Genomic DNA, 143,213 nt, shown 5'->3' on the forward strand with positions numbered 1-143,213 from the left:
TAAACAAGCTTTATACATTACCCTACTGCTAAAAACAATTCAGTTTGTAGCTTAATAATAATAATGATAATAATTAAATATAATTATTGAATCATTTACATAATGGCAAGGAATTTAGAAGATCTATTACTTTACAATCACACTGCAGGACAGAACATATCTCCACACATGTGTTTTAGAGTTCATTTATGTGCAGCTACTCATATTCACTTATATTCGTGCTTCATCCTCGACAGACCCAAATGATGCAATAACCTTTCTTGAGAAAACCAAAGAAAAGGTAAGAAAGAAATGTATAAATGTTTAATGTCTCAGCAGAAATCTCTGTTTATTTGTGTTTTAAATGTTGATTTGTTGACAGGTGAAGAGCAGTGACCGAGCTGTAATCTTATGCAAAACAACAATTGGGTGTCTGAAATTAGAGATCAATGATCTTACTACAACTAAGGTACGTTATTACAAGAAAGGTTTGAGAAAGAAATAGGGAAACTATTGAATAGACGAAAATTAGATCTTAATACTTTATGACAGGACACATTTGTGAATACTGTAAATTTTTAAGCTACAGGTTGTGGTGTTTACAAGTGTGTTTACACAATAATTGTAAAACTATTTAATGAACTTGCAATATTGCCATTTAATGTATCTGACTAGTTTCCTCATTTCAGGTCTAATTTCAGGGTAAAATACAATTCTGGTTTCAAATAGAAAAAAGGTTTAATTACTATTAGTAGTATTTCACAGTAGTTCAATTTTTTTATTTAATGCTTATATTAGTGTTTTGTACAATATGTACACTATAGTTAGAAATAATGGTTTAAGCTAAAAAAATTTAGGACAAAAGTATAATGTAGCTGAGAAAAACCATCTGGGAAACTGACTTACAATTCGGAAAACTTGTTCATAGAGACTTAAGTAGTAATAATTAACCTATATACAGTATATATTTGTATTACATATATTTTATAAATATTTATATATAATATAAATTGTATAGTTAATGTCTATATTTTTATTTAGTTATTTCATTTTTATAACTTTTATTTATTTATTTATTTATTTTAGTATCAGCACATTATGACAAAATCCTTATATATGCAACCCATGACACTTGCCAGTAAAAACTATTCTGATTTAGTGTATAAAATCAGCTTAGCACTAACAGTATTTAAGATTTTATTATCTCAGTGTACCATTTGTCATAACAGTGTGCTATCAAAACACTAATTAGAAAAACATCTGGCGTAAATATTCAGATGTTACTGAAGGCTGCGATTAGCTGGATCAGATGTTCAATCCTACACACTGAAACTGACCTCGGCAGGTGGGCATCATGCCGGTGCCGGTTGCACTGCTGCCTCACTGTGTCTTCGGTTCGATTCTGAGCTCGAGTTACAAACCTCAGAGGGTTTGTTCTGTGTTCTCTAGTTTCCTTTCACCACCCCAAAAAATAAATGGGTGGGTGGGCTGGCAATGCTAAAATGCACCACGGTGCAAATTATCAGCCATCATTTTTATTCCAGAAATTATTTGTTGCTGGGAAAACATTAGTAATGTAGTGGCACAGCCAAATGCATTGATGAGTTAGTTTTGAGTAAAAGGGTACTTGTATGCACATTAATGTTAAATACACACTTACACTGCTGGGTATGTTTAAGAGGTTTAAAAATCTTTAAAATGTTAAAGATTCAATACAAACCTCTGACCTTAAATAATAAAATAATTTTAAAAAGATTTGATAAAGAAAACATTCAACTGATTTCACTACCTAGGATATCTCAGAAAATATTACTGTGACATTGTTTTAAACACAATACCAATATTATACTGTCAAATTTCCCATTCCTGCCTTGTACATAAAATAGCATGCATGGCCATCTGTGATGGCTCATAGATCTTAAAATCTATTTTACTGAACTAAATTTATTTAATTACAAACTGACTGGAAACAGCTGAGTTGATGTGAAACTTTTTTTTTTAAATGATAGATAAGTGTAAAAACTAGATTTGTTTTAAATAATCAATAAAAAATATAAAATACTACATTACATTCATTTTTTTTCACAAAACTGATCCATATTGTGTATTGACATTCATTCAGGAATCTTGACATTCATTCAGGAATCAGAACATTTTTGTCATATTGCTCACCCCCACAACCTGCTGGTGGTTCTGTTGTTCCTGGCATCGAAAACAAAAATCCATATCAAGCACATGAGATGGATCTCAAAAAGATTTCTACAATCTAACCCTGGTTTTCATTTATGCCTGGATATTTAATAAATGTATTACCGGTAAACAACCAGACACTTGCACAATTTTCCCAAGTTGTCAGGCAGATTATATGGGATTCAGGAGGGGTGCTGATAGATTTACAGTGTTTTTGCATATATGAGCCTGCGTTTCCACTCATTGATTTAGTGTGTCATTGTTTACAGAAACTGATAGAGGAAGTGGAGGAGATGCTAAATAATTTGCCTGGTGTAACATCAGTCCACGGGCGTTTCTATGATTTGTCCAGCAAGTATTATCGATTTGTGGGAAACCACGCGCTGTACTACAAGGATGCGCTGCGATATTTAGGCTGCGTAGATATAAAAGATTTATCTGGTAAGTCATGTAAGTATTTTTGCGTTGCAGAGATCAACCTGATGTTTGGCATTAATTGGTATATGACCTTTGAATTCACTGTAAACAATTTTACCTCACGATCTCTATTTTACATTTTCAGAGACCGACAAACAGGAGAGAGCATTTACACTGGGGCTCGCGGGACTGCTCGGCGAAGGAGTGTATAATTTTGGAGAACTCGTAAGTCCCTTCTGCATTCTCACTATGTTTCTGTTCCACAGAGAACATTTGTTCTTGCTGATTTTTTTACAATGATCATTGTATAAAGTACACTGTTGTTTTTTTTAGCTCATGCATCCAGTGTTGGAGTCTTTAAGAAACACAGACAAGCAGTGGCTTATAGATACACTGTATGCTTTTAACAGTGGCAACGTCATCAAGTTCCAGGCTTTAAAGACAGCCTGGGGTCAGCAGGTCAGCAAGGTTACATTTTCAGCTCGTTACTAAGAGCAGTGGTGTGCTCCTGTTCTGCAAAAGTAATAAAGAGGCACCTTTTACATTGCAGCCAGATCTTGCAACTCATGAGATCAAACTGATGCAGAAGATACAGCTACTCTGTGTAATGGAGGTAATTTTGGGTTTAATAAAATCCATGTTTGAATTTTAACATATTGTATTAAGAAAATGCGCTTACTTTTTATTTTTTTTTCTGCTTTCAGATGACTTTTACACGGCCCACCAATAACAGACAGCTCTCATTCCAAGAAATTGCACAGAGTGCCCAAATCCCAGTAAATGAGGTGATCTGTGGTCAGACACAAAACATCCCAAAATGCATGCATGAATAGATTTTAAAAATGTATGACCTGTGTGGCTTCAATCACAGTTGATGCACTAAACTAAATTGATGTTTATGAATTCTACAGTCAAATTCAAACCACAATTTTAAGATGAATTGACACATTTTTAGTAATCTTCTAGCAAATTGCAGAACAGTATTTAAACTGAAGATAACCTTGAACCTGACCTTTAATATTTTAGTTTATATCTTTTTTTTGGATAAGTATTTAAAGAATAGCAGAACTTAGCAGGATTTGAAAGGATGATAGTTAGCAGGCACTTAGTAGTACACCAACTACTGCTGACATTTATCTCCATTAAGACTCTTTTATTACCCTGCAGGCTTACTGGGCTCACAAAACACACTAATCATATTAGAAACTTAAAGAAAATGTGTTTTTTTGTCAGATGTTATGTAATGCTATTATATTTATATATATCAGATATAACTCTTATGTACTCTGTCTTATTCCTTTCATGTGTGTGAATGAGACGGAGGGCAGTGGAGTGATGCGGTTGCAGGGAGAAGAGGTGAAGAAGGTGGAGGTAACTGGGGTCAACAGTGCAAAGTAATGGAGAGTGTGTTAGAGAAGTGAAGAAAAGAGTGCAGGCAGGGTGGAGTGGGTGGAGAAGAGTGGCTGGAGTGATTTGTGATAGTAGGGTATCTGCAAGAGTGAAAGGGAAAGTTTATAGGACTGTGGTGAGACCTGCGATGTTGTATGGATTAGAGACAGTGACATTGAGTAAAAGACAGAAGGTGGAGCTGGAGGTAGCAGAGCTGAAGATGTTGAGGGATTTGTTGGGAGTAACGAGGATGAACAGGATTAGAAATTAGTTTATTAGAGGGACAGCGCATGTAGGACGTTTTGGAGACAAGGTGAGGGAGGTGCGATTGGGATGGTTTGGACATGTGCAGAGGATGGACATGGGGTATATCAGCAGAAGAATGCTATGAAGAATGCAGGTAGTTGGTTTGAAAGAGGCAGATGTAGAGGTCAGAGTAGTATGGAGACCGATGATCCGCTGTGGCGACCCCTAATGGAAGCAGCCGAAAGAAGAAGAATATATCAGATATAACTCTTAAACTAAGCATTAAGATATTTTAAGCATTGTAAGTCTGGCGTGTAAACTATAAGCTGTACTGTAGATGGTCATTTTTTTAAATACAACATAATGTTTTTTGTTTATTATTCAGTTGTCAATTCTTATAGAAAGTCTTGAAATGACTTCTATGATAGTAGCTCTAAAATGTAAATAGACTGCAAGGTAAATTACATCATATTAGGGCTGAAATGATTCCTCAGGTAACTCGAGTAATTGGAATACAAAAAAATAATCGAGGCAAATTTTTGGGAAAAACACAAGGAGAAGATTCGAGCCAAAGAAAATGTCAGTTTCATCATTGAAACTTTGAAAGAAATAATTTAACTTATTTATTTACAATGAAAACACTGTACAGTGTGTTTACCTTTTTTTTTAGAATAATTGTAAATACATTTATTTATGTATTTGTATGTAAATGTAAATTTGTCTAAAACGGAAACAAATTACTTGTTCATTTTAAGAGACCCGCCTTATTTTATTAATTACTTCTTATCCGATTAATCAATGGAATAATCAGTAGAATACTCAATTCCTAAAATAATCGATAGCTGCAGCCCTAGAGCATGTTAATAAATGAATCATATACATTTTTCTTGTTCTAATATATTCTTTCTATAGTGTAGCTTACATTGGGAGTTTTATGATGGATTATAAATAATATCTAAGAATTATTATAAATTAATAAAATTGTATAGTTATTTAGCAAAGAACACCATGATAAATGTTCGTTTATAATTTGTGGAAGGAGTTTTTAGAGTGAGTGCTTTAACATTTTTAATTAATAAAAAAAAAAAACTTGTTTCATAAACATTGATTGACAAATGCTGTAAATCTATTTCAAATATACAATGTGTCATTGTTTAATATATGAAAATGTAATCATTGGCAAACGTGGTGAAAGTGTAATAAAAATTTACGGATGTGCTGTTATTGGAAAATACTCCAGGATGGTAATATATTCCCTGTTTCATGTCAGGTGACTTCACACCACCTCTTCATTGATTCTTTTCCTATAATGGCATTTTATTCTTTAGTGAAGGTGCATGTGGTTCGATCGTGTGTGCAGGTGGAGCTGCTCATAATGAAAGCACTCTCAGTTGGATTGATAAAAGGCAGCATCGACGAAGTGGATCAAACTGTTCAGATGACATGGGTTCAGCCAAGAGTACTTGATTTACAACAGGTGCTACACCACTTTCTATTTATTTTAACATTTATCTGTAACATAGGATTTTTAAATATACTATATATATATAAATATATGGACACCTGACTATCACCGCTACATGTGCCCATTTCATAAACCACAGATATCAACATAGAGTTTGTCCCGTTTTGCTTTTATAATAACAATAATAATAATAATAATCCACTCTCTTAGCAAGGCTTACCATTAGATTTTGGAGCGTGGCTTCAGGGATTTGTGTTCATTCAGTCAGATCAGTGAGAAGGCATGGTGTGCAGATTCATTTTATCCCAAAGGTGTTTGGTAAGGGTTGAGGTCAGGACTCTGTTCAGGACACTCAGGAATTCTCATACTAACCATGGAAAACCATGAGGTTATCGTTGTATATGCCTTGTCCATAGGGCCATTGTCATGCTGGAACAGGTTTGTTTCAATGAAGCCAAATTATAATGTTACTGCAATCAGATGCATTGTATATAAGCGTTTGCTTCCAAATTTGTGCCAGCATCTTGGGAAAGAATGACATATTGCATGATGGTTAGGCCTTCCACATATATTTCGTCAAATATGAGTTTATATGAAGAGCTAATTTTGTTTCTCTTAGATTAAGGGCATGAACGATCGTCTGGACTTGTGGTGTAAAGATGTGAAGAACATGGCGGTGTTACTGGAACAGCAAGCCCAGGACATCCTCACTTAACACAGCATACCATTCCTATCAGCACTGAGTCTCGTCACATTTCTTTTTCTGTGTTTACTTTTCACATTGACAATAATGACTTTTATTTTCGCACTTAATATGAGCATATATTTTCTGTTAGTTCCTGTACTATTTAAATGTAGCATTTTTTTATGTTGCTTTTTCTGGATGCATTTGAATGCTAGAATAGCACCTGACTTAAATGTCGATGTATTTATCATTCCTGCAAATGCAATTTCAGTCCATAATGAGAAATATTTAATTTTAAATAAAATTAAAAAATTCGTCCATACTCATTTTCATCAAGATAAAATATAATATAGCTTGGAGTACAATATAACTGTTCTTGCTGTTCGAGGTTTTGAAATAAAATATAAACCTGCTTTATGGAAACATAAGTCTTAAATATACTGTGCATATTTAAAGCTTGTCCAATTTGATTTCCATATAGTGATTTAAATATTTATTTGTCTGTTGCTGTGCAAAACAAGATTAATCTGCAGCTAATTGTAAATAACTCAAATATATTTCAGGGTTAAAAAAATAAATGGATCAGTTAAGCTGACCAGAATTTGGACTACTAATATACAGATGGGTGAAAAATGAAGGGAAGAAACAGCTGTTATGCTGTGAGGGGAGGTCATTTATTTATTTTACTGGAATGATTTATCTTACTTCAAAAAGTGTATCAAGGCTAAAGTTTCTGTCTGAATGTCCTTATCTTTTGATGAACTATGTTTGTCGTTTCGGGTGTGGTTTTTTACCTAGATGCTTTCTCCCCATTCACAGTGCTCACTGAATGCTAATATAAAGATTAGAATAATGTACATTATGTGTAATGCTCTTTACGCTCACCAGCTCTCAACCTATTGAACAACTGGAGATTATTGGAGGATCAGCGTTCATCACTCCGGAAATATGTGGAATCTACATCAGGTGGTTTTGATACTGTTCTGGTGGCTCATGGTGGTTAAACCACTTATACACCAACGAAATGTTGTTTTTTCTTTTCTCATCCGTTTGAAAATGTACTTTTTCAGCCTCGTATTGTACACGCTCTGTATTAGTGACTCAAATCAAACTTGTAACCTGAAGGTCTGTGTATCATATTTGAAACAAGAATAAAACTTGATATTCGATTATGAATTAGTATGATTATGATTTCCGCAAGTATCTATAGTAGAAATCTAGCTGTAAGAAAATGAAGGTCTTGATGGTACTATGGTACTTAAAGTAACTAATCAATGAATTCTAATAAATCATTGAACTGCGTTATGCACCTATAATGTGAATGATGTTTGTTTACCTAAACCAAAACTTTTGTGACACACACAAAACCTTAAACGTTCTACATAATGATTAGATTATAAAGAACAGTCAAATTCAGAATATTTTGCACCATTTTTGAAGTGAAAAAAATATCCTTCAAATATTTAGCACTTTATTAAAAAGCACCTTTTTATGAACGCTTTATAAGTCGAACCAGAAGCTATTATAAAACATTTTTTTAAACAACTTTGATGATTCTTTTGCTTGAATATGAGGAAACATACAGGGAAGATATAATGAAATTTAATTTGTGTGGGTGCCAATAGTTTTGAAACCACCGTTCTGCAGGGGAAAATTTCTCTTATATGTGTTCAACCTTATATGTGGTCAAAAGAATGAGAAAGAGAACATTCAAACAACAACAGGTTGAAATATTTTCTTTGTTTTCCAGAAAACATTTGAAATTTATTCAATATTGTGACAATAAATACATCATCTTTATGAGTTCCTGGTCAAAATATACCTCTCTGCATGTGGTATTTCTCATATATTAGTTTTTGCCCATCACCAATAATTTACATTAAACAAACATATTAAACATATCTGCTATAAAAATATTTAAGGACTGGGGAAGATTGGCAGTAGAATTACAGTTTGCTATTTGTCAATTATGTAATGGTGAGTTGAATATTTGTAAAAATATATTTTGATGAATTTGGCCCTGTGAGCAGTGATCTGTGTACAAACTATATGCCAGAATATATCTAGTCTGTATATGTCTTATTCACTACGTATATTAAGCGAATTATTAGTTTTTTTATGTTGGCAATATTGTTGTGGTGAAACTGGTGTTGCTCCATCAGTCGATGTGACCTTTGTTGCGTTTGACTCTGTGACCTCTGGGGACATTTGCAGTTGTAGGTTATTTCTGCACCAAAAAAAAAGAAAAAAGAAAAATACAGTTTTAAAGTGGTGTTGCTATGTTACAGTGAGTAAAATAGCATGGTTTGCCATTTTTTTGCTGCATTGTGTATGTTTAAGATATTTTTGCATTTACATTTGTTACACAACCGAAATAATGATAAATATCTTTATTTCAGCGTATGGATGAGCAAATAAATGGCTCATTTATTCTCTTATTGTTTTCCTTAATGACTAAATTTTCTCTACTTTATTGCCATTTTTTCTAATCGTTTAAAAGAATACAAATGACTTTTTCTGAACAAATATAGAATACCAAATAAGTTTATAACGTGCCAAAATAAACAAATAGCAGCATTAATGAACTGTTATTGTTGTTTAGTGTTCATAGATTGATGAGGTTACTTTTAAGTGTTAAACATGTTGAAAAGTGTAATACTATGTTCACATTCTGGCTGTGTAGATGCTGCATGCTTGTCTTTCCCTTTAAGAGCAAGGACAAGAGGAGCATCAGTGGGGGAGGGGTATCGGCTGGGGTGGAACAGTCCAGTAATGAGCACATTCTGAGCATCATATGGCTTAAGACAATATAACATCCGTTTCTTTATATGTCTCTATATCCCCCCGCCCACAGATAAAAACGGGGGCGTTGGGGGGAGCAGGATCCCTTGGATGTTCTAATCTTTTTTTAAATCACAGTCTTCCAGGGAAGGAGCCTCTTCACCTCTACATCACAGCAGGAGCACAGAGAGGGAGAGAGAAGGAGAGAGGGAGAGAGAAGGAGAGAGAGAGAGCGAGAGAGAGAGAGAGAGAGAGAGAGAGAAGCAGGAGCAACGGAAGAAATGCTGTGCCAGATAGGTCTTGATAGGTGCATGTCTGATTAAATGTTGCATTTTTGTATTTAAAGCATGATCTAGAACTCTTTTTCCATAGGTTTAGGCTGCTGCCTTCACTGGTGCGGCACATTAGTGGTGGTGGTGGTGGTGGTGAGTGCTGAGTGAGGTGCGATGTAATGTCTGGTTGAGCATCATCAATGGTGCTGTTTCTGCTGTGTGGATCTGTGTGATTGTGGAAAAAAACAGGCCTTGTTTGCCTCCACGCAGGGAAAGCAGAGCGCCGATGCGAGCCTCTGGCCGGCGGTGCCGTGTGGAGAGAGACAGAGAAGTACACCATCTGCATGCCCATGGGAAGAAGCAGGCGTAATAAAGGCATCCGTTACCACAGGCCTGGCACAGACTGCAAGGAGCTTTAACATTTTGGATTAGAGCCTGATTAGTAGGGTTGCAACATTTTTTTTTAACCATTTCCACCTTTTTTCCGCCTTGAAAGCTCCCTGGCGAGATTCGAGATCCGACGAGCTTTAGCATTTACAGTTTTATCACAGTGTTTCCTTCGCTCGTTTTGTGCTCGTTTCTCTTAACATTCTGAGGATTTGCCAAAAACCTGTTTCATGCATGTCCACTGGAGGCAGGTTTGACTTTGATGATGGGGGGTCGTACTGTGGAGGGTGGGAGCAGGGCAAGGCTCACGGCCGAGGGGTCTGCACAGGGCCCCAGGGCCAGGGGGAATACGCAGGGGCCTGGAGCCATGGATTTGAGGTTCTTGGAGTGTATACCTGGCCCAGTGGGAACAGTTATAAAGGAACTTGGGCGCAGGGAAAGCGGCACGGCATCGGTGTGGAGACCAAAGGCAAGTGGGAGTACAAGGGGGAGTGGACGCAAGGATTCAAGGGCCGCTATGGGAGGCTGGAAAGCATTGGCAGCGGGGCACGTTATGAAGGGACCTGGAGTAATGGCTTACAGGATGGTTATGGGTCTGAGACATACTCTGATGGAGGTGAGGCAAAATAAATGTTAAATGTATCTATTTTTTTCTTGCAATTATTTCGGATTTGTTTCAGATTTAACTCATTCAGATGTTTCTGGGTGTGTCATTTTTTATGACTGCACGCTGAGTAAGCGAGTGGGTGGGTGGGGGTGTTCATATACATGTGTGTGTGTGTGTGTGTGTGTGTGTGTGTGTGTGTTGTGTTTGTATAACATAGTAAAAAAATTTGCTCTTGCCAATTATGTAACACTGCGGTCTGAATGGTTATGTGATTTCCTAATGTAAAAAAAACGCCCGCGTGTTCAGACTATAATTAAATTTTTGAAGAGCACAAGTAATCATGGCTGATGTTTGGAGAGGTCTGTCACCACTCCACCGTCTTCATCTTTTCATCTAATTTCTCCAGCACCATCCACACACACACACACACACACACACACACACACACACACACACACACACACGCGCTCTGTAAAGTCAATCACCATGGAAACCGAAAGGCAACGGGTCATTGGGTCACCAGAGACTCCACTGTTCTGAAATCTGATTCGACGAGCTGCCATGTTCGTGATTCACTCCCTCGTGGGCCACAGCTTCCGTTCATAGGCTGAATGCGGAAAATAGTAACTACATTTAGGATTGCGTTAGGGCAGGCATGGGATTTAAAAATGTACACGCTGCACATACATGACAGTTAATCTATGCAGTTACATGAATTTATGCTGCTGTTCTCGATTGTGTAACTAATTAATGACATGATCGTTTGAAATTAGAGAATACATTTTAACTCCATATCAGACAAAATATTATAGACTCGTAATATTTATTGTTTATCGTAATTTATGGTTTGTTTTTGTGGATTCATATGACTCATTATAAATATCGTATTTTTGTATATCGTAAGAAAAAAAAATATTATTTTAGTGTAACCCGCTGATTTGGGGAAAGTCATACCTTTCATTACAGCACCTTGGACAGCTTCTGGTTTAACGCTGAGCCACTTCAGGTGACGTCACACAGGACAAGAATACAGTCATTTAATTAGCTCCCTAAAAAATATCAATATAGTGGGATTTTTAAGATCCCTGATTTTACTTTGTTCCTGCTCCTTAAATATATATGGGAAATAAGATATGCTTTAGAAAAAAATGTTGCATTTTTTATTCAAAATTAACCAAAATAAAAGCTTATTTATTGTTTATTTACTTAAGGTGTTAAGGCAATAAATATTTTAAAAAGCCAAACATGCAAATTCATGATAATTTAATATGCACATTAGAAATATATAGCAGCTAATATAAATGATATAAAATCCTTTGTAATGATACTGGCAGAGCTTATTTATTTATTTATTTATACAATGTCAAAATAGTTACACTTTATTCCTATTGTATATTGTAAACACACAATTACAGACATTTTTATTTTTACATTAATAATAGTAAATGTGAACCAACGAGTGATACATTGTAAATGTTTATTAGAAAATAATTTATTGTTCTTAGGATAACTGACAATAGTGCAAGCACTATCAACTTTTTTATTTAAAAAGCCAAAATGTACCTTTTGATACTGAAGTACTAAAGCAAATTATTTTTTATTGTAATTTAATTGACTGTCTCTATGCATTATTTTTTGCTGATTATATAAAATAAATCAATATGGAGAAACCCACACTATTGGTTTGTAACTTTATTTATTTATTTATTTGCCTTTTTTTTAGGTTCTCAACTGACCGAATGTCAATTTCCTCACCAAAAATAATAGAATCAACAAATTCAAATTATTGGTTATGTAGTAGATGGTAATTACGAGCTACTACTTTGAATGAGTGATGTGAACCCACCTGCTTAAGGTGGTTTAAGGGGTTAAATATAGTTTTTATTTATGTTATTCATGTTTAATATGTAATAGCTGAGAACAAGCTAAATGTTTGTAAAAAAAAAAAAAAAAAAAAAATACACAGCAGGATTTAATTCATTTACAAACAGATCTTTTTTTTTATTAGTTAACGGAAAACATTGTGCCCTGCTAGTTTTTTTATAGAAAATGTATAGTTCTAAAATTGTTTTATAGCAAAAAGGCAAACATGTTGCACAGATATTGTGTTGCTTGTTGTTTGACTTGCTACTTTATGTCTTCTCTGAAAGGTACCTACCAGGGACAGTGGTTGAGTGGCATGCGACATGGCTATGGGGTGCGTCAGAGTGTACCTTATGGCATGGCTGCTGTCATCTTCTCCCCTCTGCGCACCTCCATTAACTCACTCCGCTCTGAACACAGTGAGGGAGCTCCAACACCTGATGATGGCTCAGCTGTAAGTGGAGCTGCCGGGAGCCCGGTTGGGCGTGGAGGCTTTGTGCTTTGTGCCCAAAGTGATGCTGACCGCCAACGGAAGAGGAAAGGGCGTTTCCGGCAGTCCATCTTGAGTGGCCTAAAATTACGCCGTTCTGAGTCCAAGAGTTCCCTGGCCAGCCAGCTAAGCAAACAGAGCTCCTTCTGCAGTGAGGCAGGCATGAGCACAGTCAGCTCAGCTGCATCTGACATCAACTCTAACGTCAGCCTCGGAGAGGGTGAGACAGGTGCCAGTGTAGATGCAACAGTCACTGAGACGTACATGGGGGAATGGAGAAATGACATGCGAACAGGTTGGGGGATCAGTCATCGATCAGATGGGCTGCGCTACGAGGGTGAGTGGTTTGGGAACAAGCGTCATGGTTATGGCTGCACCACCTTCTCTGATGGAACAAAAGAGGAAGGCAAATACAAGCAGAACGTTCTGGTGAGTGGCAAGCGGAAGAACATAATACCACTGCGCACCAGCAAAATCCGGGAGAAAGTGGACCGTGCTGTTGAAGCTGCTGAGAAAGCAGGAGAAATTGCTAAACAGAAGGCAGAGATTGCATTGTCAAGGTATGAACTTGGTTGGTTCTAACTGATCAAATTTTATCTTTAATCCTTAAACAAGGATATATTGAAACATGTTGATTGTGAAATATTTATAGTTTTAACACTTTATAGATTTTAAATAGCTTGCAAAATGAGGTTAAATATTGTGCTGAATATAACTTTTCTAAATGCCACTTGATGCAGAATGAGCCATGCTCGAGGAAAAGCTGAGGCAGCTGAAGGAGTTGCACAAAGGGCCCTGGAGGAGTGTCGTCTGGCCCGGATTATTGCCAAAGAACTCTCCCCTTCCTTCCATCATTATGGAAATGGTCAGTAAATAGAAATGTTCTTTTAATACTAAATAAAACACAATACAGTTTTTTTTAATAATACACTTTTTTTTGATGCACCATTATATTACTAACAAATTATATTACTATCCTCCAGGATTGGAATGCCAGAGACCAAAGCGTCAAGACAGAAAAGAGAAAGAGTTGGAAGTTATCTCAACTGGGACGGAGAGCCCAGAGCTCTGCACACCAGACACAACTCCTCCAGCCCAGACTCCAGACCTGAGTCCTGGCTTGAGTAACCCTCCATCACCTCCATGTACCCCACCGTCTCACCGCGCCAGGAACACTTGTTTCATGCGTCAGAGTGCTGTAGACGAACATGGAGGAGCAGAGATTCAGGTTCTTGTTGAAGGAAGAGGCATGGACAATGGAAGAGGTGGAGCACATAGTTGGACTGCTGACATGTATCCTAACAGACGGGGAAGCAAAGGAGACAGTAGCCGCTCTACCACACCATCCCTACTGGAGGAGGAAATCGGACACATTAATGGACATGAGCAAAACTCTTCAACTCATCATTCATGGGAGAACGGTTCTTCCAATCACAAGCCCATTGAGCACATCTCCTCAGATAAGGGATGGGATCACATGGCATCAAATCAAAAGTCCTGGAAGCATGCATCTTCAAATCACAAGTCCAGGGAATATACACACTCTAAACATAGAGAATGGGAACATATTCCATCCAGTCACAACTCTATTGACCACAACTCTTCCAAAATCAAACCACAAGTGCACACATACTCCAATCACAATGCCTCTGGGCATAATTTGTCCAATCACAAAACACATGAGCATTCTTCCTCCTATCACAAGTCAAAGGAATATATCTCCACCCATGCAAAACCACAAGACCGCTCATCCACCCACTGCAATGCTAGAGAGCATGTATCTTCCTATCGCAAATCACATGAGCATGTCCACTCCAATCACAAAACAAACCAAACCAATCATACTGCTGGTGAATCCAGTCTGAACGACTACCAGCCACCAGAACAAGGAGCCAAGGGCTCTAGTCTGGGATGGACTGTTGAAAACTCTTCCCAGTGGATCCCCTGCCACTCACAGCTGCCTGAGAAAGACAAGGAAAAGCTGGACGACTACTGTGTGGAAATGAGGTTCCAGCCCCTTGACTCTGTTTCACAGCAGCACTTTGGCTCAGGCATGGAATGTCCAAGTCTCCAAGGGCACAATTCGCAGACACTACGTCAGCGAAATCAGGATGTAAAAGAGTGGAGTCTTGCAGCCAGGGAAGAATCCATGGACTCTGTGCAGATGCTGGACAGCCTAAATGTTGGGGTTGATTTGGAGGAATGGCCGTTGCACAGGGATGTCACTCTTTCTCCCCCTTTAACATCCTCTCCAATCACTCTAGAAAATGATGGCGAGCATCTGAACCTGGTAAAACCAAACTCAGTAAGTATGGCACAGTTTTCAAAAAGATTATTGATTAAATATAATCCTTGTTTTGTAATCATGCATTTGCACTGAGGGACATTGTTATCTGTGTTGAATTATTAGTAATTTATTGGCAAATAAATAAATCAAAGCTCATGCTAACTTTTTTTTTTTTTTTTCCCCCACAGGGCTCCAGCTCTGTTCTGGTGGTCATGGTGATTTTACTCAACATTAGTGTAGCCATTTTATTCATTCATTTCTTTATTTAAACACAAAGGCCTAGAGAATGTTAATAACAGCACTTACTATTATGAAAAAGTAAGATATGCACATGCTGCACACTTAGCATCACTTCTTTATGTAAGGAACCAAGATTTTACATTAGTCAAGCCCATGTACATTGGAAAGCACCATGTAAATTGTAAGTTGAATTTGTGGTTTCATTAATAATGATACATTTCTGTCATTATCCATTAGGTATCTTTGCATACTTTTTTCTTCTCCATAATAAAGGCCCAGTAACAGTATTTTTAGGAATTAAAATAATGCACATATTTAGGTTTTGAAGATACAATATTGCCTGATATAATTTGTCATGTCTTTTCGCTCGTTAACGTTATTTATTTTCCTTCCGAATGCACATCTGGCATATTTTTTTTGTTTGGTTTTCTGAACATTATGATTGTATAGCTTAGTGAGATGGTCTTGTGGTCTTATGTACAAATATGTTCTAGCGCATGTGAGGTGGTCAACTGCACACAGCGCTTATACGAAACTAGTCAATCCAAGACTACACACCCCCTCAAATATCCCAGGGTACTGCCCTATAGGACCGCTGCAACAAATTGACAGTCCATCTATCAAAAATCTTGCATACCCATACCCACACTCTGTGTCAGAGGTAAAGGCTATTTTAAAGGGCTTCATCATGATATGTTTTCACCCCAGTCAAAATTCACGAGTGTGTAGTGAATAGGGTAACCCTGCACCGTTCTTCCTTCCTTCTGTAATACGAATCACTTTAGCACGGTTACTGAATGTCAGCACAATTCAGTTCATTGCTTTGTTTGTTTTAATTCACACTGAACATTTACATACTCTACTATGCCAAACATGCATCATACTTCCTGTATGACCTAAACCACAACAGAGGTACATCGATGGTTGAGTATTCTGGCTCATGCTTTGTAAAGTTTGAGACTGTTACTTTTTGACCACTGCTTTCAATATAATATATATATATATATATTCTATATTATTGACGAGTTAATATCTTTTAACTGTTTGCAAGATATCATTGATAATGCTGAGTGCCTTTTTTTAATTGAGGAAAAAAAAAATCATCCCAGCAAGCAGGCTTTGTACAAAGTGACAACATATACAGAAGTCGTGTAAGGAGGCATGGAACCATTTGTCTCTTTCTCTCTCTATTCACCTTTGAACTGAATGGGTTGGCTTTGAGAACACTGAGCCCATGGAAATTTTTACAGCATGTTTGTTGGCCTGTATTCTTCTGCTGTTATTCTGTGTGATTTTCTGCCTGTCTCTCTGTCCAGCAACTTTAGGTGACAATAGGGACTGAAAGCAGTGTAAAAAAATGCCAGCTTGTTTCTCAGTGGGACCTGACTGAAATCATCTCAATTAATGAATGATAAAACTGCTACTGTATATTTTATACTACTCATCCAGTGACATCATCATGTTGTGGAATCATTGCATGCCCGAGCATGCCCTTTCTTACGCAATGATTTATGAGATGTTTCCAAGTTATGTGGAAAAATTAATAAAATGTTTGAGGTTATGATATTTTCTACAGTTTCTTTAAACAAAAGAAATAGAAAAAAAAAAGATCAACATTCATTGATGTTCCTGTAATGAAGGAAGAGATGTGGAAGAAATCAACATTTATGAAAGAATTTACTTTTGAGAGAAGTATCTGATAAAAATCTAAAGCTGTCATCATCTTCATAACAGAGCATGCTCTGTCCAAGATTCTGCTCCTTATTTACCTTTAATGAAAATTCCCAGGGGGTCCCATTGCTATCTCACATTCCAACTGGACACTAAGATGCTAATTGGAACATAGTCTATTGATGTAAAAACATATAAACAGGCAAAAATGAAAATCTATAAAGTGTTGTTCTTTTTACTTATGTTGGGCAAATAAAAGGCATCAAATTAGGTTCAATGCACATTGGCATTAATTCTGCAAGTCTGTGGAAGTGTACTGCAGCAATAAAATCCATTTTGCAAAATTATATTTCCTTAGTTGGTATGAAGATGATAGTGGTGCTTAAAAAAACACTCTTAAATCTCCAATAGGTGTTCAATTGGCTTAAGACCAATTACATACCAGTTAGCATATGTTTTTCATATGTGGATTGGGTGGGGTCATCCTTCAAGAGATCACATTAATCAACATAGAAGTGCCAGATTTACACTGTAATGATTTGACCCAAAACAAGTTGTTAGCTAAATATATAAATGTCCACCATACTATAACAGATATATTGTTGTCTTATGCAGAACATTTAAAGTGAGTCATATGGACTTTAAAAAAGGTTTGGAAGTCCCATGGCTTTCTTTATATGATCTATGGAGGTGAAAAAATGTCAAAAAGCACATCCAGTTGTCCATATGTTTTGTCAATACTGCATGTGCCCATATATAGACTTATAGACTATATAGACTATAGACTATATAGACTATAGAATGTATTTAGCAGTAACAGCCTTAAGAGATTGCATGTTTTAAGGGACATCAACTTCTGCAGGGAGTCACTGTTCACAATTTTGAAAAATCTTAGAAATATCAATAAAGTGGCTTACCCTCTTATCAAATATTTAATTGTTTTTACAGTGCAAGCACTCACATTATTTTGTAGTCTCTAAGAATACATAACCTAAAATATATAGACCTGAATAGAAACTGGGTGTTTTTTTTTTCCAGAAAATCAAACAATTTATGTATATTAGTTTATTTATCAGTCTTCACTATGGCTTTAGGGTTGCCAAATCCAGAATCAATCAATCAATCAATCAATCAATCAATCAATCAATCTATCTATCTATCTATCTATCTATCTATCTATCTATCTATCTATCTATCTATCTATCTATCTATCTATCTATCTATCTATCTATCTATTTGCCTGCCTATCTAATCACCTTCTTAATTAAATGTTTTTGGTGATTTTAAAACCCCTTTTGATTTCTGTCATATTCAAATCTATAATGATGTGTCAACCCTGCTGAAAACTCCATCTTTTAATCCGACTTGTTATACTTGTTATACTGCCAAACCACAGGGCAGGTCAGCGAGACTGGTGAAATATCTTTGTCAGATAGATTGCTCCTAGTAATACTTATACTATTACAAGTGTGGACAATATGCCAAATATTTATTGATAAATTTAGTTTGAAAATGGAAATAACTTGCTATGAACAATTTAGAATTGTTCCATTATCATACATTCAAATTTAAATACAGAATCATAATCTCAGTATTACAGCTTTTCTTTTGAATCGTTCCATCTGAAACTGAATCTAAAATCTGAAATTAAAATTCATGAATGTTTCACATTTTTCATGACTATTTCTAGATTTTTAAGCATGAAGTTTAGTTGTAGGTATATTATAAATGTATTATAATAAATTATAAATAATGTAAATTGTATATGTATATTATACAGTTCTAAAAATCAGTAGTTTTATTAATTCAAATATTTAACTGAAATAATGAACCCAAAACCCTGGGATAATGCTAGTTACATAACATTAAACAGCTATTACTAAATCAAAAGTTAAACACAATATTTAAAAAGTTAAAAACTTAAACACAAGTGTCATCCATAATCAACGGAACTTCTAGTCTCTTATGTTGCACTAAAATGGATCACTAATGCTTTGACAAATCTGCAACAAACTCTATCAGGTTGTTTGTGATTTTAGATTATCAAAAAAGTCAATGGTTTTTCTGAAGCACTGTGATAATACACAAATAATCCAAATCTGAACACACTCTATTATGCATTGTTATTACCTCTCATTTTATACAATTTTGAAACTAAACTTTCCTATCACATGCCACCATTATCTTCCATCATCCATATGCCATTGGGGATCACACTCTTCTTTAGATAAAAAATTGTGGTGCATTGTCATATTTAAAAAACAACAACAACACAGCTTTATTACAGTGGCACAAAATCATCTCATGCATTTAAAAAGTACCTTTTATCAGTAACACACAGCTACACACGGACAGCTCAACCAAGTCATATAAAAAGAAAAACAGCAATACACACCTGTGCATCTAAGATACCTACATATTTTACTTAATAGCTATTATAACACTGATTTAACACTGTTAATACTGTAAATTGTCAAAATTACAGACACATTTACTTAATTATATATATATGATATTCTGATATGACCAGTTAACATCATTTGATTAGATTTACAAAAAAAAAAAACACAATAGCAAGAGGAGGATAAAGGTTTTAATCAATCACTGCTCATACTTTACCTGGGGTTAACAATTAAATATGATTGGATAAATACAGCACAAAACTGTAACAATTCAACACAGCATCGTTTCACACTATACGTGTTCGCACCACACTGCGAGGTTAACATTGCAAGAGGCTTCAGAGCAGGGTTTCACTATCCGGGTTAAAAAGCGATACTAACCCAACTTCTAAATGACGTTCCTCTCCGCAGGGTTAAATGCAGGGTTTAGTTTGATGATACCCAGGGGTTAAATGCAGTGTAAAAAGCCCTAAGATAACTAACGATTTTATGTCATAGTTAGGATTGTGTTGCTTAGTATAAACTTATGTTGTTTCGTGTAGTACCTAAGTCCTGGAGGAATGCTTCATTCCACTGTGTACCAACTGAATATGATTGAAATTACCATGAAAACCATTGACTTGACTGGGATTTTTTTTGGTGAACTTTTTTTCATTCTTTACGGTTAAGTGTAAAAAGCCCAATGGGCTACCAGTTTGACTTTCAAGGCCTGTGGTGTAGCAGCTGGATCTCGGGGTCTGCTGGAAGACATGCTCTCTGTATATAATATATAATATATAATAATCTATCCCTAACCAAATGGAAAGGAAACATTTATACAGGCGTAGCTGAGATTTCCTTTTTTGCCCCCTGCTGCTGTGAATCCGCCCATGTTATTTGGGTGTCAGCCTTGTTCTGGTTGGATGGAGGGAAGAAGGGGGGACTGGTCATAGAGGTCCGATGCGTCACGTTTATTTGGGCCTTGTGGAGCCCCGCCGGCTGCGCGTCGCCCAACTGTGTGTTTGTTTTGGTTTTTTTTTTTTTTTTTTTTTTTTTGGCAGAACCGGAACCGCAATTTTTTTGACCTCTCTTTCTCTCCTCCTCTCTCTCTCTCTTTCTTGCATTTCTGGATCCAGCCGGAAAACTGATAAGGTATAAAATCGGTGCGGGTGGAGGAAAAAAAAGCACAGCGGAGCTTATAACGACATGTTAGGACAGAGCATGCCTGGTGTCGGTTTTCCCCTAGCAGCCGCGGTGTAGCCAGCTTACTGAAGTGCACCGAGCTAGGGATGGGTCTGAGCATTATGCTGCTTGGGTGCCATTGTGCAGAGTGTTTTTTTTCCCTCCCATTCCTCCGAGCTTCCAGTTTCCCTTTCCGCTTATTTTCCCGGTTCACGCATTTCTTATTCCATTTGTTTTTTTATTTTTTTGCATGCACTATTCTGCTTCTGTTAGCCAGACGGTTAGAGCAAGGACATTAGCCAAGCTGGTATATAAAAACGAGCGGCTTCTCCTTCCCCTGCTGTCTAATGCTACCAGCGGCTAGCTAAAGTTGCTTAAAAAAGAAAAAACCAAAAGCTTCCTTGTAAAGAATGCAATATATGCATTTCCTTTCCTTTTGTGCAGAAGCTGGGGATTATGTTGATGTGCACACATTTCGGTTTTCCCCCCTACCGGTTATAGCAGGCTAGCATAGAATGATATGCCATTCAGGACAGCGTTTCATACTGGTCTTCTCTAAAATGCACAGTGGTTATTTGGTTTGTCTTTTATTTTGGACGTGCATTTAAAAAAAAGCATGCATCCCGGGTGTTTTGATTTGTTTATCTTTTTATCATTGCATGTGCTATGTCCTTTTAGATGTATGCACTTTATCTTCAAATGCATTCTTGCAAAATTAAAGCACTTTAAGGTAAACTGATATTGTCTCTGTCTTGCAGATACACTGCTTGGTGAAGGGTTTTTTTGTGCATATAATATAACAAGGCTCATTGTCCTTCCTTGCATTTGTCAACGACTTGACATTTTTGGGACGTTTTTTAAATAACCGAGGACCTGTGACAGCTAAAGCCATACATGTACAGCGGAAGGATGACCGAGGCATGGCAGCAGCAGCATGCAGTGGCTCCACCTCCTGTTGCACATCCACTTCTTCAAGGGGCTGAAAACCCTCTCGGTAGCGCCGTGTATGGGATCGTCCTTCCCGCAGATCCTGCTTTACAGCAGTCGCAGCATGGCCAGCACGGCCAGCAGCATCCAGTGCCAGCTCAACAGCCGTCCCTGCAAGTAGGGAGTGAGGGTGGTCACAAGTGTGGGGCGTGTGGCCATGATATATCTCACCTGGCAAACCCACATGAGCACCAGTGCATGGTGAGCCAGGACCGCTCTTTTCAGTGCACCCAGTGCATGAAGATCTTTAGTCAGGCCACTGATTTACTGGAGCATCAATGTGTCCAGGTAGAGCAAAAACCATTTGTCTGTGGTGTGTGCAAAATGGGATTCTCCCTTCTCACTTCTTTGGCACAACATCACAATGAGCATTCGAATGGCAACAACCCTATGAAGTGTTCCATCTGTGAGAAAACCTACAGGCCAGATTCTTCCTCCTCAAATCCCCAGCAGCCATCAACAGGCGAGACCTCCAGCAGTGGTGCAGCAATGGGATCCTCTTCGTCCACTGCTTTTCAAAACTCCGATAGGCCCTACAAGTGTTCGGTATGCTCGAAGGCTTTTCGGCACCTCTCTGAGCTCTCTCGGCATGAGCGAGTGCACACGGGTGAGAAGCCATACAAATGCAACACGTGTGAGAAGAGCTTCAGTCAGGCATCTCACCTAGCACACCATCAGCGCACACATAGTGCTGATCGCCCTTACAAATGCGCTGTCTGCGATAAGACCTTCAAGCACCGGCAGCACCTTGTGCGCCACATGTACGCTCACTCCGGAGAGCACCTGTTCAAGTGCAACTTGTGTGAACTGCACTTCAAAGAATCGTCTGAGCTGCTGCACCACCAGTGCCAGCCTGCTGGTGAACGGCCCTTTCGTTGTGCAACATGTGGAAAGACCTTTAAACGGCCATCAGACCTCCGACAGCATGAGCGCACCCACTCAGAAGAAAGACCATTTCAATGTGAAGAGTGCCAGATGAGTTTTAAGCAGCAGTATGCCCTTGTACGACACCGTCGCACTCACAAAAACCCTGCAGAGCGTCCTTTCAAGTGTAACCAGTGCGATAAAGGCTTTCTGCAACCCTCCCACCTTCTGTACCACCAGCATGTCCATGGAATTGAGAACCTGTTCAAGTGTGCAGCTTGCCAAAAGGGCTTCAGACAGTCCGGGGAGCTTCTCAGGCACAAGTGTGGAGAATCTGGCTCAGGCTCCAATGCACCAGAGAAACCGTACAAGTGTGACGTGTGCGGCAAGGGCTATAAAAAATCATCCACCCTTCAACGACACCAGAACTCGCACTGCACTGAGAAGCCACTCAAATGCTCCCTGTGTGGTCGACGCTTTCAGTCGTCATCCGATTTCGTCCAGCATCACTGTGATCCTGCCCGTGAGAAACCAATGAAGTGCTCGGACTGTGAGAGGCGCTTTAAATATTCGTCTGAGCTCCAGAGACACCGCCGCGTACATACGGGGGAGAAACCTTTCAAGTGCCCAACCTGCGACAAGGGATTTAAGCAGCGAGAGCACTTGGCCAAACACGGCATCGTCCACTCACGGGAAGCACAGTTTAAGTGCGTATGGTGTGGAGAATGCTTTGGGGAGCTAGGGGCTCTTCAGGAGCACACGGTCCAACACACTGCAGAAGGGGGGGGCTATCCAGTAGCCCCATGCATACAGTAGTGGTGCTCCAGTAATGTTAGCCTCCCATCTTGTTTAATGAAGCCACGAATATATAGTGCTTGTATGACAAACTTGCTGGTATTCTACATGTGCTATAATTTATTGAGGTTCATTTCAAGACTCACAGCCTGTGATATAGTTTTCAACTCTCAGTACCATATTTTCCAGCCAGGTTTTAAAAAAAGGCTTAGTTGCAAAACATAGAAATAGGTCCAATAAGTATTAAATTGTTTATAGGATATACATTCAATGATGCCTATTTTAGTTTTTTTTTTAAGCTTTTCCTTCTCCAATATTTAAAATTTTAAGTATTAAATTACAGTGCTGTTGTAATTGTTTGTAACCAATTTTAACAATTTTAATATGAATGAGGTTAATTGAGTTGCTTTGTTAAAAGAAAAATTGGATTTCACTGGCTGGAATAATTATTGTGGCATATGACAGACAGTGTTACTTTTCCATCTTGTACAGTACATGTACACACCTGTGCTTTTTACCTGCCACAGTACTTGTGTGTGTGTGTGTGTGTATATATATATATATATATATATATATATATATATACATACATACATATACATACATACATACATACATATAAGGCATTGTCTGCTCTCTTTAGTAACTCTACCATATAAACTCCAATGCCTAACCCATGATGTAACAGGGTATGTGTATGCATGAATAATCTAAAATCTGTTAGTATTTTATGTTGTAAACTGTAACTGGTGCTTATTTGTATGTTGTCTTATAGGCAAAAGAACAAAGGTAGTTACTTTGAAGTGATGCAGTTGTATGTGACGAGTGTAAGTGGTTAATTCATCCTTGCAGTTATCATAGCTATTTAAACGATTATCAGTAACACTAATACAGTTTACAGTTTGGACTGCTATTTTAACTGCCCAGTAACAGCATGTCTGTCACAGCAATTAAAAAAAAAATACACACATAAGCTGGTGTTACTTCTTATTGTTGCTCTAATATCTTCAGTACTATTCAGAAATTGATGGTTTTTTTAATGATTTAGTACAAATTAGTGTATGTATTTCCACCAAACTGTAAACTATACGTCTATAATCATTCCTTTCTAAGTTATTAGTTATTCGGTTATTATTTTCTTACAGTAGACGTAGTAGGATTATTTAACCTTTATGAGACATTTGCTTTTATTTTATTTTATTTTTCCATTTATACATGCCTTTGGAAAGTGTTTTTGGTGTCCCTTAAACATTAGGTTTGCATCCTAATTAAAAAAAAAAAAGTTAAAAGCACCTTGGTTGTATGATGTAATGCAACAGATTTCGTTAGAAATGTTGTTTAGAAATTGTTTTTATTTAATTTTTAAAGAAATGTTCAGGAAAAAAAACACAATTCAACCTTAATCAACAAATTAATCCCCATTATATGCTGATTGCATTTATTTGGATGATTTCACAGCATTCAGGCAAGCATCCTGTAGAGACCTAATTGGGGAAAAAATAATATATTAAAAAGGTTTATAAACTCTAACAAAGAAATTATTTTGTCAGGAAAAACCTTGTGTTTTTCACAATGTCCCTTCATTGATAGTTCTATTAGGCAGTTGATTAATTATATGGACGTAGCCTGTTTATCCTTGGGTCTAGTACTATTAAACCATTCTCTAGGATTTTTTTTGTTGTTGTTGCTTACTTTAACATTTGTGTTTTTAATAATGGTTGAGTGATTGAAACATGTATATATCTCTATATGTAATAATTTGTCCTATCTTTGCACTTGTATGTATTGTGATCATAGGCTACAATGGCATTAACCAATAAATGTTTGCAAATACAGAGTATATGTATGTTTCTTGAACACATACGTTCCTGTTAGTCGTGTAATAACAGGTGTTGCGACAAAAAATTAGGACATGTTTAAAAACCCTCAGAGATTTTACATAATATTAATCGGGCTTTTTAGTTGAAAAGGACAAAAAAAAAAGTACACTGTCACCTGGAAGCTAATTTGAGCGCTTCCGGTGCTTCAGTTATAACAGCAGCCGCTTTGGCCTGGTACCCAATGGCTTACTGTTTCCTACACAAGTGCACTAAATATAGTGAGAAACCAGCGCTGCTGCACCCTCTGTAGTGCACTTTATACCCAATAGGAAGTCAATTGAGATTCGGTATCTGATTCTGCGGTTTGAACCAGAAGGGGTGTGAGTGAGTGAACGAGCTAGCTAGCTAAGCAGCGCAGGGGCTCCCACCACCCCCCCTCAGTGACTTTATTATTATTTTTATTTAAAACAAACTAACAAAAAAAAAACCCATAATAGCCGTGTATTCAATGCGAAGCTGCAAACCGGAGTCAAAATATCGGACATTTTGGATATAACCGATTTGAATTTACGTTAGCAGAGTCGCGAGACCCCTACGACGAATCGAGCTAGCGTGTTAGCTAACGGTCTGTGTGTTATGGGATTCTCAAACGTTAGCTGAGCTTGCGACGGTCTCCATCGCTAGAATAATGCGAATTAATGTAAATATCGATTTGCGTGCAGTTACTTAGAGGAGTATCGGATGAACTGGTGTGAATAGTAAACATTATTTTTTTTAAATAAATGAATTCATCTTAGCTAACAGTGATAGCAAAGTGGTCGCCAGCCATAATGGGAATTTGACGTTAAATGTAGCCAGTAATGATAAACAAGTTCAATAGATTTTCAATGAATTCAGCAAGAGGAAAGCGTTTGGTCACGTTTTACAAGCAACACTAGATAGTAATTACATGCGTAGCAAGCTGTGCGCCGAACTGACTAACAGGCTTCATGGGTGACATGATGCAGATGCAGGTCGCTTTAAAACCCATCTGTTAATCCTGCATCTGGAAGACACTCGTCCACACAGCCAGCGATGCGATCTTGGCGAAATTCCTCCTAACCAGCGTTATTAAGCTGGCGCCGTGTCAGAAAGTCTACAGGCTGCTTTTCGGCACATTAGCACACTCCTTATCGGGCTTGAATAGGAGGTCATGGTCCCCGCTGCATTGCGGCCCTGTTTCACCGGAGAGATCAGTCGTACATTGCTACAGTGAACCAGCCCGTACCCAGAACTGCGAGAAGACAAGGCCTGCTTTGCCGTGTCGTGTTGGTAGTGCTGTGGTCGGTGGGGAAAAGACAGACACATCACCGCCCATGCCCGCCATGCCTGGTCCGGCTGCCAGCAAAGCGCGGGTGTACGCGGATGTGAACACTCTGAAGAGCAAAGATTACTGGGACTATGAAGCACACGTGCCTAGCTGGAGGTACTCAGCTTCCCTTGTATTTATATGCCTATTTGCTTTATAGGGTCCTCACTCTGGTGCTTTAGAAACCCACACGTGTAAGCGTGTTCCCTGCTTAATTTTAAGAAATCGGCTCATTACCTCTCATCACACAGTTTTTTCTGAGTTTATTGAGTGTTAAAGGAAGACATACATATGTGTACTACATTGGGTTTTTACAGGCCTTGGGTTTTGGTCTACTGTGCTTCTCAAAGTGGGTCTGAGAATCCCAAGGGATCTGTCATTGGTTCTTTTTGGACAGTTTTAGAATTTAGTTATTCTGCCAGGGTCGATCTAATATTATTCATTAAAAAATATATATTTTATGTGTGGAAAGTTTAAATATTATTTAGATTTGCTTTAAATAAATAAAACGCTTAATTTGTAATCTGTACTTTCACACTTGGGTGTCCCCTGACAGTATAAAGGGTTCAGTATTATTATTTTCTTCTCTCTCATTTCTCACTTTGCTTTAGCAATCAAGATGATTACCAGTTGGTCCGGAAGCTTGGAAGAGGCAAATATAGTGAAGTGTTTGAAGCCATCAACATCAACAGCAACGACAGAGTGGTGGTGAAAATACTGAAGGTGAGACATTGAGCTGTGAATCTTAAAATAGGCTTTTAGATTTATTTCAATGATGAGATTTCCATCAACTCTGTGTACTCAATAAAACATCAGGTGTTTGGCCATTATCCTTAACGTAACCCTTAACATGGTGGTAAGATACACACAGCAGAATAAGGAAAACGAATTCCAATTTGATAAATGAGCTGTTTTAATTTCCGTTGAGGTGACATTTCAAATCCACATTCAACAATTTCCTTGTATGCATAATATAGTTGTACATTTTTTGAGACTCATCAGTGGTTGTTTTGCTGAAAGCAAGACGTTTTTTAACACTCTGGTTTACATAAATGTATGCAAGGATTTGATTATTGGCTTCATTCTCACTCTTGTGCTTTTACTTTTGCAGCCTGTCAAGAAGAAGAAGATTAAGCGTGAAATCAAAATCTTGGAAAACTTAAGAGGAGGAACCAACATAATTCGCCTTGTAGACACAGTCAAGGATCCTGTGGTAGGTTTGTCACATCTCTCCATCTGTCTGCAAGCCTGAGTACAGTCCTTTATCATATAGATAAATCAAGGTTAATAATTGATTAAGTAAAGTTGTCTGTACTTGTTTCAGTCCAGAACACCAGCTCTAGTGTTTGAGTGCATCAATAACACAGATTTCAAGGTACTTAAAAAAATAAAAGATTCAATCCAAGATTTGCATAAATGTAGGAGAAATGCATAAATGTTTTAAGACAGTGGTTGTAAATTACTTTCTTATCTTACATTCTTATTTATAAGGATCTCTACCAGAGATTAACAGATTTTGACATTCGATTCTACCTTTATGAACTTCTGAAGGTAAGAGTACAAGTGTTTATCTTGCCCAATTGCCAACCCTATCTAGAAGCTTGCTAAAAGTTATTTGTGGGATATTTCTAGGCTCTGGATTACTCTCACAGTATGGGAATCATGCATCGGGATGTAAAGCCACACAATGTGATGATTGACCATCAAATGAGAAAGGTAAAAAAAGTTACAGGATGTATGATTTTGTAATCTCTGCAAGCAAAACACTATTGCAAGTTCCTAGGCGAAAGAACATTTTGTAGCAAGAGTTATGCTGCACTTTTCTCTACCATTACACAATGTGCAGCTAAAGTATTTGAGACAAGTGAGTGCCCATTATTGCTAGCTTTTGTTTGTTAGTGTGCAGTTAGACTTATTTCATGTCATGTTTCATTTCATGTTACATCGGTTTATAATGATATTAGACCTATCTGAGCATGACTCAGTGCTGTCTATTACAGAATTGTACTGAGGTGACTCACTGCTGCCCAGGAACATCACATTACATAATTTTTTTTTATTATAAATATATTTCTATTTATTTTTTAGCAAATAAATCCTACATACTGTAGCTTTAATTATTGCTGTGTGTATGTGTTTTAGTTGCGCCTGATAGACTGGGGCCTTGCTGAGTTCTATCATCCGTCGCAAGAATATAACGTAAGGGTGGCCTCAAGATCATACAAGGGGCCAGAGCTGTTAGTTGATTATCAGGTATAGTGTTCATATACATTGCTGAATGTATTTTGTAGTATTTGCATAGCAGTCTGAACACGTTTTTTTTTTGTTTTGTAGATGTATGATTACAGTTTAGACATGTGGAGCCTGGGCTGCATGCTGGCCAGTATGATTTTTCAGAAGGAGCCCTTTTTCCATGGTCAGGACAATTATGACCAGGTAGTTAAACGTTGCACATCATTAAATCCAAATGTTCTCAAAAAAAGTAATTAAATACTGAATTGTTTCTTTTTTTGCTTGTTTTCGGCTTGTTTTCTTCTCCACAGCTTGTTCGCATTGCTAAGGTTCTCGGGACCGAGGAACTTTACAGCTATCTTAAAAAGTATCACATTGAACTGGACACACGTTTCAAAGACCTGCTCGGACAGTGAGTTCACATCCAATTCTTTAACGTGATGTAGGTTCATTTTCTGTTATATTTTATGTATATGAACGATTTTTTTTGAATACTGTGTAGTATATGTATTTCATTATACTGAAAAATTTATACATTAGTCTAGAAATAAATAAAGAGGGAAATGTACAGAAAAATAAATTAATTCTATTTGTTAACACTGAACTATGATTTCCTTCTTTTAATGAATTCAAGTTCATAAGTAGCACCTATATATATTGAAAACTGCATAATCTAATCTAATTTATCCTGTTGAAGTACAGTGCAACTTCGATACTCGGGGGTTACGTTCAATGACCCCTCACGAGTAACAAAAACAATCGAGAGGTTTTGACTCTCTCCTTTTGATGGTTCCTTTTCAATGGATATTGTACATGTACTGTACTGTAAACTCAACAAAAATTGTAAATTACTTCTCATAAATGTTTTATTTACTACTTTAAATGAATAATATAATAATGAAATAGTTTGTGAGAAGCCGTGAGTGTTTGCACTAATAAATTACATAAAACTTTTTGAAAAACGATTAGATATTTCAGAAGTTACTCTCAGTCAGGTTCCAAATGAAAAGTCGCAAACTATTGAGTTTCCACTATTAAAAAAAGGTTTCTTGTGCATTTCTATATGGAAGGTAAGGGGACACTGAGCTATATTGTTTATTAGGTATTCAATCCATACCATGCTCATTAAAACTCAGAACAAAGAGCCCATTGCTAATTGCAGCAAACACTATCTAGGTGAGACAATGTCTACAGACAATGCTAGATGAGTGAAAATAACAGCTTCTATGTACAATATTGTTTGTAACAATTAGCTATAATCAGCTATTGACAGTGACTGATTTTAAACATAATCTCTACTGTAACTTGGTCTTGATCCATTTGATCCAAGGCAACTATTGTGGCTAGCTTAAAGGTTGGTATGAAGACAAACCTAAGTGCATGAACACTTGTGTGGGGGTTATCATGGCCTCTATTTAAACTGAAAGAAATATAGCAAAATAACATGCTAAGTGACTCCTCTGGTTAATTAATACTATGTAGGTTACTCATTTTGGTATCCTTCTTGATGAGCATTTATACTGTATCCCTGTTCTGAAAGAAATTGTATTGATGCATCCTTACTGAATAGTTTTAAATCTCTCCACAGACTGATGATTAACTGTTTCTGGTTGTGCACTCTATTGGTCCTGATATAGCGCTAACTTTTTATTTGAAAAACCCTCTAGGCAAACACGAAAGCGCTGGGAGCACTTTGTTCAGCCAGAGAATCAGCACCTGGTGAGTTCTGAAGCTCTGGATTTGCTGGATAAGCTGCTGCGTTATGACCATCAACAGAGACTGACTGCTCAGGAGGCCATGGAACACCCCTATTTCTGTGAGACTGACAGTGCTTTTTGCTGTTTTTAGCTTAACTACAAGCTTTATTAATAAAGCATCAGTGCATTTACACCAATGCATATAATTTTCTCTCACACCTTACTAAAAGTCTGTGTCTCAGAGGGGTGTTATATTTCTGTGTGCAGATCCAGTGCTGAAGGGACAGTCTCTCTCAAACTCAGATGGCACCCTGGCAATAAGCAGTTCAACTGCAACATGATGAGCTAAAAGTAAAAGGTACACTTCAACATTCAAATGAGAAAAAATACATCTCTGTATGATTTTATAATATGATCTTTATTGTTTTTTCTCTCCAGGAAAACCTTTTTACCTCAGTGTTTGGCAGAGACCCTGCGTTTCAGGTGTAAAGCTTCACACTACTGAAGCAAGAAGTAATTTAGCATCACAAGACATGTACAGAAAACTGAAACACACCAGGCTGGCCAACTTACACCCCCCCACCCAACCCCACCCCACTTCACTTTGTATTAGTGCTGCTTGCCACAGTTACTTAGATACCAAAAAAGTGGTATTCTGTATGTCCCCTCTTCCTTTTAAGTTAAAGATTTCTCTTAAAAAAAAAAAAAAAAAACAAACAAAAAACATACAAAAAAAAAAAAAATACAAAAAAACCCAGAATTCTAAGTGATTATATATTGTGGTTGGGAAAGAATGCCTGCTCTTTCCCTGTGACTCTCAGGCTCTACATGACTGCTGTGGGCTCAGGATCCAGGTTGCATTATATACTGAAAATATTGTCATGGTCAGTTGATTTGCCCTGCTGAAATGAGTGCAAATTCTAAATTATATTATTATTACTATTACTATTATTATTATTATTATTATTATTAGGTATGGAGGCTTTTATGCGATCTGTTAAAAATATGATCTATTAAAATAAGAGATACTTTTTAACCAGTCTGACATGGGGTGTGTTTTTAACTTTGGGTATATAATGACAGCTGTGCTGCTATTGTGAGATTGTATGACTTATGAGACCTAATTTAAGCCATGCACTTTATGTAGGTTGGCAATTTAAAATGAACCCTAATGTTAATGTGGTATGTACAATTAGGATCACGTTACTATTGAAATAATTGAAGGTTTGGCGATGGAAATTGGAGAACAATGTTAGCCTGCTGTTTATATAACTATCAACATTTTCTTTGTCCAAAATGCATTTGAAAACCAAAAGTTAGCAAACCAACTCCTACTCCAAAATAGTTCAAAAGATTGCACTTAAGGGACCCGTCTATTGGGCCAATGTGGGTAGAGCTGCTCATTCCAACTAAGCAGAAACCACATCTTAGTTGACTAAAAAGTCAAAATCAATGGATTAAACAGGTGTGGCAACTGCTTGTTTGGTATGAAACCTGTACCCATGCTGGACTTTTAAAGAGAAAATTTAACACGACTGTTAAAGGCCAATAAAATTTCACTTTATAAAAGAATTTCCTTTATCGCCCACAATACGTTTTTCTTGCAGAATATTTGTAAGTACAGTTTGGTGTACACTGTACATTGTTGTAACATTTGTGATTTAGTGCTGCCCAAAGTGATGTCTTTAATGAAACGCATCATGTCAAATATGGCATTTCTCACAACGATCAAATTAGGTGTAAAAGTGTTTTTTTTTTTTTTGCATTTACTGTTATTAACAATATATGCCAATCAGCTATACTGTTAAATCCACTTGCTTAATATTGTGTAGGTACCTGTAGTGCAATCAAAACTGCTCCGACCTGTAAAGACATGGACTCCAAAAGTCCTCTGAAGGTGTGCTGTAATATCTGGCACCAGGACAATAGCAGCAGATCCTTTATGACCTTTAAGGTTGCAAGTTTGTGCCTTCAAGGATCAGTCTTGACGAGCTTGTTCCACAGATGCTTGATCGAACTAAGATATGGTGAATTTTGTCATATTCAAGATTTGTAGTCTGGCAAGGTGCATTAACCTGCTGAATTCTTGGTCTGCATGTTTAGCCAGGTGATGTGTGTCAAATGAAACATCCACATCAATGCCAGAGTGGTTTACCAGTAGAATATCTGTTTTTGACATTGTACAGGAGTTAGCATGGGCACTTTGATCAGTCCGTGGCTACCAGGAACTGCTATGGGACATACCAAAAGAATTACTGACCCAGTTGTCTAGCCAGAACAATTTGGCCAAAGTCATTGATTTTTACATTTGATAATTTTCCTGCTTCCCCAAAATTCTGAGAATTACTGTTCACCCACTGCCTAATATATCTCACCTTTACATTTTCAAACAACTATAATGAGAATTTTATTCCCCTCCACCTGTCAATGGTTTTAATGCTATGGTTGATGTATTTTTTTAAGATCATCAAGCGAATTAAAAAGTATGATTGATTTCCCCACTTGTTCTCTTTATAATGTAATACTGTCCAGCCACCTTAACTGTGAAAGGTTTGCACCCCTGTAGGACAAAATTATTAATTTAATTACTAACTTATAGCATGTTTGGATTCAAAGATGTTCTATTAAGATATTAGTAAAAGTAACATCAAGGAATACCCACCAATATGATTAACCAAATTTTCACCCATCAATTCATTAATTTTATAAACAAGTACTAGTTTTTCATTGCCTTATCCAGTTTAATCATAGGGTAGTAAAAATTTTAACTCAACTATATAATACAGCAAGCCTAAGATGGTTTTTTTTTTTTTTTTATTGCACTACACCTTAGCCATCGTTATTACCATGAAATAGAAACAGCCTTGAGATGGGTTTAGCATTTTAATAAATAATCTGCAAATCCCAGATTACTTAAAGATCATGAAATGTGCAATATTCATGCAATACAGAAGGTGATAAATACTACAGGGTTGGAACATCTAATTTCAAGCTTTTTTACATAGATGACCACTACAGAGGAGTTCTGAACTCTTTGAAGGCACATTCACATCACTTTGTTGCATCTCATCCTGAGTCCCATCACATGCCTTATGTGAAGTAGCTGCAGGAAGCTGACTTGCAAACAGGATTAAGGGCCAGAGGCTGCTGTGGTAACAACTTATAGTTTCCACAGTTGCCTGACTGTATGTTTAATACTTAGCCATTAATGACGTTTTTTTTTGTCTTGATATAAAATACTAGTCAATTGCACTTTTTAATGCATGTGGCCTCTCAATGCCATTTGATGCTTATAGATCATTTTTTGCCCTTTTTAAAACACTAAGGTAAATGATAACTAGGAATGCATCGATACCAATACAAAACCGATTATTAGTTAATACCATACTCATTTGCTGGTACTGCCAATATACAATACTTGTGTACATATAGTCTAGGAACAGATGCCACAAAATGACAGTGACCGATATATTTTATGAATAATTGTAGCAATCAAAGAAAAAGAAAAAAAAACATGCTGTAAACTGTGCTCTGAAAAGATCAAAAGGAAGAGCTACAGCAACTTCCTCTAATATGAGTAACCTTATAAAAACATCCTGTGGCTTATAAACAGAATCTTTATAGAAAGCATGAGTGCAACTGACCTTAATGAGTAGTTGAATGAGTGGGCCATGAATTATGCACACACAGAAGTAAGTGACACAAGTGAGCAGAAAAAACGATTCACTTCAGTTCTGTGAGCGCTGATATGCATGCTTGCTTTCACCAGCGTCTACACTTTGCTTGAGGGTCAATTAATGGCACAGTGACAATGTTTTTTTTTTTATAGGGTTGCTCGCTTTTCATGGTCAAGTTGGCATCCTATGCACTCTATTAAAAATACTATTTAACACCTTAACATTTCAAACATCAAACTCATGAAATGTAGCAACCAATGACACCCCTAATTTACCTTCAGTCCAAAAAATATGTAAAAAGAATAAATGAAGTATCAATGCATTTCTAATAACTAACATTAAATGGAAGTACATAGATAAAAATCACAAACATTCTGTCTTCATTATGAATGCATAAAGTAAAAAATAAGAATAAATATTTTCATAAATACTGACAGTGGTTTAAAAAGCTCTAGCAGTGACTAAAACAGCATCACAGGAACAACACTAAAATGCAGTGCTTATAGAAGTCGAGGTAAAAGAAGTGTGTGTAGAAATCAAACAAATCGCTACTTGAGTGCGTGTCTTCATTTTGTCAAAATATCGCAGCAACTTCCTTCCTCGATCTTCCACTGACCTCCAATAATTAGGCTACAATATTTAATAGTTTAGAGGTTCCAGTTGTTTTATCTATTATTGGTTCAGAGAAATTAATGATGATCTCTGTAACTGTAAATTCGCACATGGCAAGTTTTGGCACTTGCTGAAAATGCTGAAACAATATGAATATGATTATGTGATATGTTAATCACTTGATTAAAAATGATTTTGTCCAATGTGAATTTTCACTGATGTGGATATAATCCAGGTATTAACCCAAGAACTGTTTGTTTTTGTTTGTTTTTTTTTTTAAAGTAGGTCGCACCTGGAAATGACAAAATACTCACACTTGGATACTGGAAAAAGCCCCAAATATAACCAAACCCTGATCCTCATGGAATGAGTTCTTGTAGCTCAACATCATTCAGTTCATTAGTTACGACAATGTGGTCTAGCTGCTGCAGGTATCGTTCTTGGTCTTGCATGAAGTGGGGGATCCTGGTTCTCCGCAGGACAGCATAATGACGAAGCCTTTCCACATCTTCATAGGACACCTACAGGTTTTTTCGGCATTAGAAATTTGAACGTAAAACCTACAGATGACTGAATTAAGACAAATTTTAACTGACCTTGCCCAGTGAGGTTAACATCTTGAAATCAATGTTTCTTCTGTGCCGTAAAATCCTTAGGATTCCATCTAGGTAGACTTGATCTTTACTGAAACAGCCTATAAAACAGCAGGACATTACAACACTACAGTGGAAAGTGTCTTAGAACAAAGGTACATTTTCTCTTTCTCTGTATGTCTATATAAATTATATATGGAGTTTACACATTATTCACATGGGCAGTTATATCATCAATATACCATATTCAGTCTAAATACTCGATTCTGATTGGCTGAAAGATTTTTCTTCAAACCATAATAATTTATTCAAATAAATGTAATTACACTACTTTATCCCCTCATGATTTAGAGCAGCAGAAATCTAGATTTACCTGTATATATTATAATAGAAATTAACCATTATTTTTTATCTGTTCTGTCAGTTTGCACTGCAAACATCAATTACAGCTTTAATGTGTCAGTGCGGGTAAGTGGCCATGATATAAGCAAGATAATCAATGGCTAGGTGGGTTTCACCATTTTATTGCACCCACTTTATTTTGATAGGTTCACCTCTTTATTAATGGGGCTTGAGCATAAGGAGTTGCACTGTGGGTAACAGTGACATCACATGGGGGGGGGGTGATGTCACGTGACGGTGTAGGCCACGCCTACCGCTCAAACCTATTAGCTTACCTCGTCGCTAAACTCGCTTCAAAGCAGACGTGTAACACCTCAAACCGTTTGGGACGGTCTGGGGAATATGTGGAGGAGTACCATATCACGTGGGTGGAAAATGACAAAAGTTCGGTGTGTGACATGTCCAAACATTCGGCACGGCGAGGGGAGTCGCACCCCGGGTCATGTGATGACGTCATGGTATCGAAACGCTCGTCTCGCGAAGCACGATCGCGTCTCGCAGTCGGCACTAAAAACAACGCACACCCGGTGTCCAGTTTTGCCATCAAGCACCACTCACGAAATGTCCCATTCTAGTTGTTCATTAAAATCATGTAACAGAAAACCTAGCAGTGGATTATGCCTTACGTATCACACTAAGCTGGACAAAATTTTCAAATATATTAAAGCTAAAGAGCTGACCCATTTCATAGACCTGTATACTCACATTGTATGTACACTAAAAATCTGCTTGATGTAAAACAAACAGTGCTAAAAAGTGTGTTAAAAGATGGGCTCCTGTTAAGTTAAAGTAATTTATTTGAAATAAAACTACAACAGGATGTGCTATATGCTCCACATAAACAATTTAAAAGTGTGTTTTATATTTTGGATAGGGTTAGGATGACGTTTCTGTGAGATGTTAATTTCAAATATATATGAGATGGTTTGGACATGTGCAGAGGAGGAAAAGAGGAAGACCAAGGAGGAGGTTTGTGGATGTGGTGAAGGAAGACAGGCAGGTAGTTGGGTTGAAAGATGCAGATGTAGAGGACAGAGGAGAATGGAGACAGATGATCTGCTGTGGCGACCCCTAATGGGAGAAGCCGAAAGAAGAAGAAGAAGATATAAGGAGTCTCCATAAGTAAAATCTGTTTTTTTCTTTAACTCTAAGAAAGAAAATCGCAAAAAGGCTGATAATTAAAAAAAAAAACTATTTTAGCTGCAATTACAAGTGATAACTGACAAAAAATATGAAGTGTTTAAATTGAATAAATAAAGAGCTGCTGTTCTAAAAGAGGAATAAACCACTCCAGGGTGTGATGTGTCTGCTTTACCACATACTAATAAGATAGACATGTGACAATGCTTTCTGTATTGGTCGTGTTTGAAGAGGTGTATTATTGTTACAAAGCATATTTAGAATTGGACGTACCTGAATATTGTGTTTACAGTGATACTAATTTCACCCAATAATCTGAAGGAGAAAACCTCCTTTAGGAACATGCTTGGAGCACTAATTGAATATAGTATTAAATAAGTGGTCTCTTTTTTTCTTCTTTTGTATTTATACATTGTGTTGTGTATATACTATATACTGTATTATGTTTCAAATGTAATTTTTTTCCACATATTTGCACATTTCTTTTTCTTTGCTGCTGTAACAGAGAAATTTCCCCACTGTGGGATGAATAAAGGTATATCTTATCTTAATTTTTAATACTCTACCTGGTTTTGAGGTGTCCGTTTGTCCCCGTTTGGCACGAAGGCAGTATTCCCAGCGTACTGCAGGGTCCTGGACAAAGCGAGCGATATAGCTAAACAGTTGGCTAAAGCTCATGTGGGCTGCATGGTACACGGTGTAGTAGAGGAGAGCAGCTCGCCACAAGAAAGGTTGCTTCCGCAACAGCACGCTGTGAATGCTGGCCAGTCCCTCCTCTGTTGGATTGGCTGGCTTCAGTCCAAACTGCTTCCTTCCGACGGCAGTGGCCCACGGCTGCATGCTGTTATTCACGCCGCGTAAGTAATGTGTACCTGAAAGTGGGAATTATAACAGATCAGCAAGAACATTGCAAAGTGCGTCAGACCTTAATAATCGGACAAAAAATGTTTAGCTCCACCTGCTTTTATGTATCTGAAAATTAAAATCTGCTACAAATGTATTCAAGTTTAAAAATCAGGTTTGTTGTTTAGGTGATGCTGAATGGTGCTTAATAAAGTAACAAGCTACAATTGCCTGTTAATACTTGAGCTTGGTGGAATATATATATATATATATATATATATATATATATATATATATACATACAATTTACAATATATCATACCGATCTCATGTCTTAGCATCCCTTCTAGCCAGTGCTGCCGTGCTCCAGACAAATTAATGGTTAAGGTTGGCCTACAGCTCTCCACCATCATCACAGCCTGAGACAGGAGCTCATCAGACAGACACACCACAACCTGCAGAGATCACATACGATGACTAAAACTGTACAGAAGTCTGAGCAGGTATGCACAGAAAATGTCTCAGTGGATGACAAAACACACCTGCCCCACACAGCCCTCTTTCTGTAAGTACTTGCGCGCCATCGCCCAAACACGACTTTTGGGTAACACACTTCCTCCGGTGACTTCTTCAAAGTTCTCGTAGGTGCCAAACTTCCTCATGACGCATTCCATGATATTAACTGCCTGGGAAAAGATGCAAGTGGGATTTAAGGGTGGAATGGTTTCTTTGTCTGGTATGTCAAGGTATCTGAATAAGATATAAAAGTACTTAAACTTCAGTATGCCCTACATATGTATTCACCCAATAGAATCCATATTTTCCAAATTGCTTAATGTTTCAACCTGAAAATTCAGTTTAAAGTTTAAAGAGGAGATATATAAATTAGCAAGACATTGCATGTGTTATTATGTACCGAAATTGCATTCATGTGTACCAAACCAAAAGCTAGCTTTTTACGTGCGGAACATGGTTCAAATCTAAGTTCGATCAGGAACATATTAAGTGGCAGACCACAAGTTTGTTTAGTCTCCGCTTTGCACTTTCAGTGCATTTATTATTATTATTTTTATTATTATTATTATTACACTTGAAAACATACACAACAATGCCACGGGTATACAAGAATAAAAACCCAAGAGTTAGCACAGTGTCACTGTGGCTACTCACTCCTTACCGGAAATAAGATTTGTTTTGCGCATGCATGAAAATGCTAAAGAATCCATAGCGCTAGCGGTACCCGCTAGCCACTTCCTGGTTAGGGGCTAACGCTAGCGCTATAAATTCTTTAGCGTTTCATTTCCAACTTCAAGAATTTCTCTCAAATAAGAAAATCCCGACAATTCCACATATTATGGGAGTGAATGAATGAAGATGGAAGAATAAAGATATTTGTTAAAGTATGCTGAAATAAGTAGAACAGTTAAGTAGATCATATCTTTAGATAATTAAATATTAATTTTATTAATTTTATTTTATTGAACAGTAATTCACACACAAATACACATTTGTATAACTCAAATGGGATCTAACAAATGTAAATACAGTGGAACCCACTTATCTCAACCTCGGTTAAATCGCGAACCCTATTAAGTCGACGTTTTTGAAGTGGAACCGCCAAATTCTCGCTTTGTCTAAACATTTTTTAATCAGTTATGTCCATTTTTTATGTCGCCGAACCCTAATATCTCGAGCACAAGGGGGGCAAATTTGCCACTTAACGTCGATTATCTCGATTGGCACTGTGCAGCCGTAGAAGAACTCGTGGAAGTGGTGGAGAAATCAAGCGTCCAAGTGGGATGGCACATACCGGGATTTGCATTAGCGATAACAACGACCGCCGTGAACATTTATATACCAAGAATAACGGACGGTGAGAGTGTGAAAGTAAGGGGTTTAAATAGGAGCTGGTGATGAGTGCTAAATGTGCGCGATTGAAGCCGGGAGCTTCAGAGAAAGCGGAGGTTTGACAGCCGCCAAAGGGGGCGTGGCAGGTGGTTTCCTGACAGTTAACAAACATGTATGTACATTTTTATAGCATGCCTTCATTAAACAAATCGCGGCAACGCTGTTGTGTAAAAAAAAACCCTCAAAAAACACGTGCATGTACATTCTCATTTTATAATGCACATCATGTACATAAAGAAATTTCAAGCACGTTAATATATTGCCGCCATATTGATTTTCGTTTATCTCGATCATCGGTTATCTCGATGCTTTTTGGCATCCCCCTAGGCCCTCGACATAACCGGGTTCCACTGTATATTTAATTTAATTTTTCATTTATTAAATTTTATTTAATCAATTTAATTTGTGCCACTTAATTGATTACATAATTTAATCAATATAATAAACAAAATTATTAAATTATTTTGATGTATTCTATTTTATTTTTTATTAAATATTATGAAATATTATTTTATGTACTAGTTAACCAAGCAGCCATTTTATTTATAATTGTTTAAAAATGTAGGCTGTTCAAATGTTGATGATCATAAACGTTAATAATAAACTGGATTAAAGAAAAACAAAAAGCAATTCTATTTTTTGCAATTCTTCCCGCTAACAGTACCGAAAATGAATTGAACTATGAATTTTGTGTACCGTTACACCCCTAGTGAGTAGCAGAGAAAACATTTGACAGGTTTACTAAATAATGTTTATTCCGGATTCAGTCTCAGGGCAACTGCTGTAGTCCATCAATAAAAAAACATTTATATATAATGCAAAAGTCTGTATTCGTAAGGCAAACTAATAAAGGCAAAAATTAGTTTATAGTGACAAGACCTTTTCTATCGTTTTTTACATTTTGCAAATCTTTATAGTAAATATTTGAGTGCCGATTACAATGCAGTTTTTGTCAAAGTAGTTTTTGGACACAGTAATGACTTTATTTTTAATTACTTTGGCTTCTTGTTATAGTTTTCGGATTATGTGTTCTCATGTGTATTCAAACAACTGCTTGTTTTTGAGTTACTGAAGTTTGGATTTTGGGTTAAATTAAATACAGTTCTTCAGTCTAAGGCAATTGTAAGTAAATCTGTAAATCTATATAATTCGTTCTTTGGAATTCGTTCTTAAATTTAACAAGACTAATTGCTCTTGTTAATCAGAAGAATAAAATGTAATACTGGTCTGAAACTGCACAAATACCCCAGATGTAGCTTGAGAGTATTTTTTTTTAACCGTAGCTGTTTTCCATAACTTTCACTTATTGCAAAATTTTACCCTTATATTCTTTTCTTTGCTCAGTACTTGCTCAGTTTATTTTGATATAAAATTGTATGTATGTATATATATATATATATATATATATATATATATATATATATATATTAAGTATTTCTTGTTTCTTCCTTTGAAAATTACAGTTCAATTTGTTTAAAAATAATCTTGAAGCATATTTAAATAGACAGTTTAAAAACAGAAATAAAGTGAAATTATTTACACCATCTCAATTTCATGATTCATTATTCATTATATAGCATTACACAATAATAATGTCATCCTGCTATAACATCACAAGAATTTGTATATCGAGATACCTGAGAAAGAAAAAGCCCAGATCCTTCTTTATACTTCTCCAGGACACTAACAGGCTCCGGTGATGCGTATTCAAACTGGGGATCGTAGTTATAATCAGACTGGAAAAAGGTCTGTCGCTCTTGTTCGAGATTTAAGGGTCTCAGAGCCACGAGTAAACAGGGCCCACGTGGTGTAGAAGGCGTAGGCAATGGTGCAGCCACCAGCCTCCGGGCAATATGCGGCAGAGATGTAGCTGGCCGCATTCGCCCTTTGCTGGCTCCAGATTGTGCCGTGGAGTTTACTGTACAAGTACTTTCACTGCGCCGCATCCAGCCTCCAGGTCCCAAACTGGGGCTTGTGAGGCTTCGTGTGGGGGGAGAAGGTGCACCATAACGCCATGGAGGCTGCACCACTTTCCTTTCACACTGATTATTTGTCTTAACACGATGTGGTTTGATCTCCAGACTAAGTGGCCTTTGAAGCTCTGTCTTCTTCATGGGCAAGTCTTTCTTATTTTTTTCACTATTTCCACTCAGTCCTCCTTCTGCTCCCTGCATCCTCTGCTCTGTTGGAGTGCTGCAAGGCCCATTGTGGTGCTGTCCGTCCCTCTGGGTTGAAGCACTGACCGCTACAAGATTGCGTTTCTCTATATTGGGCTCTGGTTCTTGAAAATCTTCTCGAGTGGCCTCCATGATCTCGTCATCAGCCCTCTCCACACAGTCCTCACTCAGATCCAGCACCATTGCAGCAAGAACTCCTCACTCAGGACACGCTGCACACTTCGAAACAAAAGAATGCACACTTCAAATCTGCTAAAATATTTTAAAAGAATGCCATGCCATTTTAATTTAGCTTGACTTTTTGTTACATTGCCATGTGCCATGCTTACATTATATGGCTCAAGGATTGTTACACCTGATTTTCCAGCCATATGTGGTTCATCCCCAAACTGTAGAGGCACACAAATGTATAGGATGTCTTTGGATGCATCAGTATTACGTTTTTCCCTTCACTTGAACCAGGTGACACAAACTAGTTCAATGCCCCTGTACAGAAAGTCGACTCCATGTTACATGATTTGGAGTGGAGGATCTTAAGTAGTCTGCTATAGAGCTCTGACCTTAACCCTATTCAACAACTTTGGGGTGAATTGGAATTCTGACATTAGCACCTGACTTTACCAATACCCTTGTGGCTAAATGAGCACAAATCTCATCACACCTACATCTTCAAAAAACCGAAGGATATTTTAACACTAAATTTCGATACAGGACTAAGAGAAGCTCTATTCAACTACCTCCCAACCTCCTATATGAGGGAGTGGCAACATGATGCTCTCTCATGGTTCTTCAGTTTCTATCAAAACCATGGCATGTGAATTGGATATACTAAAATTGCTTCTAGGTTAAATATGTGTGTATGATGCCCTGAGATGGACTAGTTTCCCATCCATATTGTGTTCCCATCTCACATGGGATAACTTCTATCTCTACCATGAACCTGACTACTACAGAATGTAGTTAATGCAGATGAATAAATAAACTAACAATTAATTTGGGACAGACAATGTATGCAACTTCTGCATGTTAATCAATAACTTGCAGACAAACAATAGACAGATAATGTGCCTGTCAAAATATTTTGAGAGACACATGCATGTTACATTAGTTTATATGTAACAACTTTTACTTTGACCAAACAAATCTTTAAATGTCCAGATGTTGGTACAAAAATACAATCAGCAGTTAAACACTATTTTCACTAAGAAATTCTCCTTTAGCGTGAATAGCAGCTTTACACACACTTGGCATCCACGCAGTTAGTTTTTACAAACATTCAGCTGAAATACTTTGCCAAACCTCTTGTAAACAAAGAGCAGTTTAATAGAATTTAGAACCAGTGAGTGAGCAGGCCATTCTATGATATAAAACACTTCAGATGACTATTTACTCTGTAAATATTGCTTACAGAGCTTGGACAAATGTGTCTGTCATTGTCTTGTTGTATGGTGAAGTCGGTTCCAATTAGCCACAGACCGGACAGAATTGCATGCGGTTGAAGTATGGCATGGTAACCATGTTTGTGTTTTTTGAATGATAGCCAGTGTGTGTTTTTGCTTTTTACCTAGTTTATTGTTTTAACTAATGATACATTTAGGAGTCTTAAAAATGATAAAAGTCTAGGTGTTCCCAAACTTTTGACAGCACTGGTGTTTTTTATTCTGGTTCATTGATTCACAAAAAAGGTTTTGATAGGAGACACTGACACAACTGTACCTTATCACATTAAATGAAACTTTTAATTCTAAAAGACAAAATTAAAACTGATATTAAATTTTAATCTTGAACTCTCAAACTTCTAGCCACTAGGATAAAACCCTGAACTCTAATATGATGCTTAATCATCACCAGTTTATTGTGCTTCAATAAACTTTGATCATTACTGTAGCAGACAAGCTAAATGGGGTGAAAACATGCACTATGCATTAACGCAGGCATCTATGAATGCCAGGATGGTGTCCACTATTGTTGGATTTCAGCACTGTGGCTAAAAGTCGTCTTAAATCATAAAGCCACATAAATCTGTCTTATACGAAGTAATCGAATGCATTCAATATTGAGAGAGGTGGAGATGCACAGATGATCTCGTTTTATTTCACATTGTTATACTGCTGTACAAGTTATGCTTTCACTAAATACTGATTTAAATAATATACTAAATAATGAACACATTCACAAAATAAAATTAGAAATTAAGGAAATTAGAAAATGAAATGAAATAATGAATTTTATTTGCAGGCAGGAATTGAAATGTTGCAAAATGTCGAATATAAACTAAAATATGTGGACTAATATCCACAAGTAAGTTGATTTAGAATCAATTAATAATAAACAACCCGGATTCCTTCATAATAGTCCCATTAATAAATGCAATGCTAAGGCAAAATTCCTCAAATATCTCCTACATCTCGGATTAGCTCCATGCAAGACATGCATGACATTGTCGAAACATGAAAACAGGAACATAATGTATATACACGCGTTATTGTGTTATAGCGTGACATACCGCGCAGCGTTTTCTTGACACGGCCAATGAATAAATCGGGGTTAATTCATGGTTCCTGGCCATGAAGAGCTCTCACCAGCGGCAGCGGAAACTTCCGGTATGGAGGAAGGATTAACGGGACGTACAACAGAGCGCGAGCTGCGCCTTAGCGGATGGCTGTGATTGCGTTGGAACAAATGACGCGCAGGTCGGACACGCGCACGGCGCTCCGGCGTACGGAACGTGGCTCTCTGCGTACCGACGTCGAACCCCGCCCCTTCTCTCTTCCCGTAAACATTAATGGAGGAGATTTGTCGGAATGTTAGTGGAAATTATAGTTTTCAATAATTTATTCCGTTATTAATTACAGACAGACAGACAGATAGTTAGATAGATAGATAGATAGATAGATAGATAGATAGATAGATAGATTGATTGATTGATTGATAGATAGATAGATAGATAGATAGTAGTAATAGTAGTAGTATGAGATTTAAGGTACAACTAATACAACACGTGTATATAAGTACGTTTTTAACATATTTTTATATTAATAAATGTATTACATACTTAACTAAGTGCTATTTTATGACCTTTGCGTCACTTTCATTTATGCTGCCACGGCGGCGTTTATGCAATAATGCGTATTCAATTAACTTATTTTATAAGTTAATTGAATTATGATCCTGTTACATATTTACTTGTATGAGTAAACTCGTTATCTAATGAAGCAGGGAAATATAACTACTATGACTTGCAGCTTCGTGGGGATCCGAGATGAAACAGCATTTAATTAAACAGACGCCAGAGGGCGCGTGAGAACTATGCTATGAAAATATATGCCTCTTCTTCTTCTTCTTTCGGCTGCTGCCATCAGGGGTCGCCACAACGGATCATCGGTCTCCTTACTACTCTGTCCTCTTCATTTGCCTCTTTCAAACTATCTGCATGTCTTTCCCTTACCACACCCATAAACCTCCTCTTTGGCCTTTTCCTCCTTTGTGGTGGCTCCATCCTCAGCATTCTCCTACCTGCTTTCTACTCTCACCACAAATCACAATATTATTCGCAAACATCATAGTCCACAGAGACTCCTGTCTGACCTCGTCTGTCAACCTGTCCATCACCACTGCATTAAGGAAAGGGCTCAGTGTCTGTTCTAAAAAAATCAAATGTCTGTGCGTATATTTTAATTTAGAACTTCTGATAAAGACTACATTCTGAAGGAGCGTTAAAGAAGGTCTTTTCTCCCTGCTGCTATTAGACTTTACAATCAAAGCTGCTCCCAGTGAACTTTTACCCATAATACACACTGTTATTACTGTTTAATGGTGTAATAGTTACTGTTTTACTGTGAAATAATACTACCTATGTGCAATATCACCTGCAATATGTGCAATATTACCTGTGTGCAATACTACCTGCAATACGTATTTTTTTCTCATTTGTATTTATTCATTGTGTTGTGTATATACACTTGTATACTATAGTATGTCTATTGTTCTTTCTTTTATATATTTGCATTTATTTTTTATTTTTTCATGCTGCTGTAACAAAGAAATTTCCCCACTGTGGGACGAATAAAGATTTATCTTATCTTATCTTCACTAAACTTGTTAATTTCAACATGTTGATAAATATACAGGATAGATGAAAAAAATTTACAATTTTATAAATATGAAGTAATTAAAATATATTTATTTATATATTAAACATTTGCCGTTACAAAGAGGCATTTAAAGTCTTAATGAGTAAGATATTAATAAAAATATAACTGCAATTAATTTATATATATGTACTGTTATTTTGTAAGCTGTAATTAAACTTGCATAGTCTAGTATGAGAGGTGTTTGTATTACAAACTCTTCACTGAAGCAGACACTTTGCCTCAGTATTTACAGTAATTAATGATATTTAAAGTAGATCTCACATTAGCTGACAAAATATACTCTTTAAAAACAAGAAAACAAGTGCCAAATAAGACAAATATTATTCAACTTAGATCAGTTTCAAATAATATATTAAAAAATATTGATATTTCAGGTTAATTGTTGTACATTCTTCAAGCCCACAGATTTATGACTCGCATATCTCCAGGGGTTTGTTAAATCAGACAGCACTGGTGGATTTTTATTCAGCCTTTGTCTGGTTGTTTGGAGGAAGTGGTTTTCCCAGGTGGTGTGCTGTGGTTAGGCCATATGGCTTAGAGGCACACTCTTCCTTCACATCTGCCCGGAGTCTAAACCCTCCCTGGAAGTTGAGATCAAACAGCTCAGTGTGAGCAAAAGACAATGGCTTTTCATTCAGCAGTCCTTGTAGCCTGGTCTTCCATGCCTCCAATAAGGCTGCTCTCGCATCAGGGGGAGTGTGTGCAATACTCCAGAAGATCTGTGGGGCCAGAACCTGAAAGCCACAGAAGCGCAGAACTCCATTCTGCACATAACAAGCATATAATTTAGTGATTCTGCTTACAAAAATACTGAATTTTTATGTAGTCTAGTCAACACAAAAAAAATACCTGTAAGGGCCAAAGTAAAACATTGATGTCTCCATTTATTCCATCTGGCAGGTACATCGATTCCATTCCTCCAGTAGTGAATGACAACATGGCCTTTTTATTCTATGATATAGATGATATATATTTTTTAGCTGATTTAGAAAAATAAGAAAAATAAGAATTTGTTTTCCCTCAATAATAAAAACATTCATTTAAAAACTGTATGTGTTCACTTGTGTTATCCTTTACTAATATTTAAATTAGTTTGATGAACTGAAACATTAAAGTATGACAAACATGCAAAATAATAAAAAAAATCATGAAGGGGGCAAACACTTTTTCACACACTGTATACAGTGGAACCCCGTTGTACGAGTATAATTCGTTCTGGAAAATTGCTTGTACGTTCGAACTGATTTTCCCCATAAGAATGAATGTAAAAGTGATTTAATCTGTTCCAAAATCTCATTCGATCGCTTATTTCTGCACTTAAAAAGTAATTGTAGCCTATTTCAACAAACAAATACATAGCAAATTACCGTAATGTAAACATAATTTAACAATTACTGTCAGGGAGCTCCCTGATTCTTCTGCTGCTTGCCGGCTTCCTAATCACACACCTGACTCTCGTTTAGCACTCATCACCCAACCATATATAAACCCCTCATTCACCCTCACTCGCTGTCCGTTATTATCAATGGTTTGGCTGTACATGTCACGAGTCTCCCGTGCTTGTGGTCAGCGGCGTGCATCTCCTTTGGATATTACACAGACTGCTTCTCATCCAGTTCTGGACTAGCGGACCACGCTCCCACCACGCACCACTGGATTACTTCCCAGTTACTGAGAGTACGCGTTTTTGCAAAATAAACTTTGTTTGCTTTGACTTTGGCTTCCGCCTCTGTTTCTCGCATAACACTTACCCATGTGGTAGTGGTTGATTGCGAGTGTGAGACGCACATCACGCTCGTAACCTCCTCGGTTTCCATGGTATTTCTATTTACTTTCGTTTTCACAGCACAATTACTGATTTACTTTGGAGACATTTTTCAAGATTTCTAGTGAAATAAAAATATAAAACTAAAAAAAGTTAAGTTTTTGCTGCACTGAACAACGAGAGCGTCATTAACTAAGAGACTGATGCGACCCTCCGCCGAAAACATGGAACCGGCAGCGTGGGTTTGCTCATGCCTTCGAAATTTGCTCGTGAAACAGGGTAAAATTTTGCGAGCAAGTTTGCTCGTATCTCCGTTTGCTCGTACAATAGGTTGCTCGTACAACGGGGTTTTACTGTATATGTAAACATAAGAAACAAAAGAAACATGCAACTAATTTAACAAAAATAAAGTAAATAAAATGTGCAAAAAAAAAAAATGACGACTACATAAAATAATGAAGAATCAAACACCTAAAAGAAACAAAATGGGGAAAAAAAAGATAATGAAAAACTAATAAAAAAAAATTCTAAATAAAGATAACTAACTTTTATTTCAAAGGCAAGACTTGTTAGTACTTGCTAAAGTAATATTATAGGTATATTTCAAGATCAGAAGCATTTTTCTTCAAGAATTTAATATTGTATTTCTCACTGGGTATCAAACACAAGACATAGTACAGTCTGTCCTTAAAATTTACTAACAAAAATGTATACAAAAAACCCCAAACATATCCATAAATCATATCAACTCATATCTCATATAAAAATAAAATATATGTTTAATAGAAACCTGTGTGTGTTCACCTTAAACATGCCATTGTCATAGAGGTTCTGTAGAGAGAATGCGAATCCCTGAGTCAGCACTCTGTCAATCCAGCCTTTCATTATAGCAGGGACACTGAACCAGTAAAGTGGAAACTGCAATAACAAACCAAAAACAATAGATAATTTTTTCCTTACGGTTCACTTATATTAAGAAAAATAACATAACAGCATAACAGAAAAGGACAAAACTGGGAGAGAGATTGAAAAAGACAAAGAGACCTGGAAGATGACAAGGTCTGCCTGCTCCAATTTACGGTGCTCTTCCTTGATGTCGTCACTCAGTCTGCCCTCCTTCCAGGCCACCATGGTCTCCTCATTGTACAGGAAATGTTCAGGGTTCTTCAGCTTACCTGCACAAACATAAAGTGAATACAAATCATGCTTTATATCTGATGATCACTGATGTCATTGATGTTGAATCCTTAATTTCAAGTTGTATTGGACTAAAACATCAGTAAAATGCAAAAAAGATGCAAAAAGTTTAAAGTGCAACATTTGTGTATGCTTAAAAATCATATTATGTGTTGTTTCTGAAGACACTTCAACTATGAGAGACAAAATGAGAAAAAAAATCTAGAAAATCACATTGTCTGATTTTTAAAGAATTTATTTGCAAATTATGGTGAAAAATAAGTATTTGGTCTATAACAGTATAAGTTCATCTCAATACTTTGTAATAATTGTTGGCCATTAAAGAGATCAGACGTTTTTTCTGTAAGTCTCCACAAGGTTTTTACACACTGTTGCTGGTAGTTTGGCCCATTCCTCCATGCAGATCTCCTCTAGAGCAGTAATGTTTTGGGTATGTCGCTGGGCAACACGGATTTTTAACTCCCTTCAAAGATTTTCTTTTGGGGTTGAGACCTGGAGACTGATTAGGCCACTGTAGGACCTTGAATGTTTCTTATGAAGCCACTCCTTTGTTGCCCGGGCGGTGTGTTTGGGATCATTGTCATGCTGAAAAACCCAGCCACGTTTCATCTTCAATGCCCTTGCTGATGGAAGGAGGTTTTCACTCAAAATCTCACAATACATTCAATCTTTCCTTTACATGGATCAGTGGTCCTGGTCCCGTTTGCAGAAAAACAGCCCCAAAGCATAATGTTTCCACCCCCATGCTTCACAGTAGGTATGGTGTTTTTTGGATGCAACTCAGCATTCTTTCTCCTCCAAACACGACATAAGTTTTTACCAAGAAGTTCTATTTTGGTTTCATCTGACCATATGACATTCTCCCAATCCTCTTCTGGATCATCCAAATACTCTCTAGCAAACATCAGACGGGCTTGGACATGTACTGGCTTAAGCAGGGAGACACGTATGACACTTGCAGGATTTGAGTCCCTGACGGTGTAGTGTGTTACTGATGGTAGCCTTTGTTTCTTTGGTCCCAGCTCTCTGCAGGTCATTCACTAGGTCCCCCCATGCGGTTCTGGGATTTTTGCTCACCGTTCTTGTGATCATTTTGACCCCACGGGGTGAGATCTTGCATGGAGCCCCAGATCGAGGGAGATTATCAGTGGTCTTGTATGTCTTCCATTTTTTAATAATTGCTCCCACAGTTGATTTATTCACACCAAGCTGCTAAACTATTGCAGATTCAGTCTTCCCAGCCTGGTGCAGGTCTACAATTTTGTTTCTGGTGTCCTTTGACAGTCTTTGGAGTCTGACTGTTTGAGGTTGTGGACAGGTGTCTTTTATACTGATAACGAGTTCAAACAGATGCCAATAATACAGGTAACAAGTTGAGGACAGAGGAGCCTCTTAAAGAAGATCTTGCTTTTTTGTAGGTGACCAAATACTTCTCTTCTTAAGTGGGAGAACTTGCACAATTGATGGCTGACTAAATAATTTTTTGCACCACTGTACGCAAACATTGGCCATGTAAAATACAGTACTAAATAAATGTTGAATTGAAATGTATTATTATTTTAACATATATTGCATATGTAAAGGTATGACCTCAAACTGTATTCCGATCATGTATAATGCCTAAACTTAAATGACATGGAGTAATTCTTCCATGCCAAGACCTCATAATATTATCATAATATCCCAACTGTGGCACTGGTTAAATTATATAACCATGTTGTCTATTTAAGTACAAGCGAGTTTGGCCTAACACTGACTTTACAAGCACTACAGACCCTTTGCTGATCATTACTGACCTTTAATATCATCTGCTGTTCCTACAGCTCGGAATTTCATGGCATAGAGATCCGACACGATCACCTTACAGCCCAGATCAGTGAAAACCTGTACAGCCGCATCTTTTGCTGCACAGTTAAAAGACTTGGGACTCTGGTGGGCATAAACAATCAGCACCGTCTTATCTGCTGCAACACAGAGAGAAAATTTGAAAGACAGTTGAAAAAAATTGCATGTTTGGATCTTTATATGAAACAGCACATTCATTTTTAATCTCTCCACACCAATGTATATTCTCTGCTTTTCCAAGTTCATTTCCATTTTTTACATTTCATTTTGCACCCAAAGTAAAACATTTAAAATCCTCTAACCTCCATGTGCCCCAAATAGATTCATTTAAATAGTTTTAGGGTTGTAACGGTTCCTTGAGCAACTCGAGTAATTTGATTACAAAAATTCATTGAGGCAAATTATTTTGCTTCGTTTGGTCTATTTAACTACACACGGAGCACTGTGTTTCCCATGGACCATTATTACTCAGACAACACCCACTTAACTCTGGAGCGCTCTGTAACACAGAAGACGCTGCAGAATGAAAAATAGAAGAACTGGGAGAGAACAGTGAAGGGGTGAGGAAATCATTTTGGGAGCAACATTCCGTCACATTAACTAAAAAGTTTGCCTTTTTTTTTTTCTCGCAATTCTAACCTTTTTCTTGCAATTTCGAGGGTTTTTTTGCCAATAGGGCAGCATCACCCCCTCTGTAGTGACAGAAAGCATTACACATTGAAAATGAAATGGGCTAAAATCAATAGAATCGCATTGTATTAAAATAAGTCTCCACTGGAGAGAACTCGGTCTAACAATCAGCTCTGGTGAAGATGGAACAAGACAGATGAAACAGAGGAGCCTTCAGGCCGACAACATGCTTACTGCTGGATGCACCAGAAATGTTGGATGTTTACAGGAAAAAAAGTCAGAATTATAGTAAGAAAAAGGTCGGAATTGCGAGAAAATAAGTCGGAATAAGGCACACTTTTTTATGTGGTGGAATCGGGCTTCCATAGGATTCAGGCCAAAAAAAAGACAAAGTTTCCAAAGTTTGGATCATTTTAAACTTAAACATAAAGAAAACACAGTGTGTTTTTTGATTAATCTGAAATGTATTTTCATTTTTTTATGTATATATTTGTATTTACATTTTGATGTAATGTGGTAATGAAATGCACTAAATGGGTTTAGATGTCACAGATATTCTTGTATGCAATTTCAGCAATAAAAATAATAATAAAAAAAATACTTCTTATCTGATTCCTTGGAATAATCGTTATAATACTCGATTATCAAAATAATTGATAGCAGCAGCCCTAATATATATAAATTTAAATATTATATATAAAGTTTAAGTATTTAAATAATGTAGATTAAAATCCATTTGATTCCTAAGCACACGCTTTATATATATATATATATATATATATATATATATATATATATATATATATATATAATTCAGATCTTTCAGAGCAAACATAACTATTAAAACATGCAAATGAGAGCATTTCAATCTTTAGTTAATAAAAATAAATCATTGTTAAAATTGCTGCTGTTCAATTGGGATAAAACCCTTCTGTACATGTACCGAAACTCTGCTTCACATTAAGACACATCACACCATTTAGTTGTTTATTTTTAAATCAAATCAAATTAAATTTGATTTGTCACATACACATACATATAGAGTACGACATGCATTGAAATGCTTTATATGACTGTCCGGCATGAGGGAATAGAATAGAAAGAAAAATAATACAAGGGAAAAAAAGGCAGATAAATAAAGAGCATAAACTATGTAAAATATAAAATATATAAATATATAAATGAGGAAAAGTGTATATACAAGGTATGCATATGACAGTAAACAGTAATCACATAAGGTGGTTGATGTGATTGTCCTTAGAGTGAACGTGTGTGGTATGGTGTGGTATAAAGTGCACTGTGCCGTGTAATCCACAGCTAAATTTTACATGTGCATCCAATACTGTTTTTAGTCCATTTTCCTTTACAGTTTTAATGCAAGTTCTAATTTGAAGGTTTTTGCCATATTGGATAAAACATTTGTAAGCCAGTTGTAGTCATAAACCATTTATTGTTTTTTCATTTCAGCCTCCTGGACAGTGATCATCAAATGTCCATTGCATGGGCCAACATCTGTATACAGGTGTGCTATGAAATAAGATCTCATTTGTGCTGTGGGCATTATAGTGAACAAATGGAACCCACAAATGCTGGCAAATAAGGAAATCGGACAAGCCAAAAATTAAATGATGAATGTCATTTCAAACAGGCTCAAATGATTCTGGAATAGGGCATCAGGGACATCCAATGGGATCACAATCAAATTTAGTTTATTTATTATTGAGTTATTATATTTATGTTTTTCTGGTCCCTTACACTGAATAGGTTATTTCAAAAAGCATCAGCTTGGGCTTAAAGGTGTTTGTCAGTGGATAGTTAAAAAAGCTCTATGGCTCTAATGATTATATAAAGATTAAGTTCAAAATGATGTAAAAACCTATAACCCTAATAAAATCCCCTTAATTTCCTAAAGGCTTTTGCACCACTTATCCCCCGAGCATCAGATTTGTGTTGCGTGAGCAAACTAATCTCCATGAGACTATCACGTGAATCATGTGTTTTCTGGTATTTTATCTAGCAGACTCATCTGAGCAAAAATCTGTTCTGGAAAATGTAGAAACATAGAAATAGTGTGCATTTCTCCAGTTTGACAGACAATAGCTCCAGTTATATGGCAAATCACAAGTTTATATGAATGAATTTGGTCATTGTTACACACATGTACTTGTTTATTGAATGACCTTTATATACAACTCTTTAAACATGTAATTCGTTATGACGTTAATTTACAGTGTTAAAAGAAGTCTCTAGTGGCATCACCTTGTAACAGGCCATGCTAGCAGGAAGTTTTCAAGTTTTCCACGTTCTCGAGGAACACGAAAAGCTGCATTTTTTTGTCTTATCAACTCCAGGAAACAAACAGAAATAGAACCGAGTGGCTGGTGAGGGAATAACTGTTACAACTGTACAACTGCTAAAGGGTGAGTTATAACAACAACTTTATTTTCTGTATGTGATTTAAGAGGAATAAATCACATATCTGATGCTGGAACAGGATATTGAACTTTAACAGTAACAGTAGCTTTGCATTGGGCCATATCACACTATCCTCTCTCATATATTCCCAAGACACCATGCCAACAGCATATTTTATTCATTACAATCTAACTGACCAGTGTGTGCAGTATATGTTACATATAAAGAGTCATTTATATATTAAAAATCTATTTAAAGGTTAGTATTTGTTTCCATATCCTATTCATACAGTTTTAACATCTGTTATGTAAAAAGATTTTTAACATAAAATGATGAAGCTAACTTTGATGACCATAAAATAAAACAATGGTGTAATTAAAAACTTTAAGGTGTTTCTATTGGATTCTATAAACATTTACAAATCCAGTGCATTTAGAAAAATTAAACGTTTGTAAACCCTGTAACATTCAATCAGCTACTTATTACTGCAAATACTTGCAGAAAATAACGCACATATTCTAGACATTTTTGTGTGTAATATATTCTGGGTTATAATTAATCCAGGGTTTAATAATTTATTGTCCCGGTGTAATATGAGATTATAATCAGATCATTTAATCTTTAAGTTTTGGAAGATGTACAAGGCATCTCTTTGGATGCAAGTGGAAAATTACAGGAGCACAGGAATACTTTAGGGGATTAAAAAAAGACCCTGGTGAACTTTAGCTAAGGTTAAATAAAACACACACAAGGGGAAAAAAAATATATGAGAGAGAGAGAGAGAGAGAGAGAGAGCGAGAGAGAGAGAGAGAGAGAGAAAGAGGGGCTACATTAAAAGTTTGATTTCAGTCAACAATATCCAGAATGCATTAAAAACCTGCACAGTACAGCATGCAGAACATAGATTTACAAGGAAAAAAAATGCGCCAATCTAAAGTAGTTGTCAACTTATCTTACCCATAGTTGCAGTCAGTGTTCTGAGCGGATAAAAAAGTAGATCGCGTGAGAAGCACTGTTCATATGTTTGCGAAACTCACGCACGAACGTCGCACATATAATGAGCGTATATTAAAGAGGCGGATCCCAGAACTTTAGGTATTAGGACCAGTGCATACTTTACACCACCCGCACTGAAATCACACCACCGCGTTGTCCTCCTGCTGCAATCAAATGTCGCATAATCTAAAGCACTGATTATTAATGATATTCCACGACGGATTAATAAAGTTATGTCGCAATAAACTGCAAGTCCAAATTTGTAAGCAGTGACTAGTAATGCGAAATCACAAAGGCCAAGTGATACCTCACCATGATTAGTCAAATGATGATCACGTGACATCACGCCATCCTGCTTGTATTTATTCCATTATTTTTAGTGCTTTTAGTGTCCACAAAATGGAGCTCACGTCTCAGTTTTCTTCCTGGATATTTTATGAGACCAGGTGATATAGACCGTGTCATGTAAATTGGTTGTTTTGCATGCTTGCATGCTCTCTGGAGATGGAAATGCTGTACTGTCAAGAGAGCTTAACGTAAAAAACAGCTGACATGCCTGTGGGGGGGAGGGAAAAGAGACTAAACAAATTTTTGTATATCATAGGCCTACTTATGACTCGTGTTCCTGCGCAATAGAAAAATCCATCACCGAACCCCCTTAATGGTTTCCACTCCAAATAACATTCATTGCAAGCTATCGGCTGCTAGCATTAAAACGAATGGTTTCCGTTTAAGGTGTCTTTGTGTACATCATTTAATTATTATAATAAAAAATTTTTCAACTGCCCCTATTTGTGTTCAGTAAATAGCAACATGTGATCTAAAAGTTGCCAAACATGTTCTGTTAGTCCTCAATGGCTTCCAGCAGCCATAAAATAGTACCAACAGAACAACAGCAATTTACCCAAAATTCTCTAGAATGTCTTTGCATGTGGAACTTCCAAGCACTAAATCAATAACTGGGTGTCCAACAAGCACAAATAGGTGTGATTGGCTTTAAAAGCAAAAAAGGAAAACAAGCACATGAAATGCTGTTACTGAACTGAGACTAGTTGGACCGGTCATTGGACAAAGAGCAGTATGAAACCTTATAGCATACCACAATCAGAAAAGTATATCTTAAAAAATTTTAAACAAAGAAAAAAATGCTGGCATTCACCACCCGTAAATGTAACGCAAAACAAACCAACTGCCTAATTACTTGTTTATTTACTCTTTTCAGTCATATAGAGTTTATCATGCTGTGTGTGTGTGTGTGTGTGTGTGTGTGTGTGTGTGTGTGTGTGTGTGTGCATTTATTATTTTATTTTTTTGCACAGAGTAACTGTATGATGCAAAACTATTGGATCTAGAAAGGTTGCACAAGCACACAACCGCACACAGAACTACAGAGTGTTGGGATTTAATTTCCAAATGCACTGCTAGAATTAGTAGAATAGCAATACATGCAATATATTTTATAGGTTAGCATGTGTTTGAATTATATGTACACCAACTTTTCTCCTAAAATTTGCTTCTAGAATTTAAACCTAAATGCAACCCCAAGCCTTGACCGTCCTGCATTTTTATTTTCTAGTTGGAATATTTTGGAATTTTTAGGAAATTCAACCATTTTATTATATATCAGTAATAAAATGGCAGCTACAAACCTTGCAAAATCAATCTTTTTATTTAGTAAAAGTATAAGCAAATGCCCCTGTGTGAAAAGCTTCTAACCAGAAGATGTAGGTATTAGGCTATTAATGTCAGTGTTCGCACATGATTATTAATTTGGTTCAGTGGCCATGTTAGAGTTTGCATTGTATCTTTATGGTGTCACAGATTTCCCCTTAATGCAAAACCTCTTAATAATGTGCAAGCTCTCCATAAACATATACCTTACAAAAAATAATAGTTTTACTGTATTCTTATTATTTATATATTTCCTCCTTTACTGTGGATTGCATAAAACCCTTGGAACTATGCCATAGTACCTGCAGAGGCCACATACACCTTTTCTTATTTTGTATACTCAGCATACTTTCATCGCATGCCACTGCTAATAGTTGCGTAACTAATGTAATTAATGTAAAATTTAACCAGGCATATGGTACAATACACCCTTAGTGAGAAACAATTTTATGCACACAATGACACACCTTCAATCCACCTGCAGGCTCGATCACCAGAATGTGCATTTTAAAAAGACAACAGAAAACAAATTTAAGAGCTAGTTAAGAGTTGTCTAGCTTATCTGCAGAAGCCAAACCTTTCAGGAGCTAAGCTTCTTGTACAAAAAGTATAAACTCCCTGTCTGGGATACTTTCTGTGTCAGTATATTTTGAATCTCTGTATAGTATATGGACCATTTCCTTTCAACTAGTTGAATAATGATTTTGACACAGCTGTAAATGCAGCTGTAACCGCATACTAGTAGTCTAGTCACTGCTTCCAGCTCTGTATAATGTTTCTGGTACACCTGAGCCAGTACAAAAGCTGCAGACACCCTCTGAACAAACATTTCATGGCTGGATAAGAAAAAATATGTAACAAAACAATATGAAAAAAACATAAAAGCAATTTTAAAATAGATACTGCTATTTGTACCACCATGCAAACTCACACTATATGTACAATTACTGATTGTCTGTATAGTCTATGGTGGCCGAGAAGTGCAAAACACATTAACAAATCAGAAAACAAATTGACAAATTAAAAACCCACTAACAAATCCAAAAACAAAATAACAAATGCAAAAACAAAATAACAAATAAGAAAGCACAATAACAAATCCAAAAACAAAATAACTAATGCAAAAACAACTGAACAAATACAAAAACAAATGAACAAATAAACAAACCCAAAAACAAAATTACAAATCCACGAACACATTAACAAATCCGAAAACACAACGACAATTCAGACAAACCGTAAAAGGTAGGTACAGTTTGTGAATGGAACACTTACCGATCATTGGACGAGACACCTGTCGTTCAAGATATACAAGAAGTATGAAATCTTATAACTTTGTTTCTTGTACATGTGTAAAGTTCCTCATTTGGGAACTTTAAACTGCGTCGCAATGCTTTGGGAACGCCTCGCTTGTACATGCTCTGAACCACATGAAAAATACGGCCAAGTTGTGACGTCATCAGCGGGCGACGTCTCGTAAACCCTGAAGCTACAAAATGGCTGCGCGGTGGTAGCGACACTAGCTTCTGCTTGTTCAGGTAAGCGCTTTGTTTGTGTATCTGTGCAGTCATAAGCTTACATGCAGGCATAATTCCGATGTGTTGTTTGCTTAGCTTAGGAGCATGCTTAGTCGGTTCTCGTGGGAGTCGGCTTTTAGCATTTTTAGCCGTGTGGCTATGCGCTCCCGGCTGCTGGCCGAGCTGCCATTCCCTAGGGAAAGCACTCATTCGGCGGTTCCTTCTCCCGGTGCATGTAACGTGGTGCTTCGTATTTCTTCCTCCGAGGAGGGTGAATTTTCAGGGCATGCTTTCTGTCGCAGCTCAGGTCCCGCGCTCGATGGTCGCGGGGATTGCGGGCCGGCCTAGCACTATGCTTGAAGATGGATGAGTTCTCTCCAGCCGCTCCTGCTGGGCCGAGCTCCCATTTAATGCGGTGATCCATATTTCTTCCTCCGAGGAGGGAGAATTGTCGGATGCTAGCGAGCACATGATGATTCCCGGCCTACACAATGAGCGAAATTTAGTGGGGTTCAGGGAATGTGGCTATGGGGAGATGCCCAGGGGTAGAGACGCTGGCTGGCTATCTCTCCCCAGGTGATGCATCGCTGAAGGCTTCGGTATTGCCTACAAAAGCCACTTCGGCTCTAGTAGGTAGGGCTATGCAGCAGGTCAGGCCAGGGGTTGCCTCCACACGATGAGTGTGTTGCAGGCATACCAGGCTGACCTGCTATTTGAGATTGCGAAGGGTTTCGGCTCTGGGGCTGACGGTTAGAAGTTACGTTGAGCTGCGAGCTAACCTTTGGGGCCACCAAGGTACGGCGCGGTGGTCAATGTCAGCCCTAGTAGCCAAATAAGGGCTTCTGTAGCTCACCCTGTACGTGGAGATTCCTGGCAGGGACAGGGCTTCCTTCTGAACGCCCCGGCGGCTTGTTCTGGCAACGCTGTAGGTAAGGGCAATTGCTGTTGGGTTCAGGAGACCAGGAGGGTTTCAGTGGTACTTTCCCACCGCTCCCATGTGGCTGCTCAGCGGCAGCCTCAGCCTGGTATGTCAAGGCATCATGTAGCCCGGTCGTCCTCGCCTCTAATAAACAAAAGGCTGGTTTGTTAACCCTGCCACAGGATGTGTTCCAGGGCGAAACCTCCCTCCAGCTATCTGCTCCCTCTATTTCCGCCCTAAAGATCGTTGCAGATGGGGGAGACCTGCTGCCTCTCAGGAGGTGCCGACGGCTGCAGTATACTGCTCCAGCCGTTCGGGTACTTGAGGCCAGTCTGCTAGCCCTGCCACAGGATGTGTTTCAGGGCGCAGCCTCTCTCCAGTGGCCTGCTGCCTCTTTTTCTGCCCAAAAGATTGCTGCGGATGGGGGAGACCCGCCGCCTCTCAGGTGGCTTCAATGGCTGTAGGGCAACGCTCCAGCTGCCCTGAGTGGGTCAGAGGCCAACCCCGAGGGGTTGTTTCCCTTGAGGGACTTTTTGCCAGGCTGGGAAAGGCTGTCAGAGGTATCTCAGTGGGTCCTGCGTAATATAGAGGGAGGCTACTCAATTCAAAATTGGGTCCTCTCCTCCCCGGTTCAACATAATGTGTCCCATGGTGGGACCCGAGCAGGCTCTGGTCCTGGAACAGGAGGTGCGTGCTCTCCTGAGGAAAGGGGACATTGCACACAGGAGGTTCCTGGGGTTTGCTTTCGGGGGTGAAGCTTACCAATACCGGGTCCTCCCGTTTGGCCTGAAACTCTCACCCGCACCTTCACGAAGTGCGTGAATGCAGCGCTGACCCTGCTGCGGCTCGAGTGCATCCACATTTTGAATTATATCGACAACTGATTGATATTCGCTCGTTTAGAGCGCTCGATCAGTCTGGAATCGAAATGTCGTTCTCAACAGGACGGTTGAATTGGAGAGCAGATGCCCTTTCGAGGCAAGGGCAGAGGCCTGGGGAATGAAGACTCCACCCCAAGGTGGTGGAGCAGATATGGCAGAGGTTTTACAGAGCACAGATGGATCTGTTTGCGACTCAGGACACTTCACACTGTCCCCTCTGGTTCTCTCTCTCTCTCACCCAGCCCCATTAGGTCTGGACGCCTTCCCCTCGATCGCGCTGCTCTTGTGAGTTCTGGAGAGAGTTTGCCAGAAAGGTGTTTTCGGATTTGTTAATGTGTTTGCGGGTTTGTTATTTTGTTTTTGGATTTGTTCATTTGTTTTCGGATGTTATTTTGTTTTTTTATTTTTTGTTTGTTGCCTTTTCCATCACTGCCACATTTGTGTTAGCTATGTGTTTATCTATTTATTTATGGTTTCCAATGTTGGCCAAATTAGTAAGATTTGCTGTGCAGTATGGATGATATACTGTAAAAGTTTCTGCCTTTAAAAGCTGTGGTGTTCTGTTGAATATAAAGTCAAACTAAACTGCTTATTGTGTATCTTAATAGCTTAAACACATAATAATCACATCATAAACAATACAACTCAATTAGTAGGCAGTACACAGTTAATCTTCTTCTTCTTTTGGCTTTCTTTCATTAGGGGTCGCCACAGCGGATCATCCTTCTCTATACCCCTATGTCCTGTACATCTACCTTTTTCACCCCAACCACCTGCATGTCTTCCCTCACCACATCCATAAACCTCCTCTTTGGCCTTCCTCTTTTCCTCCCTTATGGTGGCTCCATCCTTTGCATTCACCTATCCGATATACCCCATGTTCCTCCTCTGCACATGTCAAACCATCTCAATTGAAACCTCCCTCACCTTGTCTCCAAAACGTCCTACATACGCTGTCCCTCTAATAAACTTGTTTCTAATTCTGTCCACCCTCGTCACTCCCAACGAAAACCGTAACATCTTCAGCTCTGCTACCACCAGCTCCACCTCCTGCTTTTTAGTCAATACCACTGTCTCTAAACCATACAACATCGCAGGTCTCACCACAGTCCTATAAACTTTCCTTTTCTTGCAGATACCCTTCTATCACAAATTACTCCTGCCACTCTTCTCCGCTCACCCCACCCTGCCTGCAGTCTTTTCTTCACTTCTCTAACACACTCTCCATTCCTTTGCACTGTTGATCCCAGGTACCTAAACTCCTCCACCTTCTTCACCTCTTCTCCCTGCAACCACACCATTCCACTGCCTTCCCTTTAAATTTCCACATATTTACTCTGTCTTACTCCTACTTACTTTCATTCCCCCTCACTCCAACGCATATCTCCACCTCTCCAGGCTCTTCTCAACCTACTCCCTACTCTCACCACAAATTACAATATCATCCACAAACATCATGGTCCACGGAGACTCTGTCTGACCTCGTCTGTCAACCTGTCCATCACCACTGCAAACAGGAAATGGTTTAGAGTCAATCCTTGATGCAATCCAACCTCCACCTTAAACCATCATTCTGACTGCACACTTCACTGCTCTCCCACTGTCCTCATACATGTCCTGCACCACCCTTACATACTTCTCTGACACACCTGACTTCCTCATACAATACCACAACTTCTCTCTTGGCACCCTGTTGTATGCTTTCTCAAAATCCACAAACACACAATGCAACTCCTTCTGACCTTCTCTATACTTCTCTATCAACATTCTCAAAGCCAATAATGCGTCTTTGGTGCTCTTCCTCGGCATGAAACCATACTGTTGCTCACAGATGGTCACCTCTTCTCTCAGCCTGGCTTCCACTACTCTTTCCCATAACTTCATGGTGTGACTGATCGACTTTATTCCGCTGTAGTTACTGCAGGTCTGCACATCCTTAATCTTAAAGATCGGTACCAGCACACTCCTTCTCCATTCCTCAGGCATCCTCTCACCTTCCAAAATCCTGTTAAACAATTTTGTTAAAACAGTACACAGTTAATACACTATATTATCAATGTTTATTTACAAATGACATTCAAACACCCATATTTGTATGTTAAAGATTACATTTCAGATTTATCTGCTGTTATCATAAGCGCTATCGTTCTGAGAAGGCTTTTCACTTAAATGTTTGAGCAAGGCTGTGGGGATTTGTCTTCATTCAACTACATCCCATAGGTAATCAGTGAGGGTGATATCAGGGCTCTGTGCAGGATATTTTACTTTTCTACTCAAGCCCTAACACACAAGAGCTCGATTTTAACAACAGGGACACTGACAGGCTGGAACAGTGTTTCAGCCTCTTAGTATTAGCAAAGGGATATTTCAATTCTTACAGCATACCAAGACATTCTGTTTAACAGTGTGCTTTTAACATTGTGTCAGTTTGGGAAAGCAACACATAAGTCTGTGAAGGTCATGTGTACCAGGGAGTTGTGCTGAGTAGCTTCATCAAACATTTTTTGTTTCAGTTTGTTGAAGATTTTATTTTAGGGTTTATAATAAAAAAAAAAACAATTTCTGACAAAAAAAAGACCATAAATATAAAAAAAGGTTTTGACTTGGTTTCCAAACCATAGTTAAATAACAGTCAAGTAATAATTCAATTCAATTCATTTTTATTGTATTGTGCTTTTAACAATGGACATTGTCTTAAAACAGCTTTACACAGATAATGCAGTAATAAAGAATAAATAAAATTGTTAATGTCAAATAATATTCACCCATACTGCTTTGTATTACAGAGAGAGGGAGAGTTGTATAACCTTCAGACAGGTCTGTTGTCAAGCATGTTTCAGATTAGTAATTCAAGAATGTGCCATTGTTCAGCAGATCATATTACAATACAAACATATTTAGGGGTTATTTCATGTTTGTTTGTTTTTTTGCTTAAACATTAAACACACACACGCATTGTTTCATTGTGACAACAGACCTGGCCTACATGGCAGATCAATTCATATTTAGCATTTTTAAAAGAGACTGATGTTTAGGCTGACCTACAGATGTCCTTTTAATGTACAATGTCATGGGAACAACACAAACACACACATTTACTACCAGCTACTGTCCAAACTCCAGTGGCCTGTGCTTTCTGTTTGTGTATACTCAATTAAATTATATTACATATAGTCTATTATATGGCTGCCCTATTGTCTGCTGCTGCCTCGTAATAAACGTGTCCTGGACAAATGTTATTTTAATTTTATGAGAAATAATAACAATAAAATGTCATTTGACTAAACTGCGTTATGCTGAAATACTGTGCAACGGTTTTTAACGGTGAAATGGTGTGTAAATAAGGGCATGCATAAATGAATACAGTGCCATCTACTGGTTGAATGTGGGGCTGTAGGTAGTGAAATTTGGGATTTTTGCAGATTGCATGGGACATGCTGAGGTAAATTGCACCCTAGGTTTTTTTTAAATACAAATTAGTCTTCCTTTCTAAAGTTTTTTTTAGTGCTTTGTAAAGTGTTAAAAAACACGACATGATTTTGATGTCGATAGCATTGTTTCATTACTATGAGGTTCATGTGTGCCTTCATGTGTTTTGTATGGAACTAGTACTGATTTATTTATTATTCTGCACCACAATACTCAATAGATAACACTCACACTCCATTGGTTGTGCAGACAAACATGGTGACATGGCCACTTAAGTATTAAGCTTTTTTTTTATTTATCTGATCTCTGAAACTGGAACGAGTTGTTTTAAGTCCTGTACTTATAGCACAAAAAGTATGAGATCTGAAGGATTTAAATGCTATCCTTTACACGATAGATGACCATATTTATATAGTGTCACTGCTTAAATATTTAAACATTTAAATATTTACTCACCTTCTTCCAGGCAAAACCCTATCTGTAATAGGATGTTCAACAAGACATAATCGGTGTTCACAAAACTCTGGCAGTTTAATGCATGTCAAGAGCTTCAGATATTAATAGCAAGGTTGTTGTGCAAATTGGTCTGGTTTTAATATTCAGAAAGTTCAGATCTTTCTCTTACCTCTTTTATCAACAAGGTATCTATACCCATATACCTGTCTCTAACTCAGTGCTGTCTGTCGTTCTTTTTTCGTTTGGCTTTATTTCTAAAGAAAAACACCATGAAAAAAGCTTTTCAATGCAGGAGCTTTAATGACTTGTAACACTGTCACCATTGTGAAGAACACTTCCATCTTTCGATAATTAGTTACTATTTTTATATTAACATATTAATTAATAAAAGATTTTCCCCTGATTTGCTGTGATTTATACACTGGTTTACATAATATAGACAAAATCTAGGGTTAGGTCAGGGCTAGTAGTTATCACATAACTAAAAATTGCACATAAAAACTGCAGTAGGTCAGCAAGTAAGTTTCTTTCTTTTTTTATGTTTTTTAAATGCAGATTTTTTGCCACACCTTCTGATTTGTATTTGTTTTCTCCACTCTGAAGGTTTTTATTTTTGCATGAGCAGGTAAATGTTCATGCAAATTAAAACACAAGATAAACTTTACATGATCATGTTCAGACATCTGTTTTTTTACACACAAAATCTTTAAAATATAAAAAGGTCAAATGTGAGGTAAAGAACTGTTTGTAAAAATCTTTAAAATAAGGAGAGGTAAAAGCATAAACTCTACAGTTAAATATATGTTGTGCTGCTTCAGTGCCTTGTTCCCCCTCCCTTAGTTCAGAAGAAAGAAGCAGTCTTACAAATGTTTTACAAAAGATTTGCTCACACTTAGGTGCTCAGTTAATACATTTTACTTAATAAATAAAGACAATCAAATAAGAGATCTTTCAGCTTGCAGCTGGTCAAAATTCCTCAGGGTGATTTTATGTTTCTGGAATAAAAGTCTTTTTGTATGTTTTCATTGCATTTCACAGTTGCATTGTGCAATTTACATAGGTAAAATCCAGAACCTTTTATTGCTTTATGATATATGATGACCTTTTTTTTTTATACACTACTCGCAAAATCCCTGAGTGTTTATTAGATGTTGATAAAAAATACCATATTTATTCACAGACAGGTGACAAATTATAGAAAAACTGTAGTTCCTGCGATGCTAGTGGCATTTATTTATTTTACTGGCATACTTTGATTCTGTTCCACCCCTTATTGTTGCTGAAAATCAACACAGTTCTTCTTTCACCATTATTAAATCACCAACTGATGAAATGTCTTGTTGAACATGATGATGCCAAGATGAATTAAAACTGTTCTTTAGGCTTTTGTCTACCAGCATCTTATTAGATCACAAAGAATTTGTTCATTTGTTACCAGCCTGTATATTAGATAAACTGTTCACATATAAAACAATTAATATATAATTTCAAGAGTCAATTTGTGAAATTGTCCATATAGACTTTTAAAAACACTTTATATATTCATTCAAAGTTAACAAGGTGGTCCTGGTCTCTTAAGGTCTTTCCAAGAGTCAACCTGATGCTGTAGGTTATATGTTGTTGTAGCAATGAGTTTTGAGTATTTACAGCGGTTGTAAGGAACAGGGAAGACGTTGAAGAGGCTCTGATCAGCCTGTCTTGTGTAGGGTATTCCCAAATGCCTCATGCACAGTCCTAAAAATACATCCTCAATGTAGACGGCTTGGACTTGCTTTGCTCCTTCAATTATCTTGTTTGCAAGGTCCAAAGAGAACACGTAGCCCAATCCCAGTGCATACGGTGGATAAAAGTCTTCAGGAAACACATTTTTTGGAAGATACCATTTGGAGCTGGGGTTTCTAAGAACAATAGCCCCATTGGCAACAAGTCCTGTTATATAGTTTTCCTTGGGTGCCTTGAGAAGCATTGTCATTAAAGAGTTCAGATTTAGAAACATATCAGAGTCAATCTTCATAGCATAATCAGCATTTTGGCAGTAGGTTGCCAGCCATTCCATCATCACCATAGTTTTGATAGTGAGATTTTTATAGCTGTCCAGGAAATCACTCTGAATTATGTCATGGTGTTCCGCACTCTCCTGCAAGATATTCTGCTGGAGTTCCTCTCTTCCTTCAGGTCCAGACTGACCAAGCAGAAAAAAAAGCCTCACCACTTTGTCCATGACTATCTTTTCAGACCCCCAGGTGGTGCGGACTGCATCCCGAGCTACCCTGTTGTGCGGTGCTACGGGAACCATTAAAACTAAAAAGGTCTTATTATTCTGACACCCCGCTGACTCATTTAAAATAAAATGATAGTTACATGGATATGCCACAGAGTATGTTGTTTCAGGTGTACATTTTTCACCTGGTAATGCAGACAACGAGACAGGTATCTCACTTCCTGGAATAAAAGAAAATGTCCTTTGTAGAACAGATGCACTAACGGTGACATTCGAAGCTGCTTTTGTTGTGTTCTGTGTAGTATTGTATATTGCCTTTACTGTCTCATACCAAATTTCTGACACTTCTTTTAAACTCACATTGTAGAAGAGTAACACTGCTAAAACAACAAGTATAAGGAAGCCAGCTCGTAGACGAGTACACCGACAGACAAATGGTTGTTCCAGGAGATCCGGGCTGTAAATGTAAATGAATTACAATGATTTTTTTTTTTAAAAGACATAAATTCATTAGCAAATCTGACAATCGTAGCTATGTCTATGTGTCAACTATAGAGAAAAACAACTTTTTACACAATTTCATCAGTAGTGTCAAAAACACCACATGCTGTTTAATTCAACTGTGTAAATATATACTTACAAAAACTAATAACAAATCAATCAGTGTTAGGTAAAGCCAGGTGAAATAAAATTAAATGCCATACCTTTTTTCTCCACCTTTGTTGGTGACCTCCACCATTTTCCTGTCGTTGCTACTGTTCCGTATTTGTTGCCATTCATCTCCCACACTTTCGTTCCTCATGCAAGTGTAACCTTTTGTACTATCACAGAAAGACACGACCATTTACAGAGGCATAACACTGACAGGCTATTGCTTTTTTGGCCACACCCCATGAGAATGTTCTTCTTGGTTTTACAGTGCATGAAATAGGAAATAAGAAAGTAAGTAGGAAGGACTATAATGTTATTTATTAATTCTAAACCAAAAAGCCGCTAAAGAAAATAATATTATACCCATCAAAATGTAGTTTGCAGTCGAAACCAGGTGAAATTACGCAATTGATTTGGTGTCGCAGGTGTCAGATGTGGGAGGTGCTGTTTCCGAGACGTTATTTGCACTCTGTAACCATAGAGCTATCTCAAGTGGCTTCCAAAGGGCATAGACATGGTGTTTTAAAAGACTCTTCCTAGACTAAGTCGTCATGAGCTTATAACCTGAACAAATGAAACGGATGGCCAAGTTTTTTCCCCCTTTTCTTTCAGATTGATTTATACTGACACCTGTTAACAGCTGTAAATTAAAGGTAAACTAAAGGTAAGGTATGTTTTAGTACAAACAGAGTGGCTGAAAGTGTGTATGCCAATTTATACCATTTACTGTGTGTTGTAACTTGAAACTGCAAAAAGAAAGAGGGGGAGGGATGGAATATCTGAGAGGTGTGATATGTGGCAGCCCATTTACCTGAACACACAAGGCTGACAATACACTGTTTTGACTTGCCCAACCTGGGGCTAAACCATAAACTACACATTTGCTGATTTTGTTGAAAATAATGTTTTAGCATTAATAGATTAGAATGAGAGATAATAATTAAAAGAAATGTAGAAAGTAAAAGTAATACTCCTGCATTCTTTCACTCCAGAGTTCAATGTTGTATTAGAAAAGAATTCCTAGAACAAGTTTGTGTGTGTGCCACAGTACAGTTTATAACAGTACAAAGTAAAAAACCTAAAGCAGATACCACCAAAGATCTATGTTCCTCAATGGAACTAGTGTCACAGTTTGCTGTTTTTAAATGTACTTTATTAAGGCTCCATCTCAGATTTCATAATTTTGAGATTGAATCTGATAGTGTATTGTGACACAAACCACATGTAACATAAATCTGTCTCCTTTGGTCACTACATTTATAGAATTTATTACATCCCCACCATTTTTCTACTGTCTATTTAATGTACGAAACATGGAACTCACTATTCCTTAAATAAACTTACAATGTGGTGTAATGGCTTTTAAGTAAAATATATGCAGATTAAAAATACCTTTTATTTGCCAGTATTGATCAAGTACATAAATTAAGTTTGGTATGGTGGAAACTGCCAAGTTAGTAGTTGAGCTAGAAGTTTTTTACATCATTAAGATTAACAGACTTAAATTACAAGGCAGGATCATATTAAGAAATTAATCTTGACTGAGTTATACAGCAGGCAAAAAAAAAGCTGTCTTGTGACAGATGTTGTAGAAAATCAAACCTATACATGCCCAGGGTACAATTCAGGTTATTTCAGTTCAAGAAGATTATGTCTGTGATTAAACCAAAAGCAGAATGCATTGTCTAATCCTAAATATTATTTGTTGTGTTCATGCTTCTGTTATATCAATATTCAATGACACTGTTGCAGTAGTTCTTTATAAAAAGTACTGCCGGAATATTTTACATATATAAGGAAATAAACACGCTCTTACCTGTAGTATGCAGTAAAGCACTTCAGTAAAATTAGGTATTATATGCAGATATATCCAAACAAACCCCCCAAACATGTTTTAAACCAAAAATTCCTATCATGAGTATCCTGCCTTTATTGTGCAGATTCCCTCACTATGACACCCCTTGTTTGCTAGTTGCAGTATTTACAGCATGTCCGAGCATGCTGTAGCTGCTAAAACAGATTTTTTAAACCCATCCCTTTTCTCACCCTCATGTAGTTTGTTGGGATAATTTTGTGTCCAACAGTAGGAATTCCTGTCCGAGTCTGTCCAAACCTCCTCCGTGGTTAATAATGCTACTCTTTCATCTTTGCACATCATTTCGTGTTCCTGTCTCAGCTCACGGTAGGAGCGTGAGAACACATGAAAAATAGAGGTAGCTGGAAAGGCCATGATTAGAATGCCGCTCAGGATCGCACTGAAGGCTACTGCTTGACCAGGAATGGTGCGTGGAACCATGTCGCCATAGCCCACTGTGGTCATGGAGATGATGGCCCACCAAAAGCAGGCAGGGATGCTGCTGAAGCCATGCCTCTCACTCTCAGTCAAGTGTATGAGAGGGGAGAACAAAGTGACCGCCACACACACAAAAAGTAGCAGTAGACCAAAATCATGCATGCTCCTCTGCACTGTTAGGCCGAGTGTCTGCAAACCTAGTGAATGCCTCGCCAACCGCATGACATACAGGATGCGCAGGGCACGCATGAGCCTTAGGATCAGACCCAGCTTATCCAAATACCCTCCACCAACAGTCGTAGTATCTCCCAGCCTCAGATCTCTCTCATCCACCAGAAGGGAGATGTAGTAAGGAAGAATGGCCACAGCGTCGATGATGTTAAGAGGCCCACGGGCAAATTCTAGCTTGCTCCGGGCCTGCAGAAATCGTAGCAGGAGCTCAAGAGTAAACCAAACCACGCACACAGTCTCCACGATGAATATCTGTTGACACCTCAGTGAACATTCTCCCTGTTTGTAAAGAATGGTACGCATTAATTTAGCATCCCTTAGTGTATGTATGATCATGACAAACTTTTTGACATTTCCCTGTAATGAGAAATGAACCTGCTTGTTAAAAACAGTTTTGTTTGTAAGCTATAGGGACAACGTCAATAATTATACATTTACACCCAAGGCATAAACTAGAACGAGCCAGATGACAGATGACAAAAAAAAAACAAAAAAACAGAAGAGGAACTGGATTCAAATACAGGAAACCTATTCTTTTCTTAGTTACTAGATATTTTATCCTATCACAGATAGGATCTTTTTAGCCTAATCATTGTAGCACAAATGTGCCTTAGTTTTTGCTAATTACTCATTAGATACAGCAAAATCTTTCCTAAAAGCATTAAGCAAATAGTATAGCTTTTACAGTAGTACAGTGGCAGGAGCAGCTTAAATAAGACTGTCTCTCATCTGTCAGTCCAACGCTTTTATTATTATAGTGTAAATGTAATAGTATTGATTGCACATTTTACAGTATATACTCATAGTTTAAATGCCTTTTGTTGGAACTTCCTTGCTTAGACATCCTATATCACTAAATTTTCAGTCAGTGGCATTTTTGGTGTTTTCTCTGTACAGGGAAGCATGTTGGCTCTTGTCTGGGCAATCAAACACAGACAACAGACAAAAACTAGACAAAACACACACACACACACACACACACACACACACACACACTAGGTATGCAGTACTCAGAGATTAGGTCAACAATTATCTACAAACGTGTATATTTTGTGTGGAAATCACTACATTGTGGTCATTACAAAAAAATGGAATGCTAAATATTTTGTGAAACAAAATATATTTTTCTTACATTTTGTACTGATTCCAAACCTAGAAATGTTTCCTTGGTAAAATATTGCATTTTGATGGAGTTACTAAATCAGCCGTTTATAATGATTATAATTATAAGTAGTATGGTAAGCTATCCTCATGTTTAGTAGGTCAGCTAATAGTAATTTAGCACTACCAGAGCACCAGGTCTCTAGTCCTGAAACGTCCAGTGTTCAAATTCAAATAGATTAAATGAAATGGCACATGAGTAATCATGACAAACTATATATAATTCTAAAGGTCCAATGTAAATTAGCTTGATAAATTGGCTAGTAATTTAGATTTTGTAAATCAGCTTGCTAAGTTAGCTACCCAGAATGGTTTTGGTTTTGTTACTATTATCCCTTAGCATTCATTCCAAAAACGTTATAAAACATAAAACAGCAATTCAAAGTTTAGGTTTGACGAAGTTGGCAGAATATTTCCTTTATGATTTCTTAGTAAACTAGCCAGTTAGGCATGAAGCACTGTTGGTCAATACTTTCTATTGTTGAATACTGTACTTTATTTGAATGTAAATTTGTTTTGAATTTTACTCAAGGTGATATCAAGTACTTCTATGTTTAATTAAGTGATGTATAATTGAGTAATTTAATTCATTTTGACTAAATAGCCATAATTTTACTTAAGAACAGTTTATCTGCATTATTTCCACCCATTCTTCTTCAATAATCTTTTTATGAAAATGAAATGAAATGTGATGTATTGATAAACATACTCGACTCTCTTCCTCTCTGAGATGAGGCAAGCTGCTGATACACAAACTGAACACGGTCACAGCAATCATAACCACAGAGACACAGGCAAAGCTCTTGCCCAGCCAGCCAGAGTGTGGGTTATCCACAATGTCCTTAAAATGGCCCAAGAAGCCACGGAACCCTTTCTCTTTCTCTCGTGTAGGTTGTTTCATCAGCCTCTTTTGCCTCCTAGCTTCCTCTTTTCTCTTCCTTTCAGCCAGCTCGTCGAGGCAGGTGATCATAGCTCGCCTGCAGCAATGCTCCATGCCAGTGGGCTCGATGCCCCAGTAAGAGAGCTCATCAGAGAGAAAAACAGCGCATGCCTGCCTCAGCAGCCTCAGCTTGCCCGCTGCCAGGAAGTTAAGGATGACACGGAAAGCAGTGGCACTGCGATCAAAGAAGAACTCACGGTTCACCTCATCATAGTCATCACAGAGCCTGGCAATGTCTTCAGGACTGCTGCAGTGACGTAGCTGACCCAGACGGGAAAGTGGGAAGTCATCCAGTGTGCTCCAGGCAAATGTGTAACGATCCCCACCAACATTCACCAGGGCAAGTTTGCTGTGGTCAACGTTTGTGAGTGCAGAGGGATCACGTAGTAGCTGGGCTCGCTGAAAGTACACGCCTTTAATGGTCTCTGTTTCAGGGATCTCAGTAAAAAAATTGTTCAAGCTGCTGTCATCTGTGCTGATGGAAAAATTGCTGAAGTCATTTGCATTTCTTATAATAGCCATGATGGCCTCAGGCCATATGAATGTAGGGGCTACAGTGGAATCTGGGCGTTTGGTGTATACAGCTTACAAAGATGTAGTCTGCAATGAAAAGAAACTCAATTAAATGCATTAAAATTTTTTTTTTTTTTTCTTACAGTGCGCATGATTGTACGCAAGGGTTTGCATGGGTTTCACAGGTACAGAGCCTTTTGTCTATTTCAACCTTTAGCTCATAGTAAAATAGTCATAGTAAAACTCAGACTGAACATATCTGATTGTTCTATTGACTTTGAAATGTTTTATAACTAAGATAAAATTTTACCCCAATCTAATATCTTAACAACAACTGAGACGCCTAACCTGCACCTGTATTTGCACTTTTCTGCTGCCACATGATTGGCTGATGGGATAATTGCATGACTGAGCAGGTGTGTAGGTCTTCATAATAAAGAGAGTAATTAATGCATGCAAAATAATAAACAACATGAAACTAAAGGCTATTTGGGCTCAGACAAAAATGATATTAGGTTCCCATTGAAAGGGCAGTGCAAGCGTTATTGTCTCTACTTTTTAGTGTGGACAAAGAAAACCTTTTGATATGAAAATAGCAAGAGAGAGAGAGAGAGAGAGAGAGAGAGAGAGAGAGAGAGAGAAGCAGTAATCTTTGGGGATAGTTTTTCCATCACCACAGCAAAAACACAAGTGGAATTGTTTACACAACTGGAAGCTGAACTGTTTATAAGAGTGACATCAGTTTAAACTCGTATTTGGCTTACATATTTTTGGCTTTTACACTTTCTTCAAATTTTGCCCCACAAATTCTCACTTTAATTCACTTCGTATAATATCTATTCTGTGAGTCTAATCTGTTTATTCAAATATCCTCCTCACCCTTACGCAGCTCGTCCATCCCCCATTCAGTTCCAAAAAGCCCTAAAATAAAACCGCTCTCTTTGGCACTTACCTGATGGACTTATATGGTGCGCTTTCCTCCCAAAACGTCACTCCTCAGCACGAGCGCACTATCACACAATTCCCACAATATAGATTTCCCACAAAATATTTTTTTATTATTTCCTTCACTCAGCTCTCAGTTTATACTCCTGTTAGAAATAACAACTTTTTTGACTGGCCGGAGGCACCCACGAACGTCCCGTTAGAGATAAAAGGCGTTCTGTAGAAGTGGAGCTGTGCGCGCAGCATCTCCGAGCTGCAGCAGTTCAGCGCCGGTGTGTTCATGCGCCACAGCGCTTGCTGACTCCTGAATCTTTCTGTTCACGAAGTAATCCGCCAATCCCATCGACATCTGCAGGCCTAGGTAAACCAGAAGAGAAGAAAAAAGGAAAAAAAAAAAATTTAAATAATAAATGTGTTTATATATACTCTACAGTGTTGTATAAAAATAAATGCACAATTTGCAAGCAACCAAGTATTTTACGTCTATAGTTCTGAACTAGAGCATAAAATTCCGTTCTAGTGTTTTATTGATGGTGGTTTGTTTAACATATCATTCCTTAATCTCTTTGTTGTCCTACAGAGGCTACAATAGTCATAAAAACATGATTTTCATAATTTTCCTGCTTATCAAACCATTTACTGAAAACCCTAATAAGTTCAATGAACTCAACCTATTGAGTAAACTCGTTTACTCAATTGAATTGAGTAATGGATTTTCCAAAACTTGTTTATTTAAGTTCACTTAACTTGGTTCTCATGTAGACTGTACTTAAATTGTTAAGGTTATCTAACTTGGTGTTTTATAATTTGCACTTAAACTATTAAGTTCATTTACTTACATATTTAAGTCAACTTAAAAAATTACTCTGAAGTTCCAAATGATTATAAATTGAATTGACTAATATCATTGTTCTTTTGACTGTGCTTTATTCAGTCCAAAAAACACATTGAACATCATATTGAATGTATTTATTGTGCAAAATTGTCTAAACATTAAAACATTTACATTTCAATAAATGAAACAGAACTGGTCACAGCCACACAAAAATGTACAGATAAATGATATAAATTACATTTCAGTTTAAATTTCAAAAACATATTGTATCAGAAAACACCTAGGTCACAGCCACAGTCTACAACACTGTACAGGTGGTAACAATATCCCACATTAACTGCCGCACAACATCACTGCTAGAACTCTGTGCACTTAAACTAAAAAAATTTTTATTAACAAAAAAGCTGATTTGCCAAAGACTGTAGTTTGGGCTTGAGGGCATTCTGTCCCATTGACATCAGTACACGCTGTATGAAATCAAATGTGTTTGCGAAAGATTTGGGGTAATTCAGGTCTAATTTCCACATGTTCTTGTTTCACCTGCAATATAAAAACAATTGAAAATATAAAAACAATTGAAAATATAAAAACAATTGACAGTCATTGACAAAACATCACAAAGAAAATTATATTTTATTATAATTAATAATATTCAAAATTAATGTTATTAATAAAACCAGCCTAAACCAGCAAATACGGATAGGAAAACAGCTAGACAATTAATTATTGATGATAAATATGAAGATGGACTGCTGAAGAACACTTTTTTCTTCCTAAAAACACACGATTAACTAATATATAAAGAATTTACATCTTACAAGTCAAATTCAGTTTCTCAATATGATTTCTAAAATAATTTTCACAAAATTGATAGCAGTGTTAGCAAAGTCTGAACAGGAAACACAACGTGTCTGAAAGATTTGTAATGATGACTGGGTGGTTCTTGTTATATAAATGTAAAATTAGGCTTTAAACAAACATATTTGACAATTAAAATAATATTTTCAAGTTCATTTCTGCATAATAACTTTACTTACCGAGTTTAAAATGGCGAATGACGAGAAGATTAATTCCAGAACTTTCCAGCATCAGCAACAGGCATTAAGGACCGCCTATAGGATTATTTAATCAATCACTGCATTAGTTCTCTTTATGGCAGGCAGAACTCCTTAAATAACCAATCACCATCAAGGGAGACCAGAGTGACTATTTTTATAAATCAGAATTTTGAGTTCATAACAGTCAAAATTTTAAGTTGAAGTATTTTGCGGCTAAGTAAGTTAATCCAACTTATATTTTTGAGTTATGGTTAGAAAATACAAAATTCAAGTAGTGTTAACTCAAGATTACTTGATTATTTAAGTAATGACAGAATTAGGGTTTACAGTGATAAGCTCTCATGCAGTCATCATGATGGAGATAACCACACATTTACATTTAGGGCCTTTAGCAGATGCCTTTACCCACAGTGGCTAAGTCTCTATTAATGATTACAAACTGGTTCACTGGAATACCATCAGTCTAAATACTCTGTTGGTACTTCTGTAAGGTGTTCAGACATTAAGGGCAAAGTAGGGTGGTGTGGGAGATGGTTGAAAACAAGTCATGCAGCTGTATCCTGGATCAGTTACAGAATTTGAGTGTATCTTAGATAAGTCACTGAATAAGCATCTGACTGATCATATCCATCAGAATAAAAATGGTTATTTGTAGGATGACAGCTATCAGTTAGAACAGATAGAAACAGCATTTTTCTAGAAAGTTTTTTTTTTTGTTTTAAATGATGAAATGATGTTTCTATGCAAAACCCATCAAAGCAGAACTGCTGGTCATGTTTAATGTGACTTCAAACTACTACTTCTTACTTATAAAGCACTAAATGGTTTGGCTCCCATGTATCTCTCCAGTCTTTTAACATGCTACAATCCACCACGCTCCCTGAGATCTCAAAACTCTGGGCTTCTAGTAGTTCCTAGAATAGCAAAGTCCACTAAAGGCGGTAGATCAATTTCACATTTAGCTCCCAAACTCTGGAATAGTCTTCCTTACAGTGTTGGGTGCTCAGACACACTCTCCCAGTTTAAGTGCAGATTAAAAACATATCTTTTTAGCAAAGCCTACACATAACACACATCACATCATAACCTTGTGCTCCAGTACATCTGATCACATGCACATTACCAACTTGTGCTGTTAATATCATGAACAGCAGCTACGCTAATTCCTCTCCACTGCTTCTCTTTCTCTCCCCATCCCAAAACACCCTGAGGTTTGGCCAGCTCCAGTCACCTCCCACCTCGTGATGATTACGGACCTTTGAAGAAGTAGATGCCGAACTTGCAAACATCCTGAACCATCTAGAGACGTGCCAGTGCCAATTGGATCCCACTAAATGTGTGGTTTTGACATTAGACCTCCTGGAGTGTTTAAAGGCTTTGGCATGGAGAAGCTGATGCTGGATCTCTGTGATGATCACAAATGTTGAGCTCATGAAACTAGGAGCTACTAACCATATAGACTGTATAAGACTGTAGAAAGAACATTACTTATAATCTTATACTCCAGTAATCATGTTAGTTCTCACTCTCCAGTGGTCTGTATTGTTGAAAGATTTATGATCAAACTCTTGATGTCACCCAAATGAGGATGGGTTCCCCTTTTGAGTCTGGTTCCTCTCAAGGTTTCTTTCTGTAAAGCTGCTTTGAGACAATGTCTGTTGTGAAAAGCGCTATAGAAATAAACTTGACTTGACTTGACTTGACATGTTGCTAAAGTAACTCGTTCTTGTCGCTTCCTTCTCTATAACATCAGAAGGATTTGATCATTTCTGCCCACACACTGCTCAGGTGCTAGTTTAGCCTCTTATCATTTCAAGACTGGACAACTGCAACTCTCTGCTGGAAGGTCTGTCTGTAAAAGCTATTTGTCCATTGCATATGATCCAAAACACAGCTGCGAGACTTGTGTTCAACCTGCCCAAGTTCTCCCACACCACCCCACTGATGAGCTCCCTCCACTGGCTTCCGGTATTTGCATGCATCAGATTTAAAACACAGATGCTTGTCAACAAGGTCAAAAATGGACCAGCACTCTCTTACCTCATAGACCACATCAACCCTCGCATTGCACCACGCTGCCTGAGATCCTCTAGCACTGCTTGACTGGTACCACAATCTCTTAGGGTAAGAGGTAAGTATACTTCAAAGATCTTCTCTGTTCTGTCACCGAGGTGGTAGAATGAACCTCGCCTAGATGTTATGAACAGCGCATTCACTGGCTATCTTCAAGCAATGGGTGAAGACCTACCTCTTAACACAGCTGTAGGCTGATTTATCTTAATCTAGCATACCAGTGCAGATGTATTCATTGATAGAGACTTAAAGCACTTTTGTATGTCGTTTTGGACAGGGGCGTCAGCTGATCAGTGAGTACAGAATAATAATGATTTTAGTGAAAGTGTAGACCTACAGTATAATTAGAACCAAAAATGTGACTAGGACATGTTATTCTTGTTCTTCTGAGAATAATACGTATCAAAATATCAAATGTTATAATGAGTAAGACATTTGAGGACAGTTTTTATGTATAGGACATTTGGATTTCCTTAAATTGTAAAGTATATAAATAACAGCAATGTTATTGTTATGGAAAAATGTGTACTGTGTCAGGTGGACACAGGTGTAGAGAATTCCTTCATAATGTGATGTCTCTGAGTTTCTGAGAATCCTCTAATAGTAGTTCACAGTCAGCACCTTGTCATGGGTGTCAGGTCACGCCTGATTGGAAATCTGTATGCAAATGTCTTGTGCCAGCTCAAATATGGAGAAGGGCCAAGGAGTTATAGATGAAACTAAGATTTAAGATCTTGATAAGTGCATTTTTTTTACATAAAGAAGAAAGAAGAAGCATTTAATTAATTGAATAGGATAGTGATGAACTGTTATCATGTAATTTATCGTTGTTGTGGAAATTCTATCAGTACTTTATCTCAAACAAAATCCTACAGCATTTCCTAGTGTATCTAATTCCCTTTGAGATAAACTATAATGACAGATGGAATTAGGCTATTAACAAATTATTTATCTTTTTATATATTTATATTCGGTTTATGACTTTTTTATTTGTACTGTTAAAGTAAGCTCAAAACCGAGGTTAAAACATGTCAAATATAATTTTGCTTGCCTTTTGAACTAGGGAATAATAATGATGAGTATCAGGGATTATAAATAATCTGTTCTGGACACTAAAAGGTTTAATTGTGATTAATGGTAAGCTTAGTATTTCAATACTAAGTTGTGGATCTGCTTTCTTTGCAAACTTTAAAACTTCAAAACTTCTGTTTTCAGTCATTTCACACACATTTGCACACAGCCTTAACTACTAAATTCACACAGATGTATTCATAAAAGTAAAAATATTAATTGGTTAAGATATCTTGTTAACCTATCAATATCTCAGGCTTTATCATGACCCCAGTGTTGATATTTATGGTTATTTGTTAAATACATTTAAAATTAAACTGTTAAATACATGAAATTCAAAATGCAAAAAAGGTTTTTCTTGTCAATTTGTCTTAAAATCCAGATCATTGGAGTGTTGCAAAGATGGCTAACCATCTAAAAGGCTCTGTTTGGATTGGTGACCAGCAGTAGGAAAGTCCTGGTTGTTTAAAACACTTTTCCATTAATAACTTTGGAGGTCACTGTGCTCTTGGGAACCTCCAATGCAATAGATTTGTTTTTGTAACCTTTCCTAAATCTGTGCCTCAACACGTTCCTGTCTCTGAGATCTGTAGGCAATTCCTTTGACCTCATGGCTTGGTTTTTGCTCTGATATATATTTTCAGCTGTTCGATCTTATAGAGTCAGATGTGTGACTTTTTATTTCAACTGAATTTGCTACAGGTGAACTCCAGTCAAAATGTAAATCCCAAACAAGATCCAGAGAAATTGGATGGACCTGGTACACAAATAGTCTGAATATTTATTTAAATGTGATCACAACACATTTAACAAATAAAACACTCAGATGAGAATATATTTCATTCCTTCTTTAAGTTTTCTTACCATCTTAGGAAAAAACTTTTTTACCACTGGCGCCACTGACTTGCTTAATGGAGTATAAAGTTACAGGGACTCATTTATGATCCCAAAACATATAGTCACAATTTGTTAAATTTTGTAAGCTGCTTTGAGACAATGTCCTTTTTTTAAAAGAGCTATACAAACCTTCTCTTCAATTATTTAGATATATATTTTGGAAAGATATTCTATTTTTGTAGGTTGGAGTCACATTTCCCTGAAGAATTCAAATTTTAGATCATGACAGACATCATTGTTGTGTAATTAATTATGGTCTGGTCTGATTTCTTTCCTTGTTCCTGCTCTGGCTCTTAGGTTACATATGCTAGGACAACCTGCCTGGACCATATCAGGTTACCCAGACACATGAGAATGCTGTGAGGGAGTTGTAAGAGACATCATACAAGTGTGTCAGTGTTTTCTTGCTCTTGTGATTCTTCTCAAAAACAATCTGTAATAGCCCATACTGTCACAAAGTGTGCTTTGTAATAAAGCAGGCAAAAGAGCAGTAGACTTTTATAAGCTACAAAGATGAAATGGAACGAAAGCTATTAATCCTTTGTTATTCTCTGTTATCATGTGACCTAGTTTGTCCATAGAGTATATATTTAAATGTGGAGAACAAACAGTTTTTTAAAAATGGCATTGGCATCCAACAGTCCCATTTTTTTAAATTCAGGTGTTATATTATTTTTATTTGGTTGTTGTTAAGATTAAACTAATATAAGACAACATGAATCAAGACAAACTAATAACAATTGAATGTTGAACAATTGAACAATCACTGCACTTTTATATAGGGTTTTTTTTTGTTTTTTTTACAAATGCAAAGACAATCACTGGCATATAAGGTTTCCCATTATGCACGCCATTTCCTTCTTAAAATCAATATGATCCTACTCTTATTGCCATGAAACATTATCAGCTGAATAAAATGTCCTTCAAATGCCAGCCATAGTGAACAGTGAATAAACCATTTTTATCTTTTTTTTTTTATCAAGTTTTACTAGATTGTTTTATGCTCTTCTTTTAATTAAAAAGGGTCACTTTAAAATAGCTTACACTGTTTATCTGCTCTTTTTAGAGATATTTTTGGTGTTTATAGTTAGTGTTGTGTGTAGTATAGGGTTTTCAGTCCTCTGATAATGAAAAAGTCTAAAAAATGTCTTGCATTTTTATTTGATATTAAAACATAAAGAAAAAGCATGATTTGTTGCATTTTTTTTTTGTTTTTTGTGTGGCATATACAAAACATTACAAACATAAAAAATGTAGTTACATTTTAGTGTGGTTGGAAAGACAAAACAAATAAGAAATCATATATTTTCTAATCTTCCTCATTTCTTTTATTTCAGATTAAACTTGCAGATAAGAGAAAAGATTTTCAAAACGAGTTTGTTTTCTTGCAGTTCCAGATGCCTGCATTCTGTTCAGATAATCATCAATTTCTTCATCATCAAAATTCTTTTGTGTTTCAAAAGATTTGTTTAAGGTGCTGAAACTCACATTCCAATCCTCCTTATTTTGCTTGGAGGACCCAAGTCTTCAGGGCAGTGGTTGTTAAAGCATTTTGCTTCTGATCAGAAGGCCATCCGCTCAAATCCCAGTACCACCTACTTTTGTTTGAGCAAGACCTTTAAGACTTAACTGCTCAGTTGTAACTTATAGGTTACTTTAGATAAAAAAGGATCAGTCAAATGAGGTAAATGTTAATATCTTTGATTTTACTGAGATTAAGGCAGTGGTGCAGAGAGAATATGGCCAGCTTTAAAAAGACTTTATCCCAGGTAAAGCACATGGCTAGGTTTAACTTAACTCTTTAGTTTTTCCTATTACTAAATTAAAATATAAAAATAAAATCTAGAAAAATCCTGAACAGTACAAAAGACTACTGAGCAGGTGGATATAATTGCAGAATGAGAGTGTAAAAAACACCCGTTTCTCCTATCCAGTGTGTGCTGTGGTTTTACCACTGTTTTGCAATTGAGCTAAGCCCAAAATTACAAGCTATTACCTTTTGAATGTTTGTTTTATTTTTTTTGCCTTTTTCTAACCAATGATTTGAAAATTAATATTTTGTAATTTCTCACTTTTTTGGCAGGGGTATACATATTTTGTTTATATAAACTTTAATCCTGTTTATTTAGTCTTGTCAATTCTTTTTATTAAATATTTTGTAAATGCAATTTTTGTTTGTAATACAGTTTTCCCCTGTTTATGGCTAGTTAGAGTCTGGCGTTTTATTTTGTTTTGTTTATTTAATTTATTATTTTTAGCTGTTAATCTTTTTTTGTTTAGATAAGACGTTTACTACTTTCAGAGCTTTTGTTTAGTATTTTGGTATGTCCTTATTTGCAGGTTTAATGCTTCATTTTATGTTAATTATAACATTTGATCTTGTTATTATTATTATTGATTATTATTATTATTGATTATTACCATTTAGATTTAAATAACCTTACTTCTGAATCTTAAGTAGTGGGGGGTATATTGTTTATTACAGCATAACGTCTGAAAACTGTTGAGTCTTTCACCCTGTTACAATCATCAGCACAATTTTGGAAGCTTATCTCTGATAAAAAAAAAATAAAAAAATTGCGCTTTGGCTAGAAAGGGTACTTTTGTTAATGTTTGCTGAAAGGGGAAAGTACAAAAATTATTAATATAACTATTAAGTGTACAGATATTTAGAACATGCCCAAGTGTTTCCATCACGTTCTTTTCCTGATATATTGCTTGATATATTGATAGCATATTGAAATTTTCCCCACTACACAGCATTTGATGTAGTCCAGTTTTAAAATGACAAAGAGCTGAACAAATAGGAGTGGCCTTTACAAATAGAAATGGAAAAAAACTCCTGGTATTTTATAATGCCATGAATATAAGTCTAGTGTGAACCACAGCGACTGGTCTATGAACCCATGCTTATGTATTGCACATATTATCACCACACACACATACACAATTTGAGAAGCAAAAAAGTATACCATATAATCATATGTCTATGTAATACATACATGAGTTGTAATACAACTTTCTCTGCAAAAAAATTATAACTTTATAAAAACTTTATAAAAAGAAAGAATCTGTCTAATGTCAGGATGTGATATGTTGTACACGATGAAGGCTAGATTGTTTTATGCTCTCCTTTATTTAGAGCATTCCAGGAAACAGCCCTCATTCTTCATCAATATGTTGGGCTTCCTAGCTTTTCCTGCTCGAATGCTGCCTCCCCGTATATTGCCACAAAGGAGACAACATGTCTTTGTAGCAAGATGGTGAATCTCCTCTACCAGTCTGTTGCTGCAAGTTGTTGGAAGATTTCTCAGAAATGACTTTGCTGCATAGTGCTTTATTCAAAAGGGTCACTTTAAAATAGCTTACACTGTTTATCTGCTCTTTTCAGAGATAGGAGAGTGTGAAGAAGAGTGTGAAAACACCCGTTTCTCCTACCCAGTGTGTGCCGTGGTTTTAATACTGTTTTGCAGTTAAGCCAGTGGTGTCAAATCTGGCCCGCGGTGTAATTATATTTGGCCCGCAAGATCATATCAAATGTGTATTAGTATTAGTATTAGCCCGCCAGTATATAGCGCATACACCGCTAATACTACAAATCCCAGAATGCTCCGCTAATACTACAAATCCCAGAATGCTTTGTTAGTGCGTTGCCGCGTCAGTCGAGACCGCTGAAAAACTCCGCATACTCAGCGCTGAATTTACCCGGAGATTTACCGACTTTGAAGCCCAGAAATGCAGATTTGAACTGCTCAGTAATCCGTTTGTGGTTGACGTGGAAAGCGCACTAACCAACCTCCAAATGGATCTGAGTCGTTGTGTTGTTGGCCTGTGAAAAATGATTTTCATTATGAAGGAAATTTGAAAGTCTATAGATAGAGCGAGGCAGACATAATAAGAAATGAATACCACTGATGTGTGTTTTATTTCAAATGTAATTTCTCATGTGTTTATAATATTAAACTTTGGTTGTTTCAGATTTAATGTTTATGCAAAACTAAAGTTTGTTTCCATATGAAAAGGTTCAACATTACACATCTAGAGAGAAGGGAAAACATGCACAATTGCGGTCATTTTTCAATAAAATATTGAGTTTGGCCTGAGACTTAGTCACAGTTTTTAATTTTGGCCCACTGTGAATTTGAGTTTGACACGCCTGCGTTAAGCCAAGCCCAAAATTGCAAGCTATTAAGCTTTTAAATGCGTTGGGTTTTTTCTGTTTGTTTTTTTGCTAATTTTTTTACCAATGATTATTGGTAAGCAATCTAAAAGCTTCATATTTTGTAATTTCGGTGTACATATTTTGTGTATATAGACTTAAATCCTATTTATTCAATTCTTTTTATTATATATTTTGTGAATGCAATTTTTGTTCATAATACTGTTTTCCCCTGATTATAGCTAGAGTCTGGTGTTTTGTTTTGTTTTTTTAGCTGTTATTTTTTTGTTTAGTAAAGATAAGAAGTTTACTCCTTTCAGAGCTTTTGTTTAGTATTTTGGTCTTGACCTTATTGGAAGGTTTGTTGCTTTATTTTATGTTAATTATAACCTTTGATCTTATTATTATTATTATTATTATTATTATTATTATTATTGATTATTATTATTATTATTGGCTCAGGTTTCTATGTGCTACCAATGCTCTAGTGCCACTACTGGGTCAAATTCAAATTTAAATTAATTTGATTTGCAGCCATCTTGTATTTTGTCAAGAATATGTTTTTTTGTTTTGTTTTGTTTTTTACTTTTTTTTTTTTAAACACATGCCAGTATCAGCCTCCTAAAAGTTAGCTAAAAGTTGAAACTCGAAGTAGCAAATCTGACATCAAAACCAGCAAACAGGTTATTAGGTGATATCAAAGGAATTCAGATCCAATCTCTTATCTATGCACTGATAAATACAAAAAGTTTGAGAATTTTGATATTTTAAACAGTCAGTCCATAATGTACCAACAAAACAGACTGTAATGCAAACAAACAAAGTGTAGCTGTATTTCTGCAATGACCATGGACACAAAAATCCTGGTTTGTATCTTTCAGGTTTCAAAGTGTGAACGCAAAAGATTCCACGGACAAACCTATGTGCGGTGTACACCAGTTATCTTTGTTACTGATCATTTTTGTTACATTCTAACCCAAGCTCATTTCATCCATTTGTGATGGTAGTGCTATAGCTCATTTAGAGTTTAGACTGATATAATACTGAGAAATACTGTACATGGGCAGTGCAGTCATTCATTATGAAGCAGACACTATCTTTCTTTTTGAAGTCATTCATCAACAGTGACATGCATTAGGCTACACTTCAGTACTGTTACAGTGAGTATGTCTTTAGGGAACATCAGAGAACACCTTGACTGGTGGAAAGGATTTTCCTTATCTAATTGTGGCTTATTGAACTTGATCTTATGGTCGGATTGACATTTTTAGATGGTTTACCTGTTTTTTTTTTTTCTTTCAGAACGTACTGTAACTCCTGCTCAGGCACAAAATAATCTGAAAATGTAATTGACCATTTAGATTTAATCTTAACTTCTGAATCTTAAGTAGTGGAGGGTACATTGTTTATTACAGCTTGTTATTACATAACATCTGATCTGTTGAGTCTTTCAGCCAGCTTAAATCATCAGCACTATTTTGGAATCTTATCACTGAATGTGAAGTGACAGAAATCACGGTGCAAGGCCAGATTATGCTGTCAGGAAGTGCGGGTGACTGGGTGAGTGAGGACCCAAATGCAGGATGCAAGCAGGTGTATGGAGAAAACACTATAATGAAGCACAATAAAGGGCATAGCAGAAACACAAATCAAAAAACAGTCCAAAAAATCGAGAGCCAGGAGACAGAGCAATCGAAATAACGGCAAAGAGGAACATCAAAAGGCACAGCACAAACAAAAACTAAACCATAGTCCAAACCAGGTAAAGGGAGGCGGAGCAGAACAGGTTTAGGAACAGGAAAAGAAACAGGATCAGGATCAGGATCCAGAGCAGGCAGGGTGGCAAGGGCCTATGAAAGCCGGTGAGCTAATCTGGCCCCGAGCTAAAACTCTTGAAAGTGTAGGACTGTTGCCTAAATACAATTCCAGGAAACCTTTTAACTATTGTGTTTACAGCTGTAAAAGAGTTGGGTGTGGAAAAGAGCTGGGTGTGGAAAAAAGTTGGGTGTGGAACCCCGGGTGTCAAAACATAACATGTAAAGTCACAAAGAACATTTTGCTATTCCTAAGACTCTTAAGATAATGATGTGTAGCGATCTGCTGTGTAGAGAGTGGTATGCTAAAAATTGCACTTTGGCTAGAAAGGGTACTTTTGTTAATGTTTGCTGTAAGGGGAAAGTACAGAAACTATTAATATAACTATTAAGTGTACAGACTCTTACAACATGCCCAAGTGTTTCCATCACATTCTTTTTCCTGATACTGTACTGTAAAATCTTTAAAATTTTCCCAATCTACAGCATTTGATGCAAAGAGTCTTGTTAAAAGTACTTAAATGAGGAGTATGGCATTTTGATCTATTCCATGTCCTACAAATGCTAGAAATGTTGTTACAGAAGCTCCAGAAACCTGACGTGTCAAAAACCTGAAGATCCTAAATAAGAAAATGTAGCTGGTTTAAAAAAACAAAACAAAAAAACATTGAAATATACTGAAACTAAAACAAACAAAAACATTGGAAGGATCAAAGGTTTAATACTGCTCACAAAATGTCCTACAGGTTAAAAACTTCAACAGCTCCATAGCAGAGCCAAAGTCACCTGTTTAACTGGAAATAGAGATCCCAAATCCTGATGATACCATTCACTGTAGATCATTGCAGCACAATTTTATAATGCAGTTGTGTAACAATATAATTAATGAGTGTTGTTTATTGCAATCTGGAGCTTCAATTGCTTCACCACTGCAGATTAGTCCTGATAATGGTGCATGCTCAGCATTCAATAATGTGAACAATGTGTTTCTCTATATATTTTAACTCTATGGAATGCACAGATCTGGACTTTTGGTTACTACTTTTCCATTTTAGTGTCTTCTTTACTTATTAAATAATGACTAAATAGTATACGTTGGCTTTCAATGTTTTTTTCTCTCCACCTCCTTGAGCATAAAGTCAACCATTAAATAAGCAATGAAGACTTCAGGGGAAGAACAACACATTAGTTCTCTGGAAAGTAGGCTGCACTGTGCAAATGATAAATAAAAGTTTTTAATATAGACTTAATATAGAATATAGAATATAGACTCTAAAGCAGGGGTGTCAAACTCAGGTGTAATTTTACAAAAAGATGTAACTTTCTTCTGCTCAACTCAGATAAGACGGAAGTACTTTTACTAGGACCACATGCAGCTAGAAGTAAACTTTCCGATTACGTAGCATCTCTGGATGGTGTTTCTGTTTCAGCATGTACGGCTGTCAAAGACCTTGGTGTGATTATTGACCCGAGTCTTTCCTTTGAGTCTCACGTGAATAATATCACCAGAATCGCCTTCTTTCACCTTAGAAATATTGCTAAGATTAGAAATATGATGTCGTTACAGGATGCAGAAAAACTGGTTCATGCTTTTGTCAAGTCAAGTCAAGTCAAGTCAAGTCAAGTCAAGTGGCTTTTATTGTCATTTTTACTATACACAGTGGTACACAGTACACAGTAAAAACGAAACAACGTTCCTCCGGAACCCTGGTGCTACACAAAAACAACAAAACAACATAAAGTGCATCGAGTGCAGCCTGGTGCAAACAAAAGAACAGTACAGACAGACAGAGTGCAGACAGACAACACAAGACAAGACAAAAGACAAAAACCAAGTATAGCGCCGACTAGTAAACCTACTGTATACTTACATATACAGTACTGTGTGAGGTGAATGTAAAACTATACCCAGGAGAAAATACAAACAGAAAGAGCAATGTAGTGCAAAAACAGCAGCAAGGAGGTGCAAAGACAGCATGTAAACATTATACTGTAGTATAAAAGGTGCAAAAACAGCATGTAAACATTGTACTGAATATAAACATTGTACTGAATATAGTATAAATAATAATAAATATATAAATGGTGATGGAGTGGATCGAGATGAGTGATGAATGTGTTTAGTCCAGGTTGTACAGTTCAGTTCAGTAACAGTAACACACAGTGAGCGTGTGTGTGTGTGTGTGTGTAAGTGAGTGTGTGTGAGTGTGTGTGAGTTCTGTTCAGTTCTGTGTGTTGAGAAGCCTGATGGCTTGTGGGAAGAAACTGTTACACAGTCTTGTTGTGACGGCCCGAATGCTTCGGAACCGTTTTCCTGATGGTAGGAGGGTGAAGTATGCGTGTGACGGGTGTGTGTGATCGTCCACAATGCTGTGTGCTTTGCGGATGCAGCGTGTGGTGTAAATGTCCATGATAGAGGGGAGAGAGACTCCGATGATCTTCTCAGCTGTCCTCACTATCCTCTGTAGGGTCTTGCGATCCGAGACGGTGCAATTCCCAAACCAGGCAGTGATGCAGCTGCTCAGAATGCTCTCAATGGTCCCTCTGTAGAACATGGACAGGATGGGGGGAGGGAGGTGGGCTTTCCTCAGCCTTCTCAGAAAGTATAGACGCTGCTGGGCTTTCTTGGTGATGGAGCTGGTGTTAAGTGACCAGGTGAGGTTGTCCGCCAGATGAACACCAAGGAATTTGGTGCTCTTGACGATCTCCACAGAGGATCCATCGATAATCAGTGGAGATTGGTCGCCTGAGCTCTCCTGAAGTCCACAACCATCTCTTTCGCTTTGTCCACGCTCAGAGACAGGTTGTTTGCTCCACACCAGGCAGTTAACCGTTTCACCTCTTCTCTATATGCTGACTCATCGTTCCTGCTGATTAGACCCACCACGGTCGTGTCATCAGCGAACTTGATGATATGATTTGAGCTGTGCGTTGGTGCACAGTCGTGAGTCAGCAGAGTGAACAGCAGTGGACTGAGCACACAGCCTGAGGGGCTCCAGTGCTCAGTGTGGTGGTGCTGGAGATGCTGTTCCCGATCCGGACTGCCTGAGGTCTCCCAGTCAGGAAATCCAGGATCCAGTTGCAGAGAGAGGTGTTCAGGCCCAGAAGGTTCAGCTTCTCGATCAGGTGCTGAGGAATGATTGTGTTGAATGCTGAGCTGAAATCAATGAACAGCATTCGTACATATGAGTCCTTGTTATCCAGGTGGGTGAGGGCCAGATGAAGGGTTGTGGAGATGGCATCGTCCGTGGAACGGTTTGGACGATACGCAAACTGCATTGGGTCCAGGGAGGGTGGAAGCTGTGTCTTGATGTGCCTCATGACAAGCCTCTCAAGCACTTCATCACGATGGGAGTGAGCGACGGGACGATAGTCATTGAGGCAGGAGACAGTCGATTTCTTTGGCACAGGAACGATAGTCGTTGTCTTGAGGCACGTGGGAACAACGTTACTGCTCAGGGAGATGTTGAAGATGTCAGTGAAGACATCTGCTAGTTGTTCTGCACATTCTCTGAGCACCCTGCCAGGAATGTTGTCAGGTCCAGCAGCCTTCCGTGGGTTAACTCTGCATAGAGTTTTCCTCACTTCAGCTGTGGTTAGACAGAGCACCTGGTCAGTGGGAGGAGGGATGGTCTTCCTCGCCACCACGTTGTTCTGTACCTCAAACCGGGCGAGAAGTCGTTCAGCGCATCTGGGAGGGAGGCGTCACGGTCACAAGCAGGTGATGTGGTCTTGTAATTCGTGATCACCTGGATGCCCTGCCACATGCGCCGAGTGTCTCCACTGTCCTGGAAGTGGTCGGATTTTCTTCGCAGCGCGCTTTGCCTCTCTGATAGCACGAGACAGTTTGGCCCTTGCTGTTTTAAGGCCGCCTTGTCCCCTGTTCTGAAGGCAGAGTCTCTTTGTTTCAACAGCGCATGCACATTTGCAGTCATCCACGGCTTCTGATTGGAGCGTGTAGTGATGGACTTGGAGATGGTCACATCGTCAACGCACTTGCTGATGTAGCAGGTCACTGATGATGTGTACTCTTCCAAGTTGATGGAATCGCCGTAGGTTGCAGCCTCTCTAAACATGTCCCAGTCAGTGCACTCAAAACAGTCCTGAAGAGCAGAAGTAGCTCCTTCTGGCCAGGTTTTCACCTGTTTCAGAACCGGTTTAGAGCGTCTGATGAGCGGTCTGTATGCTGGAATCAACATAACAGAGCAGTGGTCTGAGTATCCGAGATGGGGCGGGCTCCGCACGATACGCGCCGGGGATGTTTGTGTAAACAAGATCCAGCGTGTTCGCTCCTCGTTGCAAAGTCCACATGCTGATGGAGTTTAGGAAGCACAGTCTTGAGATTCGCATGGTTGAAATCTCCGGCGATAATAAACAATCCGTCGGGGTGAGCATTCTGCAGGTCGCTAATAGCGCCGTAGAGTTCACTCAGTGCCTCTTAGCATTAGCACTGGGAGGAATGTACACTCCGACGATGTAAACTGTGGTGAATTCCCGTGGTAAATAAAAAGGTCTGCATCTAACAGTCACAAACTCCACTAGCGATGAGCAGTAACATGAAACAAGCACAGAGCTCTTACACCATTCCGTGTTGATATAAACACACGCCACCACCGCGAGTCTTACCGCACAGAGCTGTGTTTCTGTCGGCTCGAAACACGGTTAGCGCGTCTAGCTGGATGGCGGCGTCCGGAACTCTGTCGCTGAGCCACGTCTCCGTGAAAACAAAGACGCAACAGTCTCTAAACTCTCGCCGTGTGGTTTGCTGGAGTCGGATGTAGTCCAGTTTATTATCCAGGGAGCAGACGTTTGAAAGAAAAATGGACGGGAGAGCCGGCCGGCTAGGGTTAGCATTTAGCCTAGCACGGACACCCGCCCGTTTGCCGCGAACAGCGCTTTCGAGGTCTCCTCTCCCGGCCACCGGCATCAGGTAACACCGAGGGCTGGGGGCCTGGTCTATGTGGCCGAGGTCGCAGCAAGCCGAGGTCGCGAAGGTTGTTGATAAGATCATCATGCAGATTGTTGGTTGCATGATGCCTGTACCGTAGCAGTGTCTGGTGGTCGTACACATGAACACAGCTGACTCTGGTGTCCATGTATTGTGGAAGGTCGGGCTAAATATGGTGAAATATTATAATTTTCTAGTCTAATCTAGAAATTACTTCTAGATTAGACTACTGTAACGCTTTACTGTCTGGGTGTGCGAGTAAGTGCATCAATAAGCTTCAGTTAGTCCAGAATGCAGCAGCAAGGGTCCTCACTAGATCTAGGAAATATGACCACATCACCCCTGTTTTAATCAGTCTACACTGGCTCCCAATCAAATCTCGCATTGACTATAAAATATTACTACTGACGTATAAAGCACTCAATGGTCTCGCACCGCAGTATCTGAGTGAACTTCTGTACCAGTATGATCCTCCACGCCTACTTAGATCAAAAGGTGCTGGCTATCTGTTGGTTCCTCAAATAATGAAGACTACAGCAGGGGGCAGATCTTTCTCTTATAAAGCCCCACAGTTATGGAACAGCCTTCCAATCAGTGTTCGGGACTCAGACACAGTCTCAGTGTTCAAGTCGAGGTTGAAAACGTATTTATTTAGTCAAGCCTTTTATCAGTAGATTTCTCTTAGGTAAAGGCACAGATCTGGAGGGAACATGGATATAGAGTGTTTGGTGAACTGGTATATTTGTATGCTGTCGTCCCTCACATTCACACGTTCACTCAGGTTTGTTGACGGTGGTGTGGTGGGTCGTCTCTTATCCCAGAGATCCCTCATGTCTGTGTTACCTTCTGGTTCTCCCTTTTAGTTATGCTGCCATAGCGAGTCTTGCCAGAGTCCAAACTGCACAGTGACATTAACTTTCGTACACCAATAGTTACACTTAATAATCCATATCCTTCTCTTCCCGTCACCCTCTCTCTCTCTCTCTCTCTCTCTCTCTTTCGGTCGAGTTAAACATGCTCCTGAGGCTCCAGTGACCAGTGTTCCTGCCCCTCTCCCTCCTTGGATCTTCACACTTCTGTGCAGCTCGGACGGTCTCTTAATTCGGAGTAGAACGGGTGCTTTGAGGACGGATTGGACTGTAGTTGGTGTCGGCGGTCTGCTGCACTGACTCGGGAGTGCAGTTTGCTTCTGATCATCATCACTGTACCCCACAACATTGTATATCTGCTTCAAATGGACATTTGGTGCAACCCAGATGAGGATGGGTTCCCTCTTGAGTCTGGTTCCTCTCAAGGTTTCTTCCTTATGCCATCTCGGGGAGTTTTTCCTTGCCACAGTTGCTCATCAGGGACAAACATACTTACAAAGAACATATTTATGTTTAATCACCACATTATCTGTGTAAAGCTGCTTTGAGACAATATTCATTGTTAAAAGCGCTATACAAATAAAAATGAATTGAATTGAATTGAATTAATTATATTTGGCCCGCGAGATCAAAGTACGACTCTGTGTGTGCTGCACAGTTTCCATGTTTCCTCCCCGACACACTGTTCCAACTCCGTGCCCAAGCTGCTCAAACGCTCTCTATGATCGGCATCAAATATCTTTGTGAGCAACTGTTCTCTTTGATGAAGATGAACAAAACACCACTCAGGAGTCTCACTGATGAACACCTTCACCCAATCCTGAGGATTTGTCCCAGTTTTTAATTTGGGCCCACTGTGAATTTGAGTTTGACACCCCTCTAAAACATGTCTCTACATTTTGAATATATAAAACAAAAGGAGCAGCTTCCTCAGTTAGAGAGAGAGAGAGAGAGAGAGAGAGAGAGATCGTTCAAAACTCAGGACCGTCGTATAAGAACACACAAGACGACCACTAGGGGGAGACATAACATTAAAAATTATGACAGTCATATAACACTTTTATTTTCTTTTGTGACAGCGATTCTTACATTTCGTAATATTGAACAGTTTTGGGATCCTCTCATATGTAATGCTTATTGCCTTTGCATTCTTTTCAGATTTTTTTTTTTATTCTTGTCTTGCTATTAGATGTGCTGTTAGGTTTAATTAATACTTTTACAGAGGGTGGGATCATAACTTGAATATGGTTGGAGTTATATAATGTATATGTTAAATGTTTTAAATGGTGCATTAGTCAACATTGAAGCACTAAAGTTTAAACAGGTAAAATACAAAGACAATGGAATGACTTTGCCAGTTTGATAAAATAGGTAATGGTGTTAGCGTTTTTGACCTGTGGCTTATTATGTGAATTAACTAGCTGATAGCCAACATGTGCAACAATAAATGTGAAATTCGTCTGAACCTGATTTCCTAGTATTCTGTAAATACTCATTTAAGAATTGCTTTACTTTGCATATCCTGAGCAGTCATTTAGATTTAAGGTCATGTGGTAAACCCAGGTTTGTAGAGTATCATGTCTTATGTTTTCTTATCAGACTTTTTTGGAAGCACATCAAATATCTAACTAGATTCCACCATGTTTTACTTTTTGAATAGCCTGGAATGGGGTGATGGGCATGCCTTTAATGACAGACAGATAAAACACAGGATTTTGTACATTTAATTTACCTAAAAACAGGTCTGTAAGATTAAATATCTCTAAAAGGTTGTGTATAGCTGGAATGCTGTAGGTGTATAATTATATCAACTTGTCAATCAGCAAATATAAGATTGGTGTTGAAACTAAAATCATTAAGCAGTGCGTTGTCATGGCTGCAGCATTAGGCTGAACCGGATAGCCGTAATCTGTCCTGCATTGGTTCTGGACTTGCTCCAGGGGGATGGGGATGTCGTCAGGAGCCGTGCTGTTCTGGCTGTCTCGTATCTGTTATTGCAAACAAATAACCAGTAAGTTTAAAATTAAGACGTTGTAAGACTTGTCTCCAAAACGTCGAACATGTGCAGTCCCCTTAATAAAATTGTTTCTAATCTGGTCCATCCTCGCTACTCCAAATAGAACTCTCAGCATCTTCAACTCTGCTACCTCCAGCTCCACCTCGAGTCTTTTATTCAGTGCTACTGTCTCTAAACCATAGCAGGTCTCACCACAGTCCTATAAACTTTTCCTTTCACTCTTGCAGATACCCTTCTATCACAAATCACCCCTGCCACTTTTCTCCACCCACTCCATTCACCTGCACTCTATTCCTTACTTCTCTAACACACTCTCCATTACTTTGCACTGCTGACCCCAGTTACCTGAACTCCTCCACCTTCTCCACCTCTTCTCCCTGCAACCGCACCACTCCACTCCGCAAATAACCCAGTCAGCAAACAAATTTGGCCCAGATTTGGCATTCACCTGGCACAGCTGGCATTCATCCAGCACTGGCATACAGCATGTGGGCCAAACATGGCTCGGTTTGGCAGAGGTGGTACTGTTTTTTAAGCGGCTCACAAGACATGGGCCAGATGTCATTTAGGACCAGTTATGGGTATTTAACTTGGCTGAGACTTCTGGAATCCAGACCTGGTCCACACTAGGACCGTAATTCATTGCGGTATGTAGGCCAAGCAAAAGCTGGTTGTGTGGGCCGGAGCTGGGCCAAAGAAAAATTGCTATGTGGGAATGTGTCTGTAGTTGTTCAAAGACTGTCATCTCTTCGCTCAGCCTGGCTTCCACTACTGTTTCCCATAACTTCATGGTGTGACTGATCATCTTTATTCCTCTGTAATTACTGCAGGTCTGAATATCTCCCTTATTCTTTAAAATTGGTACCAGCACACTCCTTCTCCATTCCTCAGGCATCCTCTCACCTTCCAGAATGTTGTTGAACAATCTGGTTAAAATCCACTGCCATCTCTCCTAAACATCTCCATGCTGTATGTCATCTTGTCCAACCAACTTTTCACTCTTCATCCTCTTAATAGCTGCTCTCACTTCCTCCTTACTAAATCTACTTCCTGCTTTACCATCTCCACCTCATCCAACCTTCTTTCTCTCTAATTTTACTCATTCATCAGCTGCTCAAAATTCTCCCTCCACCTTCACTACACACTCTCCTTACTAATGAACACATTTCCATCTGCATTCTTTATTGCTCTAACATGCAGCACATCCTTCCCAGCTCAGTCCCTCTGCCTGACCAATCGTTACAAATCCTTTTCTCCTTCTCTACTCTCCTCCTCTTCTTCCTCACCTCCAAAGCCATCCTACAGACCACCATCTGATGCTGTCTACCTACAGTACACTATCCTCTGCCAACACCTTACAGTCTCCAATCTCTTTCAGGTTGTATATCCTGCATAGAATATAGTCCACCTGTGTGCACCTCCCTCCACTCTTATACGTCTCCCTTTGCTTCTCCTTTTAAAATAAGTATTTACCACTGCCATTTCCATCCTTTTAGCAAAATCTACCACCATCTGCCATTCCACTTTCCTCCTCTTAAAGCCATACCTACGTATCACCTCATCATCACCTCTGTTCTCTTCACCAACATAGCCATTGAAATCTGCCCCAATCACCAATCTTTCATTCCTAGGTACACTCTCCATCACTTTATCTAACTCACTCCAGAATTCTTCCTTCTCCTCCATCTCACAACCCACATGTGGAGCAAAAGAACTGATGACATTTATCATTACTACTTCAACTTCCAGCTTCACGTTCATCACCTTATCAGAAACTCTCTTTACCTCCACTACACTCTTACTGTACTCTTCCCTCAGGTTTACCCCTACACCATGAAATTACAGTTTAATCCCCCCTTCAATGTTGCTGGCCTTACACCCTTTCCACTTGGTCTTCTGAACACCAACATATCCACCTTTCTCTGCTCCATCATATCAGCTAACTCTCTCCCTTTACCAGTCATAGTACCAACATTTAAAGTTCCTACCCTAACCTCCACTCTGCTCTTCCTGCTGTCTCTGTAGATGTCTTCCTCCTCTCTTTTTTCCTACTCTGGCCAACACGAGCCTAATTTTTACCGGTACCCTATTGGCTAACAATACAAGTGGCGGTCAATGGTAACCTTGACCAATCCGCTATTAGACTCTGGTTCATGATCCGCATATTTGATCTGGCACATATTGTACGCTGGATGTCCTTCCTAACGCAACTCTTACCATTTATGAAGGCTTGGGACCGCCACTAAGAGTGCACTGGCATGTGCAACCCTAATGGCTGGGTCCGAGAAACGACTATAAAATATTTCTGCATTAATGCACCTCTACATGAATCTACATTTTAACTTGATACAGTGCTCTTTTAGTCTGCATCATCACAAATAGCATCACTCTTTGACACTCTTAACACTTGGGTGATCTCAGTCAGAGTGTTTTAACACTTGGGAGGAGGTGCAGAACACAACCATGCTTTTCCTTTGCTCTCTATTCATATATTCTTTGAACAATATATTGTTTGTATGGAGAATACACTGACATCAACAGTGTAAATCGACATGTACTAACTTCCATTCAACTTACATGAAGTTTAATAAAATCAGTGTTTTAAATAAACACTGTTTAAACAAGCCAATGAATGGAAAATGTATTGATAAAGGACAGTGTGTGTGTGTGTGTGTGTGTGTGTGTGTGTGTGTGTGTGTGTGTGTGTGTGTGTGTGTGTGTGTGTGTGTGTGTGTGTGTGTGTGTGTGTGTGTGTGTGTGTGTGTGTGTGTGTGTGTGTGTGTTTGTGTGCTTGCTCTATTTTTACCGCTTCAACAGCCTTAAACACTCTAATGAGGTTTCTTCCAAGAGCGTCTTTGACCTCATCATCTGTCCAGCCACGTTTTAGCAGTTCAGCTACCAGGTCAGGATACTTGGAAACATCCTCCAGACCAGTTGGCAATCTAGACAATTGTACACATGTTTTTTTAAGCATGTGTGTGTACTTGTACAGTATGAGTTGATCAGAATTATAAAATAAATATTATATATACACAGGGTGAAGGTGAAGGTGTGACTATATAAAGAACCAGTCAAAAGTTTGGTCACACCTTCACCTTCAGTGGTTGTCCTTTATTTTTATTATTTTCAACAATGTACATTAACACTGAAAGCATCCATACTATGAAAGAACATATGGACATATATAAACAAATATAACAGCAACCCAGTGTTAAACATCCCAGAATATGTTTTAGATTTATGAATAACTTTGATGACCGCTTGGCAATCTCATGGCATTTTTTTTTTTTATCAGATTCACAAAAACGACTGTACAAATTATTTTTTTGGTAAAACATCAATTGCTATGATGAAACAGGCTTTAATGAGGAAAGTTACCAGAGAAAGAAAGGCCAAGAGCTTCCTCTGCTACAGAAGATGTTTATTAGAATTACCAGCTTTAGAAACTGCTGATTTACAGCACCCTAAAGCCCACATGAATGCTTCTACTAGTTCAATTGGCAGACATATTTCAACAGTCACTGTTGAACGAAGGCAGTCAGGGGATACTCCCTTCATAGTCAAATTGCAGCAATTAAACCTTTACTTTGGGAAAAAAATCCAAGCAGATGAGACTTGCTTGGACCAAAAAACACAAGAAATGGACATCAGATAAGTGAAAAACTGATGAGCCCAAATGTGAGATTTTTGGGTTCTAACCACCTTGTCTTAGATGCAGTGAGGGTGACAGATGATTCCTAAATGTGTGAAACATGGAGAAGGAGATGTGACAGTGTGGGGGTGCTTTGCTGTGACAGTGTTGGTGATTAATCAAATCCAGTTGAGATAGTTTGGGATGAGTTAGACTGGCGAGTGAAGGGAAATCAACTAACAAGCATTCAGCACCTCTGGGAACTTATCAAAAATCAAAAATTACTACTTCTAACTAAGTAACTAAGACATTGATAAGAGTGTGCAAAGCTGTCATCAAAGCAATAAGTGGCTACTATGAAGATATATCCCTTGGACAAAAAAAAAACCCCATATTGAATTCTTGCTTATGGCTGAATAGAGAAGCTGTCACAGGTTGCAAAAGACCAGAAAACATGGCAAGAAGGTGACACAAAACACTGTTGCCAAACTTATTAACAAATTCTAACAAACTAGAAGACCATTATTTGGCTCTGATTATTTGAATTATTTGAACTATTGAAACTATAATGCATTAGAGCAAGTGTATCACTGTAAGAATTTTCCTTAGCACATATTTCAGTATTTAATGATTTTCAAGTCAAGATTTGTGTGCACGTGTTATCTCTACTCTAATATTCCCTAATATTCTCAGTTCCCCAGTGCACGTTCCAATTGTTGGATGATTTAATGTGTGGGGAATGCTTTGATATTTTCTTTTCTCTAGCACAAAAAACAGGATGAATTGCTGTTGCAGTCACTATCACAACATGAAGTAATATTCTTTTGGTCAAGACCTCAACAAGGAACAACAAAAAAATGAAGTCTAAGACATAGAGTTTGTTATTATCTAGATCAAGAATCCTTTTGCCCACATATTTTAAAGCCTCTTATCTTAGCATCATGTGTCTTAGATCTTATCTTCAGAGATTTGAAGGTTTAAGTATGCACATAAAGGTTGATGTTTTGCCAGCGTGTCAAGAGCGTTACTGGAACAATGGGTTTTCACAGTTATATTTTACCACTTGTGTGGGTTCAAAACTGTCACGCACGAAACATGAGATTATTTACATTACAATTTGAAGAGTTTTAATTTATGAAAATACAAGTATAACAAAATAACAGAGTTCCTCATGCTCCTCACCATGAAACTCTGGTATTTTGTTTATACATACATTTAATTGCACTTTTAGGTTAATTATTGTTTTTAATAATTTTTGTAATGTTATAAATAATTATAAAAATCTTGTTTAGGCATTGCTTCTGTGTTTAGGCATCTGACTGCCTCAGATATTTTGGAGGTTGCTTTTTTCAATTAATCTATGCTCCAACCATATTCTCAGTCTCAGCTGAAGTTAAACTGCACAGTGTTTTGCATTACATTAAATTAATGGCATATTAGGTACAAATTATGGCATTTATAAGTGCTTTTGATAAATAACTCGATAAAGTGCTCACTAAATAACTGTATGTGTTACTGAGCTGATACAAATCTGACTCAAACTCAAGCCTACACGCAAAACTCATTTTGATTCACACACCAATATCAATATCTGAAAAGTTTCAGTCAGGTTTAGGCCCCATCATAGCACAGAAACTGCTTTAGTTAAAATCACTAATGACCTGTTTTTAGCTTCAGACCAGGGCGACATCTTTCTGTTAGTTTTACTAGATCTTAGTGCTGCATTCGACACTATAGATCCTGATCTTCTCCTAGATCGCTTACAAATTACATCGGCATTCAGGGACAGACATTAAGCTGGTATAAATTCTACCTGTCTGATCGTTACTATTTTGTAGAAATATTGCTAAACTAAGAAACATGTTATCTATATCTAATGCAGAGAAGCTCGCCCATGCGTTCATGACCTCCAGACTGCACTATTGTAATGCATTACTAGGTGGATGTCTTGCATCATTAATAAACAAGCTACAGTTAGTCCAGAATGCAGCAGCCAGAGTTCTTACATGGTCGAGAAAATATGAGCATATAACCCCAATCTTATTATCCATACACTGGCTACCGGTTAAGTTTCGAATCGACTACAAACTACTGCTACTTCCTTACAAAACACTAAATAGTTTAGCTCCCAATTATCTATCCAGTCTTCTAACACGCTAAAATCCATCAAGCTCACAAAAATGTCAAAACTCCGGGCTTCTAGTAGTTCCTAGAATAGCAAAGTCCACTAAAGATGGTAGAGCATTCTCACATTTAGCGCCTAAACTCTGGAATAGTCTTCCTGACAGTGTTCGGGGCTCAGACACACTCTCCCAGTTTAAGTGCAGATTAAAAACGTATCTTTTTAGAAAAGCCTACACATAACACACATCACATCATAACTTTGTGCTCCAGAACATCTGATCACATGTACATTATCAACTTGTGCTGTTAATATCATGAAGAGCAGCTACGCTAATTCCTCTCCAGTGCTTCTCTTTCTCTCCCCATCCCGAGGCATCCTGAGGTTGCTCCAGCCCCAGTCACGTCTCACCTCATGAAGATTTTGAACCTTTAAAGAAGTAGATGCCGCAAACATCATGAAACATCTAGAGACGTACCAGTGCCAATTGGATCTCACTTCATGTGGAGTTTGGACACTGGACATCCTTGAGTGTTTAAAGGTTCTGGCTGGTGTTGGATCTATGATGATTGCAATTATTAAGCTATTTTATGAGTTGCCCTGTAGCTCCTAATTTTAGAACCACAAGTGACTGTAAAAGACTGTAGAAAGAACATAACTCATAATCTTACACTCCAGTGCGAATGTTAGTTCTCACTCTCCAGTGTTCTGCATTGTTTAAAGATTTATAATCATACTCTTGATGTCACCCAAATGAGGATGGGTTCCGCTTTTTAATCTGGTTCCTCTCAAGTTTTCTTCCTCATAACATCTAAGGGAGTTTTTCCTTGCCCCAGTCGCCATGGCTGCTCATCTGGGATAAATGCACACCATTTACCTTAACTCTTAAAATTCTGTAAAGCTGTGAACAGTGCTATAGAAATAAACTTGACTTGACTTGTATATATTTACAAGTAGACTTTTTTTCACAGTCCTCTTTTGCACATTGTACTGTATAACACATTATAAAGTAGGTTTACTGGAGGTGCTATTTTGTGTCTGCACTTTTTGCACCAGGTTGCACACGATTAACTTTATGTGACTAGGACAACTAACTTTAGTTCTTAGCTCTGTGTTCTGTACTGCAGCTCTACGTTGTGTGACGTAACTCTATGTTGTTTTATGTAGCACTAGGGTTCTGGAGGAACGTTGTCTTATTTCACTGTGTACTGCATCAGCTATATATGTTTGAAATGGCAATATGAGCTTCTTGACTTGACTTCTTGACTTTGTCTTACCCTGCGTATATCCACAACTGACTCCTCCAACATCATGTGGTTGCTTTCTCTGGCTCATCTACATACAAGCCTTGGCTCATATAAAAAAAATCAAACTTTCCTGACACTTGCTTACCTGTCCACACCGTCATAATCACCACCAAAACCCACAATGCTGGAACCAAATTCTTTCTTGATGTGGTCAAAGTGATCTTTATATGGAAAAAATAAGGAAGTATGTTAAATATCTGGTGGTTTTAAATATATTAGATCCTCGTTGTTTGTGTCTGACTCACCAGCTACATTTGAGATGCTTGCCTTCGGGCCACATGTGACATATTCATTGTAGAAATTCACCATTACAATACCGTTCTTGTCTTTCTGTAACAACAGGAAGCATGGTGCGGTTTCACTGACACAATGACTGGCTTTTATAAAGTATCGTAATTAGCAATAAAGTGCCAGTAACTGGGTTGTTAAACAAAAGACCGCAACACCATCCATCTTATTCTATTCCTGCTGGTCAGATGGATGAATTTCTTACTTTGTCAGCTGAAGCAATCACATGAACACTAATACACTCTTTTAAATCGCAAGCTTAATGTCTCTTACCACTTTCTGAAGGATGTAATCTGGGACATTTCTCTTGTGAGGACAGATGCTGTAGGCAGAAGAGTGGCTGAAGATGATGGGTGCTTTGGAGATCTCCAGCACCTGGTTCATCACTTGTTCAGGCACATGTGCCAGGTCCACCATCATGCCCATGCGATTCATTTCACCAATCAGACGCTTCAAAAAAGAGATTCAAAAAGTAATGTTTCACCTTGAAGAGTCATTATGATAGCAAATATAGCATTATAATAGCAATAAACTTTACTTCCACCAAACCCTCCAGATAAAAACTATATATAAAAGGAATCAAAAGTGAAATGTTGACAAAAACAAAACAAATAAGCTAATACATAACAATTCACATAAGTTACAAAAAAAAAACCTAGTAAAAATGTAAGTAAAAATAATCTACAGCAAAAACAGAAAATGTAAAAGTTAGAAAATGTTCATTTAAAAACAAAAGAGAAATTGAACAAAAGTGCAATACAATGGAAGCTGAACAAATATAGCTAAATAATAGATTACATTTTATCTTTTTATAAAAAACTAAATCATAAGGATGCTATTAAAAACAAGTAAATAAAATATAAATAGATAAACGCATACTGTAGCTAAATAACAAAATAGTAATCATTACAAATTAAATGCTGGAATCAAGTAGATCAAGTAAGCAACAAATCTAAAAACATGTTTAAAAAAAATTTAAATAATAATACAATTCTTGTAAAATAGTAAGTATAATAAGAACTTTGAACCTAAAGTAATAATTTTTCTGTTTAATACAAGAAAAATAGAAGTATTAGATAATCTTTTAGGTCTTGTACAGTATGTGTACATTATTTGATCTGCATGGCATAAACTAATGTAATGTTATAACCAGATATAAGATTATAACCAGACTCTAAAATCCTAAAAAGGAGTGTTTCATCAAAGTTAAATGATTTGTGTAACTGAATCACATGCTGAAGGATTGTATTTTTCAGCGCTGTAATCTCATACTTATCCAGATAAGGAACAACCCATGAGTTGTTCAAGTGGTGCAATAGCAAATCAGGGTGATATACTTACCTTGCCAAATGCACTCAGGCCATTGTGCTTCACAGGATCTGAGCCTGTATCCACCAGCCAGTTATCTGCCCTGGAAAATTAAACATGTTTAATATCATCACAGAATTGCAGTGTTAGAGTATGTAACCAATACTCATGTAGAAATGAGGTTCTGTTTCAGTGAAAGCCTGATCTTATAAATAAACACAGGGCCCTTCCTATAATGCATATAAATGTTTAAGCAGGTATTGGTGGTATTGTGCCAATGGAAAACAGAAATGTCAATTATGAAGAATTTCTGTGATGTAAGTAAAGGCAATTTAAGTCCTGATATTGATCAAAACTTGACTGTTTTCACAATATGTTTACAGCTTAGAAGAAGCAATGAATAGTTTATAAGTAATTAAGAGGTTGAGAAATTTACCAGGGTGTGCTGCAGCTGTGTGTAAGAGTTAGATAGCGTACTCCCAGCTGATACATGGTGCGCAAGGTTCCCATACTGCTGTCTATGGAGTGACCTCCTTCCACGCCGATTAGACATGCTGTCTTATTGTTGGCAAAGGCATCCAGTATGTCTGGAATTGGGAAACAAATGTTGTTATATTAAAAGCAATGTTACAAAGTTCTAGTAAGATTCTGTTCATCATTATACCTCAGTGTTGCTGAACTGATTTCGCTAATTATTTTCTCTGACAGCTAATTCGCTATGACAATACCTAGCTCTAGCAGTTCTATAGTTCTAGCTGCAATCTAAATGACTGCATTAATTTGCAATTTGCATTAATTGCCTTTTTTTTATATGTTAACATTTATGAAGTGAAAGGTCATTCACAGGAATGTGTATGGTATATGTTCCACATAAAACCTTAGAAAAAAATTAAGAAAAATAAAAAAGTATGATATTTAAACGTCATTGTGTCAGTAGCATTAAACATTTAATTTCAAACATTTCATTTTCTTCAACATTTATACTGTCCATTTCCAGTTTCATAACAACCTGCATTTTTTAAATAAGAGTTATATTGTTATAAGTATTAAGAGAATTGCTTATATGCTAGTAAAATATAATAACATTTAATCTGTGTTTGAGAGAAGAATGTTGCATTACCTTGACTACTGGCTGCAAACGTAAACTCTTTTGCATATTTGTTGCACATTCGTAACATCGATTTGCTCCAAGGTCTGTCTAACAGCATCTTTATACTGAGTTTCACATGGGACATATGCAGCCCAGAACTGCACAACAACAGATACACAGAGGTGGTAAGTAAAAAACAGAACAATATAATAACATTAAAAATGTTAAAGCCGCTGTCTTTTTTTTTTTTTTCCCTTTTCACTTGCTTTACTAGTTTTATAATTTTTAGCTGTACTTGAACCATTACCAGGGGTTTTTGAATTTTTTTTACTTAAGCAATTTAACTACTTTTGTACATAAATATTTTAATACTGTACCTGTGCTGCTAGGTGTCCATCTTTAATCTTAGGAATGTTGGTGTGCGTGGATTGAAGTTGTACAGGTCCACTGTATTTAGCTGACTGTTAAACTGTCTCATCAGTTGCTATGGCAAATCATTGTGTCTGTGAGATGTCAGAATATACATTTTGATTATATTGTAATATCCATAAACATAAAGATCATCTTTTTTACTATGGTCTACCTGATTTTGTAATGAAAAGTAGTAGTGAGCTTTTCTTACCCATCTATTAATGGGGTCTCAGACATCAGCCTCAGTGCTCGCTCTTTGTATTCATTTGCTTTGGAAGTCAATGTAAAAGCCAAGATAATCAAGCATATATCCCTGATGCACATCATGTCACCCAGAAATACTCCGGATGCAATACTCCTGTGTCTTGCTTTAGTGCCGTGTGTCTGGGACTTCTTGGCATGAAAACAAAATTATCGTTAAAGTTTAACAGTTTTTAATTGCCTATGGAAAGAGCATTTTGTATATGACCTTTGTAAATTTGAAGTATGGTAAATGTATATAAAAAACTATTGTGTCCTGTGAAAGAGTTCATATTAACAGGGTGCACATCTTTGGAAAATTATACAAAATGCTTTATAATGTTATTTTCTATATTATGGACAACAACAGTATTTATATTTACATTTATAGCATTTGGAAGATGCCCTTATCCAGAGTGACGGACGAATCTCTCACCATCAGTGGTGGACGAAGTACATAAAAGGTGTATTTGAGTAACAGTAAGTACTCTTGGTAAAATATTACTCCAGTAAAAGTAAATGTGCTCCCTTTAAACTTAGTACAAAAGTAAAACAGTATTTGCCTTCAACAGTAATCAAGTATCTAAGTACTATGATTTATTATGGCTATAATGTTCCTAATGTTTATTCTAATGTTACTCTTAGCACACCAGTCTATTAATAGAATTGTATTAATGAGTTAAACACTGACAGCTCTAATAAATTATCATAAGCCCAAAACCTTCTTTTCAACAACTTAAAAAAAACATGCAAATAAGGCCATGGGTGCTGTTGCAAGTTAGACTCAGGAGATTCTTTCATCATTTATTCTTCTTTTATTGTTCTGCTAGCTGTTGAACTGATGCTGAACTGTATGTGTGTGCTAAGTAGATTCCACCAACCGGCAATGGTGGTTCTCGCTTGAATGACGCCCTGGGTGAACCATGCCATGACCCAGGGTCTCTCCCATTGATTACGTTCAGCTTTTAAAGGCTCCTCTCTGCTTCTGCTACTGTCAATGGATGAGTAAGACATATTCTCAGAGCAGTCCACAAATTTGAATACATTTTAAAAGCAAAAAATGTACAGTTTCAAAATTACTATTAAGTACAATAAAAGGTAACACTATAAGGTTGACAAACGTTAGTATTATACATGCCTACCAATTGCTTTCGCAAGTCAGTAAATGTACTAATTCTCAGGCATCACAAAACAATTAAGTATTTACATTCTTAAAATCCTTAATAACAAAAAATGTAAAAATAAAATAAAACATTGCCTAAAAATGGCACAGTATGCCAGTTACTAAATATTATATTTATTGTGATGCACATGTGTGTTTTCAAAAGTAGGATACATTAGATCTCTGTTCATCACCAGAAGCACATAAATTGCCATGTGTTGCATTGGAAAATAGATTTTAGAGCAATGGAAAGTGTGTCATATATAAATATTATGAGACATGGGTACAACACTTGACAGACAGCCACATTTTCCCAAGATAAGATCACATAGCCTGGAGCTATAAGGCAGTAATGCTACAGCCCTCAGCTACATTCCTACAATTCATCATATCTATTAATACATTTTAAAAAGAAAAGAAAAACAAACACTTATTTAGAATGTTCAAAGAAAGGCTCTTGTCGAATGTCACAATTTCGGTGCTATCATCCAGTGGTCCTTAACCTACTATTATGATTGTTTATTATTCATCCTTGGACTCCAAAAACACTATTTGATTTGCGCTTTATATAGGTTTCCTGCTCCTATGGTGACTGTCACACAGCTAGTGAAACCCACTGAAATATTATTAGATCTAGAAACATATTTATAAGAGTACAAACTTTATATGTGATTTATATATTTATATATAAATGTATATATAAATATATAAATGAATATATAATGTATAAACAAAATGCTGGTGTTTTGAGAATGTTAATAGAAAAGTATTGAGAAGGTCAGAAGGAGTTGCATTGTGTGTTTGTGGACTAAATATATATTTAAAGATCAATCAATCATCTCCTCACAGAAAACTTCACAATCTTTCAAATTACAATAACATATGTTTTTTATTCTATATATCTATAATGTTAATTGTCTTCTTATAATTGAAAAAAATGCTTTTCAAAAGGAACAAAAATGACTTCCATTTTCCCAATAACTCAAAGCCACAATCGAAATGAATTAGTCATAGCATTAATAGCCATTTAAAACAATCATACCTCAGCACTTTTGAATTCTCTAATCCAATTTATGTAAAGTTCCATTTGGTATAATAGCAGCTCTGTCGATGGTGCATGAATTGTTTTGCAGTGTTCTTTTATGTCCCACAAACATTGATAATCTGTTAATATAAGTGCTAATTTTATCAATTAAAAGATAATGATTATTCTGTGGTCTGTAAGTGCAGCTCTTATTATACCAGAACAAATAAGTGGGCATATGCAGTCTGACTGACATTTCAGCTGTTTTCAATAGCTCAGTGAAGCAAAGTCAAGAAGCTTTCATTGTCATTTGTACCATATATAGCTGATGCAGTACACAGTGAAATGAGACAGCGTTCCTCCAGAACCCTGCTGCTACATTAAACAAGAAGAAACTTCAATGATATTCTTAGCTGTCCTCATTATCCTCTGTAGTGTCTTCCGAGATGGCGCAGTTCCCAAACCAGGCAGTGAGGGAACTGCACAGGATGCTCTCGATGGTCCCTCATTAGAACATGGTTAGGATGGGGGAAGGGAGGTGGGCTTCATTTCCTTCTTTCCTTACCTTGATCGAGCTGGAATTGAGTGACCAGGTGAAGTTTTCCGGCAGATGTACACCAAGATATTTGGTGCTCTTGACAATCTCCGTGGAGGATCCATCGATGATCAGTGGAGAATGGCCGCTCTGTGCTCTCCTGAAGTCAACAACCATCACTTGGTTTTGTCAACGTTTAGAGAACAGCAGTGGTGAAGCAAAAATTGAGTCTAACTAACTACGTTCTTAGTACACCTGGTCTTACACATAGTAGCCGAGAATCTCACATTAACCTATTGAAAAGGTATCATGCTTGTCCTTCACCAGTGGAGTCCACACCTGCTCCATCGGCGGTGTCAGTGATTACCCTTTCAGTAGAGGAGCAGATTTCTCCTGCTGAGTACTCCCCTGAGGTTGATGACTTACATTTTGGTAGAAACTGCTTGTCTTCTCTTGACTTACTTAATTAAAAATCCTTAGAGCGGCTGTCAGAGAAGGAGGAGGAAGGGAAGTCATCATGAGGGTGGTTGTTTTGGTGTTTGGTTTGGCGTAGTAGTAATGGATTTTGGTTTGGCTTAGTGATGTATGTTTGTCATCAAAATCCCTCATGGTGCACACATCTGGCAATTAAAACCGTCCGTGTGGAAACATAGCAAACGTTCAGTTTGGTGTCCTGATGATAAACGTAATTTAAAACACCATAATTACTTTAAAACATTTACATATTTGTCTTCATGCTTTATGTTGCTCTGGGTAATATTCTGCTGATAAACCTTCTGTATTTCATGTGTATTCTACTTTGACACGTACCACCTACCTAAACACAGTTTAAAAAAAGGTTTACAGCATTGACTTGTGTATGTGACAAATAAAATTTGATTTGATTTGATTTGACTTGGCCTCTAAATTCACCAGATATCAATCCAATCAAATCCTGAGCACGGGGCCCACCTCACAACCAACAGGACTGAAAGGATATGCTGCTAACATCTGACATGATGCAAATCAGCTGAGCTGTGCACGTGATTGTTCCCGATCTTTTTTAAGTAAATATCATTCATCAACATGTACACGTAAGTATGAAAAAAAAAAGAGGTTCTTAAATTTTTTTTTAAATTGGAATAAAAATTTAAGTCCAGTTTCTAGACATTTATTTACAACCTTACTAAATAATGAATAAATGAGTCCCACTGTCTTTTTAAGCACAGGGAGGTTTATAAATCGTATTAAACATTTCTACATAGTTTTTTGTTATATATATATATATATATATATATATATATATATATATATATATATATATATATATGTGTGTGTGTGTGTGTGTGTGTGTGTGTGTGTGTGTGTGTGTGTGTGTGTAATAACCACAAGCTCTGCACTGTTTATGCCCATGTCTGCGCACAAAATGTTTGTGGTATTTCCTGTCTCTCACTCAGCTATATCTGTTCTTATCTGTTTTCACTGTGAGCATTGCCAAAAAAAAATTTTGTTCACTTAAAAAAAAATGGATTTAATTGTATATCATAAAAAAGATACTTCCCAATACTTGAAGGAATAATTTATAATGGATAACCCATCTATAGGCCACTACAGGTTTACAGGTACAGGTTAGCTTCCTACCTGGAAGGTCGCTTATACAAGGTAACATGGAGGGGATCCACATCTGCCCCGTTCAGACTCACCACTAGGGTACCACAAGGCTTGGTATTTGGTTCACTCCTTTTCTCCCTCTATATCATTCCATTGGTGAAGTCATATCCTCACATGGGTTTTCTTAGAACTGCTATGCAGATGAATCTCAACTCATCTTTTCTTTCCATCCCTCAGATACCACAGCTTCCGCTCGGATCTCGGCATACTTGAAAGACATATCTTCATGGCTGAGTGCTCATCAACTAAAACTCAACCCCAGCAAAACAGAACTGGTGATTCATCTCCAGGTCAAGATCTCCGAATAACTCTACATGACTCTCTGCTTTCCCCTTCAGCCACTGCTCTTAACCTTGGGGTAACTATGGACAATCAAATGTCATTCTTCTCACATGTCACTAATGTGGCTTGTTCCTGTCGATTTCTTCTCTACAACATCTGAAAGATTTGACCATTTCTGTCCACACAGGCTGCCCAGGTGCTTGTTCAGTGTCTTGTCATTTCGAGTCTAGACAACTGCAACTCTCTGCTGGCAGGTCTTCCTCTAAATGGTATTCATCCACTGCAAATAATCCAAAATGCAGCTGCATGTCTTATGTTCAATCTGCCCAGGTTCTCCCACACCACCCCACTTCTGTGCTTCCTTCAATGGCTTCCAGTAGCTGCACGTGTCAGATTCAAAACACTGATGCTTCCTTACAAGGCCAAAAATGGACCAGCACCATCTTAACTCAGAGACCTCATCACACCTCGCACTGCACCACGCTGTCTGAGATCCTCCAGCACTGCTCAACTCGTACCACCTTCTCTCTGAATGAGAGGTAAGTACACTTTAAGGCTCTTCTTTGTTCTGGCACCGAGGTGGTGGAATGAACTTCCCCTAGATGTCCGTACAGCTGCTATCTTTAAGCAACGGTTGAAGACCTACCTTTTCCGAAAAAAAACTTAAATTAGCACTTTCCAAGATTGCTTTTTAGAATTCAATGGTTATATTCATATTATGTTTGTAATCTAGCATAACAGTGTAGATTTATTTATTGCTAGAGACTCAAAGCACTTTTGTATGTCACTCTGGACAAGGGCGTCTGCTAAATGCCGCAAATGTAAATGTAAATTACATTAGGTTTAGGTGTTGTTTAACTTTGCCACTATAATGGTAAAAGTACAAAGACAATGAAATGCAGTTAGCATCAAACCAGAAAAGCAGACAGCTTTATAATTATGCTACTGTAGCATTTTCCTTATCATATGCAAACTTTAGATATGGGGAGGGGGAGGTGATTTTGATTATATGATCACGATTTGCAAACAATACTTTTGACAGATGTCCGTAAGGTTGGCCAACAGTGTTTCACTACATGCTGTAGTGCATTCTGAACAGTGTGTAGTTATTTAAACAAACTGTGATGCAGCTGGTAAGGATGCTTACTATGACACAAATATACATGTCCAACATGATCTGAGGAGCAAGCTTTCTTTACTCTCCCCAAAAAGGTACAGGTGCTGCTTTGCTGTGTTAAAAATAGAGAATGCATTTAGGTTGCAGACGAGGTCAGAGATGTTGCAGACAGGCAGGAGCTTGAGGCCAGACATGCTCTACCTCAGTCCTATAAATGAAATTTGGTTTAAGCTATAGTGAATAATGTCTACAAAACAAGTTAAGATATGTAATTAAACGCCAAACAGTACTTTTCAAGTGTAAATTAAATTTACAGCTTTACTGCTGAATGTTGGATAGCACTAACACTAGAGATTCCTTATGTAGATGTTTAATTGTTACATGGTAAACCCATAATCATATAGAATATAACATACAATAAAGTAGGATAGATAATGCTTTATACACAGAGCAGCAGAAAACAAAGAGCTAGAAGAATGTGGCTAAAACAATACAGTTTTTAAAAACAGAAATTCAAAATTACATACAGGGATCAGCTCTGGTTAGCTCTGGTGGTCTGGAGGGAAAATATTCAAGATATCCATGACAAGCAAATATAGAGCAATGGTTATATATTTTCTAACCAGTCTATGTAGAGCATCCGTGAGTAAGTTGCTAATAGAGCTACTACTAAAAGATTATACAATATCTGACTGACGATGTTTGTGTGTATACTTGTGTTTTATTTTTATTATTATTATTTATTATAATTTATTATTATTTCCTTTTTTTTTTAAAGAAAGCTATAATACAATATTGTATTAAACACATTTCCAGGTTAAGTTAATGTTATGTAATAGCTGTTTAATTATTTTTCTTTTATCACTAAAGTTAATGACTAATTTATAGTTGTTACTTAATACTAGAATAAAAGATGAGGACTTGAGCGGTTTAAAGATTAGAAACAGAGCTAAAAGTGTAAATGTTGAACACTCACAAACCACATGCGTGCATGCTATTTTCAACAGTGCACTTTATGTCCTTAGGGACTTTGAACAGTGAGGTTATTGTATTGTATTGTATTTGTAGAGAAGTTAAAATATATAAAAATACATGATACATTTCCCTAAACACTCAATAATGATACGACTGGTTTCTTAGGTATTTTCCTACAAGCAACTATCAAGTTTCCAAATATCAAGTTTAGCTATGTGTTTATCCCTTACCACTCAGTAAAGCATTTAAAGCTGCCTCATCTCGCATTTCCTCTCACAGACACCCACAGAGAGCGAGAGCGAGAGCAAGAGCGAGATCGAGAGAGAGAGAGAGAGAGAGAGAGAGAGAGAGAGAGAGAGAGAGAGAGAGATGGCTCGGCTGGATGTTACAGAAATCTTTCACGGCATCACTTTTCCTGGACACTTACATACTCAAGAATCTCTTTGTTATGCTACTGACTTTAAATTTCAGGATGCAGATATATTGATAGTCACCTACCCCAAATCAGGTAGGCTCAAATGAAAACGTTAATATGTGTTTGTGTGTGTTTGTGTGTGTGTGTGTGTGTGTGTGTTTAAGTCATTTAATGTTTCTTTTTCTTTCATCTTACCATAGGGACGACATGGATGCAAGAACTAATCACTCTGGTATTATGCAGAGGAGATCCAAAAATATCTCAAACACAACCTAACTGGGCACGGGCTCCATGGATTGAACAATACTACTGCCCTAACATTCTAAAGGCTTTAAAAGGACCTCGGCTTCTCACCACTCATCTGCCATACAAAGTCCTGGCTCCTGCACTCCAAGGCTCCAAGGCCAAGGTGTGTGTGTATATATATATATATATATATATATATATATATATATATATATATATATATATATATATATATATATATATATATATATATATATATATATATATATATATATATATATATATATATATATATATATATATATATATATATATATATATATATATATATATATATATATATATATATATATATATATATATATATATATATATATATATATATATATACAGTGGAACCCACTTATCTCGACCTCGGTTAACTCGACAACCCTATTAAGTCAACGTTTTTGAAGTGGAACCGCCAAATTCTCGCTTTGTCTAAGCATTTTTTATCGGTTATGTCGCCAAACCCTGATATCTCGAGCACAAGGGGGGGAAAAATTTGCCATTTAACGTCAGTTATTTCGATCGGCACTGTGCAGCCGCAGAAAAACTCGCGAAAGTGGCCGAAAAATCAAGCCTTACAGATGCTACAGGTGTTGTATTGTATACTGGTGAATCTTTGCTGTTAGTTAGTGCACATATGCCTTTTGTTGTTAAATGTTATGCGATGAACGGGAGGCGAAAGCCCCGCTTGGTAGGAGCGCGGCGCGACGCGGCGCTTGGTAGGAGAAAAGCGCAGCCGTTGAGAGAGTGCCGGTGGGAAGGCACGTACCGGGATACGCATGAGCGATAACAACGACCGCCGTGAACCAACATATACCAACAATAACGGACGGTGAGAGTGTGGACGTTTAAATAGGAGCTGGTGATGATGCTAAACGAGCACCATATGTGTGCGATTTAATCCGGGAGCTTCAGAGAAAGCGGCCGAGAAAGCACCTGCCACGCCGAAGGGGGCGTGGCAGGTGGTTTCCTGACAGTTAACAAACATGTATGTACATTTTTATAGCATGCCTTTATCAAACAAATCGCGGCAACGCTGTTGTGTAAAAAAACCTCCAAAAACACATGCATGCACATTCTCATTTATTAACGCACATCATGTACATAAAGAAATTTCAAGCATGTTAATATATTGCCGCCATATTGATTTTCGTTTATCTCGATCATCGGTTATCTCGATGCTTTTTGGCAACACCCTAGGACATCGACATAACCGGGTTTCACTGTATATATATATATATATATATATATATATATATATATATATATATATATATATATATATATATATATATATATACAGAGAGAGAGAGAGAGAGAGAGAGAGAGATCTGTTTTTTATTTAATTTATACTGTTTTAGGTGTGGCTTCTGTTTGACTGTTAGCAGTTTCTCCTGCCAAGCTAGTTCTTTTGGGCAGGCACCCATTTATGAATTCAGTATTAGGACATCCATTTATCAAGTATTAGGACACTCAGAATTTTGTCCCTAAACACTACTTTAGTGGATTCAAATTAAAGCCGATGCTGTCACTTGTAATTATGCATTCATTTTAAATATTGAATCTCTTTTCTCCTGATTAATTTTTTACAAATTAAGAGATAAAAGCAGTCTGAAGTTGAGGTCTAGTTCCAAGATTCAGTCAGTCTTTATTATTATGTATGTTATTTTATTTTAATTAAAGTTGAAAGTCTATAGTTCAGTCACATCTTTACTGCTTAATTTTAAAACCATTGTTATGTATAGAGGCAAAAATGTCTGTGTCTTGTGTTAAAAAAGTCATCTTTGTATGGTAGGGGGTGGCAAACATAATGAACGTGTAGGTCAAGACAGTATATCTAATAAGCACACAAATTTTTTATTAAATATAATTTAAAAGAAACTATTATGGAGTATATAATGGGCGTAAAAAGTGTATTACAGATAATGCATAAACACTATTGTGAATATTTCTACCCAAAGTACTGCTTCACACACTTTCAGTGGTCAAACATTTAGTTTTAAATTCAGGGTGATTCTTTGCGTGTCTGTTTGGATAGGTTTAGCACACAGCCTCTCATTGTAATTGGTGGCGAAAATTTCACCCTGAAGAAGAACAAAGGGAATTGTGCCTGAGTTCAGTTGCGCAATCAGAAATGTGTTTTAAGTCTTAGAGAAGAGCATATAATGGTTTTGTATGCTCTCAGTAAATCTGAAACAAGAGGAATTAAGTGAAAGACTTGATCAGAATGAATCTAAAATCGTTTTATATACTTTACTGCAGAATTCTTTACAACTAATCAGCACCAAGAAATGAGAAAATAAAACTAACACACATCATATATTGGACACATCTCACCTATGACCCAAACACAAGGCAAACAAGCTTGTCCATAAAGCCCCCTGGAAGCAAAAAAAAAAAAAAAAAAAAAGACTTTGACATAAAGATACAATCTAAGGAGAACATTTTACAGATTGTATCATGGCTGACTGTGCTGGCAAATCATCCCAAGACCTTTATTCACAATTAGTTAACATTATTTTTGTTACATATGCACTGATTGCATGATAGCAGAAGCAGATGCAAGTGTTGTGAAGCGTGTTTAGCAAACATAAAATAGGCAAACCAGATTAGCAAACAGAATGGACTGAAACAGCTTGGTGATCGAAAATCTGTGAGTTACAAAGTTACTAATATGAAACACAAACAAAGGTGTATTTAAACACACATTAATGTGACTCAGTAGAAACAGTGTGCACAGTGTGGACTTTTAGCAATTGTAAATTGAACCATGTACTCTTCACTATGAATTGCTTCCTGCTTTTAAAACTGTTTAAATATCTGGTTTCAGGTCATATATGTGGCAAGAAATCCTAAAGATGTAATAGTATCCTATTACTACTTCCATAAAATGGCCAACTTCCTAACAGACCCAGGAACTTTCTCTGAGTTTCTGAGTTCTTTTCTGGATGGAAAAGGTTAATATTTTTTCATATACTGATAAACTGATATCTTATTTGACATAAATGTCTGAAGCTATATTTTGTTTTGTAGTGTACTATGGGTCTTGGTTTGATCATGTAAAAGAGTGGACCAACAATGAAAGAAACAATGACCACTTTCTGTATATAACATACGAAGAGATGTGGGAGGTAAGATAACCTTCTAGGCTGATTTTGTACATAGCGATGGTTGGTTAGAATATTGAATGAGATAGCTAAAGCAAATATCATTCCTTTTAGTATTATGAAACAATAAGAATTAAGCCATGTATCATGGAGGTTCATTATACGCATCACAATAATGCACACTAATTAAACAAACAAATTTTAAACAAGTATAGTGGATGCAGTGTTATTACCAATCCACAAAAAATCTAGTTCTATAACTCAAAACAGGAATCAGTCTAGGATTGAAAGCAATCCACTCCAGCCTCTAGGAATTGTTATTAAAGCCTATTTTAAAGTCAGTGAAATATCATTGTAATAAATTCTTTCAAACATGTAAGCACTAACGGGTCACTAATTTGGAGCAGGACTTGCATGGTTCTTTGGAGAAAGTAAGCCAATTCCTACAATGCCCTCTACTGGAGCATGAGTCGGCCAGTGTGAAGAATAACTGCAGCTTCAACACGATGAAAGATAACTGCATGGTGAACTATACCTTGATTCCACAGGAGATCATGGACCACAGCAAGGGCAGGTTCATGCGGAAAGGTAAGACTTTCACAAACAATATCTCAGTTGCTAAATATAAATTAAAGCAGGCTATCATTTCCCACCAAAGATTTAAGAAATTATTTTATTTTATTTTTGCACTAAACAGACAAGCTCTGATTCTTAACTTTTCTTGTAGGTCAGGTTGGAGATTGGGTCAACACTTTCTCCAAGGAGCAAAGTCACATCTTTGATGTAGTGTATAATTCTAAGATGGTGGATTCCATGCTGACATTTGTGTGGGAGAGAAAAAATCCAGTGTAAACAGAAAACTTACTTTTATCTTACACCACTTGACACATTCATTTAATAGGAGATTGATCTTGATTGAATTATTATTATTATAATTATTATAATTATTATAATTATTATAATTATTATTATTATTATTATTATTATTATTTTAATTTTTTTTTTATTGTTTTTAAATCAGTCATTCCATTACCTTCACTGTCAATTTTGTAGTTATCAACCTCACCAACCTCATACTGTATAATCCATTATTATCTTATATATTATATTGATGTGCATATGTGTACATTCTGTATGTTTTTCTTTGTAATAGAAAAAATAAATTCACAATATTATTATTATTATTATTATTGAGCTTGAACAGGATAAATAGTCTAAAAACAAAGCCTGAAAAGAGTAAAGTAGAGTTAATTATAATGAACTACATTGGACCTCTTACTTTTAACATATCCAGACTTTTAACATTCACCAGAAATCAATAAGAGACAAATGATGTCCATAACCGGAGAGCACACAAACATGCTGCTAGTTTTTTATGTAACTATTTGTATAAAAGCTCCCTAAACCTGAACCCTGAAACTAAATACTAAATACTCAACTATTTAAGAGTCAATAGACAGATACAGATATCTGTATCAACCATGTAGGAATTGCACTTTATACATGGGTCACCACATATTTTAAGAATAAGATGCATAAGTATAATATAATCATAAATTAATTTGTTATTTTTAATACTTAAATGCAAATAAATTTCACCTAACTCAAGAGTTCATGAAAGATTTGTTTATGCTTAATGGTCTCCAGCAAATCTTTATTGCTCCTTTTTTCATAGATGCTCAAACATCTCTGTTCTGTTCTATTTATCTATAAATCACCCATTTCTAAAGAAACTATTCATAATTCATTCTTCAACTATTAGAATCTAGTTAGGAGTTAGGGTGTGGTTGCTTGTTCAGATTGAATTTATACACATTAAGTGCCATCTGCTGATCTAAGGTCTTAGGCTAAAAGTTTTCATTACAGTTTGTAATTTAAGCACATCATCATTGGAAGTGCATATCAGATGTGCATCTATTCATGAAGAGGAAATTAATTTTGTATTACAATGCGTTTAGCTTCATTGGTGACCTTAAAACGTTATGAAACATAATAATGGAACATGATGTACATGACCTTTTGATCTTTTTTGTGCAACTGAGCAGAAGTAAATGGATTAGCAGTTCCTTCCTGTCTTTCAGTGTAGATAGAAGTATCTTTCAGTGTCTTTTTCTGCCTTTCGGTGTAGATAGAAGTGATCTATAAACATGCACCATGACATGAACTAGGCATTTTAAGCATTTTTAAAATTGCAGATATTCATTAAACAATTATTTTCAAAGATCACTAAATGAGGATTTCATCTTTTAGGAATATATATATATATTTTTTTGTATCTTTTAACCTTGAAATTTTGTGTTCCAGACCGGCAGCCTCCCATCTACCTATAAATACAGTGTAAAAAAAAAAAGAAACAAAATTAAAGCGTCAAAATGAACAAGATTTTTTTAAATAATAAAACATCACATGCACAGCATTAAATTTAAGCTTCAATCCTTAGAATAAATTTGGCTATAAACTCTACATGCCTTTTAAAATGCAGCAGCTCTTTCAGAAGACCATCACCAATCTAAAAATGAAAGACTAAGGAGGTTTATAAGAAACGCATTTGTAGAGCTTAACAGAGGAAGCAGGCTTTCTAATAAAGAAAGCAGTGTTTATCGAGGATGAGCTGCACAAGTACACCACAAGAGCATGCATTTGGCATTTTCATTAGTGAAAGAAGAGATGAAAGTCGTTACTGAGGCAAATGCGTTAAAGTGCACGATATGTAAAATCAAGCCGCTGCTATTGCAAATCGATTTATTTGTTGTCAGCAATGTGATTCAATAAAGCTATGAAAGTTAGTTGGAAATTGAGATCAAGTGTGCAAATTAGTAGGGGAAAAAATGGCAGGTATAAAATTAATGAAAACCTTTTTCAGACATTACAAAACTGACTAAAATGTACTGTTTTTCAATGTATAACCTTTTATACAAAAGAAATCCTCTGAACTCATCAGAGCCTTACAAGCCATTCAGTCACTCAGTTCTCTCTCTCTCTCTCTCTCTCTCTCTCTCTCTCTCTCTCTCACACTCTCTCTCTCTCTCTCTAAATATACAGTATATATATACACACAGTATATAATTATGTATGGAATTTCGCTTGGACCCAAGCAGAAAAAAACGCTTAATTCATTTTAGTCATTTTAATTTATTTTTATAAAATTATAGAATTAAGTAAATAAAGATATAAAGTAAAGTCATGTAAGTATTTTAAGGCCCAAAAAGAAAGTATGTCAACATCTCTGCCTGTTTGTCTGTCTGTCTATCAGACTTTTTCTCTCTCTCTTTCTCTCTTTTGCTCACTCTTCCTCTTCCTGTTTGTCACACTTTCTGTCTTACACATACACCTTTTTGCTGAAAAGTTTAACTGCTGAATAAAACTGCAGCTTTGTGAAATACACTTTGAGCTTGCTCACCCATACACACACAGAAGAAAAAAAAACTGCAGCTTTAAGAAGAAAGTTAGCTGAGGGGCAACTAAACTCAATGAACTTTAAGCATGCATACACATGCACACACACACACGCACGCACGCACAAGCACAAGCACAAATGCACACACATATGCGTGCAAACACAATCACATACACATTGTCCACTTAAAAAAGGATGTGGTCAGAACATTTTCTAAAAATTTACTGAAAAAAATTCCAGTTTAAATCAGACTGTGTTTCTATTTATTCTGGTTTTCACTTAGATTGTTTTAGCAACAGGGCAGTCCATCTGCAACATCAGTCTTTAAAAATAACTTTGAATCATCACTATAAAGAGGAATGACCCAAAGTCTTAGACCCTGTAGCACATGTAGTATATTTGCTTTCTTCATTTTACAATCACCTAAAATTCTGTAGATTTTTTCGCAGCCTTGAATATGTTAATACTCATACAAATAGTATATTGTGAACTTAGGTATTTCTTACTTCCAGATCCATGCTGTTTTTCACTGTTAATACATTAAAATACAGTACACCCTTTTTAATTCACTATTCTTATCAGAATAACTTTATTTAAAAAGCTGGTCAATGCATGCCTGCAAACCAAAAAAAAAAAAAATCCAATGAATACAATCACCTGGAAAATATATATATTTCAAGGGATAAAACTCATATTTAAGAAAATAAGCATTTAGGTAAGTAGTTCCTCACAAAATGAGAGAAGCTGAACCATGTATGTGTATTTTATATAGCAATTTATTCCAATTGGAAATGCAATACAGAGCCCACGAGAGCTGGAACTGATTTTCTAATCTGGCTTAATGCATTAAAAATACTTTCATCGCTCACTGCGTGGCTTTATGGTACACAGAGTATGGAGACTAAATGCTGTATCATTGTGAGATGGGAAAATCATAGTGGCATAAAGAGGGCTGTGGTTGAAGGTGTAGGAAACACTGATGTGTGCTCAGCTGTAATCTTGTCGCATGTTCTCTTGGAAGATGCGATACGAAGATGCTCAGTCATAACTAAGATACAAGACATACACAGCTACTGATATTAACAAAAACCTAGTGATGTGTCAGTAGCAAATGAGTTGACTCTGTGAAGTGCTAGATTATGTGAAAGGCCATTGATATGCATGCAACAAGAGTAGTTTTATTTAGCAAATTATAACTAGGCTTCTGACTTTTTAAAATGACTAACCAGGGAGGGTTGGGAAAACACGTGACTGTAAAACGTATTCATATATTTCGAGTAAAATTCCAGTGTCACATGATTTTAATGAATGCAAGTGCAAATCACAACAACCAAACAACTATGAAAACCAAAACCAGTAGCATAAACCATGAATAAAAAAAAAGAAAAATCTATTTCTGTTTTTTTCACTTTCTTTCACCTTTATTTTATTTCTTTCCTCTCATTTGCATTTGACTTTTTATTTGCAAGGGCTGATGTTAATGTAGTGTTTGTGCTGATTTCAACATAACCATGACAACTGGTGACTGGGATGTCAGACTTATTATAGTAATAACTCATTTTCAATCTTTACTTCTATTTGTTATTAAACATTTAATCTAGAATAAATAAAACAATAAAGGAAATAAAAAAAAATTAATGAGTGTGAATTAAAAATACAAAATGTCAGAAATATACTGTCAGGGTGCGAGCGAAAAGCACAAGCACACGGCAGTCCTACGGTTGAGAAAGTCCGAGGTGTGCTAGCTGAACCGAGATGCACGGGGAGGTGAAGCGCAGCCGGTATGGGATTGTGGAGTCCGGATGGAACGGACAAGTGGAGTCCTGGATGACAACCGGTACGTGAAGACATGCAGCACGGAAAGTCAAACAAACAATAACGAACGGGGAGTGAATGTGAGTGAGGGGTTTATGTAGGTGCGGGGTGGAGTGATGAGCTTCAGGTGTGCCTCGTTAAACCTGGAGCTTCAAAGAGAGTGGAGGCATGAGTGATGATGAGCTCCAGATGTGCGTGGTTAAACCTGAAGCTCTATGGAGAGTGGAGGCATAGAGAGCCACCAAAGGGGGCGTGGCAGGTGGATCCCTGACATTACCCCCTGAGGCGGCACCTGACGCCCCAAACCCACAGACGCTTGGAGGGCCAGGGCACTCGGAGGAGGATCCCGGTGTCCGTCCAGGGTCGAACGGGACCTGGTCAGAACCGCCGCAGAACCGGAGAAGGCCAGAAAGGACCTGAGGCGGGGCGACAGCCCAGGCGAAGCGCAGGAACCGGACGATGCTCAACCCGAAGGCATGGGATGGAACCATGCTCCCAGCGGAGGTCCAAAACGGCGCGTAGCTCGTCGCGGAGGCCAGAATCGGAGCAAAACCACCGGCGAAGATTGGAGCCAGGACGAAGGCCGGATCCAGAGGGGCGCCCCCAGTGGCGACCGGGGACGGAGGTACGCCTGCAGCGGAGGCTGGGGACGGAGAGCGTGAGGCAAGTCGTTGCCTTCGGGGTGACCGTGAGGCGGCGGTACGACATCCCTTTCGCGTCCAGGCGGCGGTACAACGTCCTTTTCGTGGCCAGATGGTGGTGCGACTTCCCCTTCACGGCCAGACGGCCGCGCGATGTCCCTTTCGAAGCCTTGGGGCTGAGCTGAGTGCACTGGGAAGCTCCGGGGCGGAACGGAGCTGTCCTGGAGGTCCTGAAGCAGAACAGAGCTCGTCTGGAGACCTTGGCGTGGAACTGAGCTCGCCTGGAGACCTTGGAGCTGAGAGGAGCTCGCCTGGAGGTCCTGGAGAGAGGCCGAACTCTCCTGGAGGTCCTGGGACAAAGCCGAGCTCTCTGTAGGACTCTGAAGCGGAACAGAGCTCTTTTCAGGACTCTGAAGCGGAACGGAGCTCTCTTCAGGACTCTGAAGCGGAACAGAGCTCTCTTCAGGACACTGAAGCGGAGAGGAGCTCTCGGAGACACTCTGTGACAGAGAGGAGCTTTCTGTGGAGGCCTGGAGCGGAGCTGAGCTCTCCTGGAGGTCCTGGAGCGGAACTGAGCTCTCGTGGAGGTCCTGGAGCAAATCTGAGCACTCGTGGAGGTCCTGGGGCAGAGCTGAGCTCTCGTGGAGGTCCTGGGGCAGAGCTGAGCTCTTGTGGAGGTCCTGGGGCAGAGCTGCGTTCTCGGGGAGGTCCTGGGGCAGAGCTGCGCTCTCGTGGAGGTCCTGGGGCAGAGCTGCGCTTTCCTGGACGACCTGGAACGGAGCTGAGCTCTCCTGGACGACCTGGAACGGAGCTGAGCTCTCCTGGGCGACCTGGAACGGAGCTAAGCTCTCTGTGGAGACCTGGAGTGGGAAGGAGCTGTCCTGGAAACCCTTGAGCGGGAAGGAGCTGTCCCGGAAAACCTGGAGCGGGAAGGGGCTGTCCCGGAAATCCTGGAGCGGGAAGGGGCTGTCCTGGAAACCTTGGAGTGGAACAGAGCTGTCCGGGAAACCCTGAAGCGAAGCTGTTCTCTCCTGGAGGTCCTGGAGCGGAGCTACACTCTCCTGGAGGTCCTAGGGCGGAGCTACGCTCTCTTGAAGGTCCTGGAGCAGGCTGAGGATCTCCTGGAGGCCCTGGGGCGGAGTGGAGCCATCCTGAAGAGCCTGGAGCAGGGCGGAGATCTCCTGGAGGTCCTGGGGTGGAGCAGAGCCATCTTGGAGGGCCTGGTGCAGGGCCTGGAGCAGGGTGGAAATCCCCCGGAGGTCCTGGGACGGAGTGGCGCTCTCTGGGAAACTCTGGTGCGGAACGGAGCTCTTCGGTAAACACTGGAGCGGAATCGTGCTTTCGGTAACGGGAGAGAGATGGTGGAGATCTGCGGTGACCATCCCTAGTTCCCGGGTGAGAAGCTGGATAAACCGGGCGCACGAGCCGAATTCGCCACCATAGGTGCTCCACAACTCACTGGCAAGAGAGAGGGATTCTCCAGACAGCAGAGAAATGTGGAGGGCGATCTTGTCTGCTTCAGTGGGGTAAGAGGACGAATAAAGGTCTATATATTCACCGACGCTCCGTATAAATCCGCCCCACTCAGCCCTGTCGCCGGAGAAGCGAGCCGGGAAATCCATGATGTCATCACGGGGGCATGGCGCTGCCGAGCATGATCCGCGTGAAACGGCAGCGGACTTCCGGGTTTTCCCCGAGGCGGAGCTTGGCTGCCGCTTCATCATGGTAGAGTGAATCCTACCTCCGAGGTTCGGTTCGCGCCGGGACCACGACGGTAATCCGATCATTTTCGTTCCCTAGTGTTTTCTTTCTTTTTTTTTTTTATTTTATTTTTTTATTTATTTATTTATTTTTATATCCTTTTTAGGAGGTTCGTTATTCTGTCAGGGTGCGAGCGAAACAGAAGGCGAAAGCCGGAGTACAGCTCGCTTGGGCTTTAATGCACGTGAGGGAGAGAGAGAGATACGAACACACACACACAGACACGCATACGCGCACACACACACAAGCACAAGCACACGGCAGTCCTATGGTTGAGAAAGTCCGAGGTGCGCTAGATGACCCGAGATGCACGGGGAGGTGAAGCGCAGCCGGTATGGGATTGTGGAGTCCGGATGGAACGGACAAGTGGAGTCCTGGATGCCAACCGGTACGTGAAGACATGCAGTACGGAAAGTCAAACATAAACAATAACGAACGGGGAGTGAATGTGAGTGAGGGGTTTATGTAAGAGCGGGGGGGGGGGAGTGATGAGCTTCAGGTGTGCCACGTTAAACCTGGAGCTTCAGAGAGAGTGGAGGCATGAGTGATGATGAGCTCCAGGTGTGCATGGTTAAACCTGGAGCTCTATGGAGAGTGGAGGCATAGAGAGCCACCAAAGGGGGCGTGGCAGGTGGATCCCTGACATATACTGTACAGTATTTTTTTCAATCTGGATTTGGGCCTCATCATAACACAGAGACAACGCTAGTTAAAGTGGTAAATGACCTGTTATTGGCCTCTGATCAGGGTTTTCTCTCTTTCCTTGTTTTGCTTGACCTTAGTGCAGCTTTTGACACCATTTATCATACTATCCTGATTGTTAGACTAGAGAACGTTGTTGAAATCAAGTGAACAGCTCTCTCCTGGCTTAGGTCTTATTTGACTGATTGCTATAAGTTTGTTGATGTAAATGGTGTGTTCTCCACACTCTCTGAGGTAAAGTTTGGTGTTCCACAAGGATCTGTCTTAGGCCCACTGCTTTTCTCTTTATATATCCTGCCTCTGGGTGAAATTATACATAAACATGGCATTTACATTCATTGACTTTAATCTTTCCTTTGAGGCTCACGTGAATAATATTACCAGGATCACCTTCTTTCACTTTAGAAATATTGCTCAAATTTGAAATATGATGTCATTACAGAATGCAGAAAAACTAGTTTATGCTTTTGTTACATCTAGATTAGACTACTGTAATGACTTTCTGTCTGGGTGTCCAAGTAAGCGCATAAATAAGCTTTGGTTAGTTCAGAATGCTGCAGCAAGTGTCCATATACAGATCTAGGAAATATGACCACATCACCCATTTTAATCAGTCTACACTGGCTCCCAAAAAATCTTGCATTGATTATAAAATACTACTACTGACGTATAAATCACTTAACGGTCCCACGCCGCAGTATCTGAGTGAACTACTGTAACAATATGATAGTCCATGCGTACTTAGATAAAAAGGTGCAGGCTGTTGGAACCTCAAATAATGAAGACTACAGCCGGGGGCACATCTTTCTCTTATAAAGCCCCACAGTTATGGAACAGCCTTCTAATCAGACACAGTCTCAGTGTTCAAGTAGAGAGTAAAAACATGTTTATTTAGTCAAGTCTTTTATCAGTAGATTTTTCTTAGGTAAAGGAGCAGATCTGGTGGGATCATGGATATAGAGTGTGCGGTGAACTGGGACATTTGTATGCTGTCATCCCCTCACTCTTACACATTCACTCAGGTTTGTTGATGGTGGTGTGGTGGGTCATCTCTTATCCCAGAGATCCCTCATGTCTGTGTTACCTTCTGACTCTCCCTATTAGTTATGCTGCCATAGCAAATCTTGCCGGAGTCCCCGACTGCAAAGTGTCCTTAACTTTTATTAAACAATAAGGACACATAATAATCCATATCCTTCTCTTCCTGACACCCCTCTCAGAAAAATGCTGTATATATTCAGCCACTATAAAAAACATAGAATTTATCTGTAAAATTCAAAGCAATAGATTAATGTGCTTCCTCCAAGACAAGTAAAGTTCCACATCTTCCATATCTTCTCCTGCTCCTGGATGTTGGATTACCTCACAGACCGATCACAGTATGTGAGGAATCATGGCTGTGAGTCTGACATGGTTTTCTGCAACACTGGAGCCCCGCAGGGAACGGTTCTGGCCTCGTTTTTCTTCACCGTCTACACTGCAGACTTTATGTTCAGCTCAGCAACCTATCACTTGCAGAAGTTTGCTGATGACTCTGCCATCACGGATGATGATGACAGAGGACTGATCCAGAACTTTGTGGACTGGTGCCAACTGAGCACCCTCTAGATAAATTAGGGGAAAATAAAATAACTGGTCTTGGATTTCCGTAGGCACAAACGAACTTCACCAGTGAACCTTCAGGAAAGGACATTGAGAGAGGTCTATTATGAATACCTGGGTGTTCATCTAAACAGCAATCTGAACTGGACATTTAATACTGAGGCAATTTACAAAAAAAGGACAGAGCAGACTCTTTTTGCTGAAGAGACTAAGGTCTTTTGGAGTCATTGAGAGCTACTAAAGACCTTTTTTGACCCTGTGGTGGCCTCAGCCATCTTCTATGGTGTAGTCTGCATCTTTACTGCAGACAGGAAGAGACTGGACAAGCCCAGGAAGGCCAACTCAGTCCTGGGAATTCAATATACAGGAGGTGGGCGAAAGGAGGATGTAAGCAAACTATCATCATTACTGGAGAACGACTCTCACCCCCTGTATGAAACAGTTTCATCTCTAAACAGCTCCTTTAGTGACAGACTGTTACATCCTGTTGCAAGTGTCTGAAGGAGCGATACAGACGTTTTATTCTCCCCGCTGCTATTAGACTTTACAATCAGAGCTGCTCCCAGTGAACCAGTTACCAAAATATACACTGTTGTTGTATTTTTAACTGTGCAATAATAAAAATTACAAAGTTTTTAATGCAATAAATGTACACTAACACTAATGTAAAGCCATGCAATATTACCTATGGATGTGCAATACGTTTGAAAGTGTAACTACTTAAATTATTAAGTACTTTTCTTTTTCTTTTGTATTTATACACTGTAATGTATATTCTTTATGTAAGTGTGTGTGTGTGTGTGTGTGTGTGTGTGTGTGTGTGTGTGTGTGTGTGTGTGTTTAAGTCATTTAATGTTTCTTTTTCTTTCATCTTACCATAGGGATGACATGGATGCAAGAACTAATCACTCTGGTATTATGCAAAGGAGATCCAAAAATATCTCAAACACAACCTTATTGGGCACGGGCTCCATGGATTGAACAATACTACTGCCCTAACATTCTAAAGGCTTTTAAAGGACCTCGGCTTCTTACCACTCATCTGCCATACAAACTCCTGGCTCCTGCACTCCAAGGCTCCAAGGCCAAGGTGTGTGTGTGTATATATATATATATATATATATATATATATATAGATAGATAGATAGATAGATAGATAGATAGATAGATAGATAGATAGATAGATAGATAGTCAGGCGGTCCTCTGTTACACAAGTGAATATATTGTGTGTCCACATTTCTCTAATGCCAATATATAGAATATGTGCTGACTAGATAAGTGCTGGTATGAAATAAATCTACTCAATGTGGCACACACACTACACCCAAAACAATGCTTTTTCTAGTATGTATTAAATAACTATAACCTCCCAAAACAGGATTTAGCGTTTTGGTATATTGCAATGTTGGAAAATGAATCCTTTATTATTAAAAGATTATTGTTGTATTTACATGTACATTACTACAATTTCATGTACACAGTGTGGTACCATTGAGGCAAGTATGAACACAGCATTTGCACTAAAACTGAATTTTACAATTTTTTTTATTTTTAACATAAATAAGCCGCACCATGTGAATTAGTTCTGAAACTAATTAACTTTACAAAGGCTTTAATGAAAGAGAGTGTCTGTTACACGGTGTAACGGGTGAAATATGTTGTGGCTCCTTTAAGAGCAGAGCGCCATTTTGGGAACAGCACGTCACTGCATTCTGCCGGTATTACTGCATGTGTGTGCGCGTGTGATACTGAGGGTTATGTGCTCATTATTTTCTAATGCTCATTTCTAAGTTTCTTTGACTAACCCATAACGTTGTTGCCAAGAAAAATAAAAAAGCACGAGTTTTGGAAACCTGTCTGTGCTTATATGATTTAATTTGCAACTGGAGTTAGCGAGCTCTCCCTTCACCCAGACTCAACGCGTTACAACGGCTTGTATCTAAACAGTAGCCGACCAAGAAAGTCATTGTTCACTGTCTTCCTCCTTCCTTTCACAACTATTTCTCTCTGGAGTTTATCTTTTGTCATCGTCGTGCGTTTAAAAATCAACACCGGTGGAAGTTTTTCTCCCGATGATGCCGTGCAGCTCAGAACACAGGTGAGGTGCGTTTTTTCGTTTCCGTTCGGAAATTTCATTGGTCTAATGTAATGGGGTTCAGTTTTTTGGCTTGAAGTTTGTGAAACCGGGAAAAACCCAGAAAAAAATCCATAAATTAGCCGCTTCGTTGTTTAAGCCGCGGGGTTATAGTCCGAAAAATACGGTATATGATTTGAGAGCATGATCAGTGTCAATACATCAAAAACTAAAATAATTAGCAGAATATAAGCACTTAATTAATATAAAAAAATTATTAAAAATTAAAATCTAATACTTGAACAGATAATGAATGGGCATCTATATGTACATATTTGATGCTATGAGAAGCAGGATAAAGTAGAATGATTAAATTGAAAAGTTTTTGCAGAGTGTTAAAAGTGACACTTTTAAATACATTTATTCTTTGCCAGTTTTAATTTTACAAAGAACTGTATGTGTTCACGATTACTTTGCAATCAAATTGGTCATGATGGAGGTACGAAGAGACGAAAAATGCTCTGAATCACCCCTCATCACACTGTGGATCCATGGCAGGTATGATGAGATCTTTATGAAAATAGCATCCTGATCTCTAGTGCATGCCTCATCATAGGAAAGGATTCCAGCAGCATAGACTTTTTTGGTAGCAGGATTAAGGAGGGTCAAAGCTCCACCTGCATCTCCATAGCACACATTCTCCTGGAATTTAGTGCGGGTCGTCCTGATCTTATCATGATTTGCGGTACTCTGTATAATTGGAAGGGAGAGGAACTTAAGCCTATCAGAGAAATAAAGAAACGGGCCCCAGCCCCAACCAGCAATGACACCCTTCTGTCCCTCTCGCTCCTCCAGGTTGTCATCTTTTTCAGGCAGAGGAATAGGGAAAACAGTGTCACTGAAGCTCACTGGCTCTTTCAGCTGGATCAGCGCCAGGTCATTGTCTATATCTGAGGCATTCTGGTAAGCTGGATGTAGAAACACCTGTAGTGAATGAAAATAAGATATAGGCAAATTTAGGCAATATTTTAAAAATCTAGAAAATAAAGTAGTGTCCAAAATTAGAGTAATATATATGTCTACAATCTTGGAGTATCAAGACTACTCCTTGCCAGCTACATGTGTTACTGGTTCATTCAACATGCAGTACAGCTTTAAACTAATAGAATATATATATAGCTTTGCACTTGCTTATAAAGAGAAAATTTCACCTTCTCCACTGCCACTTCATTAGAGGCATCAGCTTTGGAACGCTGGACGACACCCAGATAGACTTTTGGAATCAAGGGCTCTTTTCCCCTGCTATCTTTTTGTGTCTTCCTCACAAATAGATTCCTGCCAGCAGTCAGAATCCACTGTGGGGCGATCAGCGCTCCTCCACCGATGCCCCCATCCAGCTTGCTGTCACTGAGGTACACCAAGGCCTGCCAGGGAACATTTCCAGGTGTAAGGAGACCACCAACCATACGCCTGGTCCTCAAGGCTGCATCGGTGATCCCTGTTACAAGGCATGAGTATAAAAAGTTACAACTAGTGTGGCTAAGTCCAGAGTGCACATTTATATGACAGATCATGAAGTATTGACTCAAATGATGTTTTTAATTATCAGAAAGTTGGAATTTCTCTCTCTACTCCATTTAAAATGTATCATCTCTATCCCCAAGTTCCTACCAAGCTGTAACAAAGATGTAGCAAATAAAACCTTCCTCTTAAATTGTACTGACTGCAGTTTGTGCATTCAGCATTAGACATTCACTTTTTTACACGATTTATTTTTTTTGCTTGAAATTCTAGTTTTACAAAATCATAAGCGAATAACTTAATTAAATGTCGAGTTAATTTCTAAAGCTTTTATTGCTTAACAATTAGTGATCTGTTCATGATTTATTTTTAACATAAAGCAATAAGAATGAATCGCATACTGCTTTGTATGTTGTTAGATCTGTGATGCCATGGCAAACAGCAGGCTACTTTTTCCATTATTTCTTTTAATTTGGTAAAGTGATATGCATCTTTAATACCATCAAGATCTTCCTGGAACTACTTTAGCTGTGCATTAAATGTGAAATAATTGCTGCCCTGTGTTATGGTGTTAAGGACATTTTGTGCTTTTTATCCAACTAACATTGTGGACTGTCAGCTTTTAATGTAAAAAAAAAAAAAAAAAAAAAAAAAAAAAGACATAATTTCAAACTCCAGCATCAGAAAATAAAACGACTGGTACTCGAAACTCTTTCTGAACATTGCATAATAAACCACCATATTAACAATTAAATCCATTTATATAAATGTACAGTATACAATATACAGTCTGCCATAAAAGTAATTGTGTAAGTTTTACTGTTGTAAAAATTACATCAGAAATTAGAACATGATCATAAACTTTAGATTTGTATTGCAGCCGGAACAACCAACAATTTTTCACTATTCACGTTTTGATTTAAAATTGTCTTTTTCCATAAACTTTTAAACATTCCTTACATACTTCACTGGATACTGATTTAAACAATTTCCATATCGGATCAATAAAGTATTCTAAATCTGATTGATTGATCTAACAATCATACCTGCAGTAAGCTCTTTTGTCCCATCCAACACATGTGCTTCTAATAGACAGATCATTGATCCAAAGAGGAAAACTGCTACAAAGAACCTGTGGAGAACAACAGACCACATTAAAAACTCATGCATTTACTGTAAGTTTACTACCAAGAGTTTACCTTTTCGAAGAATAGACTCTTTTCTTGCAATTCTTATATAAGCTGTCCTGTAATTATTATTACTTCCTAATTAAGGTGGGAACTTACCTCTTCATGATCTTCTCTTTTAAGAGGAATAGTGCCGTATAATCAGGACTGATCTACGAAATTGTGATTGTACATACACTATTTATACCTGCTCACCTACACTTGTTCTTGTTAAACACACAGTGATGATTCAGAAAATTTCACAATCAGAGAAGTTCGATCTTGGCAGAATACTAGGTTTTGGGGCAGGTTTGTGTAAGAGAGACAGGTTTGTAGACTGCAGGTTTTAATCAGTGTCATGAAGAGTGTACACAAATACCAGGACAGAGCAATTAGCTAATAATTCAATGTCCTTTTGTCCCCCAAATAGACAAACATGACTAGCATAAGTTTTGTTAGCAGGGTGATCCTACAATTATCATTTTTGTCTAACTGCTATTACAATTTTTGTATTAATTGTATTATGATATTAACAAATGATGTCACATTATAGATTGAATGAAAATGACTTTCGATCAGAGGCCAAAAATGTTTTCTTATTTCAAGCTTTCAAGTTTTAAAGTTTAAAATCTTATTTTGGCAGTTAAGACATTTGATTAATATTTCTTCCATAACACCATCTGATGTTAGTAAGAATGGTTTTAAAGTTGTTGTTTTTTAGCCATGTTACTGTGCTAGTATTAGTACTAGCTTCATACACAAAACCGCCTTAATCAATTTAAAATCACCGACAGAACAATTTCTTAAATTGAAAAAAAGTATTCTTGCATCTTTAACTAATTTAATCCAAATACTATTTTATATAATTAAAAATTAGACTACCAAAATAGGCTTGGACTCTATGTATCTGCATTTTCTGAATCTGAATTACATGTTTTTTTGTAAATGGTGATTAAGAAATTTTACAACAAATGATGATTTCACAAAATTCTACATTTGCGCATGCCATGCCTGTCTAGGTTTGGTTGATAAATAATAGCACTTGAGTGTGGATATTGCGCGCTGGATATTGGTCATGGACAGTGTGTCAGAGAGTCAACAGATATGACAAATCCAGGGTTTTCCCCCTGTTGTGGAAATGTTGCAGGACAAAGTTCACAGATTTGTCAACTTGCAGAGAGCCAAAGAATAATGAACCTCATTTTATATACAGTGGAACCTCTGGTTACGAACGCCCCGGCATACATATAATTCAGGTTTTACGAATCGCAGTTCATAAAAAATGTTGCCTCTAGTTACGAGAAATTTTTTAGGATACGAGCGTTGCGCACGGGAAAATCGCAGGCAGGTTAGTTTTTTTACGTATCGCCACGTGCTCTCGCTGCGCTCTCGTGCAGCACATACACATCCGCTCGTCGCTCTAACAGTGTGGAATTACTGAACTTTAAATACTGTACGTATTCCTATCACCATGCCGCCAACAAAGTAGCCTGATGGAAATTCTCCTTCCAAACAATAACTCTCCCTCCTCCCGCTTCTACGGACGTCGTCTCCATCATGCACGCAGCGAGACTTCTTAAAGGTAAGGTACCATTTAAAGATTTATTTTTTATATGTTTATATGTTTTTATATGATGCGATTTCAATATAACGTTAAAAGTAAATAATATTAGTGAATATTGGCGTTATTTTTTTTTTAAGAAACACTTTTTGGATGTCCAGAACGAATTACCGAAGTTTCTATTCATTCTTATGGGAACATTTGTATCGGGATACGAGCTTTTCAGGTTAAGAGTAAAGTGATGGAACCAATTAAACTCGTAACCCGAGGTTCCACTGTACTCTCTAAACTGATTTACCTGAATATGTGGATTGTTGTCCATATGTGTGCCAACATGTGTTTTTTGAGTTTTTTTCCTACATTTCAACATTATATTCTTATATACAGTTGTGTGAAAAAGTGTTTGCCCCCATTCCTGATTTCTTATTTTCCGTTTCATCAAGCACTTCACTGAGGTGTTTGGTGTTGCAATGGCCGACCAACACTACAGCCTCCACCAGTCAGGGAAGGCCACGGACTGGACTGAAAACATCTGGGGGCATCAGAGTACCTTGTGCTCAGGCTATCCTGATTTTCGCCAAGAGCCCGCGTTCCAGTTTGGCTGTCACTGCAGCCTACCAAATCCCCAGTCTCCAAGCCCCACTGGGGGCATCGCTCAGCCATTGTTCCTCGCTGGGGGTACCGCTCAGTTCTTGAGTTCCACTGGGGGTGTTGCTCTGCCTGTTTTTTATTTCTGGGGCTGCCACTCCGCCCCCGAGCACCAATGAAGCAGTCGCAGTGGCAGGGTCCTGCCAAGGGCATTGCTCCACTCCAGAGTCCGGCCGAGTGCGTCGCTCCGCTCCAGTCCTGCCGAGGGCGTCGCTCCTCTCCAGAGTTACGCCAAGGCCGCCACTTCACCTCGGACCTTTCCTGGCCTCAAAGGTGTTCCACCCAGTGGCAGTTCGCAGCAAGTTCTGTGGTGTCCGCCGCTGGCACCCAACCTTCCTCCTGCCCCAGGTTTTGCATGCCTGTCCAAGACTACAAAGCCTTCTCTGCTGGCCTAAACAGTATCAAAAGCACAAACCTACATTTACAACCTAAATTCTAATGTTTGTTCCATGACATTGTATTATTTATTCCCAACAGTTTATTCTCTTCATTAGTGTTTCTCTTGGCTGTACTGCTTCCAGTATGTGGATGTGGATGTTAGATTTTTTTGTCCAATCAGATTTCAGCCTCTATGTGCAGCCAGGTCAATCTAATCTGCCCAGGGCCTGCAAAGTCTTTTCTGCAAACCTTTTTTTTTTTTTTTTTACCATAGTCTCCTTAATAAATAGATATGTTTCTTTAACGAATCAGATTTCATATTCACCTTACAGAGCCAGCTAGCTGGCCCAGAATAGCATCAGCATTTTTCCATCCTCTGATTGGTTGGTCAGAGGGAAACTGTTACAGTCAAGTTTGACTGGCAAAACACGTGTGTAGCGCACACATGAATACATCTAAATTAGACTTTTTTATGCCTATAGAGAAAGAAAAATTTATATACTTAAAAATCCATTTTGAAGAAAAGCTAAACATTATGAGGAGAGGTTGTCCGACCCCGAAGCTAGCTAGCTTGTCTCAGCCTGGGAAAGGTTTTGTTCCCCACTTTCAAACCAGTGAATATGAGCGGTACCACTGGATTACAGCCTCTGAGGAGCGGTGCAAATTATGAGTCTGCATCTCTGGTGAGTAGGTTGTATTTTATTTACATTTTGATTTTTTGGTCATGTTATTAGACAAATATTGTAGAGGTAGTGTAGTGTAGAGGTTTGGGATTTTCTTAACTGGGTTTCTAGCCGCAGTAAAATGGTATTCACCCTCCATATATGAAATGCCTCTCTCTCTGTAATGCCACGTTATATTGCGTTTTTGTATTGTATTGATAGTTTCTATAATTGCAACGTGATAGTGGTGGTATTAAGAGGTGGATTCAGTTGGGTAGAGCTGATGTATGTTACAAAAATGTAAAGTCTTGAGTGGATCTGAAACTAAATGTCACAGTGTTGCATCAAATGCTATTTTATAAACTACTATACACCATGTCCTGTTTAAATACTAAAATATAACTGGCTGGAAGGTGTATGTGAAAACCATTTAACGAACAGATAGTTCTCGTCAGTTTAATCAGTCTTTAAAATTAATCAAACTTATAAACAACTGTAACTATAGCAACATACAGTTACAGTCCCAGTGTGGGGCAGATAATGTAAACATTGCCTAATTTCCTTGTTGAGCCAAATAGATGATTTCTGAGTGTCATTTTACTATGTTGAATATGGCAATTTTGATGAAGGCACAAGATGAATTTTATGAACTTGTGGAGATAACGTTAAAATAAATAATCTTCCTCTTCTTTCAACTTCTTCTATTAGGGGTCGCCACAGTGGATCATCCGTCTTCATACCCCTCTGTCCTCTATATCTGCCTCTTTCAACCCAAACCAATAACACTGAAATAAATAATATATAATGAAAAAAAGGCACAAGGAATTAACACCAACAGCTTTATTATGAGTGGAGATGTGGCACATACTCAAAATCTCTCTCTCTCTCTCTCTCTCTCTCTCTCTCTCTCTCTCTCTCTCTCTCTTACTGTAATATATTTTTTCAAACATCATTCAAATAAATGTCATTTTCTAATTTTAGAATTCTAGACCTAACAGCCAATATACTGTAAGCCAGAAGTCCCAAACCACCATGGTGCAACCCAGTACCAGGCCATGGAAATTTGCAAGAAGCTACTGTGGAAAATGTCTACAGATATGACCTTACTGTTTATTGTGTATTTTGCTATTTAAGAGCCACTATCCAAATTTATATATAGCATGATTCAATTTATATTTCACCCACACAGACACCCCAACCAGTCCATGAAGAATATTATCAAAACTGGCCTGGGTTGTGATGCACAAAAAAGGTTAGAGGCCCCTGTTATAACATCCACTTTTAATGTAACAACAATTTTAATGTACTCCACTTTGTGTCAGGTCAATTTTTACTTACTTTATTCAACGTCACACACCTTTTCAAGTCATATTTCCAGTAACTGATGGAGTAGGATTGTTCATGCAGCAATGTACTAGTATAATATAAACAAACATTTAAACTGAAATATTTTTTTTTTTAAATGTATCACAAGGTTCACATTGCCTTTTAAGAGGTCATGCAGCCTGTCTTGTGTTGCCTTTTGCAAGAGACCTGTTTATAAAGTGGCTGTAAGACATTTAATGCCTTATGGGTCCTGTGTACGTATTCTGTTCTCACCCTGTAAGTAATAGTACAGTTATTGTCAGGGTCAAGAGCTAGTCTCGAACCAGGGTCGCTAGAGCAACTGGTAGACAATTTAGCAGTCTGCCATGGGGAGGCATTGGAACCTGACTGCAGAGACACACTCAAGATGTGCAATGGCATGATTTCTGTTAATAAAAATAATAAGTCCAGCAAACAAGCTCTAGGAAAGGGAACCAAAAATTAACACTGGCAGAGTGGGTTGCCAATACAAAATAATAAAACAAGACTAATTCAAATTTAAGTAATGTCAAAACAGAACAAAGAAACTCAGGAAAACAGGAGGTACCAGAAGACCAGAGACTTGGAAGAACTCGGGAGAACTCAGGAAAACAGGAAAAACCAGGAGACTCGGTAAGACAGGAAAAGCCAACGAACAGGGAAACTCAGGTGGACATTAGGTACCAGGAGACTAGGGAAGCCAGAAGACTTGTGAAGACAGGACAAGCCAGGAGACTAGGGAAAACAGGAGACTCGGGAAGACTGAAGAAGCCAGGAGACTCGGGAAGCCAGGAGAAGCCAGGAGACTCAAAGAAATCACACAACCATAAATAGAAAGACTCTCACCAAACAAACCCACACAGATCCGAATTTAATTACAATTCAAATATAAGGGCAAGATAAATCTTATTCTTATTCTTCTTTTGGCTTCTCCCATTAGGGGTCGCCACAGCGGATCATCTGTCTCCATACCCCTCTGTCCTCTACATCTATGTATTTAAACCCAACTACCTGCATGTCTTCCCTCAGCACATCCATAAACTGCCTCCTTGCTACCTAAGAGCTACCACTTCCCTGATTACTCTCAATTACAGCTTATACTGTATACTGTGCAAATGTGTCTAAATGGAAAGAAAGCATGCATATGTTAAAGAAAGTGAGTAAAGGAATAGCTTTCGAGCTTAGAGTAAAAGAATCAACCCTTAACGGTAGAGTATTGGAGAAATAACTATTGAAAAAAAGAACAGAAAAGAGAAACCGAGGAAAAGGAGGATGTGGTGCAGGAAACAGGTACAAGAGATGAGATGATTAAAGAAAATGCAGCTACCATTGGATGAAGCAATCCAGGGGAGGGGTGTGCAAGGTAGCAAGAGAGAGAGAGAGAGAGAGAGAGAGAGAGAGAAAGAATGAGAATTAGAGAATGACAGAAAAGCAAAGGATGTGAGGAGGGATCAGAAATCTCTCTTCTGATCAAGTTTGCAAGATGCATTTCAGTGGACTTGACACTCAACATCTCTTGATGTCTAAACCTATCCCGGATGTAGCACAATATAACTTCTGGATTTCAAGCATCATGCTGATAAATGAACACTGTTTTGTGTTTTTACATATTACAAAGGAGGAAACATATAATATGAAGGTAAGAACATATATACACTGGCAGAATTAAATTATATGTGCATCATTAAAAGAGTTAATTGGATACTTAAGTGACTTTTTAGGGTAATATATGGTTCTTCGTGACTGTGCTCTGATATATCATGTGCATGCATATAATCTGGTTAAGCAAGATACATGAAAAAAATGCGGAGACCACTGGGGAACACTTTATGTTTAGCAATTATAGTGTGCTGTATTATATTACAGAACATTTTAATGCTTCCTTCAAATAGTTAAGAAAATGTTAATTAAAGTCCTCTGTAAGAATGCAACATGTATATTAATAGATTGATTTTAGTGTTTATATAGTATCATCATATCCAGGGACTTAGTAGATGCTCCACATTTAAATGGATAAAAAATGTTTGTTAATATGATTAGGTGTTTGGTGAGGAGTTGTTTATATACCAGTTATGAAAGAGGCACTCATCAATTTTTTGTAAAAATCATATATAAATGTATTTCTTTATATAATATTGGTAACTAATGCAAGATTACAAGCTGCATACACGTTTTTCTTCTGTTTATATCCGAGTCAAAAATGTCAACAGAGGAAAAGAGTAAAATGCCATGGCTAACTATGTCATGCTGAGATCTAGCAGATGAAACTGAAGCAAATGCAAGTTTACAGTAGAAATTGGACTCCTAATCCTAATGTTTATTATTTTTGAGAAGTAGAATCAGAAAAACAATCTTGAGTTTCTAAGAGACTTGTTGGTATGGTGGAAGAAAGAGAAGAGCAGGCTTTAAGACAGAGTTTGGGGAAGTATCAAACTAATACCTTCTGGCTGTTATTACTTTCTTCTCCTTTTTTTAAACGTCTTCACTCACCCAGAGAAGTATTAAACAAAGAATGGGGCTAAGACACAGGCGTCAAGTACAGTACACCTTTTATGGAAATGAATGGAGTCTGTATTGATGTTAAATATATATATATGTATAATCCTATATCATGAGGGTATGTTAGTGCCAGATGACTTTCAGTTCTGTAATTACTCTCCTTTAGATAGTGTGATTTGCTTTTAAAAGTCGTGTATCAGTCTAAACAATAGTGTAAATTCACATAGTTACCTCACAAAGGCTGTCCACTAGGAGGGGACACTGTTTTACAAAATGCATAATACGCATAATACTGTACAAATGTTTTGCTTGGTTTCAAAACATTATGAAGAATCTGAACATTTGTATTTTTAAATGAGGAAAAAGACTGCCTGGTTCTTAGACCCCATAGATTGCAGCTAAATACAAATATAATGCAAATATTATTAGGTTGGAAAACCTGATGAGAAATTTGCTTCATTTCAATCCTAATTTTTTTTTCTCAAGCTTTTTAAAATAAGATACAACCCCAAATCCAAAAAGTTGGGACACCGTGTAAAATGCAATTAAAACAGAATATAATTATTTGCAAATCGCATAAACCCTTACTGTATCCACATTAGAACATAGAAAACATATCAAATGCTTAAACTGAGGAAATGTAACATTTTAAGAAAAAAAATTGTTTTAGATTTTAAGGCTGCAACATGTCTCAGAAAAGTTGGGATGGCAACAAAAATCTGGAAAAAGTAAGTGTTACTATAATTGAACAGTTTTGCAGCTAATTAGGTTAGCTGGCAACAGGACAGAGCATCACTAATCTGTAAAAGACTTTGTCTACAAATTGTGAAACAATTTCAGAATAATGTCCCCAAACATAAAATTGCAAAACAGTTGACTATCTCATCATTTACAGTACATAATATCATCAAAAGTTTTAAAGAATCTGGAGAAATCTTTGTGCACAAGAAACAAGTGCAAAAATCAATATTCAGGCCCTCTGCATTTAAAAGAGTCATGATTCATTCTCATTAACATCTAGAGAATTTATTGTCTGTGAACACAGTTTGCTATCTCATTGACAAACGCAGGTGAAATCTCTATTATACAAAAATGAAGGCATGCGTTACAATTATTGAAATACCGCCATCCTCTCTGTTGCCAAAGCTCATTTAAAATTTACTGAAGCAAACTGGAAAACTGTTCTGTGGTCAGATGAATTTCTGACCAAAACCATGGAATTTCTTTTCAAAACCATTGACACAACATCCTCTAAACTAAAGAGGAGAAGGACCATCTGTTTTTTATTGGAGCTCAGTTCAAAAAGACACGTCTCTGATAGTATGGGCGTGCATTAGTGCCTGTGGAATGGGCAGCTTGCACATTTGAAAAGCCTCCATCAATGCTGAAAGGTATATACAGGTTTTAGAGCAACAAATGCTTCCAGGCCTTGCATATTTGAGCAATATAATGCTAACTGCATACTGCATCTATTACAATAGCATGACTTTGTAGTGCCTGGGTGCTGAACTGGCCTGCCTACAGTCTGGACCTTTCAGCATTTGAAAACATTTGGAATATCATTAAAATAAAAACACAACAAAGGTCCCCAGAATTGCTGAGCAGCTAGAATCTTGTATCAAACACTTATAGGACAACATTCCTCTCCCAAAACTTCAACAACTGTCTCCTCACTAGATATATATCTTCTGTATACGAACAGAAGATATGATGCTACACAATGGTCAACACTTAAAAATCAGAAAATGTCCACTGAAGGGAATCTATGTTCCCTATTAGATTGCATGTGTGTGTGTGTGTGGGTGTGTGTGTGTGTGAGAGAGAGAGAGAGAGAGAGAGAGAGTCTGAGTTCCTTCTGGGATCCTGTCACATCTAGCAAGCAATAGCAGCAGCTGGGCCTCTGTTTCACACTTAAGGTTAAGATTAGTGCAAAGACTGCCAGAGGGAATGTATTCAGATTATACGTATTGACAGAGGCAACAGCTGGAGTAAGGGGATTGGTGGGTGGCGTGGAACTGCAAGCCAAGTTTTACACACACACACACACACACACACACACACACACACACACACACACACACACACACACACACACACACATTCTATAAAAGTATTGTCTGTAACTGAACTATATATTGATTTGCAGACACTCATTAAGTAATCTACACACATTAGTGCATGTAACTTACAATTATGCCCCTCCTGCGACAAGATATAATTAACTGTTATTACCAAGCGTCAAAATGTTCAGAATGGAATTTTTACTTTCCTTTTGTTGTAATGGTTTTAATAGATATAATGGAAATTGTATGCGTTTCAATGGAAACTTTAATGGTCCATGGGAGTCTTATGTCTGATACCATTTGGTCCAATAGGAAACACTGGATATCAGTAGGGGTCATTAGTACATTATTAAGCATTTAGATTTAAATATGTTCCTACAATTGGTTATGTGGTTTAATGATAATGATTTTGTGATGTAAACAGACTGTGTAATGGAAACAATTAGGTAATGTTTTAATGCTTAACAGCTAATGGTTTGTAATGCTATTTGCAATTTAAACCATTAAGATCTTTTTCATGGTTGTAGTTTTTTTTTTCAGCAGTAAATGCTTGCTAGCCACCTGAATGATTTTAATAAATTCAATTCATGTGTTTATTCTAAAATGTCACATATATTAGTAGTATAAGAGGAATATTAATTTATAATTATATTGGCAGACCTACCACAATGTATTTTCTGTCTTTTCTAACTATTCTACAGGTTGTGTTAAATCTATTCCTGAAGGCCCCAATGATGCACTCACTTCACCTTAACCTTTTACAAAGGGAGTAAAAGTCCAGAATGACCTCAGTGACCGCAAACCTCAGTGTGCCCTGGGGTGCCGGCATGCTAATCAATATTTTGAATCACACATCTGATGGATCTACAGGAGTAGCTCGTTCTCAAAAGCCTCCCTGCACCATGTGCTGCTGTGGATTATTGAAAATTACACTGACTGTGGTATTCATGGTCAGCCTGGCATTCGCCATTGTCATCGGCAATGTGGTGACGCTCACCGTGTTCATGAAAACCCGCCAGTCACGTACACCACAGGGCTACCTCAAAGGTAAGTGCAGCCATTTACATGTTTAGATAGTACAAAAGTTAGCAGTGTAACAAGGGATACAGAAGAGGGCAGTGTGAAGATCTTAATCTTAAACACAAAATCTTTAAATACAAACACAGACCACCTAATCTCTAGTTGTAACTTTAAAGTAGTTGTAGTAAACTATTTCAAATTAATAACATGCTAATTTAAAGAAACTTTACATTGTTACTTCAAACTAATTGTAAGTTATTACTTCAAAGCAATTAGTGTTTGTTAAAATGTTTAAACCATGTTACTTCAAAGTAATGCTACACTTTTACGGCAAAATAATTGAAGTTGTAAATTCAAAGCAAATCATATTTGAATTTACTACAGCAAAATAATTGAAGTTGTAAATTCAAAGCAAATCATCTTTGTTATTTAAAAATATTTATACATAGTTACTTCAAAGTGCTGATGCAAAATTATGAAACATTTTTACATATAAACGATTGAGAGATTTTGGATCAAAGCAATCATTCTTTGTTAATTCAAAATACTTGTAAATACTTCTAAACAATTGTTCACTGTTACTTTAAATTAATCATACTTTGTTACTTTCCACTTCCTCACCTCCGCAAGTTTATCTGTACTTAAAATAATAAATGACAAATATTTATTAATTGTATCAGCGAACATTCATGGAAATATACCTTTATAAATATAAATAAATATGAGAGTACAGTATACATAATTTGTTATCAAGGTCTTATAAAATCTATGATTTGCTGTCATCTGTTGGTGTCATTTTCTTTTCAGTATCTCTGGCCATAGCTGACATGATAGTCGGGATGGTGGTGGTGCCTTTCTCTGTTTACACTGAAATATCCATCATGGTAAACAGCACCCCTCCGATGTGGTACCAGAGTGGATCTAATGTCTCAGCACAAAAAATTTCCAGTTCCTGGCAGCCCTGCATGGTGATCGGCCCATTGTTTGCTGGTTGCACTTTTGTCTCAATCAGCACTATCTTCTTGATGACAGTGGAGCGCAGTGTAGCTATTTTATGGCCATTACAGAAAGATACACTCGTGACCCGGCGGCGGACTTTGCTTCTGATCCTCGCCTCATGGACAAGCAGTTTCATGCTTGCGATTGCACCCCTAATCTTGAGCGAAAGCTTTACTTTGGAGTATAATGAGTGCAGCCGAATGTGTAACTATGTGCCACTCCTGGTGGGTTATCAGTTGCCTGCTGACACCAATATATTGCTGCTATTTCCAGTCTTCGACTTCACACTCCTGGGTTTCACTTTGATTGTTAACATCTTGTCCTTCATTACCATCTGCCGCTACACCCGAAAGCGCAAGCTCCTTTCCGAAGGGCTCGAGGGAGGCACAAGCACCTGCTCTCAAAAACCTGCTTTTTCAGATATCAAGGCAGCCAAAACGATTGGCATCCTCACCTTTACTTTTGCAGCCTCGTTCTCGCCTATTGCCATTTTTGTGCTGGGCAACATAGTTGGCTACACATGGTGCAACTTCTCTTTCTTTGCCTTCTGGATCCTGACAGGGAACAGTTGCTGTAATGTAATTATATACAGCATCAGGGATCGCCGCTTTAGAAGAGGGTTGTCGATTCTTTTTTATAGGGATCGTTCACCACAAAACTCTGAGAAAAGCTGACATTGTCAGGTATATATTCTACCCCAGATCCATCCCAGTGGAATATGTACTGCATTTCACCTTGATACTTGTGTGGTGGCATCCATCAGTAGCAAAGTTCTAGCATTTAAAAATCTGGCTTGGTCTGTCTGTGAACTTTTACTTCATTTTAGTGGGAAGTATCTTATTTTCAGTCTACTACATTTTAATAAAACATGCCGTTCCTCTCATACCGAAGAGATACATTGTGTTAAATGAAAGACCACAAGCCACAAACACTGTTCTGGGCAGAGTTTGTGTGGAGTAAAGGTTCTCTATTCAAACTTCCAAAAAAACATATATAATAATTTTGCTATAGATATAGGACTGGTGCACATGTCCACCTCTGCTAATTGCGTTCTGAATTGATTAGGCTTATATCTATTTCACTACTACATGTAATTATTCAGAACCGTGATCAAATCACGAAAAAAGACAATTAGGTTTAGGATGACGTTAGGCAGACTGTATGTATTCAATGCTGTGTTTACTGGCTCCTTACAAAATAAGATCTTTGCTAATGCAGTAAAACATGTCAATGTCACCATGTTTATTTATTTATATATATATATATATATATATATATATATATATATATATATATATATATATATATATATATATATATATATATATATATATATATATATTTCTAAAGAATTTATTTGCATATTATGGTGGAAAATAAGTATTTGGTCACCTGCAAATAAGCAAGATCTCTGGCTCTCACAGACTTGTAACTTCTTCTTTAAGAGGCATATATATATATATATATATATATATATATATATATATATATATACAGTACAGACCAAAAGTTTGGACACACCTTCTCATTCAAAGAGTTTTCTTTATTTTCATGACTATGAAAATTGTAGAGTCACACTAAAGGCATCAAAACTATGAATTAACACATGTGGAACATGACAGTTTTTAAGAATTCAGAGTGTCATGTGACAGGTTTTCCTAAACTACTACACATATGAGGTTGATAGTGAAAACAATTTAAATCTAATATATGCAAATATATGGGACATGTAGAGTTAAAAATAAATCACTTTTTGAAATCAGTGAACTATTCATGGATAATTCACAGCATATTATTTCAACTAAAACCAGTTATTATTATTATTATTATTATTATTATTATTATTATTATTATTATTGTTGTTGTTGTTGTTATTAAAGATATACTTTTTATTTATTGTAACCAAAGTTCTTTTTGCACTTTCTTATAACCTTTATTTATAAACTTAAATGTTTTTGATATTTATTTTTTTATTGTAAAAAGATTTGCTGATATTTCAGTAATTGTGCCATATTCAAATAAACTCAGATGTGGGAGGTCTGAATTTGGAATCACATTATTTTCAAACTTGACATGTTTTCACAAACTAAAAAAAAAACAGAAAAAACGTGGATGCCTTCATAAAAATGCTTGGGTTCATCTCAATTAGCTACCTAGCTCACTAAGCAGTGGCAGCTCTGGCTAGTGGTAGCTCAGTGATTAAGACTCTGGGTTCAAGCTCGCCAAGCTTCCACTGTTAGAACCTCAAACAAGACCCTTAACCTTCTGTGCTCCAAGAACGCTGCATCATAGCTGGCTCTGTGCTCTGACCCAAGCATCCTAACATCGCTGTGAAAAAAGAATTTTAGTGTGGTGTAACGTGTACATGTGACAAGTAACAGTAAAGCCTTCTAAAGGCTTTCCTCATCAGTCACTGTAAAAACCCAAACATATAAAATATTTAAGTTTTGTGTCATATATACAAAATAAGTAATCAGTTCAGAGGTTTAACAAGGATAACAAGCTGTTGACATGAAAATACAATGAATCAGAAGTTTTTTATTAGCTCTAAAAAGGTAATAGTGAACCATCGATGTGGCCAACACGTCACACACTTTTTACTCTCAACACACAGAACTGAAACGGAACTCACACACACTCACTCGCACACACACTCACTCAAATGTGTGTTACCGAACTGTACAATCTGGACTGAACACTTAACACACACTCATTACCCATCTCAATCCATTCCGTCACCATTTATTTATTTATTATTATTTATACTTGACCGTACCACTCTCTTACTGCTGTTTTATGCACCTTTCACTTATTATACTGTTAAATGCTTTTTTTGCACCTTTGACTGTATTATAGTATACTGTTTACATGCTCTAGTCCTTGCACCTCTTGACTGCTGCTGTTTTTTGCACTACATTGTTCTGGTTATATTCATTCCCGGGTATAGTTTTTAGGTTTACTGGTCGGCGCTATATTTGGTATTTTGTCTTTTCTTGTGTTGTCTGTCTGTACTGTTTGCACTTCGTTGCACTCGATGCACTTTATATAGCTTGTGTTGTGTTGTAGCTCTATGTTGTTTAGTGTAGCACCAGGGTTCCGGAGGAACGTTGTCCCGTTTTTACTGTTTACCGTGTACAACTGTGTATAGTAGAAATGACAATAAAAGCCTCTTGACTTGACTTGACTCCCTGATTAGTGCCTTAATTACTAATCTATGAAACTTCTAGTCAACAAGCTAGCCAATCTACAGTAACTTTGGGATATAGATATATATTCAATTAGCTTAATTTTGGTAGACAAATCTAGACATTCAGGACATTGATTTAAACTCTGTCAGCATAAGATTTATTGTTTGGACATTTTACTATTGTAGCATTGCAGCTTTCTCTTGACCTTGTTTTTAAAAAAAAATCTATGTGTTAATAACAATTGAAATAAATAACCCAAAACCTATTTGTCCCCAAAATTACTGTATTACTATTTCCCTCTATCGGAAGTACTGTACAATGTGCTAGCAAACAACCCAAAAATGCTAATGGTAGCTAGCTTTCCATCAAGCGCTTTATGAAAGTACACATGAAAGTAAGCCAAATGTTGGTAGCAAGCAAACATGAATACTGCTTTACCTAATCAAATATCTAACTTTTTTTTTTATTTGTACTTCTCAATTATTTTCTGTTACGCCTTCCCTAGAAAGAAGTAAACATTTCGTGCCCCCCAGCTCTCTGCCGCGACTGTAAATAGTATAATTTGTCTATAAAATTGTTATAAGTACACATCTGCATAACATTGTATTCTTATTAACATTAAAGAAAACAAAAAATAAAAAAGAAAGAAATATAGATCACCTTACAACAAAGAATAACTTTATTAACATTGTTTTTTAGTCGCTGAAAAACTCAAGCGGCTTATCAGCGTAATTGGGGTGTAATGTCTTTAAGTGACGCCTTAATTTATTTGGCTTCATGCTGTTTGCTGCCAACATTTTTATACACAGTAAACATACCAGTCTTTCCTCGTCTCCCACTGTAGTCACAGTGAAGCCAAGAGCTACATAGGCTTCGTCATATTTCCTTATCTTAGGTTTCGGGAGATTTACAATGGTCTCATTATCTCCGTCTCTCTCCGCCTTTTTTCATCCCTGTTAAATATTTTTTCATGGTGTCTCTTAAGGGTTTATTTCTTAAGGGTTTGCGCCCCACT

At 37.7% G+C, this 143,213-nt stretch overlaps 12 protein-coding genes across 21 annotated transcripts in view; 6 read left to right on the forward strand and 6 right to left on the reverse strand.

Moving 5' to 3' along the window:
- The window catches only part of LOC124391499 (26S proteasome non-ATPase regulatory subunit 13-like), a 10,409-nt gene extending 2,866 nt beyond the window's left edge, over positions 1–7,543 (forward strand). Inside the window, exons 5-14 of one of the 3 annotated variants that reach the window (XM_046858101.1) lie at positions 237–280; positions 362–448; positions 2,439–2,610; positions 2,732–2,811; positions 2,920–3,045; positions 3,137–3,199; positions 3,291–3,371; positions 3,915–3,957; positions 5,582–5,698; positions 6,306–7,543. In XM_046858101.1, the coding sequence (XP_046714057.1) occupies positions 237–280; positions 362–448; positions 2,439–2,610; positions 2,732–2,811; positions 2,920–3,045; positions 3,137–3,199; positions 3,291–3,371; positions 3,915–3,957; positions 5,582–5,688 (803 nt within the window). In that variant the 3' untranslated portion in view covers positions 5,689–5,698; positions 6,306–7,543. The remainder of the gene's footprint in view (positions 1–236; positions 281–361; positions 449–2,438; positions 2,611–2,731; positions 2,812–2,919; positions 3,046–3,136; positions 3,200–3,290; positions 3,372–3,914; positions 3,958–5,581; positions 5,699–6,305) is intronic. The other 2 variants (XM_046858102.1, XM_046858100.1) reach the window with 2 other exon arrangements.
- A 1,572-nt stretch (positions 7,544–9,115) lies between these two features.
- On the forward strand, positions 9,116–16,859 carry jph3a (junctophilin 3a). 4 transcript variants are annotated; one of them, XM_046858533.1, is made up of 6 exons: positions 9,116–9,593; positions 9,695–10,427; positions 12,569–13,331; positions 13,512–13,636; positions 13,755–15,076; positions 15,247–16,859. In XM_046858533.1, the coding sequence occupies exons 2-6, from the start codon at positions 10,046–10,048 to the stop codon at positions 15,325–15,327; spliced, it is 2,673 nt and encodes an 890-aa protein (XP_046714489.1). In that variant the 5' UTR covers positions 9,116–9,593; positions 9,695–10,045; the 3' UTR covers positions 15,328–16,859. The 4 variants fall into 4 exon arrangements, with proteins under 4 accessions (XP_046714489.1, XP_046714490.1, XP_046714488.1 ...); XM_046858534.1 differs by having other exon boundaries at positions 9,116–9,577; XM_046858532.1 differs by having other exon boundaries at positions 9,116–9,459.
- A 3,361-nt stretch (positions 16,860–20,220) lies between these two features.
- Positions 20,221–24,852, forward strand: LOC124390926 (zinc finger protein 319). The gene is made up of 2 exons (XM_046857038.1): positions 20,221–20,502; positions 21,291–24,852. Exon 2 carries the CDS (start codon positions 21,427–21,429, stop codon positions 23,197–23,199), a length of 1,773 nt encoding a protein of 590 aa, XP_046712994.1. The 5' UTR covers positions 20,221–20,502; positions 21,291–21,426; the 3' UTR covers positions 23,200–24,852.
- A 551-nt stretch (positions 24,853–25,403) lies between these two features.
- On the forward strand, positions 25,404–32,776 carry csnk2a2a (casein kinase 2, alpha prime polypeptide a). Its single transcript, XM_046857041.1, has 12 exons — positions 25,404–26,463; positions 26,958–27,069; positions 27,458–27,559; positions 27,671–27,721; positions 27,838–27,897; positions 27,979–28,062; positions 28,489–28,599; positions 28,681–28,782; positions 28,890–28,990; positions 30,246–30,394; positions 30,543–30,633; positions 30,714–32,776. Exons 1-11 carry the CDS (start codon positions 26,354–26,356, stop codon positions 30,614–30,616), a joined length of 1,056 nt encoding a protein of 351 aa, XP_046712997.1. The 5' UTR covers positions 25,404–26,353; the 3' UTR covers positions 30,617–30,633; positions 30,714–32,776.
- Positions 32,777–33,145: 369 nt separating this feature from the next.
- LOC124390927 (uncharacterized protein KIAA0895-like) lies at positions 33,146–44,326 on the reverse strand. Of its 2 annotated transcripts, XM_046857040.1 has the most exons (8): positions 44,134–44,326; positions 41,957–42,016; positions 41,088–41,846; positions 38,085–38,228; positions 37,865–37,997; positions 37,266–37,571; positions 35,161–35,258; positions 33,146–35,085 (listed from the first exon to the last, which is right to left on the reverse strand). In XM_046857040.1, exons 3-8 carry the CDS (start codon positions 41,808–41,810, stop codon positions 34,924–34,926), a joined length of 1,566 nt encoding a protein of 521 aa, XP_046712996.1. In that variant the 5' UTR covers positions 41,811–41,846; positions 41,957–42,016; positions 44,134–44,326; the 3' UTR covers positions 33,146–34,923. The 2 variants fall into 2 exon arrangements, with proteins under 2 accessions (XP_046712996.1, XP_046712995.1); XM_046857039.1 differs by lacking the exon at positions 41,957–42,016 and having other exon boundaries at positions 44,134–44,323.
- A 1,789-nt stretch (positions 44,327–46,115) lies between these two features.
- Positions 46,116–54,987, reverse strand: nqo1 (NAD(P)H dehydrogenase, quinone 1). Of its 3 annotated transcripts, none has more exons than XM_046857218.1 (6): positions 54,942–54,987; positions 50,540–50,704; positions 48,591–48,721; positions 48,351–48,464; positions 46,631–46,732; positions 46,116–46,545 (listed from the first exon to the last, which is right to left on the reverse strand). In XM_046857218.1, the coding sequence occupies exons 1-6, from the start codon at positions 54,970–54,972 to the stop codon at positions 46,243–46,245; spliced, it is 846 nt and encodes a 281-aa protein (XP_046713174.1). In that variant the 5' UTR covers positions 54,973–54,987; the 3' UTR covers positions 46,116–46,242. The 3 variants fall into 3 exon arrangements, with proteins under 3 accessions (XP_046713174.1, XP_046713176.1, XP_046713175.1); XM_046857220.1 differs by lacking the exon at positions 54,942–54,987 and adding an exon at positions 54,591–54,935; XM_046857219.1 differs by lacking the exon at positions 54,942–54,987 and adding an exon at positions 54,591–54,935 and having other exon boundaries at positions 50,540–50,707.
- Positions 54,988–62,260: 7,273 nt separating this feature from the next.
- LOC124391001 (beta-1,3-galactosyltransferase 1) lies at positions 62,261–68,334 on the reverse strand. Its single transcript, XM_046857217.1, has 3 exons — positions 68,191–68,334; positions 66,428–66,544; positions 62,261–66,180 (listed from the first exon to the last, which is right to left on the reverse strand). Exons 2-3 carry the CDS (start codon positions 66,523–66,525, stop codon positions 65,055–65,057), a joined length of 1,224 nt encoding a protein of 407 aa, XP_046713173.1. The 5' UTR covers positions 66,526–66,544; positions 68,191–68,334; the 3' UTR covers positions 62,261–65,054.
- A 19-nt stretch (positions 68,335–68,353) lies between these two features.
- kcng4b (potassium voltage-gated channel, subfamily G, member 4b) lies at positions 68,354–72,593 on the reverse strand. The gene is made up of 3 exons (XM_046857215.1): positions 72,465–72,593; positions 70,769–71,599; positions 68,354–69,177 (listed from the first exon to the last, which is right to left on the reverse strand). Exons 2-3 carry the CDS (start codon positions 71,519–71,521, stop codon positions 68,356–68,358), a joined length of 1,575 nt encoding a protein of 524 aa, XP_046713171.1. The 5' UTR covers positions 71,522–71,599; positions 72,465–72,593; the 3' UTR covers positions 68,354–68,355.
- Positions 72,594–90,776: 18,183 nt separating this feature from the next.
- On the reverse strand, positions 90,777–106,124 carry dpep1 (dipeptidase 1). Its single transcript, XM_046856953.1, is given in 14 exon segments — positions 90,777–92,169; positions 95,005–95,140; positions 99,344–99,419; positions 99,504–99,588; positions 99,820–99,996; positions 100,888–100,957; positions 101,291–101,441; positions 101,975–102,027; positions 102,029–102,102; positions 102,322–102,380; positions 102,383–102,447; positions 102,567–102,748; positions 103,477–103,586; positions 105,347–106,124. Coding segments are annotated over 12 exon segments (1,248 nt in total). The 5' UTR covers positions 102,683–102,748; positions 103,477–103,586; positions 105,347–106,124; the 3' UTR covers positions 90,777–91,983.
- Positions 106,125–109,638: 3,514 nt separating this feature from the next.
- On the forward strand, positions 109,639–114,331 carry sult5a1 (sulfotransferase family 5A, member 1). 2 transcript variants are annotated; one of them, XM_046856929.1, is made up of 6 exons: positions 109,639–109,848; positions 109,956–110,164; positions 112,880–113,006; positions 113,083–113,180; positions 113,705–113,744; positions 113,884–114,331. In XM_046856929.1, the coding sequence occupies exons 1-6, from the start codon at positions 109,710–109,712 to the stop codon at positions 114,006–114,008; spliced, it is 738 nt and encodes a 245-aa protein (XP_046712885.1). In that variant the 5' UTR covers positions 109,639–109,709; the 3' UTR covers positions 114,009–114,331. The 2 variants fall into 2 exon arrangements, with proteins under 2 accessions (XP_046712885.1, XP_046712883.1); XM_046856927.1 differs by having other exon boundaries at positions 109,641–109,848; positions 113,564–113,744.
- An 11,220-nt stretch (positions 114,332–125,551) lies between these two features.
- On the reverse strand, positions 125,552–128,064 carry LOC124391382 (haptoglobin). Its single transcript, XM_046857925.1, has 4 exons — positions 127,957–128,064; positions 127,717–127,802; positions 126,361–126,647; positions 125,552–126,133 (listed from the first exon to the last, which is right to left on the reverse strand). Exons 1-4 carry the CDS (start codon positions 127,962–127,964, stop codon positions 125,618–125,620), a joined length of 897 nt encoding a protein of 298 aa, XP_046713881.1. The 5' UTR covers positions 127,965–128,064; the 3' UTR covers positions 125,552–125,617.
- A 3,926-nt stretch (positions 128,065–131,990) lies between these two features.
- Positions 131,991–139,872, forward strand: LOC124391430 (trace amine-associated receptor 13c-like). The gene is made up of 3 exons (XM_046857995.1): positions 131,991–132,337; positions 137,693–138,038; positions 138,819–139,872. Exons 2-3 carry the CDS (start codon positions 137,774–137,776, stop codon positions 139,682–139,684), a joined length of 1,131 nt encoding a protein of 376 aa, XP_046713951.1. The 5' UTR covers positions 131,991–132,337; positions 137,693–137,773; the 3' UTR covers positions 139,685–139,872.
- The last annotated feature ends 3,341 nt before the right edge of the window (positions 139,873–143,213 follow it).

Source organism: Silurus meridionalis, chromosome 9, assembly GCF_014805685.1.
Source record: "Silurus meridionalis isolate SWU-2019-XX chromosome 9, ASM1480568v1, whole genome shotgun sequence".
Classification (NCBI taxonomy): domain Eukaryota; kingdom Metazoa; phylum Chordata; class Actinopteri; order Siluriformes; family Siluridae; genus Silurus; species Silurus meridionalis.

Excerpts from the sequence above, each read along its gene's own strand:
- jph3a (XM_046858530.1), top strand. The coding sequence starts at position 10,046 with ATGTCCACTGGAGGCAGGTTTGACTTTGATGATGGGGGGTCGTACTGT. Across the intron at positions 10,428-12,568 it reads TGAGACATACTCTGATGGAG|GTACCTACCAGGGACAGTGG; the intron begins GTGAGGCAAAAT and ends CTTCTCTGAAAG. Across the intron at positions 13,332-13,511 it reads GCAGAGATTGCATTGTCAAG|AATGAGCCATGCTCGAGGAA; the intron begins GTATGAACTTGG and ends CACTTGATGCAG.
- LOC124390926 (XM_046857038.1), top strand. The coding sequence starts at position 21,427 with ATGTACAGCGGAAGGATGACCGAGGCATGGCAGCAGCAGCATGCAGTG.
- csnk2a2a (XM_046857041.1), top strand. The coding sequence starts at position 26,354 with ATGCCCGCCATGCCTGGTCCGGCTGCCAGCAAAGCGCGGGTGTACGCG. Across the intron at positions 27,560-27,670 it reads ACACAGTCAAGGATCCTGTG|TCCAGAACACCAGCTCTAGT; the intron begins GTAGGTTTGTCA and ends TACTTGTTTCAG. Across the intron at positions 27,898-27,978 it reads ACCTTTATGAACTTCTGAAG|GCTCTGGATTACTCTCACAG; the intron begins GTAAGAGTACAA and ends GGATATTTCTAG.
- LOC124390927 (XM_046857040.1), bottom strand. The coding sequence starts at position 41,810 with ATGGTGCTGGATCTGAGTGAGGACTGTGTGGAGAGGGCTGATGACGAG. Across the intron at positions 38,229-41,087 it reads CTGGGCTTTTTCTTTCTCAG|GCAGTTAATATCATGGAATG; the intron begins GTATCTCGATAT and ends ATCTTTTCCCAG. Across the intron at positions 35,259-37,265 it reads AACGGACACCTCAAAACCAG|GCTGTTTCAGTAAAGATCAA; the intron begins GTAGAGTATTAA and ends GCTGTTTTATAG.
- nqo1 (XM_046857218.1), bottom strand. The coding sequence starts at position 54,972 with ATGTCACGTGATCATCATTTGACTAATCATG. Across the intron at positions 48,465-48,590 it reads CAGACCTTGTCATCTTCCAG|TTTCCACTTTACTGGTTCAG; the intron begins GTCTCTTTGTCT and ends TTGTTATTGCAG. Across the intron at positions 46,546-46,630 it reads TTTTACTTTGGCCCTTACAG|AATGGAGTTCTGCGCTTCTG; the intron begins GTATTTTTTTTG and ends TGTTATGTGCAG.
- LOC124391001 (XM_046857217.1), bottom strand. The coding sequence starts at position 66,525 with ATGAGGAACGAAAGTGTGGGAGATGAATGGCAACAAATACGGAACAGT. Across the intron at positions 66,181-66,427 it reads AACAAAGGTGGAGAAAAAAG|CCCGGATCTCCTGGAACAAC; the intron begins GTATGGCATTTA and ends TTACATTTACAG.
- kcng4b (XM_046857215.1), bottom strand. The coding sequence starts at position 71,521 with ATGGCTATTATAAGAAATGCAAATGACTTCAGCAATTTTTCCATCAGC. Across the intron at positions 69,178-70,768 it reads TCAGAGAGGAAGAGAGTCGA|GGAGAATGTTCACTGAGGTG; the intron begins GTATGTTTATCA and ends CTTTACAAACAG.
- sult5a1 (XM_046856927.1), top strand. The coding sequence starts at position 109,710 with ATGGCTCGGCTGGATGTTACAGAAATCTTTCACGGCATCACTTTTCCT. Across the intron at positions 110,165-112,879 it reads TCCAAGGCTCCAAGGCCAAG|GTCATATATGTGGCAAGAAA; the intron begins GTGTGTGTGTAT and ends ATCTGGTTTCAG. Across the intron at positions 113,181-113,563 it reads CATACGAAGAGATGTGGGAG|GACTTGCATGGTTCTTTGGA; the intron begins GTAAGATAACCT and ends AATTTGGAGCAG.
- LOC124391382 (XM_046857925.1), bottom strand. Across the intron at positions 126,648-127,716 it reads GACAAAAGAGCTTACTGCAG|GGATCACCGATGCAGCCTTG; the intron begins GTATGATTGTTA and ends GCCTTGTAACAG. Across the intron at positions 126,134-126,360 it reads ATGAAGTGGCAGTGGAGAAG|GTGTTTCTACATCCAGCTTA; the intron begins GTGAAATTTTCT and ends CATTCACTACAG.
- LOC124391430 (XM_046857995.1), top strand. The coding sequence starts at position 137,774 with ATGACCTCAGTGACCGCAAACCTCAGTGTGCCCTGGGGTGCCGGCATG. Across the intron at positions 138,039-138,818 it reads ACCACAGGGCTACCTCAAAG|TATCTCTGGCCATAGCTGAC; the intron begins GTAAGTGCAGCC and ends TTTTCTTTTCAG.